Genomic DNA, 144,179 nt, shown 5'->3' with positions numbered 1-144,179 from the left:
TGTTTGTGTCATCCTTATGTTTTGTATTAAATATCCTTCTAGTTAATTTAGTGTCTTTGTGTCAGTGTTTTGTTGGGTCCACTGTTTTGCATCTCTGGGCCAACAAAGTCTGGGGTGTAACAATATCTAAAACCACAGTGAGACGCAACAAGATGTCAACTCGCTGAGGTGATAAAAAAAAACACATCTTAAGTTCTCTTCCTGTTTTCTCATGAGTTTATCTTATAATAGCCCAATGACCTGCCATAAGTGCCAAGTGCAGATTTGTACTATGATTGGTCTGTTGCAAACTTATTCTGCAAAAATGCAATAATGCTATTGGAAAATGTTCGACGCCGCCTCCAAGGAGGAGCACATGGCTCCTTCTCGCTCCTGAGCCTAACCTGATGTCACCACATCTCGGTGTGCACTCTCATACAGACTTTTGTGTGTGTGACAGTTCACCTCTTGCAAGATAAAATAAAATACTTTAAGCGAAACCTCTTTTTGCTGGACTTAAGATTTTCTCTCTCACGAATTAAAGGAAATTTCCACAACACCACCATGAGGAACCTGGTCTTTGTTGCACTGGTCATTCAGCTTCTGCTCATACTCACAGAAGCTAAAGAGGAAGTAAGTTCCTTTTATATATTAACTGTTTATTTTACAACAATGCTCAGTTTCTTTCAATCCTTCCATCACTGGATAGTTGTGCTTTTCTGTAATTATTTTGTAGTTGATCCCTGGTTTTTCCACAGTACCAGTTTGGAGATCTGATTTCGTTTAAAAGGACATTGTACAAGCACTTTGCTGTTTATGTGGGAAATATGAGCTTACCTGGCAAAGAGTTTGGACAGGACATTTTTCACCACTCAGGTACATCTAAATTTATGTTATTTAGATAACATTCCTTCCTGTGGCAGTTTTCTCACAAAGTTTATTCCATCATGATAGGTACACCATTGTCCAACGGAGCGTGTGAGTTTGGTGTCCTTAAGGAGAGTGGTGTAGGAGTCATAGACAACTACCTGGATAGATGTTTCAAAGTAAAAAAGTTCACACCAGATCGTGATCAGATGATAGAACGCATCAAATATTGGAACGACCCAGCAAACTGTGGAAAGTATAATCTCCGCAAAAATAACTGTGAACACCTTGCAACTCATGTGCGCTACAACATAACAAATTTGCGGCAGGTATGTGACACATTGCTCAGTTTCCTATCACTATATCTTTGACCGCTTGGTCCATGTCAGAAATGAAACACTGATGTCTTCAAAGTAAACATTTCATTCATGTCAATACAATGAATAATACAATTAAAATGGAGCTAAAAGTTACAGAGTTCACTCAGTTGTTTGTAACTGCATCTAATTTGCTTTGTTCTCAGCCAGGAACAGCTGCTGGTTGGCGTTACATGATGACAGATGAATGCAAGAAGCTGCTGGAGGCCATGGGGGATGAATATGTGTGCAGTTGTTCATCTCACCTGGCGGCCATCGTTGTTCCAACTGTTGTCTTGCTCTGTATTCTCTTTGTGGTACTTTGTGTACTCCGCAGGAGGAGGATGATATGTTCCACACGGGAAGAACCTATATAGACCTATAGGTTTTAATACAGGGCCAAATATAGGTGCGACATACATCAAATTGGCCGTTTTCATATATTGTAGGTACATATATGTCCACCTATGTATATATATACATGTACCTATGTTCACTTATATAAGTACCCATAAGTACTGTGCAAAAGTTTTAGGCAGGTGTGGGCAAAAAGCTGAATGCTTTAAAAGATGGAAGTGTTCATTTTTTCTTCATCAATTCACAAAATGCAGTGACTAAAGACACAAGAATCCTAAATCAAATCAATTTGGTGTGACAACCCTTTGAGATTTTGGTAGAAAATAATAGTTTATAATAGCATAAACAGATATGCATTGTTTAGAAATAAATCTACAATGTTAATGTTATTATTTTTAAAAGCAGGCTCAAGACCCACCTATCTAGCTTTTAACTCATGTCTTACTTTTACAGTCAAATTATATTTTAGCCAATTTTAATCCTCAAATTCATTTTTCTTTTCTTTTATGAGTTCATTTCAACCATTTTTATTAGTAGTATCTTATTGTATTTTATTTTTTTATTTTTTATTTCATCTTATTATTCTATTCATTTTTATGTTCTTAAGCTGCGTTCACACCGGACCTTTTATTTTTGTCGCTGTTGCTCGTGTCGCTCCAAAAAATCGCTCCGTCGCTCAGCTGCATTCACAGACTCGCATTTTCACTTTGATGGCGTCATGCCCACTGCCATGTGTCTCTGTTTACACCGGCACCACCGGGATTACGGCAGCCAATCAGCGATAAGCAACAAACAACTGACGGCCAGAGAGTTGGGATTTCTCATCTCAAGCGAACGCTCAATCGCTCGTTTGCATTGACTTAACACTCGTCGCCAGCGATAAAAACAAAAGGTCCGTTGTGAACGCAGCTTTAGTCTAAGTACTTTTCTTTTTTTATTCAATAACTACAGTGGTTTTAATGTTTTTATTTCATGTCTCCAGTGTTTCCTCAGTGGGGGCCGTCTGTGTTGGGGGCTGTGATCGGCTCTCGCTGGGATGTCTCTGACTTGTGGTGCACATCTGCTCGGCCCGGTGGGGGATCTATGGCAGTACTTCACCCCCCCCCCCCTCGCTGGCCTGTAGCATGGTGGGTGCCCCGGTGGAGGCATCCTGGCCGTGCTCCGTGACCAGCACCCAGTAGGGACGCCGGGACGGCCTGGTGTTTCCTGACCTGGCACCTCTGTATTCAGCCACATGCTTCACATTTCTTAGATCATGCGAAGTGTGTGTGTGTGTGTGTGTGTGTGCGTGCGTGCGTGCGTGCGTGCGTGCGCGTTCGTGCATAAATTTGTATGTGCTTGTGCGTGTGTGCATATGAGTGGGGGTTTTGGTGGGCTGGGGTTGGGTGGGGTGACGGCTTTTAAACGTGTAAAGCACTTTGTGCTACATTTTTTATGTATGAAAAATGCTCTATAAATAAAGTTTATTATTATTATTGTTTTTGTTATTATTATGGGTTTTTATTAGATTTTTTCCTCATAATTTTATTTCTGGAGTGTATTTCTCTATCAAGAGAAAAGTTGATATTGGGGACAATGGGCTTTATGCACAGCTCCACTACTTCCTGAAATAAGCCAGCTCCTTTATTTCCTGTTTTACATTATTGGACAAACTGATTAATCCAGGTGTGTTTGACCTCACAACAATGGTCAGGCACACCTGGATTAATCACTTGGTCCAGTAATGTGAGACAGGAAGATTTGTTTGGCATTGATTATCCTGTGGGGGATGCTAATTATCACCCCACTCACACCACATGAGCGAAGCATCATTCATGAGAACAGTAGTGAGGATGAGGACACGTCTCTGTGGACTTGGTGGACAGAATTGATTTTGAATCGAACAGAGACACCCAAAGATTCACATCCCTTCAGTCCAGGCTTTTGAAAAAAAGCGTATAAAATCAGCTAAATGTAGCAGTTTTACTTTAAAATGGTTCAAATATATTGCTGCTGAATAAATCTGTGCATCATGTGATGTGCATTTTTTGGGGGGAAATATGGCTCCTAGACATCATCATCATTCAACTTTTTCACATGGTCTGGTGTTAAAAAAAGCAAACTAAAAATCGCAAAAAAAATCGAGAATCGATTTTGAATTGAATCATGACCCTAAGAATTGGAATCGAATCGAATTGTGAGACACCCAAAGATTCCCAGCCCTATACGGCCTATTTGGGTCATATTTAAGGTGCTGTAATGGACTGTATTATACTGAACATTATGTCTTATGCATAGCTGCAACTAAAACAATTTTTTTAATATAATGACTTACGTTTCATATGAAATCGACGAGAGATCAAGGTAACATTTACCTTCGGTTGGCCATCTTGTCATGTATCACAAACGTCTCTAGGGTTAGAGAGATCTGCAGACTGTTGCACGGCTGTGTCGGGGTTGGTGGTTGGCTTCGTGTCATTGTTCATGTAGCCTGGACTGTAAGTCACGTATCACCTTGATGTGAACTGTTTCAATTTCAATTTTACATACTAAAAGAGGATGTGGTTTAGCCTGAAAAGCTGTGAAGACCATTGTCCATTGAAACGTGTGCCTTTTTTGAGGGCGGTTGTAGTAAGTTCTCAAGATTGTGGCCGTGTCTCAACCACAAATGAAAGAAAGAAAGACGACCCATCATGTCTGTGTTGATAGTTATAAGGCAGAAAATAAAAACTATTGCACGGAGTGTGTATGGGAGAGTACAGGAGAAAGGTGTGCAGTTTGTACACAAAAATGGTGGTGCTGGACATGAATAAATAAATAAATCAATAAATAAAACTGTACATTGTATAGATACAGCCCAAGTAGTGGAGTGAAATCCTGGAGATGTGTGGCAAGTGCAACAACACACTGCTGTGCCAAAACCAAGTCACATTTTTTCTTCTTTTTTTTGTATACACACACTTTGTGCTCACAGAGACAGAGGAGAATTAAAGCCATTATCTTGGCTTTTGATACTTTTGCATGTTTAAAGGGACAACGAGGAGTTTTGGAAAAGCGAAGCGTTTCCAATATGCTCCAACGCATCTGTTTTTTTTTCAAGATTTTTTTTAGCTGTGCATCAGCTTTCACAACTTGACTGAATGAGGAACATGGAAATGTGAGAACTATGCAATGTCAAACCAAAACAAGGAAACGATATTGGGGGGAGACCGGGGATGGTTGTATCATGGGTTACAGTTGTACAGTAACTGTAACTTCCAATTTCTCCAGTCAGGAACAACCGTAGCAGACAGACAGTTTAGAAGGAAAAAACTCATTTTGATGTTTGAGTTTTTTTTCTTGATCGTTTATTTTTGTGACAGCACTGTCTGCTTTGTAGTTAAACTCATCAAACGAAAATCTCGTTTATTGTGTGTCTATGTAGATATCTTTCATGCAAGTTGTTTGTGCTAATGTTTTGTGTGTAAGGTCACTAAGGTGAGTTCATGGCTACACGGGTCTGGGTTAATTATAACAACAATGACGAATATTAACCCACTCCAACCAAAAAAATTGCATTCGCACTCATATGTTTTCTTTCAATTTCAGTGGCCTATTGAAAGAGACTGATAATGAGTGAAATTTCAATGTTGGGTGAACTATCCCTTTAAGATGTGAGACATGGTTTCAGCAATTTGTTCACTGCCATGGTGTATACAGTGGGGAGCATGACGTCTCGCTTTTATAGCAAATGTGACAATGTTCTCATCCAGGGCAGCATAATAATAATATAATAATAATAATAAACTTTATTTATAGAGCACTTTTCATACATAAAAAAATGATACAGACATGAGTGTGATAAATGTTACAACCAACTCCACTAACAGTGTTTTATTTACAGTGTGTGATGTGTGCAATAGAGATGAGCTGTAGTTCGTCTCTCCACACATGGTGTAGTAACGTTTCAAAATCCTCCATCCATCTTTTGAGCTTCAACAGGTTTAATGGTCTAACACCGGAGAAGAGGATCACCTCAGTTTGTTGGACTAATGTCAAATATCAAGAATAAACACAGTTCTGATGGGACTGGACTTCAGCAGTGGGCAGAGTCTCCACTCCACCTTGTGAACAGATCTTACAGCTGTCCACAACTGGAGTGGAAAAGGCCCTTGCCAGCGTCAATCTGCGTAAAGCTGAAGGGCCCGATAACATCCCTGGGAGGGTCTTGAAACTCTGTGCTGTGCAATTAAAGGATGTCCTAACAGACATCTTTAACATCTCTCTCAGCCAAGCGGTGGTGCCTGCATGCCTCAAAAAAGCCACAATCATCCCCGTGCCAAAGAACCATAACCCAGCCAGCCTGAATGACTACCGCCCTGTGGCCCTCACACCGGTACTGATGAAATGCTTCGAGCGGCTCGTTATGCAGCACATAAAATCCTGCCTCCCTGCCAACCTAGATCCCCTACAGTTTGCCTACAAGGCAAACCGTTCCACGGAGGACGCCATCACCACCACACTCCAATCCATTCTGTCCCACCTGGAAGGCAAGAACACCTATGCCAGAGTCCTTTTCATTGACTTCAGCTCCGCCTTTAATACCATCATCCCACAACAGCTTGTGGAGAAGCTGAGGTTACTGAACATGGACACTGGCATCTGCAACTGGGTCCTCAGCTTCCTCACACAACGGCAGCAGATAGTCAAGATGGGGAAAAGAACATCCAGCTCCGTCACTGTGAACACAGGGTCCCCCCAGGGCTGCGTTTTGAGTCCCTTACTGTTCAGCTTACTCACACACGACTGTGCTGCATCACATACTTCCAACAAGATCATTAAGTATGCGGACGACACCACAGTGGTAGGACTCATCAGGGAGGAGGACGAGGCTGCTTACAGGATGGAGGTGGAGCAGCTGACGTCCTGGTGTAGGTCTCACAACCTGCTCCTCAATGTCAGTAAGACTAAGGAGATGGTTGTGGACTTCAGAAAAACCAGCAAGCTGGACCTCAGACCCCTCATCGTCGGCGGGGCTGTGGTGGAAAGGGTCAACAGCGTTAGGTTTCTCGGAGTTCATCTGGCAGAGGATCTCTCTTTTACTACTAACACTGTTGCCATCACGAAAAAAGCCCAGCAGAGACTTCACTTGCTGAGGAGACTGAGGAAGGTTGGTCTCCCTACTGTCCATCTGACCACCTTCTACAGGGGCACAGTGGAGAGCATTCTCACCTACAACCTTACCTCCTGGTTCGGCAGCTGCACCAGCAACGAGAGGCGGCAGCTGAACCGGGTGGTAAAAACAGCCAGCAGGATTACAGGCTGCCCCCTTCCAACGCTGGTGGACCTGTACAGAAGGCGCTGCATCCACAGGGCAGCTGCAATTACCCGAGACACTCACCATCCTTCTCACAGCCTGTTCTCCCTGATGCCTTCCGGTAAAAGATACCGGAGCATCCGGTGCAGGACCACAAGGTTCCTCAACAGTTTTTTCCCCCAGGCTGTGAGAGCACTGAACTCTGAGAGCGCACTGTCGAATGGCTGTTAAGAACTGTTGCTGCACCTTTAACCACTTTACCTTAACTGCTGCTGCTTTTTAAAAAAAATATTATTACTATTAAGAGTATTTATTTAGTATATTTTTAATTAACATAGGATTTTATTTTGTATGCTTTTATTCTATTTGAATGTTCAGATTTTTTGCACTGCTTTTAATCTAGGAGCACACAATTTCATCTTGTGTACACCGTACAAGAAATGACAAATAAAAAACCTTTGACCTTTGACCTTTGACCTTTGTGATTCATTACCTAACATGACTAAAACACCTGCAGGCTCTGTCCCCATTTGAATCATTATGTTTTATTCAAAAAACACCAATTAAAAACCTGTATTGGTATTATTCTGACCCCTTAAAAGCAGGTCTTGTTTCCCATCAACCACTCCGCACAACCTGCACACATCATCGTTTATTTTACAGTAAGAGTTGTTGGATTTGTGTGTAGGGGAGAGCGTTGATGGTTGTAAGTTACTTTTTTGTCTCAGCTCCCATAACTTGCAGAGTGTTTATGGTAGGGCTCCCACATTTTGACACAGAGTCCCCTCACCTGTCCACTACAAATAGCAATGCCTAAATAAGGAAACACTTTATTTTTTATAATAGAGTTAATTGTTGACCCCCCAAAATGGAGGGGGGCATGAAGGTGATGGTGCATGATGATTATGATAGATAGATAGATAGATAGATAGATAGATAGATAGATAGATAGATAGATAGATAGATAGATAGATAGATAGATAGATAGATAGATAGATAGATAGATAGATAGATAGATAGATACTTCATTAATCCCAAAGGAAATTCATCTGTCAGCTGCTCCAAACATTCGGAAAGAAAGTACTTAGCTAATGCAGACAGATGTAGCAATGATATAAAAGAGAAAATAAAGAGTAAAATAAAGTATAAAATATAAAATATACCTATAAACATAGGTACATATATAATCTATCACCTATATGTATATATGCACACACATATATATACACACACTCGCATATAAAAGAGATACAAATCATAACATTTCAGTTAACATTGTCCAGAATGAAACTCAGCAGCACAGACACCGAGGAGACAATAGAGACAATAGATGAGGTGATGGAGATGCAACAGGTGAAGCTTACAGAGCTCGATAGTCTCCTCCTTTTTCTACTTTCACTGCCTGGCCACTAGATGGCAGCACAAGGATTGAAGACATGACTTGGAGGCGAAGAACCACCCGTCGCAAAGCGAAACTTTGGAATATAATTGTCTAATTGTCTAATTGTTCTATTTACTTTGACCATATAGTCTAGTACGAAGAGGGGGGTATCATGCACCCCCCGGAAATATACTTCTAACCAATGTTTCTAGATTGGAAAAAAATGTGTAGAAAATGATGAGCTATGTTAAAAAGTTGTCAGAATGTCCCATGTATCATTTTTATGCAAATTAGTGCCGCCATTATCGAAATAACCTAATTTCACTATATCTCAGCCAATATTGCAGATATCTGAACAAATAACGTGTCCTATGTTTTGAGGGTCAGAGATCATAATAAAACTATTCATAAAGTGATCACATGTTGGTGGCATGCTAGTAAGCAAACCTAACCCTTTTACCAATTACAAGACGCCAATATTGGAGATACCAAATAAGGTGTCTAGACAGAGGTTGTTGTGTGTTTAACCAAGGTTTATTTGGATCAAACATCACAATAGAACTCTTCTTGATGTGACCACTCTTCTCTTTCCCATGCCAGATAAACAGTCAAGTAAATGGTTCTCCACTATGCATCACTCATCATCGTTTTCACTGAAATCATCAGAGTAAAACTCATCATCTCCTTCCTCTTTCTCCTCCTCTTCCTGTTCATGCTCTCCAGTGTCATGGGGATCAACCAGTGAAGTTGGTAGGATAGGACCACAGGACCACACCGGTTTCAACACTCCTTCATAAGTCTTCATCCATCCCTGCCCCTCATCATAGGGTTTTGGTTTTTCCAGAATAGGTTCATCAGCTCGCTAGTACAAGGCGACACGGTAGTTCACACGTCGGCCATGTGGCTTCAGAGCAGAGTGGCATGGAGGAAGGCTAGCCAGGTCAACCTTAAACTTGCAAGTGAGTTTCTTGTCCTCCCCCACCATGTTGCGTAGCAACTTGGCACAGACAACATCCACTGAAGACTCACAACTCTGTCCAGGCGTCAGACAGGTGAATTGCTCCAACTGCCTCAGCATCTCAGGCTTGACACTCTAGCAGTCACTGAATTGACTGAATACATGAAACCTGGGATTCTTCTTCAAGGGCCCCACCTTCCTTCTCCTTTTGTTGGCACTGGTACAGTCTTCTCTACTGAACACATAGAACCCAAGAAGAGCGGTGCGGTGGTCTTCTCCCAGGGATTCTGCAATACTACTACTGCCTGGCTTCCGGTGCATCTGTCCCCACTGATGTTGAGATGGACGTGTTACAGTACGAGCAGAAGCTGTGGGCAAGGCTGCTAAAGCTGACTTCATCAGATCCCTACAGTCTGAAGATCCAGGAAGCTTCTTTAACCCAACACCAACAACTTCTCAACATCTCTGAGTTTGCAGAATCCCTGGGAGAAGACTACCGCACCACTCTTCTTGGGTTCTATGTGTTCAGTGGTGAAGACTGTACCACTGCCAAGTATATTTTTTTGGCTTTTTCATGCCTTTATTTGACAGTACAGTTGAGAGAGACAGGAAATAGGGAGGCAGAGAGAGGGGGAATGACACGCAGGAAAGGGCCGTCCGATGCGGGATTCAAACCAGGGCCGCCTGCACGAGGACTATAGCCTCAATATATGGGGCGCCTGCTTAACCCACTGCGCCACTCGGCGCCCCGGAAACTGGGGCAATTGAAGAAGAATCCCAGGTTTCACGTATTCAGTCAACTCAGTGACTGCTAGAGTGTCAAGCCTGAGATGCTGAGGCAGTTGGAGCAATTCACCTGTCTGATGTCTGGACAGAGTTGTGAGTCTTCAGTGGATGTTGTCCGTGCCAAGTTGCTACGCAACATGGTGGGGGAGGACAAGAAACTCACTTGCAAGTTTAAGGTTGACCTGGCTAGCCTTCCTCCATGCCACTCTGCTCTGAAGCCACATGGCCGACGTGTGAACTACCGTGTCGCCTTGTACAAGCGAGCTGATGAACCTATTCTGGAAAAACCAAAACCCTATGATGAGGGGCAGGGATGGATGAAGACTTATGAAGGAGTGTTGAAACCGGTGTGGTCCTGTGGTCCTATCCTACCAACTTCACTGGTTGATCCCCATGACACTGGAGAGCATGAACAGGAAGAGGAGGAGAAAGAGGAAGGAGAGGATGAGTTTAACTTTGAAGATTTCAGTGAAAACGATGATGAGTGATGCATAGTGGAGAACCATTTACTTGACTGTTTATCTGGCATGGGAAAGAGAAGAGTGGTCACATCAAGAAGAGTTCTATTGTGATGTTTGATCCAAATAAACCTTGGTTAAACACACAACAACCTCTGTCTAGACACCTTATTTGGTATCTCCAATATTGGCGTCTTGTAATTGGTAAAAGGGTTAGGTTTGCTTACTAGCATGCCACCAACATGTGATCACTTTATGAATAGTTTTATTATGATCTCTGACCCCCAAAACATGGGTCTAGACACCTTATTTGTTCAGATATCTGCAATATTGGCTGAGATATAGTGAAATTAGGTTATTTCGATAATGACGGCACTAATTTGCATAAAAATGATACATGGGACATTCTGACAACTTTTTAACATAGCTCATCATTTTCTACACATTTTTTCCAATCTAGAAACATTGGTTAGAAGTATATTTCCGGGGGGTGCATGATACCCCCCTCTTCGTACTAGACTAATAGCACAAATCACTCTGCTGGTGTTATGATTTTACGAGAGTTTAAGAGAAATAAATCCTCAAATAACAAAACAATCAATCAGCCGGTATTAGCCGGGTCTCATATAATGGCGTTCAGGCCATAAAAAAAAAAAAATTAAAAACTATCTGCCGCCGCCTGCGACAAACTGAGGAGGAAATGTTCAGAAGCTCCTTGTGGACTGTCTGTGAAGACTGACTGGAGTGAAGCTGACCTCATCACGCTGTGAAAATGCTCTGATTGACCTGGGAGCGAAGCGCTGCAGCGTGCGCAACGGACAGACCGAGGCACGTGAGGAAGATGAACTAATGATCTTGGCCACTAATGTGTAAAAATAAACACAGTTGTGAAAATGTATCCATATGCTCAAAACACAACATTTACAAAGAAAAAAAAGATTTCATAGGCTATTTATAGGCTACAGTACAGTCTATGGCTATAACTCAATTCACTGGGCTTTTGTTTTGAAGTTCAGACACTTCCAGGCTGTCATCGGCGTTAATGTGTTGTTTAAGATAAAAAACGAGAAGACAATCAAAATTTGACCATAATTAGATTTTGGTTTCCTCGTTTTTTCATTTTAAAACCAAAAAACCAAAAAACCAAATTTTGGTTTTTTGGTTTTTGGTTTGAAACGGAAAACCAAATTACCATCTTACTTTCGTTTTCTGACAGTTCGGTTTAAAGGAAAAATCAAACTAACGAAACGTACACGGACCGGGGTTCCCCACATCCAAACAAGATGCCATTTCAGTAACAAAAGCATTGATTACAGACATCACTCCTCGATTCAGTTGTCCAGCGACGTGCAACTTTCACATTTCTGCTGTGGACAATAGGCACGTTCTCTCCATATCTAAAACCACAGTAAGACGGAACAAGATGTCAACACGCTGAGGTGTTAAAAAACTACAACACACCTTCAGTTACAGGCAACTGCTCTCTTCCTGTTTTCACATGAGTTTATCTTATAATAGCCCAATAAGCGCTTAGTGCAGACTTGTACTATGATTGGTCTGTTGCAAAAATGCAATAATGCTATTGGAAAATGTTCAACGCAGTCCACAGTTCTGATGGGACTGGACTTCAGCAGTGGGCAGAGTGTGATTCATTACTTACAGTAACATGACTAAAACACCTGCAGGCTCTGTCCCCATTTGAATCATTATGTTTTATTCAAAAAGCACCAATTAAAAACATGTATTGGTATTATTCTGACCCCTTAAAACCAGGTCATGTTTCCCATCAACCACTCCGCACAACCTGCACACGTCATCGTTTATTTTACAGTAAGAGTTGTTGGATTTGTGTGTAGGGGAGAGCGTTGATGGTTGTAAGTTACTTTTTTGTCTCAGCTCCCCGCAAAGTGTTTATGGTAGGGCTCCCATATTTTGACACAGAGTCTCCTCACTTGTCCACTACAAATAGTGCAGCAGATTAATTGTATATTTCAAGAGAATCGTTCACTTTGGTATAAAAGCATGACATTTGGCACAGATACTCTCTAAGGGTCACTCTTTGGGAAAAAGATGTTGGCCACGCAAAAATTCGAAATGGCGGCCATTTTTTCAAGATGTTCTGTATTTAGTCTAGTAGGAAGAGGGGGTATCATGTATCTCCTGAAAATATACTTCTAAACAGTGTTTCTAGATTGGAAAAAATGTGTAGAAAAAACAAAACAAAAAAAGCAGTTATTTGTATTATTATCATCCTATTTTTCTTAGGCATACTTAGTATTTTTTGTGGTTTAATATCATTTGAAATATCATTGAAAGTGGGTTGATCTTTAGTTAGGTTGAAATTTCAACATTGTTTCAATATTAGTGTTAAAGCAGATATCAGCTTCACGGCCGTTTCGGCTAATGCTGCGTTCAAGGCAGGCTTTTGAAACCGTAAGTTACAGCTTCAAGTCACAACTACGACTTGGTAGCGTTCCAGGTAACCCGTAGCTCGTGTTTTTACCGTCCTGTTGTCTGTGAAAGTTCCCTATAACGGCCACTCGTAACTTCCGACCCGTGAACTCGTACCAGATCGAACTGGTATGACTTCACAGGAAGGAAAAACACAAAGTACGAGTTTCTTTGAACGCACCATGAGTTAGCAGCCCCCGCCCTTGTCAGGCATCAATTGGTCCTCGTGCTACGTCACCACATTCACGCGCATCCCTTGGCTGCACACACAGCCCTTCATGCCGTTCTCTCTCCTCATTGGATAACACTTGTATCCCACAAGGAAAATTTTCTCCTCGGGTTACAGCAGAGCAGAGTGACGGAGAGACTCGTGTTTAGGCTGAAATACTTCATGTAAGTGATTGCTGACGGAAAATAGGACTATTTAGGACTTATATTAACAAAAACATTCCACTGATATCTGCTTTAATAGAAATATCATTGAAATTCAGTTGAGCTTTAGTTAGAAAATCAATATTGTTCAATGGTTGAAATTTCAACATTGTTTCAATATCTTTTTTAGTAGAAATACCATTGAAATTCCATTGATCTTTAGTTAGAAAATCAACATTGTTTCAATATTAAAAAAGGGTGCAAACTGATCTAAAATCAACGTTCCAGTCCAACGTTGATTCAATTCAATTTCAATGACTTAACGTTGACAAAATAATGTTGACAAAATAATGTTGATTCAACACTGTTTCAATGATTCTTTGCTATCTGGGATATATACAAACTATCACCTATATATATATAAAGTAGCCTATATATATGCACACATATACACACACACACTCTCATATAAAAGAAATACAAACCATAAAATTTCAGTTAACATTGTCCAGAATGAAACTCAGCAGCACAGACACCGCGTCATCTCAGAGGAGACAATAGAGACAATAGATGAGGTGATGGAGATGCAACAGGTGAAGCTTACAGAGCTCGATAGTCTCCTCCTTTTTCTACTTTCACTGCCTGGCCACTAGATGGCAGCACAAGGTCCTGTACTGACCATAGTTCAGCAGGAGGAGGGAGGTTCAACAGACAGAGGAGGCAGCCTAAAGACAATTTAGTGTCCAGCTGAAAACATCTGTCTGTAGCTGCAACAGACACTGGATCACAGACAAGAAGAAAAACTGAGTTATTTCATTGTCAAACGTCTCTCAAACCTGTGCAGGATTTTGCAGGTGCAGGTTTTTTATAGGGAGAGCAGCAGCGGTTGTAACAGCATCATTTTCATTAATAAGGGATAATAAAACCCATGTGAGTTTGCATGGCCGTATGAAGAAGTGTGTATATAGACACTGCTGCCAAAAAACACTTATTAGTTTCTTTGATAAGAAATTATCTTTTGGACGAAGTCTAATATTTTGATTAATACTGATACTGTTTGAAGTTTGAGCTATGTAACTTGTACAAGACTGAAGACCAGGTTCTTAGGTAAAATGTGAGTCATTTCATCCATGTTAATTTCAAACACCTTTTACCTTCGTTGTTTTATTAAGTGTCAACCATCTTTCTTGGAGTTTTACATGAACTTTCTGAACTCCTGCTGAAGTTTTCCATTCATGGGTCAGTGACAAATTAGGGTTGGTAAGATGAGCAATTCAGAAATGTCTTTTAAAAAAATGTTTCAAAAGCCTGCATCAGATTTGTTAAAATGTACATTTTGTATTTGTGTTTGTTTCATGTCATTTTAACAAAAGTAATGTCCTGAAAATGTCAAATTGTGTAACCATAAAAAGAATGCAATAAATAATAATTAAATATGTGATCCACCTACAGCAGATTTAAGTGTGCCTATAAAAATATACTTTCTTCTGAAAACATTAAATTGAAAAATATTTTTTGGTGTATTTTTAGATTTACATTTAATGTATTTTGGCAATAGTGATCACAAGACATATCCTGAATACACCATTCATCATCTCTAAATAATGTGTGACAAATTATGTCAAATTTGTCAAAAGTGTTGCATTGCAAAAGTCAATTTCATTTATTCTGCATTTGAGTTAAGATTAATTTTCCTGAATAGTCTGATTTGTGGAAAAAAATACCGGTTACACCACATGACATTGGGTTGCATCATGTCATCGACCTTCAAACGTGTACAACATTCATCAGTATTATCAGAACACGTTTTTTAAGGAAGCTCTTCTAATGTTAGGATTCAATGTGTGTGTATGTGTGCAGTGCACCCTCTTGTGGAGACTGAAAATGTTGAAAACAATGAAGACGTTTTGCATGTTTAACAGTCCCCGAGGCCTTTATAAAGCAGCTTCATTATTCTGAATTATAAATGTATGACTACAGTTAATATAATAATAAATATTATGTTGCTTAATGCATGCACTCATTTCATTGTGTGGTGTCTGACTGTTAAGTATCTATAACCTGCTTGAAGCCACAGAGAATTCACTGTGTATTGTTTCCACAGTAATTGGCTGATGGGACAGTCAGTTTTATGAATAACTTATAATAACTAGTACAGTACGGTGAGTGTACTGTGCATTTACTGTATAACAAAACCACCAGGGACAACAGATGAACAGTTGTTGCTCAGTATTTTATTTTTTAAGAAGACTTCGACTGCAGCAACAGGTCGGTCTTCTCAGCAGGACGGTTGGACGAGGACGTACAGTCGTCATCAGTCCGTCTCTGCTCCGCTCCTCTGGTTTGACTCCTCCCTCTTCAAGTATCGATAACATTCAAGCGGTAGCCTTCCTTTTTTCATCTTGTCAGTTAGGCACTTCCGAGGCATCATCTTGAGGTACAAATGAGATGCATTTAAAGAAAACATTAGACCGATTATGAGTTCAGAGGATATTACAAAATCAATATCATTATTCCATCATCTTTATGGTGCCATGATGATGACGTGACTTTAGTTGACAACATGTTTTATGTTTGTTGTTCATCAATCAACAGTTTTCAGCTAAAGTTGTAATTCAAACAAAAGCAACAACAACAAAAAAACTTACCCCATGAACCTCTGGGAGCGTGAGCACCAGGTTAAGGAGCAGTACAACCAGGATGAGGTTCCTCATGGTGCAACAGTGGAGAACTGACCGAGGAGAACACAACAACCGGTCAGTCCTCTTGATATTTACATTATTCCTCAGCTAAAAGCAAAAGATCATTTTATATAAAATCTGTAGGCCTATATGTACGGTGGCCTGGAGGTGCAAAACAACATTACAAATTCAGAATCACTTTTACAAAGCTTGAGACAAATTTACATTTTAGAAAACATTTTTACATATCATAAAACAAAAACATTAGGCTACCATAACACATTTACAAGTCCCGAAACAAATTTACGTTTCAGAAAACAAATGAACAAGAAATGAAACACTTTTACAAAAACCGCGACACATTTCCAAGTGTTGAAACACTTTTACAAGTCCCAAAACAAATTTACAAGTAACATATCAATACAGCGGGCAGCAATGAAGCCGGCAGTAGCATGTGAATTCACCACGGTGGCAAATTCACTTGGCACCTCTATGCTTGGCACCGATCGCTGTCCATCAAGTCGACTCGACTTCCAGTAGTTGGTACATTCCCTTTCCGGTTGATATGTTACTTGTAAATTTGTGGAATTTGGGACTTGTACTGTAAAAGTGTTTCAACACTTGTAAATTTGTCGCGGTGTTTTTAAAAGTGTTTCGTTTCTTGTTAATTTGTTTTCTGAAATGTAAATTTGTTTCAGGACTTGTAAATATGTTACGTATGTTAATGTAATTTTGTTTTATGATATGTAAATGTTTTCTAAAATGTGTTTCAGAATTTGTGGTTTTCTAAAATGTAAATTTGTCTCAAGCTTTGTAAAAGTGTTTTACATGTTGTAACACAACACAACACAACACAACACAACACAACACAACACAACACAACACAACACAACACAACACAACACAACACAACACAACACAGCACAGGTGGAGGTCTTACCTTCTGCAGAGAGAAGAGTGAAGCCTGGTGGATCAGAGGAGAACCTCTCCTTATATTCACTTCAGAGTCACACACACCTGATGATACAGCCCATCATGTGTTACCATGGTTTCCTTTACAGGCTCATTTGATTGTCCCAGCCGACAGTTGGAGGAGTTAATGTTTGACAGAAAAAGACACAGACATTTAACTTTTTAAAGGTCCGTTATGATTGATAAAGACATTTGAATATTCACATACATGGAGCACAATGAACATAGGACGAGCACAGCACGGACAGAACCGACAAGGACAATGGGAAAACACACAGATTAAATACACAAGTCAAGTCAAACTTTCTTTATAAAGCACATTTAAAATAACTGAAGTTTGCCAAAATGCTGTACAGGTAAAAAAAAAAAAAAAAGAGGTAACAATGACTGTGACCACTACAGTTCATGCAGGCGCAGATAAATTGTATTTTATAACATGTTTGACAAGAAAAAGACACAGACATTTAATTTTTAAAGGTCTGTTATGATTAATAAAGACATTTGAATATTCTCCCTCTGAACTATCAACGAGTCGACCATGGTGTTGAAAAATGAACATAACTCAGCAAAGTGTCGTTAGAAGATAAAGACACAAATTCAGAAATAAAGTGAATGCAAGTAAGATCACTGAAGCAGTGTTTATACAAAGCAGCAGCAACTGTAGATTTTCTTTTTTTTTATTCAAGAAGTGTAAAAGCAGACGACAACAGAACGAGCTGCGATGTAAATGAGCTTGTTCTGAATGAGTTTTAAATATCTCTACTGTGATTTTATTGACACATCTGCACATACTCACTCTCAAACGTTTTCACTTCACATCACTTAAAACAAATACGAAAGGACATAACATTTAAAACAAGTTCAAACATAGATATTGTTTTATTTGGATACTAAAATAAGTGTGAGCCCTGTGTCAATATAATAATCCAAGTGAGTGTGTGATTTCACAGCTGCACCAGGTCTTGTATATTTCTGTAATAGGAGCTCTAAGGCAGAAGCCAGTCAGCATACAGGACATGTCTTTACATTGTATAACTGGTCTCTGCAGAAGCTGCATTTGTCAGTTGTAAATTTGACTATCGTCTTTCATAACAAACTTTTAAACCTGTCATTTATCTGTACTGGACTGAGCCATAAAGTAGGTATAGTGTACGTGCACCATAAACTTGTGAGCAGTGAGTTTCCTGCTTCATGTGTGATGTCAGCAGCCTCAAAAAGGACCAGAGCTTTTCCCATTTACACGTAGTAGAAGGATATTGTATCTACTGTTCATCTCAATTTACTCGCAGCTTCTTCTGTTGTCGTCTCCTTTTACACTTAATGAGTTATCAATGAATTGACCATTGTGTTGAAAACTTAACGTGACTCTCAGCAAAGTGTCGTTAGAAGATAAAGACACTTACGTTTCTCTAACTGACCAGAAGATACAGAGGTGATCCAGCATCACTTCAGGCTGCAGAGACTGTCAGACACAAACTCACATTTATTATTATTTAATGGAAAAATGGAAACACCAAGAGCAAATACAGAAATAAAGTGAAGGCAAGTCAGATCACTGAAGCAGCGTTTATACAAACAGCAGCAACTGTAGATTTAAAAAAAAATAGTTTTTACTCATGAAATGTAAAAACAGACGACAACAGAACAAGCTGCGAGTAAATTAAACAAAAACAATGAACAGTATAGATGCAATATCCTACTAACGTATAAATGGGAACAGCTCATCACACATGCAGGAAACACAATGCTCACAAGTTTATGGTGCACGTACACACTAAACCTACTTTATGGCTCAGTCCAGTCGAGATAAACGACACATTTAAAAGTCCATTATGAAAGACGACGGTTAGATTAATAGGTGAAAATGCAGCTTGTCCAGAGAACAGTAATAAAAGCTAAAGACACGTAATACGCTACTGGCTCAGAGGTGCAGATGTGAAATCACACACTTACACATTATTATACTGTATTTACACAGGACTCGTGTTTTAGTATCCAAATAAATCCATATCAATGTTTGCGCTTGTTTTAAATTTTATGCCCTTTCTTATTTGTTTTAAATGATATGAAGTGAAAACATTTGAAAAAAATGAGAGAGCGTATGTGCAGATGTGTCAGTGAAATCACAGTAGATATATTTAAAACTCATTCTACAAGTCAGAACAAGCTCATTTACATCGCAGCTCGTTCTGTTGTCGTCTGCTTTTACACTTCTTACACGGACAAACTGATTAATCCAGGTGTGTCTGAGTAGTCACAATGGCCAGACACACCTGGATTAATCAGTTTGTCCAATAATGTAAGACAGGAAATAGAGGAGCAGCATTAAGTTCAGGAAGTAGTGGTCTTGGACTGGTATGCATATCTTCAGATGTATTCTGGAGTTTGGGCTACTTTATGATAATGATTAGAATGTTTGATTGAAGATGTTAAAAAGTATCCTGTAATTTTTGCCATTTTAAAGCAGAAGTAAGCGATATTTTTGTGTTAATATAAGTCTTAAATAGTTATATCTTCCGACAGCAATCACTTACATAGAGTGTTTGGACCGAAACACGGGTCTGTCAGTCACTCTGCTCTACTCTGAGCCGAGGAGAAAACTTTTCTTGCATCCTACAAGTTTTATCCAATGAGGAGAGAGAACGGCATGAAGGGCTGTGTGTGCAGCCAAGGGATGCGCGTGAATGTGGTGACGTAGGGACGAGGACCAATAGATCCATGACGAGGGCGGGGGCTGCTAACTCCATCGGCTGACAAGACGTTATGGTGCGTTCAAGGCAACTCGTAACTCGTGTTTTTCCGACCTGTGAAGTTGTACCAATTCGATCTGGTACAAGTTCACGGGTCAGAAGTTACGAGTGGCCGTTATAGTGACTTTCACCGGTAAAACAGGTCGGAAAAACACGAGTGGGTTGCCTGGAACGCTACAAAGTCGTAAGTCGTGACTTGAAGCTGTAATTTACGGTTTCAAAAGCCTGCCTGGAACGCAGCATTAGCCAAAACGACCGGATCGCTTACTTCTGCTTTAAGATATTTTAATAATATTACGATTAGAGGAAGTGTTTTTGCTGAGTGTAACCTGTGAAAATGTATTGAGAGACATGATGAAACCTGAGCTGATGGAATAGTTGCTCTTGTCATTTTTTTTCTCAGCTTTTTGTTGTTGTTATTATTTTTGTTACGTTCCCAGCAGTATATCTGTTGTTTAGCACTTATGCAATGTGAAATCTATTTTATCTTTTTGATGTATTTCTGCAACAAAGTGAAGCCACAGCACTGTATTCACCAGATCCCACGATCAGTCTAATGTTTTCTTTAATGCATCTCATTTGTAGGTGAACAAGCAAACTGTTGGCAGCTGATAAGCGACCAGCTAAATGTGCTAGTCTCATGAAGAGGAAGGAGTCAAACCAGAGGATTGGAGCAGCCAGGGACGGACTGATGACGACTGTACGTCCTCGTCCAACCGTCCTGCTGCGAAGGCCGACCTGTTGCTGCTCTTCTTATAAGTCACACAGTCTTCTTAAAAAATAAAATACTGAGCAAGAACTGTTTATCTGTTGTCTCTGGTGGTTTTATTATAAATACAAAGTACACTCACCGTACTGTACTACAGTAGTTATAAGTTAAAACTGACTGTCCCATGAGCCAACCATACACAGTGAATTATCTGTGGCTTCAAACAGCAGATACACAACAGTCAGACAACTCACACAATGAAATGGTGCATGAATGAAGCAGTAATATTTATTATTATATGAACTGTGGACGCAATACAGTTATAATTAAGTCCTCAGGCCAAGAGAGATAAAATAAAGTCTGAGTTTGAAGGAGTGAAGCTTGTGGAGCTGTAATGTGTTACACTAAAGTCAATAGTCAAGGGTAAAATAATAATAAAAATCTCCTTTGTGTGAAAATCAATAAGCAGCAGCTTCTCTGAGCCACACGTCATGTGATGTGAGCGACTGACTGACAGTTTATTTCCACCTCCACTGAGTTTCCCACTGTGTTTGCATGAATTTTCCAACGACTGAAGCTGTTCATAATGGTTATATTGTGTCATATCTGAAATAAATGACCAAAGTTTTTTAACCTGTTTATTTGATGTTTTTTTTTCAAATCAAGAATGTATGTCTGTGTTGAGTAGCCTACAACTTTACCATTTTTCACAATACACAGTGTGTGTGTGAGAGAGAGCTTCAACACCCTCTTGTGGAGACTGAAAAAATGTGCCAGTTCCATCACACCGAGTGAAGCATCTTTCTTCCATAGACAAGCTCTGTCCCCCTTATCCCTGGTCGGTTCATAGGGAGGCAAATATGTGTCAATACTCTAACTTACAGTATTCTGACCCCTTAAAACCAGGTCTTGTCACGTGTCCACTACAAATAGCAATGCCTAAATAAGGAAAACAATTATTTTTATAACAGAGTTAATTGTTGACCCAAATAAATGGAGGGGGGCATGAAGGGGATGGTACATGATGATTGTGATACATTAGATAGATAGATAGATAGATAGATAGATAGATAGATAGATAGATAGATAGATAGATAGATAGATAGATAGATAGATAGATAGATAGATAGATAGATAGATAGATAGATAGATAGATAGATAGATAGATACTTTATTAAAGCAGATATCAGTGGAATGTTTTTGTTAATATAAGTCCTAAATAGTCCTATTTTCCGTCAGCAATCACTTACATGAAGTATTTCAGCCTAAACACGAGTCTCTCCGTCACTCTGCTCTGCTGTAACCCGAGGAGAAAATTTTCCTTGTGGGATACAAGTGTTATCCAATGAGGAGAGAGAACGGCATGAAGGGCTGTGTGTGCAGCCAAGGGATGCGCGTGAATGTGGTGACGTAGCACGAGGACCAATTGATGCCTGACAAGGGCGGGGGCTGCTAACTCATGGTGCGTTCAAAGAAACTCGTACTTTGTGTTTTTCCTTCCTGTGAAGTCATACCAGTTCGATCTGGTACGAGTTCACGGGTCGGAAGTTACGAGTGGCCGTTATAGGGAAATTTCACAGACAACAGGATGGTAAAAACACGAGCTACGGGTTACCTGGAACGCTACCAAGTCGTAGTTGTGACTTGAAGCTGTAACTTACGGTTTCAAAAGCCTGCCTTGAACGCAGCATTAGCCGAAACGGCCGTGAAGCTGATATCTGCTTTAATCCGGAAGGAAATTCATCTGTCAGCTGCTCCAAACATTCGGAAAGAAAGTACTTAGCTAATGCAGACAGATGTAGCAATGATATAAAAGAGAAAATAAAGAGTAAAATAAAGTATAAAATATAAAATATACCTATATACAAACTATCACCTATGCACACATATACACACACACTCTCATATAAAAGAAATACAAATCATAAAATTTCAGTTAACATTGTCCAGAATGAAACTCAGCAGCACAGACACCGCGTCATCTCAGAGGAGCAATAGAGACAATAGATGAGGTGATGGAGATGCAACAGGTGAAGCTTAGAGAGCTCGATAGTCTCCTCCTTTTTCTACTTTCACTGCCTGGCCACTAGATGGCAGCACAAGGTCCTGTACTGACCATAGTTCAGCAGGAGGACGGAGGTTCAACAGACAGAGGAGACAGCCTAAAGACAATTTAGTGTCCAGCTGAAAACATCTGTCTGTAGCTGCAACAGACACTGAATCACAGACAAGAAGAAAAACTGAGTTATTTCATCATCATGTCAAACGTCTCTCAAACCTGTGCAGGATTTTGCAGGTGCAGGTTTTTTATAGGGAGAGCAGCAGCGGTTGTAACAGCATCATTTTCATTAATAAGGGATAACAAAACCCATGTGAATTTGTATGGCCGTATGAAGAAGTGTGTATATAGACACTGCTGCCAAAAAACACTTATTAGTTTCTTTGATAAGAAATAATCTTTTGGACGAAGTCTAATATTTTGATTAATACTGATACTGTTTGAAGTTTGAGCTATGTAACTTGTACAAGACTGAAGAGCAGGTTCTTAGGTAAAATGTGAGTCATTTCATCGATGGTCATGTCAAACACCTTTTACCTTTGTTGCTTTATGAAGTGTCAAGCATCTTTCCTGGAGTTTTACATGAACTTTCTGAACTCCTGCTGAAGGTTTCCATTCACAAATTAGGGTTGGCAAGATGAGCAATTCAGAAATGTCTTTTAAAATGTTTCAAAAGCCTGCATCAGATTTGTTAAAATGTACATTTTGTATTTGTGTTGTTTTCATGTCATTTTAACAAGACTGAATGTTAAATAAATTACATTTATTCTGCATTTGAGTTCAGATTAATTTTCCTGAATAGTCTGATTTTTGTGGAAAAAAATACAGGTTACACCACATGACATTGGGTTGCATCATGTCATCGACCTTCAAACGTGTACAACATTCATCATCAGTATTATCAGAACACGTTTTTTAAGGAAGCTCTTCTAATGTTAGGATTCAATGTGTGTGTATGTGTGCAGTGCACCCTCTTGTGGAGACTGAAAATGTTGAAAACACTGAAGACGTTTTGCATGTTTAACAGTCCCCGAGGCCTTTATAAAGCAGCTTCATTATTCTGAATTATAAATGTATGACTACAGTTAATATAATAATAAATATTATGTTGCTTCATTCATGCACTCATTTCATTGTGTGGTGTCTGACTGTTAAGTATCTACAACCTGTTTGAAGCCACAGAGAATTCACTGTGTATTATTTCCACAGTAATTGGCTGATGGGACAGTCAGTTTTATGAATAACTTATAACTAGTACAGTACGGTGAGTGTACTGTGCATTTACTGTATAACAAAACCACCAGGGACAACAGATGAACAGTTGTTGCTCAGTATTTTATTTTTTAAGAAGACTTTGACTGCAGCAACAGGTCGGTCTTCTCAGCAGGACGGTTGGACGAGGACGTACAGTCGTCATCAGTCCGTCTCTGCTCCGCTCCTCTGGTTTGACACCTCCCTCTTCATAAATCGCTCACAGCCAGGTGGTCGCTTTGCTTTTTTAAGAAATTTGCACTTCAAAAAAGTCAACACCTTGAGGTACAAATGAGATGCATTTAAAGAAAACATTAGACTGATTGTGGGTTCTAGTATTGTGGCTCCACTTTGTTGCAGAAATACATCAAAAAGATAAAATAGATGCTGCTAAGCAACAGCTGGAAACGTAACAAAATGATAAATAAATAAATAAATAAATGTTTTCATTTTAAAGAGTTCAGAAGATATTACATTTTGATTCCAGGTTTTCTCAGTGACTTTAGTTGACAACATGTTTTCTGTTTGTTGTTCATCAATCAACAGTTTTCAGCTAAAGTTGTAATTCAAACAAAAGCAAAAAAAATAAAAAATACTTACACCTCCTTCCCCATGGACCTCTTGGAGCGTGAGCACCAGGTTAAGGAGCAGTACAACCAGGATGAGGTTCCTCATGGTGGCAACAGTGGAGAACTGACGGAGGAGAACACAACAACCTTGATATTTACATTATTCCTCAGCTAAAAGCAAAAGATCATTTTATATAAAATCTATAGGCCGACATTTATGTAATTGAAACAAAATTTGGATCAAAGAGACGAACACAGCACAGAACCTGATCAGGTGTCAAAGTTTTTGAGATGACATTAAAAGTTATTAAATCACATGATATAAACCACATAAAAATTGAACTGGTTTTGAGAAAAAGACTCCCAAGTCCCGCTCCAGACCGAGACCTTGAACACAACACAACACAGCACAGCTTAGGAGTGGTCAGACAGGTGGAGGTGGGGGTCTTACCTTCTTCAGAGAGAAGAGTGAAGCCTGGTGGATCAGAGGAGAACCTCTCCTTATATTCACTTCAGAGTCACACACACCTGATGATACAGCCCATCATGTGTTACCATGGTTTCCTCTACAGGCTCATTTGATTGTCCTATAGTCGACGGTTGGAGGAGTTAATGTTTGACAGAAAAAGACACAGACATTTAACTTTTAAAGGTCCGTTATGATTGATAAAGACATTTGAATATTCTCCCTCTGAACTATCAATGAGTCGGCCATTGTGTTGAAAATTGAACGTGACTCTCAGCAAAGTGTCGTTAGAAGATAAAGACACTTACGTTTCTCTACCTGACCAGAAGATACAGAGGTGGGGACTCATATTTAATGAGGAAGAAAGATTATAAATAAATAAATAAATAAAAAACACTGCTGCGATTAAAAATCTGGATTATTCCACCAATGTTGATTTCTAAACTCTTCCTAAATTTAAAAAGTAGTGTTGTGTTGTTTTAAAATGAATATGAACTTGTTTTCTTTGCATTATACAAGGTCTGAAAACACTGGAACCTTTTGTTATTTTGACCTGTTGCCATTTTCTGCAAATAAACTTTAAATGACAATATTTCTATTTCCAATTTGGGAGAAATTTTGTCAGTAGGTTATAAAATGAAACGTAAGTGTTCATTTTACTCAAACACATAGCTATGAATAGTAAAACCAGAGGAACTGATCATTTTGAAGTGGTCTCTTAATTTTTTCCAGAGCTGTATATATGGAAATGAAAACACCAAGCAGCAAATTCCCAAATAACGTGAATGCAAGTAAGATCACTGAAGCAGTGTTTATACAAACAGCAGCAACTGTAGATTTTCTTTTTTTTTATTCAAGAAGTGTAAAAGCAGACGACAACAGAACGAGCTGCGATGTAAATGAGCTTGTTCTGACTTGTAGAATGAGTTTTAAATATATCTACTGTGATTTTATTGACACATCTGCACATACGCTCTCTCCCTTCATATCACTTAAAACAAATAAGAAAGGACATACAACGTAAAACAAGTGCAAACATAGATATTGTTCTATTTGGATACTAAAATAAGTGTGAGCCCTGTGTAAATACAATAATCCGAGTGAGTGATTTCACAGCTGCACCAGGTCTTGTATATTTCTGTTATAGGGGCTCTAACGTGTCTTCACATTGTATAACTGGTCTCTGCAGAAGCTGCTTTTGTCAGTTGTAAATTTGACTATCGTCTTTCATAACGAACTTTTAAACGTGTCATTTATCTGTACTGGACTGAGCCATAAAGTAGGTATAGTGTGCATGCACCATAAACTTGTGAGCAGTGAGTTTCCTGCTTCATGTGTGATGTCAGCAGCCCCAAAAAGGACCAGAGCTTTTCCCATTTACACATAGTAGAAGGATATTGTATCTACTGTTCATCTCAATTTTACTCGCAGCTTGTTCTGTTGTCGTTGTGGTGACACCCACATTAAACCGTCATTTTTAATAACGAACATTTAACGGTGTCATTTATCTCTAACTGGACTGAACCATAAAACAAAAGGTAGAAAGTTAATTGTTGTCTACCTGCAGCATAAACTTGGGAGCAGTGTGTTAATGTGATCTTAGCAGCCCCAAAACTAAGTAACAAACTCTGACAGTGTAAATTCCATTAAACATGCAAAAACCCAGCTGACATAGCTATAAACTCTGTACCTTGTCATGTGTTCATTACAATAGTTTTAGTCACTAATTTCACATTTCTACAGATGTTGCTGTTTGTAGAAATGCGTTCCAACATTTCCAACCTGCTTATTGATAGTTCAGAGGGAGAATTTTCAGTTGTCTTGATTAATCACAACGGACCTTTAAAAGTTTTGTCAAACATTAACTCTGTCATAAATTTTTCCTCCAACAGTAGGCCTATTTGTTCTGTTTTTTTTTTTTTTTTTTACAGGGTTGCACCTGAACAGTAGTGTAGTCACAGCATGAGGTGCTGAGGGAGCAATTCTTCTTGAAGCTCAGGCTGATGAGATGGGACTCTCTGAATCAAATAAATAATAATTGTAGCTACCATAAAAGAAGTATTTTGCATCCTCCTCCAACCGTCGACTATTTATTAATTTAATCGTCATCTTTCATAATGGACTTTTAAATGTGTTGTTTATCTCGACTGGACTGAGCCATAAAGTAGGTTTAGTGTACGTGCACCATAAACTTGTGAGCAGTGAGTTTCCTGCTTCGTGTGTGATGAGCTGTTCCCATTTATACGTAGTAGAGTATTGTATCTATTGTTAATTGTTTTTGTTGAATTTACTCGCAGCTCGTTCCGTTGTCGTCTGCTTTTACATTAAAAACAATAAAACAAGAGAGTCATGTTCATTTTTTAACACATGGACGGAGAATATTCAAATGTCTTTATCAATTTTAACAGACTTTTAAAAGTTAAGTGTCTGTGTCTTTTTCTGTCAAACATTAGTAACTCCTCCAACCGTCGACTATAGGACAATCAAATGAGCCTGTATGGAAACCATGGTCAATCAATCAATCAATTTGTTTATTTCGGGCATGTCACACATGGCCGAAAGGGAAAGCGGGAGAAGCAAAAGCTTATCTAGTCCCCCATGGTAACACATGATGGGCTGTATCATCAGGTGTGTGTGACTCTGAAGTGAATATAAGGAGAGGTTCTCCTCTGATCCACCAGGCTTCACTCTTCTCTCTGCAGAAGGTATGACCTCCACCTCCTCCATGTGTTGTGCTGTGCTGTGCTGTGCTGTGCTGTGCTGTGTTGTGTTCAAGATCTCAGTCCGGAGCGGGGCATGGGAGTTTTTTTTCTCAAGACCAGTTCAGTTTTTATGTAGTTTATGTGATTCAATAACTTTTACTGTTACCATGTCAGAAACTTTGAGACCTGATCCGGTTCTGTGCTGTGTTCGTCTCTTCGATTGAAATTTTGTTTCAATTAAATACGTAGGCCTATAGATTTTATATAAAATGATCTTTTGCTTTTAGCTGAGGAATAATGTAAATGTCAAGATGACTGACAGGTTGTTGTGTTCTCCTCTGTCAGTTCTCCACTGTTGTCACCATGAGGAACCTCATCCTGGTTGTACTGCTCCTTAACCTGGTGCTCCACCAGGCACCATGAACATGCTTCTGCCACACAACTCTTGCTAACTACAGAAAATTTAAAAAGTATTGTTTTCGGGAGTTTTAGCCACCGTTTAACTGAATGTGACTGCTGCCTTCAAAAACATTCACCAAGTGCATGCATTCATGTCCGTCACCGCATTTCAGCAGGATTCCCTCCAAATGGCAAAGTCACGTTTGTGACCGCAGCCTACACCTCTGCTAATGGCGCAGAAAAAAAAGAAGAAGAAAAAAGAGAGCTAATGGCAGACGCACGCGCTCGAGGGCCACGACTAATTACTGACACAGCTAGCCTTGTGAAGCCATTAACTCGACAAACATTGCAAACAAAGCACCAGTTTCAAACAAACCCTTTACCGAGCACCATGAACATGCTTCTAATGCCATACAACTCTTGGTAACTACTACTTAAAGTTTGAAAAGTACTGTTAGTCACAAGACTATGAAAATGTTAGGCTCAAATTAACCAACATTTCTCCCGGCAAATCCACAGCCAATTTACAATAATATTGATTTTTTTAAATTTCAAAATGCATTTTCATACTAACATTTTGTTACTAACATTTATGTTAGATATTGACATTTTCAACATAATTAAGTCCCTCTCTCTACCTAAGAATTGATGCTGTTTTGAAGGCAAATGGTTGTCACACCAAATACGGATTTGATTTAGGATTCTCGTGTCTTTAGTCACTGCATTTTGTGAATTGATGAAGAAAAAAAATTAACACTTCCATCTTTTAAATCATTCAGCTTTTTGTCCACACCTGCCTAAAACTTTTGCACAGTACTGTATATGGATACATATTTAAGTGAACATAGGTACATATATGGGTGCATATATAAGTGAACATAGGTAGGCCTACATATATGGGTACATAGGTGAACATACAGTAGGTACATATATGGATACATATATAGGTGAACATTGGTACATGTAGGTGAACAGTGTTGGGTAGTAATGCGTTGTTTTTTTTAAATTCAGTAACTCCGTTTCCATTACCAAACGCTGCGTTACTCCATTTAGTCCAGGCAATTTAGCTCATTTTGGACCCAAATATAGAACTAATTGTCACAGAAGGTTTTTCACCATACATCATTTCTATGAGGTGTCTAGAACAACATACTAAAAGTCCTAAGAAATCCTAGTTGGGGAAATATGTTTAATTCGCATCATTATTTACTGTATAAGTCTATGGTGCCGACAACAATACACCCCAATGGAGCTATTTTTTTCCTTTACTCCTATCACAATGAAACTTTACATGATGAAAGTATCCATGAAATGTAACATTTTTTGTATTACAAGTTTCTTTGGAAATTAATTTGAATATGCAAATGAGCCTTACACTAATCAAATATGCCCAAAATACACCCGAATAGGCTTCTTTTTTTCCTTTACTCCTACAACAATGAAACATTGCACAATGAAAGTAGACATTAAAAGTAACATTTTTTGTATTACAAGTTTCTTGGAAAATGAATTTGAATATGCAAATGAGCAATACACTAATGGAATATGCCCAAAATACACCCGAATAGGCTTATTTTCTTCCTTTACTCCTACCACAATCACACGTCACACAATAAAAGTATACATGAAAAGTAACATTTCTGTATTTCAAGTTTCAAGTTGGAACCATTGCAATGAGTCTGGAAACATTATTTTAAGGCCGAAAAAACTGCAATGTTACTTTAACTTATTGAATGGAATGTGTTAGTTATTTGGCCCCTGTTGCTGCTTGTGGCTTTATGGCTTCTTGGCCATAAGTCAATTAGTTTTGAGCTCATTTACATATTTAAAATAGATTTTCCAAGAAACTTGAAATACAGAAATGTTACTTTTCATGTATACTTTTATTGTGTGAAGTGTGACTGTGGTAGGAGTAAAGGAAGAAAATAAGCCTACTCGGGTGTATTTTGGGCATATTCCATTAGTGTATTGCTCATTTGCATATTCAAATTCATTTTCCAAGAAACTTGTAATACAAAAAATGTTACTTTTAATGTCTATTTTCATTGTGTAAAGTTTCATTGTGGTAGGAGTAAAGGAAAAAAAGAAGCCTATTCGGGTGTATTTTGGGCATATTTGATTAGTGTAAGGCTCATTTGCATATTCAAATTAATTTTCAAAGAAACTTGTAATACAAAAAATGTTACATTTCATGGATACTTTCATCATGTAAAGTTTCATTGTGATAGGAGTAAAGGAAAAAAATAGTCCCATTGGGGTGTATTGTTGTCAGCACCATAGACTTATACAGTAAATAATGATGCGAATTAAACATATTTCCCCAACTAGGATTTCTTAGGACTTTTAGTATGTTGTTCTAGACACCTCATAGAAATGATGTATGGTGAAAAACCTTCTGTGACAATTAGTCTGTCGTAAAACGCTATTTTGCCTGGACTAATTCCTTTCGGTGAGGTTTTACAACGGCACCATAGACTGTAAAAAGAATGGACGTAGCACCCGTGACGTCACCCATTGGTTTGGGGGAGTCTGTTTTGTGCCGCTACTACTGGGGTTTGAACTGCGCCATCTTGGATTTTAGGTGGAGTCTACTTGCCATATTTGGAGAGGTGCAGCGGCTAGCCGGCTGAGAACCCGCCCACTGAACTCGGAGCAACCCATTAACGGCCGGTAAACTGTCTGTGAACCTGTCACTCAACGTAATTTATGCACAAATTTGAAGCCCCCCCACAGTGTTCACAGAGGTGGAAACTATCGGTAGAGACCAAAACGATAAAATTAACCAGGCTGTAAATATGTTTTCTTAAGCTGCAAAGTCGGCTATTTTAACATGGGGCTCAGTGGAGAGTTGCTCACTTCTGACACCAGCCCCCAAAGGCCGCCGGGGTACTGCAGCTTTTTGAACGTGGAAGTGGTCTTCATGGCGCACAGTTCCCATACCATTTTAGCGATCAATAAAGTTTCATTGAATTGAAAAAAAAGACAAAGCACACGGTGACACTGTGGGAAACAAAGCACTTGGTGCCCTCTAGCGTCCCACATGTAATCAAACACGCTCCATGAAGAGGACTATCAGGGCACGGCATGACGGCGAGCTGAGGTAACGCTAGCTAACACAGCATCCGAGAACGAAGCTGCAGCCTGAACTGGGACATAGCTCGAGAGTCACAGCGAGCACACACAAGCACCCACTCCACCCGAGCAGCAGCGGTTTGAGTCCGACAGACAGACTCAAATTATGACACCTAAAACGGTAAACACACAAAAAAAAACTGATCGATCGAAAAAAATTACCGCTGGAGTGAATTTACTTTCTGTCATTGAAAACAGGTTCTTGAATGTAACTTGGTCAAGACGTATATCCTCAAGATTTGTTTGCTGTTCTGTTAGGTCATGCTGCTGTACATGCTGACATCATGCAGCATGATAATGATGATGGTGAAATTTTACAGATAAAAACACGTGTTCTTTCATCAGCATCAGAACAGAACTGAAATGATGGCTAAAGGGAAATCAACCTTTATTTAATGGGAGCACTGGAAAAACGTTTGAAAGTAAACATATATGTACCTACAATATATGAAAACAGCCAATTTGATGTATGTCGCACCTATATTTGGCCCTGTATTAAAACCTATAGGTAGCCTATATAGGTTCTTCCCGTGTGGAACATATCACCCTCCTCCTGCGGAGTACATAAACCACCACAAACAAGAGAATAACGAGCAAGAAAACAACGATCAGAACAACGATGGTCGTCAGGTGAGGCTGGGATGAACAATTGTTGTTGGACCCATCATTAAGTTTCTCATTCTCTTCCATGGCCTTCAGCAGCTTCTTGCATTTATCTGTCATCATGTAAAACACACCAGCAGCTGTTCCTGGCTGAGAACAAAGCAAATTAGATGCAGTTACAAACAACTGAGTGCACTCAGTAACTTTTAGCTCCATTTTAATTGTATTATTTCTTTGTACTGACATGAATGAAATGTTTACTTTGAAGACATCTGTTTTCATTTCTGACGTTGACCAAGTGGTCGAAGATATAGTGATAGGAAACTGAGCAATGTGTCACATACCTGCCGCAAATTTTTTATGTTGTAGCGCACATGAGTTGCAAGGTGTTCACAGTTTTTTTTAGGAGATTATAGTTTCCACAGTTTGCTGGGTCGTTCCAATATTTGATGCGTTCTATCATCTGAGTGCGATTTGGTGTGAACGTTTCTCCTTTGAAACATTTATCCAGGCAATTAGGAAATCAAAAATAATAACAATGGACATAACCTTTCATCGGCACCACCTTGGAGCACTTTTATGTCCCCACCAGGGTCAAAATCAAACCTATAGGTAGCAGAGGTCATAGTAGAGTATAGAAAAGAACGACCACTGCACACTGATATGACTCTATTCATCAAGTCATATCAGTGTGCGGTGGTCGTTCTTTTATATCTACTTTATGGACTCCTGCTGCCCACCAGCACCTGATGAACTGGTGCTGTGCAGGGAGATTCGTCCCAGTTCTTTGGTTACATGAAGCACAGCATTATAATAAAACTGTGAAAAGAAGGTAATGCAATAATACAGCTAACATGAAGATGGTGACTGCATTGCACCTAACTGAATGTGTCAAATTGGTTGTATTTTTCTGTTTAAAGTCCCACTGTTTAACATTTCATGTTAAACATGTATCCAAGCCAAGGTCAGACTTGTTGACACTTGTTTTATCCTGCATCCAAGCGTGATTGATCCCATCAGGGCAAGCGTGATTGCTGTGTTCACACATGCGCAAACCAACCGATCTTTGTGGTTAAACGCTCCCTGTTTGGAACAACTGCTCCAAACGAACCAGGTCTGAATACAACCTAAATGTCAGTTGAGATGTAGCTGTGCGTTCGCAAATGTCCTGTTCAGCCTGTTTGCCAGGTAACTCCACATCATCCACATAATCAGCATAGTGCTTGTACTGTATGTGAAGCCAAGGCAGGTTTCGTTTTAAACAAAATCACATCTCCAAAGTTATACAGGTACTGTGGAAAAATCTGAGATAAATTCTACCAACTACATGGTAGCAGAGGTCATAGAGTATAGATGGAAAAGAATGACCACCGCGGGGCGGTGCGTGGCGCAGTGGTTAAAACGGCCACCCCATGTAGAGGCTACAGTCCTCAACACACCCGGTTCGAATCCTGCATCGGGCAGACCCTTCCTGCATGTCATTCCCCTCTCTCTGCCTCCCCCTTTCCTGTCTATCTCACTATGTGCAATCAAATAAAGGCGAAAAAGCCAAAAAAATATACTTAAAAAAGAATGACCACCGCACACTGGTGTGACTCTATTCTATTGGGTTCTCATTCCCTATTCGGTGGTCGTTCTTTTCTATCTGTTTTGTGGACTCCTGCTGCCCACCAGCCCCTGGTGAGCTGGTGCTGTGCAGGGAGATTTGTCCCATTTCTTTGGTTACATGAAGCACAGCATTATAATAAAACTGTGAAAAGAAGGTAATGCAATAATACATGTAGCACTTTCTTTTTTTTAATGTATATTTTTTGGCTTTTTTGCCTTTATTTGATAGCACAGTGAGATAGACAGGAAAGGGGGAGGCAGAGAGAGGGGGAATGACATGCAGGAAAGGTCTGCCCGACGCGGGACTCAAACCGGGGACGCCTGCGTTGAGGACTGTAACCTCTACACGGGCGGCCGCCTTAACCACTGCGCCACGCACCGCCCCATGTAGCGCTTTCTAAGTATCCTGGCTACATACAGCTAACATGAAGGTGGCGACTGCATTGCACCTACCTGAATGTGTCAAATTGGTTGTATTTTGTTGTTTAAAGTCCCACTGTTTAACATTTCATGTTATTACAGTTTTTCTCTGTTGGTTTGGCTCATTTCTTGAAACAGAAATTACATTCTTAAAACTATAAGACCATTTGGCCAAACAGTCTTACAGTTCTGCACAACATTACAGCTCACTAGCAAAAGCGCATATCTCTCCCAAAACTTTCTCAATTGCTTTTGGCTCATTTGCATTCACTTAGTGCTTTTACCAAAAATAAACTGGATGGTTCAGCATAACACCATGGATGAGCTGCAGAACCTCATATCTCTCCCAAAACAGTTTACTTATGTGTCAAAACCAAACTTCTTTCTCATGTAAGTAGTCAGTGCCCCCAAAATGCATCATCCCTGTGGCATTCTGTGAGCACTGCAAGTCAAAATGCTTAGATGTTTTGTCACTATGGCAGAGACGTATAAAACCTAAGAAAATGACTTTACAGTAAGAGCAGCCTCCAAAGTTTGACATCACACACACTGCACTCATATTGCCAAGGAAATTGTAACCATTTTTATTCACATATAGCCTACATAAAGTAACTCAAGGTTATGTACTGTAAAAACAAAATGTATAGGCCTACAGTTCTCTGTACATGTATGAAATATGAACACAAAAAAAACAGAAAAAATATACCAAGCCTATAGTGCAGTAAACAAAGTTTCACGAGTAGAGACATTTTCACTGGTCATCACTGTCATCACCCTCTGTCTCCTGGCCACCATCTTCATCCTCCTGACCATCCATACGCTGCGCTCTGATTGGCCACATATTTTCATCAACATCACCCTAGAGCCCAAAAGGTACAGGCCCTAGCCAAGCTCTATATTTACACGTTTGGCAGCATTCACAATCATAGACAGCACCAGTCAGGTAGCTAAACAGCTGATTGATTGGTCATCTGAGATGTAGGAACTCCTCCTTCTTTAGTCAAGTTCTAATTTCACCTGACTGTCAATTACTGTCATGAATTTATGAAATGCTGCAAGAAATTCATATGGTTTTCATGGTATTAGCCTACAGTATGTTGACTAATTTTGACAGTTGAACAGACTATTGTGCATATGATGATTTACACAGTGAAATCATGCTGACATGTTTTGGAGAGAGCAACCATTAGACTGAGAATCAACTAATCAGCTTAGATCAGCAAGATCTATTCATTTGGAAAATGTGCTAAATGTATGCTCATTGTGCTAACTCTAGGGTACTTGTACATAACCATTTGCAAAGATGCACTAAGACACTTGAGACATGTACTAAGACATTTGCAATTTGATGAAATCAATGAGAAATGCCATTCTGTTGTGAACATTTGCAAGGTGGTTTGGAGATTTGTCCATGTTATTTTGAGAATGTAATTTCTGTTTCAAGAATTGAGCCAAACCAACAGAGAAAAACTGTAACACGGCTCTATTGAATGCTGCTCTCTGATTGGTCCATCGCTGCGTTCTGTGGTCTGTTATTTCTGTATAACGGACCGTCGTCAAGTATAACAGACCGTTGCTAGGGACGCCACTCTGATCAGCGCAGCACAGAAAAGAGAAACTATGCAGGATATTTACCTTGTGTTTCATTTTCACCGTCATTAAACAGCTTCGGACTAATATTGATGTTAGATAAATGACTTGTAACTTGTTACAGAGAGAGTGGAGGCTCCTTCACATCGCTGCTGGAAACCAAACCTGCGATCAGAGCCTCTGAGCCGGTGTCACAGCTCTCCTCTCGTCTCGGTGGCACCGCGACACAAATGCACCCCGTATAACTTCAGCCCGAACTGGCCCACACCAACACATCCGGTTGGGCCGGCCCGGCCCGTTGAGAACCATGGAACATCTGCAGTGTGTTGTCTCCTTACAAACTAATTGCTCCAGGGCTTGAATCCCAGCAAAGGTCAGACTTGTTGACGCTTGTTTTATCCTGCGTCCAAGCGCAAGTGTTCACACATGCCCAAACCAACAACCGATCTTTGTGGTTAACAACTGCTCCAAACGAACCAGGTCTGAATACACCCTAAATGTCAGTTGAGATGTACCTGTGCGTTGACAAATGTCCTGTTCAAGCCTGTTTGCCAGGTAACTCCACATCATCCACATAATCACCGTAGTGCTTGTATGTGAGGCCAAGGCAGGTTTCGTTTTAAACAAAATCAGATCTCCAAACTCACACTGTGGAAAAATCAGAGATAAATTCTTCATCAAGTGTGCGGTGGTCGTTCTTTTCTATCTAAGTTGTGGACTCCTGCTGCCCACCAGCACCTGATGAACTGGTGCTGTGCAGGGAGATTCATCCCACTTCTTTGGTTACATGCAGCATTATAATAAAACTGTGAAAAGAAGGTAATGCAATAGTAGCCTACAGCCAACAGCTAACAGAATGAGTTTATTTAGTTGATTTTAATTACACATCTGCACAGACTCTCTGATTTGTTTTCGGAAAGTTAAATATCCTGTGATTATGGGAACCACATTTCACTTCATATCATTCAAAACAAATAGAAAAGCACATACAATTTAAAACAAGGGCAAACACAGGTATTGTTTTATTTGGATACTAAAATAAGTGTGAGCCCTGTGTGAATATAATAATCCAAATCTGCACCAGGTTTTGTATATTTTTGTAACAGCACCTCTGAGCCAGTAGCTCATTACGTGTCTTTAGATTTTATTACTGTTCTCTGGACAGGCTGCATTTGTTCCTTATTAATTTAACCGTCGTCTTTCCTAACAAACTTTTAAATGTGTCGTTTATCTTGACTGGACTGAGCCATAAAGTAGGTATAGTGTACGTACGTGCACCATAAACTTGGTGAACTTCCTGCTTCATGTGTGATGAGCTGTTCCCATTTATACGTAATAGGATATTGTATCTATACTGTTCATTGTATTTGCTCTTGGTGTTTCCATTTTTCCATTAAATAATAATAAATGTGAGTTTGTGTCTGACAGTCCCTGCAGCCTGATGTGATGCTGGATCACCTCTGTATCTCCTGGTCAGTTAAAGAAACCTAAGTGTCTTTATCTTCTAACGACACTTTGCTGAGAGTTCCGTTCATTTTTCAACACAATGGTCGACTCATTGATAGTTCAGAGGGAGAATATTCAAATGTCTTTATCAATCATAACGGACCTTTAAAAGTTAAATGTCTTTTTCTTGTCAAACATTAAAGCAGAAGTAAGTGGAATATTTGTGTTAATATACGTCTTAAATAGTTATATCTTCCGACAGCAATCACTTATTTGGAGTGTTTGGTCTGAAACACGGGTCTGTCAGTCACTCTGCTCTGCTCTGAGCCGAGGAGAAAACTTTCCTTGTATCCTACAACCTTTATCCAATGAGGAGAGAGAACGGCATGAAGGGGCGGTCCTCTCTGTGTGTGCAGCCAAGGGATGCGCCTGAATGTGGTGACGTAGGGACGAGGGCGGGGACTGCTAACTCCATCTGCTGACAGGAAGTTAGCCAAAACGACCGGATCGCTTACTTCTGCTTTAACTCAAATCATTGGCTGATGGGACAGACAGTCAATCATTAAAACTCGGAACTTATTAAGTAAATTGAAGATGCACCACAGCTTGTCTGATGAAGTAAATGATGAGTGAAGGAATAAAAATATATTTCAGATGTGAACACAAAGCAAAAAGTTAAATTATTTCTGCAAATAAGCTGAACAAAGTGATAAAATGCATTACAAAGTTCATTAACAATGTGTGTGTGTTCTTGATGATGTCCATTTAGCACTGGACCAGACGTGGCGCTGCAAATTTAGTTGCATTTTGTTATTTGCAATGACATTAAAGGCTCTAATACTACTACTAACAAACACTGACATTCCCAAAAGAAGGAGGTACAAGTTTACAATGATTTAATCCTTTACACCTTCTCCACGAATGAAACTTTTCACTCCTGAACCTGTTCACTGTTTACCTTCTATCCTCGATATGTAGCCTATTCGAATTGGACATATAAAAATGTCAGAATAAAGGGAGGAAAAGTATCAACAGCCAAGATAATGGTTTTAATTCTCCATTGTCTCTATGAACACAAAGTGTTAATGATATATACAGTAAATGTATTTTGTTATGTTTGAGTATTGACGCATCTTTGCCTCCCTATGAACCGACCAGGGAACAGAGGGGACAGAGCTTGTCTATGGAAGAAAGATGCTTCACTCGGTGTGATGGAACTGGCACATTTTTTCAGTCTCCACAAGAGGTTGCTGGAGCTCTCTCACTCACACACTATGCATTGTGAAATATGGGGTGAAGTTATAGGCTACCCAACACAGACATACATAAAAAAAACATAAAATCAACAGATTAAAAAACTTTGGTCGTTTATTTCAGATATGACACATAACCATTATGAACAGCTTCAGTCGTTGGAAAATTCATGCAAACACAGTGGGACACTCAGTGGAGGTGGAAATATAAAGTGTCAGTCAGTTGCTCCCATCACATGACGTGTGGCTCAGAGAAGCTGCTGCTTATTGATTTTCACACAAAGGAGCTTTTTATTATTATTTTCCCCTTTCATATTGACTGTAGTGTAAGACATTACAGCTCCACAAGCTTCACTCCTTCAAACTCAGACTTTATTTTATCTCTCTTGGCCTGAGGACTTAATTATAACTGTATTGTGTCCACAGTTCATATAATAATAAATATTACTGCTTAAAGCAGAAGTAAGCGATATTTTTGTGTTAATATAAGTCTTAAATAGTTATATCTTCCGACAGCAATCACTTACATAGAGTGTTTGGACCGAAACACGGGTCTGTCAGTCACTCTGCTCTGCTGTAAGCCGAGGAGAAAACATTTATCGTATCCTACAAGTTTTATCCAATGAGGAGACAGAACGGCATAAAGGGGCGGTCCTCTCTGTGTGTGCAGCCAAGGGATGCGCGTGAATGTGGTGACGTAGGGACGAGGACCAATAGATCCATGACGAGGGCGGGGGCTGCTAACTCCATCGGCTGACAAGACGTTATGGTGCGTTCAGGGCAGCCCGTAATTCGTGTTTTTCCGACCTGTGAAGTCGTACCAGTTCAATCTGGTACGAGTTCACCGGTCGGAAGTTACGAGTGGCCGTTATAGTGACTTTCACAGGTAAAACAGGTCGGAAAAACACGAGTGGGTTGCCTGGAACGCTACAAAGTCGTAAGTTGTGACTTGAAGCTGTAATTTACGGTTTCAAAAGCCTGCCTGGAACGCAGCATTAGCCAAAATGACCGGATCGCTTACTTCTGCTTTAATTCATGCAGCATTTCATTCATTGTGTGATATCATGATGATCACAGATAATTCAATGTGCATTGTTGGCTGATGGGACAGTCAGTTTTATGAATAACTTATAACTAGTACAGTACGGTGAGTGTACTTTATAATAAAACCACCAGGGACAACAGATGAACCGTTCTTGCTCAGCATTTTATTTTTTAAGAAGACTTTGACTGCAGCAACAGGTCGGTCTTCGCAGCAGGACGGTTGGACGATGACTTACAGTCGTCATCAGTCCGTCTCTGCTCCGCTCCTCTGGTTTGACACCTCCCTCTTTTCGATCCAACATCCTTCTGGTTGCTTATCAGCCGGTATTAACTGGCACAACTCTGATATTATGTCGCCTTGAATCTACAAATGAGATGCATTTAAAGAAAACATTAGACTGACTGTGGGTTCTGATGAATACATTATTGTGGCTCCACTTTGCTGGAGAAATACATCGAAAAGAGAAAATAGATTTCACATTGCCTAAGTGCTAAACAACAGATACAGTATACTGTACTGCTGGAAACATAACAAAAATAAATAAAAACAACGACAAAAAAGCTGAGAAAAATATGACAAAAAATTAATTTAATCATGTTTAAAGGGATAGTTCACTCAAAATTGAAATTGCATGTCCATATAACGGTTGCAAATGGATACCACTTTTCTTCGTAACAAAAAGACACACTAAAAAACATCCAAATACCTCCATGCTGCTCGTATGTAATGTCCGTCTTGTATTGAAGCCCCGAAACGCGAAATTGTTCTGAAAAAAATTCAATAAGTCTATATTTCAAGCTTGTTTGTAGCGGAAGCTCCTCTTCCCTGGTCGAACAATTTCGCGTTTCGGGGCTTCAATACAAGACGGACATTACATACGAGCAGCATGGAGGTATTTGGATGTTTTTTAGTGTGTCTTTTTGTTACGAAGACAGTTGGTATCCATTTGCAACCGTTATATGGACATGCACTGCTACGCCGAGACCCCCTGTAACTGAACTATCCGTTTAAGAGTTTAGAGGATATTACTGAATCAATATCAGTATTGTAAACATCTTGATTCCATGATGTTGTGACTTTAGTTGACAACATGTTTTCTGTTTGTTGTTCATCAATCAACAGTTTTCAGCTAAAGTTGTAATTCAAACAAAAGCAACAACAACAAAAAATACTTACCCCATGAACCTCTGGCAGCGTGAGCACCAGGTTAAGGAGCAGTACGACCAGGATGAGGTTCCTCATGGTGGCAACAGTGGAGAACTGACAGAGGAGAACACAACAACCTGTCAGTCTCCCACAACAGTGGTTCTCAACATTATCATTATTATTTTTTTTTAGTTTTGTTTGTTTGTTTTTTGAGAATTTTACCACTTTTTTTGTAGAAAATGTTTACGTTTTTTCGGAGGGGGGGGGGGGGGGGGGGGGGCAGTGCAGCAGTATTTGTCCATATAATGGTTGTGAATGGATACCACTTTTCTTCGTCCAAAAAGACACACCAAAAAACATCCAAATACCTCCATACTGCTCGTATGTAATGTCCGTCTTGTATTGAAGCCCCGACATGAGAAATTGTTCCGAAAAAAATTAAATAAGTCTATATTTTAAGCTTGTTTGTAGCGGAAGCTCCCAGTGTCTCAGTTCACTGCTCTTCCTGTGTCAGTGCAAAACCATGTCGGGGCTTCAATACAAGAGGGACATTACAGACGAGCAGTATGGAGGTATTTGGATGTTTTTTGGTGTGTCTTTCTGGACGAAGAAAAGTGAGCACCATTCACAACCATTATATGGACAAATACTGCTGCGCGGACGCCCCCGTAACCCGAGAAGGGACGGAGGACTCTGAAACTTCTCACAGCTCTTAGTCGACATGAGGGGGAGTAGATAATGAGTGAAATTTGAATTTTGGATGAACTATCCCTTTAACCACTTCTTCCTACAAATGTTTAAATGTTTTTTTGAGAAATTGTACCACTTTTTTCCAGAAATGTGAAATATTTTCAAAAATTCACGCCATTGGCCCTAATTTGAATGTACAAATAAGTAACGTTATTCAGTCTCAGAACAAATATTTGTGTGTTTCTAGTGTTTGCTTGAAAATTTTGTCCAATGGGGGTCTGTGGTCTAATTTGTGTCAATTTAGGGGTCCTTGATGTAAAAAAAAAAGATTGAGAACCACTGTCCTACAAACACAGTCAGAGCTACTTCCTCACTAGTGTTGTGGTCAGAACCACCTGACCTGAGACCAGGTCCAAGACCAAAACCATTCTCAGTCCCAGTACTGATAATAATCATGATATTTACATTATTCCTCAGCTAAAAACAGAAGATAATTTAATCGAAACCTATATCTAATTGAAACAAAGTTTGTATCAAACAGAAGAACACAGCATAGAATCTGATCAAATCTCTACATTTTTGAGATTAAAAGTTATATATACATAAACTACATAAAAACTGAACTGGTCTCTTAGAAAAAACTCCCAAGCCCCGCTCCAGACCGGGACCTTATACAACACAACACAAAGCAACGCAACACAACACAACACAACACAAGTGGAGGTGGAGGTCTTACCTTCTGCAGAGAGAAGAGTGAAGCCTGGTGGATCAGAGGAGAACCTCTCCTTATATTCACTTCAGAGTCACACACACCTGATGATACAGCCCATCATGTGTTACCATGGTTTCCCCCACAGGCTCATTTGATTGTCCTATAGTCGACGGTTGGAGGAGTTAATGTTTGACAGAAAAAGACACAGACATTTAACTTTTAAAAGACATTTGAATATTCCCCGTCCATGTGTTAAAAAATGAACGTGACTCTCTTGTTTTATTGTTTTTAATGTAAAATCAGACGACAACGGAACGAGCTGCGAGTAAATTCAACAAAAACATTGAACAGTATAGATACAATATCCTACTACGTATAAATGGGAACAGCTCATCACACATGAAGCAGGAAACACACTGCTCACAAGTGTATGGTGCACGTACACTAAACCTACTTTATGGCTCAGTCCAGTAACAGATAAAGGACACATTTAAAAGTCCATTATGAAAGACGACGGTTAGATTAATAGGTGACAAATGCAGCTTGTCCAGAGGACAGTAATAAAAGCTAAAGACACGTCCAGTAAAATGACAATATTTTTATTTCCAGTTTGGGAGACATTTTGTCAGTAGGTTATAGAATGAAACAAAAGTGTTAATTTTACTCAAACAGTAGCTATGAATAGTGAAACCAGGGGAACCGATCATTTTCAAGTGGTCTTGGTTTTTCCAGAGCTGTATGAGTTTGTGTCTGACAGTCCCTGCAGCCTGATGTGATGCTGGATCACCTCTGTATCTCCTGGTCAGTTAGAGAAACATAAGTGTCTTTATCTTCTAACGACACTTTGCTGAGAGTCTTGTTCATTTTTCAACACAATGGCTGACTCATTGATAGTTCAGAGGGAGAATATTCAAATGTTTAATGTCTCTTTTATTATTTTCTTTTTTTTGTCAAACATTAACACGGGACTCTCAGTATTAAGTCAATTGAAGAATCCCAGAATGCACCACTGCTTTGTGTAGCCTACTGTATATCAAGGTGAAGAGGCAGAAATGTCAGAATAAAGGGAGGAGTTCAGTATTTTTCAGTGACTGTTAAACATGCAAAAGTATCAACAGCCAAGATGATGGATTTAATTCGCCTCTGTCTCTGTGAACACAAAGTGTGTTTAAGCAATATCACGACAGGCCGTGGTATGCTCATTATACCTCTGCTTCGTGTCGGGCCGAACAACGCCCCTTAGCCGTGGTATAATGAGCATATACCACAGCCTGTCGTGATATATTGCTTTTATAAAACGGTTACCAATAAAGGCAATATGAAAGAGCAATCAATTTCATGTAGTTTTATTCAACCAGAAATACATATTATCCAATAAAATAGCCCCACTGTGAAAAAAATAGTCCCACCTCTCCAGACGTTAGCTCCAAGTAGCTCTGCATCTCGTCTTTTCCTTGTCTTTTTTTTCAGGTCAAAGTCTATAAACCCTCCCCGGAGGTGAAAGTTCACCTTAAACATGTGAATTCAACTACTTTAGTTTATTTGTTAAAGCAGAAGTAAGCGGCAGGAAGTGATACGGTCGTTTTCGCTAATGCTGCGTTCCAGGCAGGCTTTTGAAATCGTAAATTACAGTTTCAAGTCACAACTTACGACTTTGTAGCGTTTCAGGCAACCCACTCGTGTTTTTCCGACCTGTTTTACCTGTGAAAGTCACTATAACGGCCACTCGTAACTTCCGACCTGTGAACTCGTACCAGATTGAACTGATACAACTTCACAGGTCGGAAAAACAGGAGTTACGAGTTTCCTTGAAAGCACCATAACAGTCCTCGTCCCTGCGTCGCCACATCCACGGCGTCCCTTGGCTGCACACACAGCCCTGCATGCCGTTCTCTCTCCTCATTGGATAAAAACTGTAGGATACGATAAATGTTTTCTCCTCGGCTCAGAGCAGAGCAGAGTGACTGAGAGACCCGTGTTTCAGTCCAAACACTCTATGTAAGTGATTGCTGTCGGAAGATATAACTATTTAAGACTTATATTAACACAAAAATATCACTTACTTCTGCTTTAACGTCGTAAAAACATCAACTGTCTTTTGCTACGGACCGCAACGGGGGGCAACCGTCATTCCAACATCCGACCAGTTCTAGCCTCATAAACCAGCCTCTCGCGGAAATGCATTTCATTTAATTTCTCAGGAGAGTCTGGCCTCATCCCCCCTCTAAGCGTTTGGGCTGGGCGGGAGCTGGGCAGGAGTAGTAGCGTTGACAGACAACCCCATTCAGCCAATCAGCAAGTTGGTGTAGTGACGGGGCTTTGCACCAGTTTGTCCCTGATTGGCCAACGTGCTGTGTCAATCACAGCGGCGACGCTGATTGGCTCGGCCTTCTGAGGGTTTCAGGCCGCTTACAACGGGGATGAGGCCAGACTCTCCCTCAGAAATGAAATGAATCGCATTTCCGGGAGAGGCTGGTTTACGAGGCTACACCAGTTCGACATTGGCCTCTAATTGTCTAAATGGCAACATTTAAAATACCTTCCTTCACCATCTTGTCGTATATAGCACATGTATCTCTTGCTGAACGTTTTGGTGTCATTTTGCAGATTAGCAGCACCTGTGTCATCCTTAAAACAGCACAAATGAGATGCAAGTGAGAGTGGGTAAACAGGAGACACTACATTGTTTATGGGTTCTGGTAAATACAGTGTTGTGTTTAACTTAGCAGCTTATGTGGCTCCACTTTACAGAATTATTTTTAATTGCTTCAACAAAACAGCTATAAACAATATAGGCTACTGCTGGAAACTGAGTTGTTGTCTTTAACAATAATGTTAGCAGTTAGCAATATTGGTAGAGATCAACCAGTAGGCTATACTACTACTACTACATTAAATGAAATGTACCGGATTTGTGTCATTTGATGTAGGCCAGATCATAAAAATATAAAGTGACAGGAAAATGTTGAGTGTGTCACATAACTGCTTTGAAATTCTGTGTCCATAGCGCACATCGGTAGCAAGGTGTTCACAAATTTCAATGTGCAGAGCCGGCCCAAGCCTCCATGGGGCCCTAAGCAAAATTTGATTTTGGGCCCCTCTATTTCTCTCGCGTGATTTGCGCCGGCGTCAGTGCGGTTACTGCGAATCACGCGATATTTGGACGGACCAGGAAGAGGAGCTTCGAGAAGCTTCCGCTACAAACAAGCTTAAAATATAGACTTATTTAATTTTTTTCGGGACAATTACACAATTTGGGGCTTCAGCACAAGACGGACATTACATACGAGCATCATGGAGGTATTTGGATGTTTTTTTGTGTGTTTTTTTTTACGAAGAGCTCCGGTGTCCCTTTGCAACCGTTGCATTGAAATGCACTGCGACGCCAAGACCCCCTGTAACTCAGAGAAGGGACGGTGGACTCTGAAAATTCTTCCAGCCCTTAGTCAACATGAGGGTGAGTAGATAATGAGCGAAATATCATTCTAGGGTGAACTATCCCTTTAAGTAACTCATAATAAGTACTAAGTAATAAGTACCAAAGAAATCTAATACTCAAGTAAAGTACAAATCCTCTGGATATGTACCATACTCAAGTAAATTTACTCCGTTACTGTCCACCACTGATCATATCATGGCAGGTCCAAAAAAGGCCACTGGAGACTGTGGGTTTGGTGTCCTTGAAAAGGAAGAGGGTGAAAGAGCCAAAGACAATTACTTGGATGTACGTTTCGAAGTAGTTCATCGTGATCAGATGATAAAACTCATCGGCCTTTGGAAGGAGGAAAAAAACTGTGGAACTTATGATCTCCGCACAAATAACTGTGAACACCTTGCAACTCATGTGCGCTACAACATAACAAATTTGGAGCAGGTATGTGACACATTGCTCAGTTTCTCATACATCTGTGACCGCTTAGGCCACATCAGAAATGAAAAACAGCTGTCTTAAAAATGTAACATTTCATTTATATGAGTACAAAGGATAATGCAATTATAATGGAGCGAAGAGTTGCCAATTTCACTCAGTTGTCCGTATTTAACTGCATCTAATTTGCTTTATTCTCAGGCAGGAGTAGATGCTGGACTGATTTGCAAGATAAGGCCAGCGGCTTGTAATGCGAGACGAGATGAGTGCAATTGTCCATCATCTGCTGCAAATGCTGTTAAGCCTCACCTGCCGTGCTACATTGCTCTCTTGTTCTGTGCTTTGTCTGTGGTGGGTTTGCTGTAGATGCACTCTACAAGTGGTGGGTGATGTAGCAAAAATATATGGGTCATTCCATAAAATCGGTGTCTTTTGCGTCCCCAAGAAGTAATCAGTCATAAAATTACGATAACAACAAATTTAATATGTAATTTAAAAATATAACATTGCCATGTCTTCTCTCCTTACTATAACATCAAATTAAAGTCAATAAAATATAATTTCAAATAATTAAAATGACTGCTGATGAGGGTGAGGTTTTTGGCCTGTCCCTCACTGTTGTTGTTGTACATCAACCGGACTTTTAATTTGTAAAATGTTAGAATGTTCACATTTACATATTATGATCTTATTGTAAAACAGTATTTTTGGTAATAATATATTAATTATTATAAATATGTATTGATTTATCGGTGTCCCCTGATTTTATATCAACCCTGTTACCCTAACCAAAAAACCCAAGCAAAATAATGGTACATTCCAGATTTGCCATGATTGACAGGAGTTTGCATCATCCAGGATGCTAACAGCTCAGTGACAAGTAAGTTTCTCTCATCTCTGATGTGCTATTTAAAAAAAATGTTTTTTCAAGGTTTGACCAGGGGGACAAGCATACAATGCCAATCCTGTTACCACTTTTTAACATATCTAAACAATTTTCTGTTTCTCATAATGTAATCAATAATTATAAGTAATTAATTACCTTCCAAAGTACACTTTTTTGCACTTTAGCTATAGCATTCACCATTCATCCTATTAACTATTTTTTTCCTACCACTTCAATGAGTTTAGAAACATTATTTAAAGTTCAAAAAACTACATATTGGGGACTCAAACGAGTGGTCCATCGGCATGTGGCAAAACGATACACATGTGGCAATATGTTGTTGTTATGGCAATGTCATATTATGTTGAGTAAGATTGAGGTTCTGGGGCTTGGCCTCCATGGGAGGAGAGGGAGCAGCCTCAATATTATAATCGATAAGTGATTTTTGCTTGATGTAACCAATGGTAAAGACAGGGAAAGATAGTCATGTTTGATTCACATTTGTACCAAATGGTAAGGTTAGGGTGAGAAAAGTCTTATGTGATTTTTGCTATTTTGTGATTTGTGTTGAAACTCATGTTATAATCAATAATAAGTGATTTTTTGCTTCATTTAACCAATGGTAAAGATATCTCAGGAAGCTCGTGACCGGCCGGCCGAAGCCTATATATCCTACCCAAAAATGGTAAATATGGTCATTGTACATCAGAGTCAGGGTTAAATTGTTAGGATGTTTGATTGATGAAATGTAATTGAATGCATATGCTCTGATGCTGCTTTGCCATTGCTTAATACCTGCAATAAAAATTCAATCAAAAGATAAGATAAGTTTTAGCCTGAGTCCCTTTAATTAAGACTGTAATTATAGATTGAATATTCCTGTGTGTTCAAGTTCAAGTTTACTTTATTGTCACATATAATTACAGTGGAATTCTTACCTATATTTGGTAATTTGCATAACATAAATAGAAATACAAGAAAATAAAAGAAGAAAAAGAGAAGAGTATTTTAAAGCGGAAGAGGTGGTAGTAGATTTAAAAATGTAATATAATATATTATATTATATTATTATATATAGTAAATATATAACAACCAATAGAAAAAGAAAAAAGAATGTAAGATATCTTGGTACGTATACGGATATTTTAGTAGTGGCAGTAAAACTTAGAATAGGGAAGTGCACTGTCTTCCTCTTGACACAGAGCAGGCCGGACTGAGAGTGAGCCCAGCAAGATATTGGTTGTACCAGCGGCCTGTGACACAGCAGTCTCCAATCTCACACTTACCAGTCTACTGAGGTTTGAAATAGAATCTGATCACAATAACTTCACACTGGGAAGCTGTCCACCATGATGGTAAAAAGCTAAAGCATTGGTGTGCACAGCATTCTCAAAGTAGCACAAATACAGCAGTAATAGCAATTAAAAAAAAACTGAAATATGCAATAAATAGGTCGAGGGGAGCCATAACTATATAGCCAACAGTGTAGTGTCTGTGGAGCAAATGCAGAATTTCTTTTTGTTATGAGACAAGCTGGCCCAGTTGCTCCTGAACAGCATGCTATGTAGGATGTTTACTTCAGATACGCTGCACCACCGGCCCCATCTATTGGCCGAACAAAGAATTGTAATTTGCGATAATGGTCCTTTAAGGCTCTCAAGGGTTGATCTAGTCACTGGCCACTGGAGACTGACTGTGGGTTTGGTGTCCTTAAAAAGGAAACAGGTGAAAGAGCCAAAGACTATTAACTTGGATGAATATTTCCCAGGATAAATGGGTACAACAGCTCATCATCATCAGACAATAAAACACATACAATATTGGAACAACAAAACAAACTGTGGAACTTGTAATCTCCTCACAAACAACTGTGAACACCTTGCAACTCATGTGCGCTATACAACTACAAAGTTTTAAAGCAGGTATGTGACACATTGCACACTTTACTTTCCCATCACTTCTGTGGCCGCTTGATCCACCTCACAAATGAAAAACAGATGTCTTTTTATATGTATTTCTACAAAGTGCAGCTAAAAGTTGCCAATTTCATTCAGTTGTTCGTATTTGACTGCATCTAATTTGCTCTGTTTTCAGACAGGAGCAACTGCTGGAGGTGATTGCAATATAGGATCAAGGTTTGTGAATTGTAGTGAATTCAACAAGATGGTGAAGGAAATGGAAGAGAAAATGAGAGATGTAAAAAAGAGTGCAACAACAAGTGTTCATCTTCAGCTGCAAATGCTGTTACTGTAAGATCCAGCCTCACCTGCCAACCTGCATTGCTCTCTTGTTCTGTGCTTTGTTCAAGTCACTCTCCTTTTAAGCAAGAACTGTTTTCTGATGTCGCCGGTGGTTTTGCTATACTTAGGGGTGGGCGATATGGCAGAAATGGCAGGGTTGACCCAGGCAGAATAAACGCCCAACATGTTAACTTCCAGATGCAGATGGGTTAGACACACACCTGTGATTTTGTGTGTAATATTTTTGATTTGTGGTAACAGATGTGTACCATTTTGTTGTGTATTCCTCAAAAAGCTTCTTCACTTACTGTAAAGGGACTGAGTCTGGTTTTGGTTGGTTTCATATCACTGTTATGGACATTTTCTGGACTCAATTCACTTCCTTTTTCATTTTGTTCACCTTGTTTCATGACCACTTCCTGACAAGTTTCCTGCCAGATTTTCAGCCACACCTGTTGCCAGATTGTCAAGGTTCCCTGGTTCCACGCCTGCTTTGCCCTGTTGATTACTGTTGCATGTGGTTTTGGAGGGCCATAACAGTGGTCTTTGGTCTGTGACATGTGCTTTTAATTCTGATGTGTCCTTGAGTGCTTTTAATGTACTGTATATTTCTGACCGTTTAATATGACAATTTTGCTGCCAATTCATAGTGTAGCATGACACAGATCTAGAAGTGAGCCTGCATTCAGCTGCCATGCTTCTGAATGTGACGAGACCATCAGCTACCTCAGGTTTCAGAAAACTGACATTTTTTAATTTCCAGGAAACCTCTGTGTTTGCAGTGACCGCCATAGCCCCAGATACAGGAATCAATGATAAGATCATCTATAGCATTGAAGGTCAGCCTCAATATTTTTGGTTGATTTGTTTGTTGTTTATTTATAGTCAGTGAGCAAGTCAGAAATGTTTCTGCGTTTTCCCTCGTTGTTCAACAGCTTCAACAGAAGATGGCCTGTTCACAATCAATCCAGACAGTGGTATCATAAGTGTGGTGTCACCAATTGACAGAGAAGATGTTGGTGATACTGTTACTCTGACTGTAAAGGTAAAGTTGTTCTTTCCTCTATTTCTAACAAATGTTGTGAATAAGCTGTGATAGTCATAGTACAGTTTTTTTGAATTAGAAAAGATCAATGCCAGTCAAGTTCTAAATTACATTTATTTTGGTAAAATGTTGAAGGCAGTAAAGTATTCTCCTCTGTTGTTTTTTAGGCCACCGACCAATCCAACTCTGCCTTCCTGTAAGCTGCCGTCATTAACCTCCTCCCACTTGGAACCAGCACCTGCCCTGCCCTAAATGTGTTGCACCTGTGTCTCATGATCCTCCCCTTGTCCTTGATCAGCTGTGAGTTTTGTCTTCATCCTTCGTGTCAAGCGTTCCAGCCTTTTGTTTGTTTCGATCCTGCTTGATTACTCTTTTGCCCTGTCTGCCTTCTGCTTCTCGGACACCTTTGCCTGGATTTTGTGGACTCCTGGACTGTAATAAAGGTCCTTTTCTTACATCCTGTGTGAGTTGTGCTCTTGAGTCCTCTTTCTGTGAGCCTACTCTGATTATTTGACTGATTTTTATGTTCTCCTCTGTCAGTTCTCCACTGTTGCCACCATGAGGAACCTGGTCTTGTTTGCACTGGCCCTTCAGCTAGTGCTCACAGAGGTTAATGAGGAAGTAAGTTCCTTCCATATAGTTACTGTTTAAACAACTACAACAACCTGTTAACCATCAGTTTATAATAACCTAGTTATAAGTCAGCACATTGTGATTTAATAATCAATTAATTAAAATACTTTAATTGTGCTTTTCTGCAATTATTGTGTAGTTGTAGAATTTATCTCTGCTTTTTCCACAGTACAAGTTTGGAGATTTAATCTCGTTTAAAAGGTATCGATACACAGTGTTCACCTTCAAGCACTATGCTATTTATGTGGGTGATGTGGAGTTTCCTGGCAAAGAGGAAGGACAGGATATTTTTCATCGCACAGGTACACGTATCACATACTTGCAGACGTCATTGTCAAATAGATAGCTCAACATTTAGTCATATTCTCCTATATAGTCATAGCAGTAGGTTTGTTACCTTTAATTATCGGTGAATGTTGTTTTGAGATCTGCGGGGCAGAGACGTGAGCTGCTCAGTGAACACAACGGTACAGGGGGACCTGTAGGCTACCGTTGTGTCCCTCATCAAACTCAAATACACAATCCAACAACTCCAAAACGCTGTGGTGAACAAGTTGTGACCTGCACATTCACCACGCTATGAGATAATCATGCATTAGAGACAGAGTTGTTTTAGAGGCTAACCACCGGTGAGTGCTTTAGGACGGGGGCGGGGGCCCGTTACTGAGAATGTGAAGTGGCGCGTTACTACAGTTTGGTTGAATGAAAAGCAAGGTGTCAGATTTTGGCCACACGTCATCTGCCTCAGGACAGGGCATGACGGTGAGCTAAGGTAACGTTAGCTAACGCAGCATTCGAAACCAAAGCTGAGGGTTTGGAAAGTCGCCAGATATAGCAAGAAAGTCGGCAACACTGCTCAGAGCTCTGGTACTAAGGGGGTGGATCGGACTACACGCAGGCGTAGCTCACAGTCGGCCATATGAGGACGGGCAACTTGCTCTGACTCTGGCTGCAGTTACAGTGCAGTAGTTAGGTGATCCAGTCATCTGCACTAAAAAAACGATTCATAACTCTGTGAAAAATAAATCAGTATGTAGCTATTACTTTAACTATTTGCATAATGTCACTATAATGTTACTTTTACAAAAAAAAAATACATTATTAAAATTATCCGTGATTCTAAATATGCTGCATCATAACTGCATAAACGTTCATAAAAATCAAACCGTTTTGAAATCGGACAAAAACTGAGCAAGTTATGGTCATTATAGCAGAACATGCAGCAGAGGCTTAATGCTCTGAGGGAGAGAGTTGCCCGTCCCAAGATGGCCGCCGTACTGGCTACGCTTTGTCATTGGGAAACAGCTGCGGGTGAGTCATCTAGTTCTTATATATATCTATGTCTGGTACAGCCACTCTCATTCTTCTTCTTCATCTCGGGGCTGGCGGTTGGCAACCAACTTGAAGGTGCCTTACCACCACCTGCTGGACTGGAGGTCTCACACTCCAGTCCAGCAGAGGACAAAATGGGCCGCAATTAACAGCGATTCAAAAAATCAACTATGACAGCCCTAATAATTATACATGATTATCTCATAGCGTGGTGAATGTGCAGGTCCCAACTTGTCCACCACAGCGTTTTGGAGTTGTTGGATTGTGTATTTGATGAGTTTGATTACTCTGCCCCGTGGACCTCAAAACAACATGCACCGATAATTAAAGGTGATGAACCTACTGCTATGACTATAGGGATTATGGTGAGAGGGAGGATCTGACTAAATGTTGAACTATCCCTTTAATAGTCATTGATGAACCTGCTCATGGTTTTCTCAGTTGACTGATAATCTGAAGTCTGATGATGTTGATGTCTTTCATGAACATGTCATATTCCTGTTACTTTTTGCTTATTACTTTCTCACTGAGTTTATTTACCCTATTTCCATGATTAAGGTCCAAATGATGCCACTGGAGACTGTGGGTTTGGTGTCCTTGCAAAGCAGAAAGGTGTAAGAAGCAAAGAAAATTTCTTGGATCAATATTACAAAGGAAACTTGGGCACATCAGAACATCATGCTCAGATAAAAGAACGCATCTACTGTTGGAACGACACAAGAAACTGTGGAATATATAAACTCAGAACAAATAACTGCGAACACCTTGCTACTCACGTGCGCTATGGATATAAAGTTTCAATGCAGGTATGTGATACATTCAACACTGTGACCGACTGGTCCACATCAAAAATAAATAAAACAGAAATCTTCAAAGTAAACATTTAATTCATGCCAGTATAAAAGAAAAACAAAATTAAAATTACGCAAAACTGATCTTTTATAAGTATTTCTGCAAAATGAAGATAAATATTATCAAGTTAAAGCAGAAGTAAGCGATCCGGTCGTTTTGGTTAATGCTGCGTTCCAGGCAGGCTTTTGAAATCGTAAATTACAGCTTCAAGTCACAACTTACGACTTTGTAGCGTTCCAGGCAACCCACTCGTGTTTTTCCGACCTGTTTTACCTGTGAAAGTCACTATAACGGCCACTCGTAACTTCCGACCTGTGAACTCGTACCAGATCGAACTTCACAGGTTGGAAAAAACACGAGTTACGGGTTGCCTTGAACGCACCATAACATCTTGTCAGCCGATGGAGTTAGCAGCCCCCGCCCTCGTCATGGATCTATTGGTCCTCGTCCCTACGTCACCACATTCAGGCGCATCCCTTGGCTGCACACACAGCCCTTCATGCCGTTCTCTCTCCTCATTGGATAAAACTTGTAGGATATGAGAAAGGTTTTCTCCTCGGCTCAGAGCAGAGCAGAGTGACTGAGAGACCCGTGTTTCAGACCAAACACTCTATATAAATGATTGCTGTCGGAAGATATAACTATTTAAGACTAATATTAACACAAAAATATCGCTGACTTCTGCTTTAATCCATATTTAACTGCATCTAATTTGCTTTGTTTTCAGGAAGGAACAACTGCTGGTTTGATTCTTAAGCAGCTTGACAACCTGTGGAAGAACATGGAAGAGAATGGGAAATCTTCATCTTCTGTTCAAATTCACTGCTTTAAGTGGGTCGGTATGCACCAGTACGGAGTACTGTTTCTAGATTTTTGCCCCCAGCATACCAGGACTTTTGACGGCGCACCGGGGGGTACCGGGAGTCTGGACGTATTCTGTGTTCCTGTTCTCTTTCTCGCTGACCGATTTGTGATAGTGATGCCTCCTTCATCCTGAGTGCCACAGTTCTGTTGCCCTGTTGTTCTCCGCTGCTCCTCTGTCTCCCACTGAGGGGCGCTCTCTCACATGCACGTACACGCCACAGCCTCATCATAGTAGACCAGGGGTTCTCAACCTTTTCCAAGCTGCCCCCCCCCCCCCCCCCCCCCCCCCCCCCCCCCAAGCTGGTTCAATGTAGTTGGGCCACACCCAACACCCGGTGCACCCACTCAGGGTTCTTCGCCAGTGTGCAAAAATTGTCGTCATTTCTTGCCTTGTATTTTAAACCTCATGAAGGAACCTTGTTCTAAAAATGTTGTTTCTTTGATATTCAATAAATGATTCTGTTTACCATTGAGGACAATGAAAAATGATCAGTTTTAATTGTTGAAATGACCAGAAGGCTGACCAAGGGCGACCAATGAATATATGCATACTGTATGCCTGCAAACTCAGAAGGAGTGAAAAAGGTGAGTCACCAAACCCCTGTAGGGGGGTCTGGGGGCATCCCCCCCAGAAAAAAAAAAGTGATCTAAACACATAAATGAAGCATTCTGGTGTACTCTGAGAAGAACATGAAGTGAACATTTGTTTCAGATAAAAAGCACATTAACATATCTCATATTTTAAATCTATAGGGATCTGGACCAGCCATTCAAGGTAGTGGGGTCGTTTAAGGCTCAGTCATTTCAAATTGGTGTTAAAGTTTGGTTTTCACTTCCAAGTTGAAGTTTAGGGTCTAGAAAACAAATTGAGTCTATAGTGTCAAACACACAGATAAAAAAATGGCCTGTAGGGGGCGCTGTAAAATATGTAAACTGCTACAACTTTTGATTAGATTATCCAATTTTAACATATGAGGTATGTATGGATTCAAAATTAAAAGGAGAAACTGGTATGCCAAGCATTTGGTGATAAGATTAAAAATAAATACACTTTTAGCCCAATATATTAAATGGACACAAGCAAAATTGTACTTTTTTTGAAGATAAAGTCTGGAAATGTCCTCGAAGTTGCTATGAAACATGATTTTTAAAGTTATTGTAAATAAAGGCTGTGTAATGACTCAACTGGATTTAAGATTGGTGTTCAGAATATCCCTATAGCATAACGATAGCTGGGATACCCATACACAAATATGGCTGCATATAGCCCATGACAGTAGAATTTATTTTGGAACAAGCAGATGTTTCGTTTGAATCAACCGTTTTAAGATGACATCATTTCCCTTGGGTTGAAGCAGGTGGTGAACAAACCAAAAGCAGTGAAATGTTGGATTCCTTTAGTGTCAGGATGAAGCTGCAGGTCTGACGCTGTCACCACAAAGTGTACATCCAACAGTCTCTACTCCACCGGCCGGATGCCTTTGGCCTCCTCCAGCTTCCTCAGGGTCTCGTCCCACTGGGTGAACTGCTTGGACAGCAGGAACATCTGCCAGTCACATGTTTACAGGTCAGTTCAGTGGGTGGAGCTTCTTTCCTCGAGCAGCTCGACTCACAGAGATTTGGTCAGTGACGACATTTACATCTGATTTATGCGTTCAGTTTCTGAGCAGACTAGAGCCACCGAGGTTCACAGCAAACTTTTAACATTGTTGACAGAACAGCTCTGAGTTTGTGTGTTACATTTTGACTTGTGTAAGAGATGTGTACCATTTTGTTGTATTCCTCAAAGGGACTGAGTTTGGGTTTGGTTGGTTTCATCACAGATATGAAGACTGGATGACTCAATGCTGTTGTCCAGTGACACAGAGTCGTCACACGGCCGCCACCTTGTGTGGGGCGGCTCGCTCCCTCAGAGCATTTTGCCTGTATGGTCCATGTTCTATAAAACTAGAACTTGCTCAGTTTTTGATTAATTTTCAAAAGGTTTGGTTTGTTATATGTCATAAATGCAGTTATGATACTGCATAGTTTAAACTATGAATACTTTTAATCAAGTACATTTCTATGTTAGTAACACTATAGTAACGTTATGCAAATACATGTAGTTAAAGTAAATGAGTTATGTCTGCATATAATCGGATTCACCTCCTTGGGTTTCATGTCATAGGGACATTTTGTGCAGTCAATTCGCCTCTATCTCATCCTTGTTTGCCCACGTCCTGCCAAGTTTCCTGCCAGTTTGTTTGCACATATACTACCAGGTGGGAATGCACCAGTTGTGAATGACCTGGCAATCAAGCGAGTTTGCAGGCATTCACTCTCAGTGTGGGGAGAGGAGAGCATGAAGACGTTTGGAGACACTGGATGGACTTGGAAAGGGGACACTGCAGGACTGAGACTTTTTGCTAAAGGGAAGAAGGAGCCGGTGAGCTTTGTTGTGTCGTGTGGGTTGTTGTGGGTTGTGATCTTCAGCATTTAATAAATCATGTGATGAAATTCAGGTTAAAATGTGTGTAGTAAAAATCATGTGATTGTAATGTAAGTTAAAATATCATATTTAATATCATCTGGGTTTAAAAGTAAAGTTAAAAATGTAGTGTGTTTTAAGAGAGTAATCATGCTAAAAGTTATTTGATATTGTGTTTTTACAGGAGTTAAAATCATCATTGACCCGTGTCTTTCATTTATGTTATTTATTTTCAAGATTAATTTCTAGTAGTTTAAAATTAAGTTTAATCTTGGATTATGTTGATTAATTATGGTTTCTTGTGTTACATTTTCCTTGAACTTCTTTTTTGTGTCTGTGTTTAAGGTTTTTCACCTGTTTGGCCTTTACGACTTTCAAAATAAAAGGAATTAAAAAAAAGGTAAGCTGATTTTGGCCATTGAGTGAATTCCAGTCCTATTTTCTGAAGCAAGCTGCCATTTCAAGTGGGGGAAGCTGCGGGTCAAACCTCACAAGAGTGAGGACCATTTGACAGTGGTCTGATGTCTGCACTCAAGTCTCTTAGCCCGGTCATTAAAGTGGGGATCACGTAATCTGTATATTTGCGTTGTCTGCTACTTTCGCCTGGATTTGGTGGACTGATTTCTGTTACTGGTCCCTGGACTGTAGGAAGCTTTTCCTCTTACGTTTTGTGTAAATTGTGCATTTGAATCCTCTTTCTGTAAGAACTATTCTGACTGATTATTTGACAGACTGTCAGCTCTCCGCTGTTGCCACCATGAGGAGCCTGGTCTTGGTTGCACTGGTCCTTCAGCTTGTGCTCACACTCACAGAAGCTAAAGAGAAAGTAAGTTCATTTAATATATTAACTGTTTATTTTACAACAACGCTCAGCCATCACTGGATAGTTGTGCTTTTCTGTAATTGTTTTGTAGTTGATCGCTGATTTTTCCACAGTACGAGTTTGGAGATCTGATTTCATTTAAAAGGAGATGTATCTGCAAAGGCACATCATACAAGCACTTTTCTGTTTATGTGGGCAATATGACCTTACCGGGCAAAGAGACTAGACAGAACATTTTTCAACGCACAGGTACTAACTAAATTTATGTTATTTAGATAACATTCCTTCCTGTGGCAGGTTTCTCACAAAGTTTATATTCCATCATGATAGGTAAAAACGGGACCACTGGAGACTGTGGGTTTGGCGTACTTAAAAAGCAGAAAGGTGAAATAGCCAAAGAAAACTACCTGGATAAATGTTTCAAAGGAGAAACGTTCACACCAGATCGTGATCAGATGATAAAACGCATCAAATATTGGAACGACCCAGCAAACTGTGGAAACTATAATCTCCTCAAAAATAACTGTGAACACCTTGCAACTCATGTGCGCTACAACATAACAAATTTGCGGCAGGTATGTGACACATTGCTCAGTTTCCTATCACTACATCTTCGACCGCTTGGTCAACGTCAGAAATGAAACACTGATGTCTTCAAAGTGAACATTTCATTCATGTCAATACAAAGGAATAATACAATTAAAATGGAGCTAAAAGTTACAGAGTTCACTCAGTTGTTTGTAACTGCATCTAATTTGCTTTGTTCTCAGCCAGGAACAGTCGCTGGTTTGCTTTTCATGATGACAGCTGAATGCAAGAAGCTGCTGGAGGCCATGGGAGATAATGAGAGACGTAGAGATGAGTGCAACAACAATTGTTCATCCCAGTCTCACCTGACGACCATCGTTGTTCCGATCGTTATTGTCTTGCTCTTTATTCTCTTGTTTGTGGTGGTTTATGTACTCCGCAGGAGGAGGGTGATATGTCCCACACGGGAAGAACCTATATAGACCTACAGTATAGGTTATAATATAGGGCCAAATATTGGTGCAACATACATCAAATTGGCCATTTTCATATATTGTAGGTATAGATTAAATTGGGCCGGAGCCATCTGGAGCTCAGCTCCGCCGCCTCACCTCGACAGTACAACCAGCAGGAGCTGAGCTCCCTCTGCTTCAGTGTTTTATAATACAGTAATCGTGGTTGTAGCTACCATTATACGACCTCATCATACGAAAATCATTAATTTGCACCCCCCACATTTACCATGTCTGTACATCAGTCTGTTCACTCTGCGCTGTTTTCAGAGCGCGGTGTCAGAGCTTCTGAATCTGTTCCGCTTGTACTGATCTGATATGCTTTTCTGTAATAAATTCTATAAATCTCAGCGAGACTTATTGTTGTCTTTGATCCCTCACCATAGAGCAAACTTTAGCCTCTACAAAGAGAAACACAAAGACACATTTCAGGGCCACTGATTTGTATAAGATAGATCAGATACTGTAGGGTAAAGAGTATAGGCTGAAAATATAATCATAAACATGTGGGAGCCTCCGTTCACACCTGACAGAACAGCTATCAAGATAGAGATGAGGACAAGTCAGAAGTGTTAGAACAGTAAAGTGTGGCCTGAAAGAAGCCCATGATGAAGCAGAGGAAACGGGGTCTTGAAAGGCTGGTCCAGGCCAAAAGATTGAGAAAAAATAATTTTGTCTTTGCTCACCAGCCACTGCTCCCCACTAGTCCAGTTTCATACACTCCAGCCATTCTGGCCATTGTATGTTCACTTATACAGTAGATGTACCCATTTAGTGCCTATGTTCACTTATATATGTACCCATATATATGTACCTATGTTCACTTATATGTACTCAAAAAAATATTATGGGAGCTCATATGCAACAGGAATCCTACAATGAAAACCAATACTTAAATGCTAGCATCACAGAATTTGAAGTCAAGAGTGCAATCAATAGACTTAGAGAAAAGAAGGCTGTGGGGGTTGATAATTTGCCAGATGAGTTTTTGAAATTACCCAGTTTATCTCGTATTTTGTATAATCTTTTCTCTATTTGTTTTGAGCATGGTTTTCTCCCCTCAGCCTGGCAGAAATCTATTATAAAACCAATCCCCAAGTCAAAAAATAATGACTCCAGAATTCCTATAAATTACAGGGGGATAAGTCTTTTAAGTTGTGTTAGAAAATCTAGTCCAGCGTCTTAAATGAGTGACTGATGTATTTTTTTGGAAACTTTTGGTTTATTAGTCGATGAACAAAATGGCTTTCGTAAGAAAAGAGCATGTATTGATCACATATACTATTCTTTATCTACTATAGGCTAGTACATGCCAGAATACAGGAAGGGAGACCTGTTTTCTGTTGTTTTATTGATTTTCGTAAAGCTTTTGATTGTATTCATCACGGACTTCTTAGCTTTAAACTACTGAATGTTGGAATAGATGGTAAATTCTACAAGGTAAAAGCCCCAGTGGCTTGTGCAGGTAAATCAGTATAGAACGGGCTGGTTCCCAACTCCATCTGGTGTCAAACAGGGGGATGTACTTTCTCCCACCCTTTTTGCTGTCTATATAAATGATCTTGTATACTAGAAATCAAGCACACAGCCATTGGGGTTAGATTGGGTTCTGTCAATTAAGGATAATGAAAAATCCATAGATAGCCTACAAAAACAAATAAAAACTGAGAACTTTTTTTTTTACATAATTTATTCACAATAAATGGCCACACAACCAAATTTAACTAATTAAAAATGAAAAAATGAATAGAATAACAAAACAAAACAAAAAAAATAGCTGTGCCGATCTACCCTCGCGTGGCTTACCTTATCAATCATCTTATCAATACACATTGAAGTGTTTGTGAGATAATTCAACACTATATGTATAGGAAAGAGAGAAGGAGTGAGACAGGGAGTAGGGGAGGGAGAGAGAGAGAGGAGGTAGACAAGGAAGGGAAATGGATAGAAAGAGGATGAGAAGGAGATTAGGAGGTAGACAAAAATGCATAATGGAATTTTTTAGGAAAATCCCGCAGACTCTACCTTTAATGTAAATGAAGCTACTGATATTAAAACCCGTCTAGCTGATGTGACCCAGGCAGAACAAACACCCGACTTACAGTCGCAGATGGGACACAGGCTGCATCCTGCTGGCCAACTAGTGAAACACTATGAGTTTTTTCCACCCAGATGGAGTGACACCGGCCCACCCCTTAATGCACAGTACAGCTCACTGCACCTTAGTTATTCATAAAACTGTCCCATAAGCCAATTATGTGGTAGCAATGTATGTACTGTATGTCAATATTGACATCAATCGTCATTTAACACTGATTTATCTATGGCTTCAAGCCGTTTATAGATACATAACAGACATCACACAATGAAATGGTCCATGAATTCAGCAGTAATATTTATTATACGAACTGTTATCATTCCATATGACACAATACAGGTATAATCAAGTCCTCAGGCCAAGAGGGAAAAACTAAAGTCTTGCAGAGGACGAGTGTGAACGAGTGAAATAGAGAGTTGGAGCTGGAATGCATTATTATTAAAATCAATCTACAAGCGTAAAAAAAAAAAAAAAGCTCCTTTATCCGAAAATAAATAAATAAAGAGCAGCTTCTTTGAGCCACACGTCATGTGATGGGAACGAGTTGAGACCGACTGATGTATGTAGAAGTTTCAAACCTGGTAGATAAACACATGTGCAGGAACTGTTGTTTTTAGATGGATGATATTAAAATCTGATTCACATGACAGTAGAATTTATTTTGGAACAAGCAGATGTTTCGTTTGAATCAACCGTTTTAAGTTGTCATCATTTCCCTGGGTTGAAACAGGTGGTGAACAAACCAAAAGCAGTGAAATGTTGGATTCCTTTAGTGTCAGGATGAAGCTGCAGGTCTGACGCTGCCACCACAAAGTGCAGGTCCAACAGTCTCTACTCCACCGGCCGGATGCCTTTGGCCTCCTCCAGGTTCCTCAGGGTCTCGTCCCACTGGGTGAACTGCTTGGACAGCAGGAACATCTACCAATCACATGTTTACAGGTCAGTTCAGTGGGTGGAGCTTCTTTCCTCGAGCAGCTCGACTCACAGAGATTTGGTCAGTGTCGACATTTACATCTGATTTATGCGTTCAGTTTCAGCGCAGAAAAGAGCTATTGATTATTCAAAAATAAAGAGACCACTTTCACAAATGTTTCTTAAAAAGCATCTCTAACAATACCAACACAAACACAACTCATTCGTCTTAATAAGACACTGATGAGGTCATCACCTGAACCACATCTGAGTTTATTGGAAGATTATAAAAACCACTGCTGGGATTTAACATTAACAATAACCCCACCAAAATTGATTTATAAACTCTTCCTAAGTTAAAATATTTGTGTTGTGTTGTTCAGGAATGAATATCAATACGTTTTCTTTTCATCATTCATATTAAAGGTTTGAAAAGACGTCATTTTCTGCCAATAAAAGCTCTAAATAACAATATTTTTATTTCAATTTTGGGGGAAATGTTGTTAATAGTTAATAGAATAAAACAAAAAATGTTCATTTTACTCAAACACATGCCTATGAATAGTTAAACCAGAGAAACTCATCATTTTGAAGTGGGCTCTTAATTTTTTCTAATTGTTTTATCCCCACAGAGAGAACAAAAATAAGTTTGTACCATTTTGTTGTATTCCTCAAAAAGCTTCTTCACTTCCAGAGACTGAGCCTCAGTTTGGTCCTGGAGAAAAAAACAAAACAGTAAATGTAAAAGAAAGAGAGGAGGATGTGTAGAGGTAAAGAGAGAGAGAGGAGGAGAAGAAGAGGGCGGTCACCTGCTCTTTGATGTGGATCTGTGACAGCCGCTGCAACTTGGTGGCGTGTTCTGGTACGTCTGTGAAGGACAGAAACACATCACACACATCAAGTACGTAACGATGGTGCGTCCACTTTATTCATCCAGCAGCTACACAACAACACAAAACACCACATGACTGAATACAAACACCAGGAATTACATTGGTTTTCCCGCTAAAGCATACTGTACAGTAAGTGCTAAACATGGATGCAGAGAAATGTTGTTAACGGCATCATAGTTACATGAAGACACAAAAACATTTCTACAGAAATTCACCTTTCAGACATTCAGTACGTTTACATGACACTTGAAAAAACCGAATTATTGCCTTAATCCGACTATAACTGGACAACTGAAGTGCATGTAAACACCTTAGTCGGACTGAAATCGGAGTTGAGAACTCTGATTAAGACACCCAGATAATGCGATTGGAATTCGATTTTCTCCGTCATGTAAACACTTTAGTCAGAGTAAAAACAAAAAAAAATTTGCGCCGGCGTCAGTGCGGTTACTGCAAATCACGCGAGATTTGGACGGACCAGGAAGAGGAGCTTCGAGAAGCTTCCGCTACAAACAAGCTTAAAATATAGACTTATTTAATTTTTTTCGGGACAATTACGCAATTTGGGGCTTCAGCACAAGACGGACATTACATACGAGCATCATGGAGGTATTTGGATGTTTTTTTGTGTGTGTTTTTTTACGAAGAGCTCCGGTGTCCCTTTGCAACCGTTGCATTGAAATGCACTGCTACGCCGAGACCCCCTGTAACTCAGAGAAGGGACGGTGGACTCTGATAATTCTTCCAGCCCTTAGTCAACATGAGGGTGAGTAGATAATGAGCGAAATATCATTCTAGGGTGAACTATCCCTTTAAGCTTACTAAGTTGTTTATATCCAGTTTTTTACGAGGTGACAGAGAAGTCAACAGGACAGGGGGCGCATTAACCCGCTGAAACAACGGGTGACGGCGCATGAGGGGGCGGACCCCGTCAGTTATTCGGTTTTCTCAGTTGCATGTATATTGAGACAAGGACAGAAGTCTGACTTGACGCCAAAATCGAATTTTGAGCATAGCTCGACTAAGCTCTGCATGTAAACGTACTGAGTGGGGATCTGAAGCTTTCTCAAGCCCTTTGTGAATAATAAACCTGTCTGTCTGACTTTAGTCGACACCTGAGTGAATCATCTCCTCTCTAAAATCACAGAGCAGATGTTCCTTTGTCTTTGATTCGCTCAGCATCCTGCTGCCAGGTGACACTCACCTCTGATGTAGTTGCTGTCCAACAGCGGCTGCATGCTGCTCACCTGCTCCAGCAGAGCAGCTTGGGACAGCAGGAAGTCCTCCTCTGTGGAAACAAACACCACAACGAGGACTGAATCAGATTCAAATCACTTTTACAATTATAGGACTAAAATTAGGTTTCAGGTTCCTCAGGCTTCTTACCGGCGAGGATGAACTCCAGCTTCATAGCGTCAGGCACAGTGATGTGGTCGGTGAACTGGGGGTCCAGGTACTTCAGAAGGTCCTCGACTGCAGCACAGAAACAATGACTGAGATCAAAGTCTCACCAAAACATGGACTAAATTCTGACAATAGAATAAATCCCTGTGCTAAAACAACATTTTGAATTTCAAATGTGAACAACTATATAATCATGTGGTAGTATCCTTTTTTTTGGGTGTAAGTTCATCAATACAGTAAATACACATAGTTACACTGAGCCGATGATCCAGGTTGTCTGGGCAGAAACAAAACAACATGCGACTCACTTTTCTTGTGCAGGATCTTTACTCGCTCCCTCTTGTTGGCCATGTTGGTGAGACCTGCCTGAATCCTGGTCAGCGGCTCTGCACACTGCAGGACAGAGGACAATGAGTAGATTTTATAGTAGTGATACAGAAAGGTCATTCATATTTATTTTATACTGTGTAACATGAATTTGCTGTATCAGGGCTTCAGACTGCCCCTAAATCGGGGGCCTTAGCACTCAGAATCTGGACTCTGAGGATCATAAATGTAGAGGAAATGTGAATATTTGCTTTGCAAGTCCATTTACAGTGTGCACCCCTTAAATTTTAAATTAGGGGCCACGATGCTCCTAGTAAAAAAAGGTTAGTCTGGAGCCATGTGTATGCAGGACAACAAGGCAAACATTTGATTCTACAAACTTACACATCTGTAATAATGGTCTCATTATGAGTACAACTGGAATTAAGATGTTTTTTAAGTATGAAACCTTTATTCATTTTGTAGAAACATAAAAACACTACTTAAGAAGGACAATGAGCAGTGTTGGGAACGTTACTTTTAAAAAGTAATTAGTTATAGTTACTAATTACTTCTCCCAAAAAGTAACTGAGTTAGTAACTCCACTACTTCACTATAATAGTAACTAGTTACCAGGGAAAGTAACTATTGCGTTACTTTTTCTTTCTTTTTTTAAGTTTAAATATGTCGAAGAATTTGGATTTTTTTTCTCTCATTTTTAAATTGTATTTTATTGTTTTCATATATTTCACTGATTGCAATTATGGAATGCGAGTGTGTGTTTTATTGAAAGCGAGGCTGGTGTGCCTATGAAAATAGGTTACAGTGGGTTTTTTAAGTGCTGTGGCTACAAGCAAATCTCATATTGTCTCTGTACAAAGACAACAAAGACCTTTTTAAATGTGAAAACAGCGGAGACCTATTCAAGATTTGCGTTTAATAACAGGCGAAACATCGAAATTAATTTATTCATGGCCACATTAAGTGAAATTATTAACTTTACCGATTATCCATCTGATTATCTGTCCTGCTGCGAGTGCACAACAGGGTATCTGCGGATCCTTAAAAAGTCTTAAATTCATGTATCTAAAATTAAGGCCTTAAAAAGTATTAAATTTATTAGAAAATTCTAAGATGGTCTTAAATATATAATACACAGCATCATAAAATATGTATGCACTTAAACTTTTATATGAAATAACAGGGTATGCGCGCGGGGTCTTAAAAAGTCTAAAATGTGAAAATCTAAATTTTAGGTCTTAAAATGTCTTAAATTTGTTGAATTATTGTGTTCAAGTCTTAAATAATTTTAGACAGGTCTTACATTTTCTTATGCCCACCATGGGCGAGCATTTCACTCGCATTTGCCCCTAAAAAAAACAAACATGTGTGAACCGGAAAAATCACAAAAAGAAAGAGCACACGATTGGTCAAAAACTACAAATCCCACAATTATCTGGCCTCAACAATAACAGTAGTTAGTGTTAGTAAGGGAGAGTGGAGCTGTAGGTGAAGAGGAAACAACGCCACGTCTGGTCCCGTTCTATGTTGTTCGTTCACATCGTCACCGTTTATTCGTTACGTCCGCGGTGTAAAAGGCCGTGACGCAAAGACGCGATTAGGCGCGAGACGCGATTGGGCGCGAGGCGCGGTATACGCGACTTTTTTTTTTTTGCGACGCTACACCCGATTCTTTTATGGCGACGGGACCTTCGCGTCTTCGTCCTTTTCATCGTGTTTGGTGGGAAGACCCGCAAGGGGCTTCCCACCAAACACGAGGAACGCTTTTTTTTCGCTTGAGTTTATACGCGCGACCAAACGCGAGATACGCGAGAAATGCGATTTATCGCTCGTTTTGACTTTGTGTAAATTCGCGTCTTCACGAGCCCGCCCATTTTCACTACAACAACAACATTTCTGCTCTCACCAACCATGGTTGAGGTCACAACGCTGCTGTAGCTGCTCTGGAAGAGTTCCAGCTGATGAGCTACAGAGACTTTAGAGTCAGAGGAGCAGTGCGTCGCTGTGTCGGACTGTTTGGATTTAATGAAGAAGCTGCACAGAGTCAGGTGAGCAGAAGCTCAGGACAAACACTTCGCTCCGGGACATAATGTAGCTACACCTCACATGTTCTTGTCTTTTACCTCAGGGAGATTAAAGTAGTGTCTGTTTCCACTTTCCCTCCGATCTCGGCAGCTTCCCTCTGCTAGTTTGTGTGTGTGAGGCTAAACTGCGTGCGTGTGTGGTTTGTGTACAAACTGAACACTGCCTCTGATTGGCTTAGCATGAAACCTCACTCTGCCTCAACCAATCATCATCACTTATGCGGTTGTCTCGTCCCTCCCTCCTCCCCCCTCCCCTCACCAAAGGAGAGGAGGAAAAAACAACAACAGTTTAGCAGCTTCTGTGTCTGAGATGAGCCAAGTCGGAGGACAACGGCTTCACTGAGTAGTTTGTAACGCGCCTCATTTAATTGTCGGTAACGGTAACGGCGCTGTAACGGTGGAAATAGTAATTAGTTAGATTACTCGTTACTGAAAAAGATAACGCCGTTAGTAACGCCGTTTATTTTAACGAGGTTATTCCCATCACTGACAATGAGGCACATTGATCCATCCCCGGGAATACAAATACCTCTCAGCAAATCCACTTCAATGCCCCTTTGTGAGCTCAACGTGTTTTCTTCATCATATGATGCTTTGACTCGTCTTTTCATCTGCCACAGACTAAGTGCAATAACTATTACTGGAGCAGAGTTGAAGTTGCAATAATGTTTGGCCTAAATTCCCGCAAACAACTTAATTCAGTTTACTTTTAATGAACCAACTTATTCATGTAACTACTTTATGTTGTGTAGAGACGTAAACACTTTCCCTTCTGTTTGTGATAGTGGACAATAACCATAACAAGTTCACACAACCCAGAGTGGCATCTTAACTTTTTAACTTAATTAATTATTCATAATTACAGATTCATACAACAGCAAAATAAAACATGATTTGACATGACTGATTTGTTATTTGATGCAACTGAGCACTCTGGCTCCTTTAACAGGGAGGCTAAAACACACAATGACAACGCCTCATACCTGTCAGCTGCTATAAACGGCTAAACTAGCCTATGTTTGGCTGGTAAATAATCAGTTTCTTTATTTCCAGTAGTCAACGACTCCAATAAATCATACTGAGTGGTCATTGTAGAGCTAATGTGAATAAAACAAAAAGGGCGTTCACTCATTCCCAGTGACAGATCTGAGTTAGCTCTGCCGGGGCTAGCAGCTTAGCTATCCTCTTTACGTCTAAACGCCACCTTTTCCGTCAGAGTAACCATTATTCTAGACAAACCTTGATGGGTTTTCCACTTTTGTTTCTTCTCTCGCCGTAAATCCGACTCTCCAGCGCCTGAAGACGCATGTCCAGGTCGTCCGTCTGCACCTTCTGCTCCATTTTTTTTTTGCCTCTGCTAATGAACAACAACAGAAGCTAGAGCTAACGCTGACGTAATTTACAAGAGACGACGTCGCCGCGTATGATGACGTATCCGCGTCAGCGTCGATTTCTTTGTGAAAAATATTTGTTATTACGTTTTATTATATCAATTATAGCTTATGTTTTTAAAATACATGTTGTCGTAAATAAATATTCAAGTCAAAGTAGATAATTAAAAAAAATAAAATTGCAGATTTTAATATGTGTCTCAAGCCGTTGCTAGGCGTCGCTGTTTCCCGGTGAGCGCGGGGTCTGACGTCAGCTGTTTTTCCGGTGACAGCCGGGGAATGACAGCAGCACCGACAGCTACGGCCCTTCTTCTACCCATCCATCCAACCTGACTGCAACACATCGACAGAAAGTAAGTCATTTTACTTCCATACCTCCATCTTTTTGACTGTTTATGGACAATAAATGTCGATAAACCGGTTTGTTTACGGCCAACATACACGGAAGCTAAGTTAGCTTAGCTAGCCATCAAGCTAGCATCAGGTTTTTTTTCTTGCTCCACAGCTGCGTAGTTTGTCAGGTTTGGAGTTAGTTTTAAAGCCGAGCAGGTGAGCCACTACCTTCTACTGGATTATATCTTACTAATAAGTCCCATGGCTAATGCGTAGCTACTTTACCTAAGATTAATTACAGCTAGTTTCTGTTGCACTGCCTACTTCATTGTGTTGCTGAAAGTTTCCTCTAATGCTTCTTCCCCCTGTCTCTGCTGTGTTGTTGACAACAGGAACAGGAAGGTGTCGTTTCATTCATCTGCCTTTGGACCTCAGGGGTCCGTGCCGTGTTTTTTTGGGGGATTTGTTCGTCCTTTTAATGTGCCACTGGGAGCAGAAGCAGCATGGCAGATGACAAGGACGTGTTGAGAGACGTGTGGTTCGGCCGGATCCCCACCTGCTTCACCCTGAACCAGGATGAGGTTACTGAGAGAGAGGCCGAGCCCTACTATGTAAGTGCTGCTGTTGTTGTTGTTGCTCTCTGACTTTCACACTTGTAGCGGTGTTGTGGTACTCTGCTGATTAGATTTAGTTAGTGTGACCTCACAAAACACAGCAAATTATAAGAGAAAATTTCACACAGATGGTTCAGATTTTATACAACTATGGATAAACAGGAATGAAGCCTGAAATTAGTCTGAGTGGAGGAGGTGATTGTACGTATGTATTGTTACAGACCATTATGCACTGAAATCTATTTAAGATTTTGGGGGAAATGTGTGTACGTATGTGCACTTTTTAAGTTTAAGTTGAGTCGAGTTGAGATTAGTGTTGTGGTACTCAAGACACATTTTCAAGGTCTTGGTCTTATCTTGGTCTCGCTCGAGCTGGATTTTTTCTTCAGACCAGTCCAGACCACAGCTGCAGTTGCAAATGTTTCTCTGTCACACTGACTCACTCTGGCTTCTGTGATGTAATTCAATAACTTTAAGTTAATTTAATTTTTTTTTTACTAAAGTATCTGCTCGTGTAGCCATCTGAAAAACTTGGTGTCACCAAAAGCGTCAACAGTGGGAGGAAACTTCAGCAGGTTCTGTGTCTTTGTGTCAATTGAATATGGTTTAGGTTTTATATAAAATCATCTTTTCTTTTTAGCTGGAGAGGAATATTGTAAAGATCAAACCACATGATTATTATGAGGACTGGTACTGTATACAGGAATGGTCTTGAACATGGTCTAGCATTGGCTTGGTCTCGGTCTCAGACTTGGTCTTGCCCCCCCTGGTCTTGGGTTAGGTGGTCTTGACTACAGCACTACGCTTCAGTGATGATATTAGTGTCGATTCGCTATTAGCTAGCCTGCAGGCTTGTGGTGGCTTTAATGTTCATACCAGAGAGATGAGGGATAAGGAGGCAAATCAATACGTGTGATGCTGTGGCATTTGTTTTTGTTTTTGATATAATCAAAATGCTAAAGAAGGAGATGTTTTCTAAATACAGTGTGATGAATTCCTCTTCGTCTTTGATGGGATTGTTAATCTAAATGTCCTTAATGATGTATATTCGTTTATAACATTACTGCTTCCTATGAACACTTGTTGTCCAGTCTGGCTGCTGCTCACTTTGAATAGTGGCTTGGAGAGGAAGAGGCTTTTCATACAAGACATGCTGCCTTTGGGTTCCTACCTGGATATTACCCCCTTGTGCTTTAAAAAAAAACATGCTTGGAAATGTATTCTCCATATGCAAAAGAAGTGTAATCTCAAGTATCGTTAGCCCAGGCAACACAAGTGGTGACACAAGACAAACCTGATTCATTACTTCTTTGTATCAATAGAAAGATACCCATTTTTTCCTACCAAGATTAACTTACTGCTAGTTCTGGGTTCATCCTAGAGCTGGTTTATTCAACTTTTCCACGGGTCAGAGTATCACAGAAGAGCCACATCATGACGTCACCATTTCCCTGAGCAACACTCGATCATTTCATCAAGTTTTGATGGTCTTTTCAGGTAGTTTATCGAAACGACAAGTTGGAAAACAACGTGCTCACTGCAGAACCAGTCAGCAGGTTGTTTCACCTTGAGGGAACCGGGTCCTGGCCCAGCATCCAGTCCACTGTGGCTCTGATGATGTTAATGAGCTGTCACCTAGCCAGATGTTGTGACCAGCAGAGGTTATGAATCCTGCACAGATGATATTTCACTTTTTCACAAGCTCTAAATTCTCCTCTTGTTGTTGTTTCCTCCTCCAGAGCTGTGTGTTTATATCTGAACATACAAACAGCAGTTCTACACAGACACTGAACTGTACATTCTCCTTTATATGAAAAGGTTGCACACACTCAGTCTAAATTTAGCTTCACGCTGTCTGTCTCCTCAGCTGCTGCTGCCCAGGGTGAGCTACCTGACTCTGGTGACAGACAAGGTGAAGAAACACTTCCTCAAGGTGATGAAGGCCGAGGACGTGGAGGAGATGTGGTTCGAGTACGAAGGAACTCCGCTGAAATGGTGAGAGAGCGACCGCTGGATGAAAACATGTGGCTATGAGTTTGTTTTTTTATATTTGCCACACATCTAACCAGTGTTTTGTTTTGTGATCGCTTTACTACATAGATGTTAAAATGGTTTTCTCTGAGCGCTGAGCTGCTTTTACATAAAAGATTAGAAATAAAACTGACTGAGCAATCATCAGGAGGCAGGGTTTTAAGTTTAAGTTTAATAAGTTTATTTGTATCAGGGACATGTACAAAATAACATTAGTCTCGAGATGAGAAGAGATGCCTTGTACCGGATTTAGCTTACTAGCTACTTTCCATCCGTAGTCCCTGGTTGATGTTGTGTGTTACTTTTGAGCATCAGGATTCAGGATTCAGAATACTTTATTAATCCCAAAAGAGCAATTAAAGCAGAACTCTGCAGGATTTGTATCTTAACTCTGCTACATTTTTACCTAAGTTAAACATCGTTGGAGTAATTGTGATGGTTTGATAAATGGCTTAACTTGTTACGAGGGACAACGGATGCTCTTCCACCTATTGCATCTCTTGGCTGTAAACTTTGCAAACGCGCCCCTTAACCCGTGTTCTCTTGTTTATGACAGATTAAACTACGCAAATATACACAACATGGTAACATGGTATATGATATATATATATATAACGTTATGCACCACTCTATTGATTGATTTCTCACCGGCATTGCACAAATGCACATGGCCGGGAGGAGGGTTAGCAAACGGTGGAAAAGCGACCGGATTTGCATAGTCTAACCCATTCATTAAGAAAGAATAGTAAACATACGCAGACAACAATCTCATCAGCATCAACATGCCGGTAACACAGTGCACATCTGCTTGAATATAAATGTCTCCAGTTCCCCGAATTGACTCAGTGTAATCTCTTCCACTGCTGCTGAACAGTCAGATCTACAGCAGTGTGATCGATCGGCCGCAGCACCTGCACCTCTATAACTATGAGTCAGTTCATTCACCGTCAGCGGAGAAGCCACAGCTGATGCTGTTGTTGACCACAGTTTCCTCGGTATCTCGTCTCAAAGTGCAGCTGTTCAGCCACAAGGTGTCAGTGTGTCACAGCAGAGAAACCAACAGAACAGACGTCAGCGTCAGCGTGGTGTTTATTTCTCTGTGATCGTTTGATCGTTCAGATTCTCAGATGTGACGTTCTGCTGCTTCTCTTCTTTCACTGTAAATTTAAAAAACAGCCTGAATGCAAAAGTCGTAATAAGTGTTTATCATTTAATAAATTACAGATTTATTACAGTTGAGCTTGATGATGATCTTCAGAGACGATGCTGTCGGTCAGTTTGTGTCATTGAAAAATATAGAATATGTTAAATATATAGTTCTCTCCTCTGATTTGAGGCTGTGATGATGAAAAAAAAAACATGTAACCCACCTCACCCTGGATTTAAAAAAACAACACAAGGGAACCGCTCCCCTTTGTAAACACAGGAAGTGACAAACAGAAACGTTGGAGTGAAACGTAAACTGAAGTTCACATACTGTAGCTGCATCCAGAACAAACTGAACTCGACGACACGAGAAGAAAGTGAAAAACTGACGCCAGCTGACAAACCACCTCATCAGCTACAGTTGAAATCGATCACTTTAAAACCTTTTATTCAAAAATATCTGACAGAATAACATAATCTTTGTTGTTTTTTTTTCTTACTAACATTTTATTTTCAGGATAATAACATAATTTTAAACTCAGATAATGTCTTACCTGTTGTGCACTTTATCTGGTGTACTGTATTTTATTCTGTCACTGTGAGAAACGGCTTTTCGATTCATCTGTATGTCTGGTACATAATAACATCTTTGACTTGAACCTTGAATGAACTTTAAACTTGCTCCACTTAGCAGTAAAATAATGGTAGTAAGTTAAGTTAGTTTACTCAGCATCTAATGATGTAAATATTAACACACTGTGAACAGCAGCTATGACACTGATCTGTTTTCATCTCTTCTAACATTATTTAATTTTGTTTTATTTCATATTCCCAGGCACTATCCAATCGGCGTCCTGTTTGACCTCCATGCCTCCAACACTGTCTTACCCTGGAGCATCACTGTGCACTTTAAGGTAAAAGCTGCAGCCTGCACGTGTGTGTTTAACAATATTTTAACTATAAATTTAGATTTTTTTCTATAAACTCTAAATACGAGAAAGCACATTGCATGAAACAACAGATATTTGCCACCAATCACTCCAGCTCGATGGAGCCTTTAAATCTCTTGTAGCGTATTGGCGTAGATTTATGTTTATGTTTATCGTATGTTTGATTCTTAGCATTGTCATTAACATTTGTGAACATTATTTTTCATTAGTTTTATTTATTTCACAGGGACAGAGCAGTTTTAAAACAAAGACTTATGCAAATATGCCAGATTTAGGCAAAAGGCCAGTTTCCATCTGTTAATCCAGACTTCCTAAAATGAAACAAAACAAAACAGAAAATTGTGAGGACAACAAAATCCATCTATCTAAAAAAAAAACTAACTCATTAATGAGCTACAATCAGTCAAAACTGGTTAAAACAGAAACAACAATTGATGATAACATTGTGAAAACTGTAATACCACGAGGACAACTTCACAAGATAGATAGATGGATAGATAGATAGATAGATAGATAGATAGATAGATAGATAGATAGATAGATAGATAGATAGATAGATAGATAGATAGATAGATAGATAGATAGATAGATAGATAGATAGATTGATAGATAGATAGATATTCTTTATTACGGACTCTGGTCCATTATAGATAAGAGAAGACAATACAAAGACACAGACAATACAAGATTAAAAAAAACACCATCTTAGTTTTAAAACAAATACAGGCACTTATTCCAGTGTCTCCAATAACATGACAAGTATTTTGTATCACTGCGTGTAGCTAGTGCCGCTATGATCATATTACTTGCCTGGTTAGATAAAAGATACAAGACACAAACATGACAACAGGTAGTTAAAACAAACATTCAAAGGAGCTATTAAAACATGAAAGACACAATAAACAATTTAGACATGTAAGGCAGCGGTCACATGCCACACAAGACAAAGGCATTTCACACATGAACATGGAGCTAAACAGCAGCGACAGTGAGACATTGATGTGTGAAGAGAAAATGCATTTGCATAATAACGCAGCTCTAAATAATAAACTGCTGTTGGTGTGAATGGTGTGTCAGAGTTTCCCAGACAGCGACCTGCTGCACTGCCCGTCCAACTCTGTGATCGAGGCTCACTTCATGTCCAGCATCAAGGAGGCCGACGCCCTCAAGCACAAGAGCCAGGTCGTTAACGACATGCAGAAGAAAGACCACAAGCAGCTGTGGATGGGCCTGCAGAACGGTGAGCTGCACACACACACACACACACACACACACACACACACACACACACACACACACACACACACACACACACACACACACACACACACACACACCCATCACACTTACAAAGAACAGAAAACAGATGACGCAGCACCTGTCGGAGGAAGTGACGCAGTTATAGAATGACACATTCATGAACAGATTTACTCTGGGTGTTGTCTCTGTTATTGACACATCTTTGAACTTCCAGAAACTGTCTCACCTTTGCACCGACACGAGGTCCGAGGTGTGTTTTTTCTGTGCACGTGAGGAGAAGTTTGTGCGTTGGGAAGCAGATGGGATGGATTGATTCTCTTACGCTCGTCGGGAGGGGGGGGGGGGGGGGGGGGGGGGGGGGGGGGGGGGGGGGGTCGGGGTGACGCTCGTGCTCGTCTTTGAAAAGCAAAAAACCAGACACACGGTGTGAGATTCCTGAGATCGCTGCAGGTCGAGTTGATCAAACAAGGCGACGCTAAACGCTCTGACCTCCAGTCATGTAGCCCCCCCCCCCCCCCCCCCCCCCCCCCCCCCCCCCCCCCCCCCCCCAAACCTCCCCACTACCCCCTCCACTGGGCAGTCAGGAGCAGATAGGTCAGCTGGTCTTAATCTATAATTGTAGCAGCTGGACTTCCTTTGCATCCGTACTTATCAATAGAAGCTGAAATATGTACGATAGGGTTAGGGTTATGTATATATATATATATATATATATATATATATAATATAATAGTTTTTGATATATAATCATTTAAAGTCATGTTTTGTCTGAACAAACTCAATATATTGAATCAAAATTGATAGAAAAAACACATTTGAGAAGCTGCAGCAAATATTTGCTGATTGTGTTAAATTTGATGACTTCATGAATAATTCAATGTGTTGTTGATTAGTTTTTGTTAGTTTTTTCATGCATTTTTCATTGATTTAATAAGTTCAGTAATATATAAAGTGAGAAACTCGAGTTGTTTTGAAGCCTGATTTAAAGCAGAAGTGAGTGATCCGGTCGTTTTCGCTAATGCTGCGTTCCAGGCAGGCTTTTGAAATCGTAAATTACAGCTTCAAGTCACAACTTACAACTTTGTAGCGTTCCAGGCAACCCACTCGTGTTTTTCCGACCTGTTTTACCGGTGAAAGTCACTATAACGGCCACTCGTAACTTCCGACCGGTGAACTCGTACCAGATCGAACTGGTACCACTTCACGGTCGGAAAAATACGAGTCTCCTTGAACGCACCATAACCGTCCTCGTCCCTACGTCGCCACATTCACGGCGTTCCTTGGCTGCACACACAGCCCTGCATGCCGTTCTCTCTCCTCATTGGATAAAACTTGTAGGATACGATAAATGTTTTCTCTTCGGCTCAGAGCAGAGCAGAGGGACTGACAGACCCGTGTTTCAGTCCAAACACTCTATGTAAGTGATTGCTGTCGGAAGATATAACTATTTAAGACTTATATTAACACAAATATATCACTTACTTCTGCTTTAAGTTTTTTTTATTATAATGTCAACGGTACCACATGACATGAATATTCAATATGTATTTAAATGTATACGATATAATTTTACATCTTCAGCAAATATTATTTAAATAAATCTTTAGGTAACCTATGAGTTACAGTTGAGTAATGAGCTGTAGGGTTTCAAATAAGGACAGTAATAATATTTATACAGTTTTTTTGTTACAAACACAAAGTACTATATCCACAATGTTGATATTTGTCAGTAAAGCTGACAGGAAAGTAAACTGGTTAAACCCTCTGAGCACAGCAGAACGTGTAGCATCATGCAAATTATTGATGCACCAAAGAAATGCAATAATTAACATTCTACTTTGTCGTCCTGTCACACCTCTTACTGGAGATATTTCGAGCAGGTTTTACAGTAAAGGGTTAACACCTCAGCTGCTTATCTGCCCTCCACTTTCCCATGAAAGTGACATCTCAACACAAGACAGATAAAAATCTTTCATGCAGTTAGAAAAGAAAAGTTTAGGGTGTGGTTGGTGCCATTTTTCCCCCGAAACGTTTTTTGCATCTGCATTAGAAAAAAAACAAAACAGAAACAGACGCCACTTAATACTGAACTAATCATTAGAGGAGGGAGCTGCTGAGCATTGGGCATGAAAGCGAGAGACGAAACCTCATCTGAAGCTAAAACTTTCACGTCCAAAAGAGACCAGAAACAGAGAAACAGCAGCGTTTCAAACTTTCCTCCGGGAGAAAAGAGAGAGAGAGAGAGAGAGAAAACTGAACGTTTTCAGAAGGTCTGTGTGAAAGCGAGAGGGCGAGGGGAGGTGGAGGGTTTGAAACCAGCAACACGCCACACACAGGGTGGAATCACAGAATCACAGCAGGACAGAGGTGAAGCAGAGGTTTGTTTTTTGCTACAAGCTCCAGGTGCATCAAAGCAGCAGTGGGGATGTGAGAAGATGCATGACTAAAACTCATTCTTGATGAAGCTGGGCGTTCATGCACAAGCCTCACAAGCCTCACAAGCTCACAATCAATCAGTTTGCATGAAAAAAACAAACTGAAAACACAGAGAACAGTCGCTGCCTCAAGGGATCAGAGCACAGCACAGAGGTGAAAGAAGAAACAATTTCACTGATGGTGAAACCGAGGTGAAAACTTGCATCAGTTCACTTTAGTTTAAACACTGCAGGTGCAAAAGTCTTGTTCTGGTGCTGGACACGTCTTAATTAGACTCCAGACATGGATCTAAAACGGTGATTAATAAATATTTAAATCATATAAAGCAGTTGTTTCACTAAGGATATAAAATGATTAACAAACTAAATAGTTAAATTACCATTTGATTTGTAGGGAAAAAGCCACATGAATGGTCTTCTGTGCAGACATTGACGGCTCCTTTCTCTTCGTTGCAGGACAAAGAGATACAGAAGACCTTTTATACCCACAGCCATCAGACTTTTAAATTCTTCTGCAAATGGTAGATGAGCTGACAGACAAATGAAGTTCCCTTTGGGGAGTAATTTAGTAATTCGTGTTCATATTAGTATTATTTATGCATATAACAGTCCCATCTATAGATATGTTAACATGTACCTATTTATCTTTGGGTTTATGTCTCATTCACACATTTGCACGTCCTTATATCCTATTGAAATAGATGGATAGATAGATAGATAGATAGATAGATAGATAGATAGATAGATAGATAGATAGATAGATAGATAGATAGATAGATATATGTACTTTATTAATCCTGAGGGAAATTCAGTTGTGGTCAAATTAAATGTGGACAATCCCTTGTTCTGTTTTGAGAAGGGGTGGAGGGAAAAAATGGACACAGCATATTGTGATATTTTGCAAGTATCGAGAAAAAATTACAGATGTTAATAGTTGTCATTTGGAGACATCATTTGTGGTTGAAAAAAGCGAATAAATCCCAATATATCGCAGCATATTTCAATATTTTAACAACAACGTATCGAGGCACAAGTATCGTAATAATCTGAGGGCCTCTGGTGATTCTCGCCCCTAGAGTTTTGATGAAGCCTGAATTTGTACCTTGATTTGTCTCGGTTGACGCAGCAAGATACTGTGGTGTGACTCAGCGCAGAGTTTCATGTGAAATCTTCGATACTGCTGACATTACATTGTAACCTGTGGGTATCATAATGTGTCACCGTACTGGGGACAACCTTCTCCTTTTACAAACCCCACCCTCCCCAAAAAAAGCATCAAAACGTTTTCTGAGATTGCAAACATTGTTCTACATCTGCTGCAGTTTTCAAGACTTGATTCTGTTGACTCATTTTAACCTCTTGGCTCTAACACAGTAAAATAAATTAAAAAACAAACATGTGAAGGTGTGAGGTTTGAGGTTTGAGGTTTGAGACCCAGCCCTAGAAACCAGCATCACCCTGGACTTTGTTTACCGCCGCCTGCAGAGGGGCTGCCCCTCCCGACTCAGGCCACCAGACCAGTACTGGGGGTTTCACCAAATCAAACGAAAGAAATATGGTTATAAAGAATAAAACTTGGATATAGCATATTGACAGGTTAGCCGTCAGTATTCCCTATCACTCCTTAACTGTACATTGTTTTGGTGTTTATTCATGTCCTTTATTACGAATATGAATAAGAATATGAACGACTTTATGAATCCCCAAAGGGAATTTCATTAGTCTGTCAGCTCACCTACCATTTGCAGAAGAATTAACACGTCCTTTGGATTCATTTTACGATAACTGACCTGTATGTGTGTGTGTGTTTGTATAATTGCAGATAAGTTCGACCAGTTCTGGGCCATGAACAGGAAGTTGATGGAATATCCCAGTGAGGACGGAGGCTTCAGATACATCCCCTTCAGGATATACCAGGTAACACACACACACACCACTGGCTACAGCTTTTAAAGGCTGCAACTACAGTAGCAATTACTTTCATTATCGATTAATTGATTAGTTGTTTAGTCAATAAAATGTTAAAAAATGTCGAAAAATATCAATCAAACCACAAGACGACATCCTCAAATGTCTTGTTTTGTCCACAAACCAAAGAGAGACTCAGTTTATTGTCATAAAGGAGCAAAGAAACCAGAAATATTCACATTGAAGAAGCTGAAATCAGAGAACTTTGACTTTTTTCCCTTAAAAAATTATCAAAATAGTTAACGATTAATTTAATTATCAATTTTATATATATATATATATCCCCCCTCTTTCTTTTACCACTGTGGAGTTATAATGTTTAGTTTTAGCTGAAGTGTCCCAGTCAGCCCAGTAGATGGAGCCACATGTCTGCAAAAACAAAAAAAAAAGGTTTGCTGCGGCTGCGGCGTTCGTTGTTGCTCAAACAGGGAAATCACCTTCAGTCAGTCATCGGCAAGTTTCATGCCACAACCATGATCTGCAGTGTCATGCTCCAAAAAAAACACACACACACACACAAAAAAAAAAATCCAGGTAATCATTCTCTATTCATCTTATGACCAACAGTGGGTAAACCCTGCCTCTTCCTGACACACACACACACACCTGCAGGCAAACTGAGTATCCATTACAAAACGCCTCCACACCTGTCGGCATTTCATCAGTCTCTTGACCCGCTCATCACTCAGAGGAACAACACTGCTCTCTTGTTTTATCACAGTTTTGTAATCGGAAAAAAACAAAAAAAAGCAGCCAGCGAAGCATTCATGTCTGACATAACACCGTCTTCAAACAACATGAGTAAGTGTCTGAGAGCTGCTTTTTTTAATCTGAGGTAATGTATACTGTATACGTCTCAACACAATGACGGACGTATATATTAACCTAGTTTAGGAGCCAATCTAACCTGTTTTTCATGGACCATTCTTCTCTGTATCTACATTTTTTATTATGGTTTATTGTGTACAGATCCCCAGAGTGAAGACTACTCTCTGAATACTCCATTTAAAAGACAAACAACTTTATACAGCGGAATAACCAAGCAATACATTTACAATATAGACAAAGATACAGAAAATAAAATAAGATAAAGAGAAAATAAGTTCTTACGGAGCCTTAAAAAGTCTTAAAAGGCATTGAATTCATCAATCATTCAAAAAGTTCATTCATTAAATCAATTTTTCAAACGTCTTAAAAATGTTAACACTTAGTAAGTGGGATTTTATGATTGTAATTAGTCTCAAATCTCAAAATAATTGGTAACATTCCGACATAGAGGAGTTTGTGGCGGCCGACACTTTTTCCGGACTTTTAATGCATTTATTTTGAAAGGACACCCTCAAAAGAGACACAATCCAACCCAGGGTCGCTGCAGCGGCCGTGCTCTACCAAGTGAGATGCACGGCGCTGCGTCATTAATTTTCAAGTCGGTCTTAAATTTCATTTCAAGTGGCTTTAAAAACGTCTTAAAAAGTCTTAAATTTAACTTGTCTTAAGCTGTAGGAAGTGAACCTTGTCTAAAAACATCATTTCTATGCGTGTTGTGTAAATGTCTCTACTGTAAGTTGCAAAAGTTCTTTGGCGTGTTATTCATTCGTTCCCGTACATGCGACATTCATGAATCTGCCCACGTTGTTTGTGTCTGTGTGTCTGTGTGTCTGTGTGTGTGGGCAATTCAACCGAACCGCTACGAGCCAGAGGGCGAGAGCCAGGGTTCAACTCCCGATCAGGAGACGAGACAAGTGGCCTCACGTCGGGTGTTTCCAGCAACAAAAAAAAAAAAAAAAAAAAAAAAAAAAAAGATTTTTCCCTGACTCAGGTGAAAATTCCCTTTTGCAGCATCGAAAAACAAAAAAAAGAAGAAAAAAAAAGAAAAGAAATCAGAGATGATGATGAATAAGCGGCCAATCCTTGCCTGGAAAACATTAGCATGCATCGAGCCCAGACAGTGTGTGTGTGTGTGTGTGTATGTGCCATGCTTTGAGTCAAGTGTCGGGGGGTTCCTAACTTCCTACGCACATCAGGAGGCTGGAAAAGTGTGGAGAATGAATCTGTCAACTGGAAATGGTTTCGACTGTGAGGAAGAGATTCATTCAGTATCACCAAAAAAACAAGCTGCCAATTTGTAAGAGAAGAGAATAATCTGAAGCAAGAGAGTCGTTTAAATCTTATTTAATAAAGTCCCTGCGATCTGACTGGACACCCGAGAATCTCGTCTTGTCTCGTCTCCAGTTAACGGAATAAAGAATTCGGAAAACATCTGGATCTGTGCAATAAAAACATGTTGACAGTCTGCTTTGAGTCTGAGTGGCTGAATGTGCCATGCAGTTTTTTTTTTTTTTTTTTTAAAAGCCTTGATCTCAAAAATCACAGCAAACACAACGGGCCCCCACACTCTCTCACACCACCACCACCACCACCACCACCACTCGCTGTCACCGAGTCCTGTAGAGGAGTTAAACGTCAGTGGGAAGGAACCCTGTCGAGACACGTTAGGGAATAATATACTGTATAATGTATTATAATAATAATAATAATAATAAAGAAGGAAACGGACTCGGCCTTAGAATCGGCGTCACGTTGTGAAACAGAGAAGCAGGACCTCAGTGATTAACCGTGAACTTTCCTACCGAGCGTTATTCTTTCCGTTCTGTAACCGGTAGTATCTGCTGCTGCTGCTGGTGATTTCCCCGCTGTTATGAATTTTATTATTGAATATGTAAATTATTTAAATCTTCTTTGCTGGTCTCCACATCTGGCTGCATTTACATATACATATACAGTACAGTACAGCGAAGGACGGCGGAGCAGCAGCAGCAGCTGTCCGTCAACTTCTGTCGAGCGACTGTTTTGCATGATATTCACCCCCAAAAAGAAAAAAAAGCTCATAAATGCTTGTGTTTTTACTTTCACATCTCCAGCGTGTAAATAAACCATTTTACACTTCAACAAAAACATTCTTGCGCTCGGTAATAAAACATAACCCCCCCTCCGCCCCCCCTCTCTGCTTTAAAGTGGCGGACTGAAACACGCAGGCCGAGCCGCCCTCTCTCTCAGACACTCTGCACTTGTCGCAGCTGTAAAAACCATGTAAGAAAGAGAGAGAGAAGACAGACAGACAGACAGAAACCTCAGAGCTGTGTTCTCGTTCTGAGTATTTTCCAATGGGCTTGAATTGAAAGTGTCCACTGGCGTTTATTATGAGGCCCCGAAGGCGGTTTCATGACAATTGAAAGGCATCAAAGGGACGTTGCAAAGCCCACTGTGAGATTTACACACACACCAAACATAATTCTTGAAAAGTCTGGATTGTTTTGGGGGGGGGTGGCGTTGGTGGTGGTGTGGTTTTCATTTGACTTACTAAGTGCTAAATATTTACAGGCAGTCGAGGCCTGGAAACTCTGGAGGAGAGTGGAGTGGAAACTCAGCGTGCTCATTATCAAAGAGCGAGCTCAAAGAAAGATACAGATACCTGTGATGGTTGGTTTTCTGTAAGGACCCACAGAGGGTGCAGGAATTTGCAGAAATGTTTATATATTAAAAAAAAAAAACTTTTAAAGAATGCAAGATAGATAGATAGATAGATAGATAGATAGATATACTTTATTGATCCCAATCTGGGAAATTACAGTGCAGCAGCAGCATTACACAGACACACAGTGATGATAACAACATATAGTGTAAGAATATAAAGAATAAGAATATAAACTATACATAATAAAATAGTAAAATATAAAGAACAAACTATACATAATAAAATAGCAATAGCAAATAAAATAAAATGTGATGTACAAAATTATATACAAAAACAAATCGGCAGCGTTGATTTTAGTGCAAGAAGAAGTAGAAGCAAGAAGTAGCTGCATGAGTCAACATTTTATTACTTTACTGCAGAGTATTCTCTGAAAAAGATGATTCTTTCTGATTCACACGTCGTCCCTCGGGTCTTGTTTCTGTGACAGCTTTGCATATGGTGGGGTTTTGCCCATTTGTTTACCACCTGTCTGATGTGTGAGTGCGTCTGATCGTTCCACCGGTTGTGGTTGTTGGTTTTTGAGACGTCATGGGCGAACTCAAGGCCTTCAGATTAGTGACTGGCTGCAGTTTTAATATTAGTCACAGGAAGGACCAAGAAAAACCAAGAACAAGGGGGACGTTTGAAAACACAGAGACAAGCTGAAGAGCTCGTGAAAGTGAAAATCTTTGGAGACTCTTAACTCTGCAGAGTTAAGATGATGTTGTTGCAAAGAGGAAAATCCAGAGTCGTCGTGACAAGACTCAACAAGATACGACAAAACCCACCGAAGACCTTTTTAGTGTGGAGGAGGGAAAAAAAGAAAAAGAAAAAAGAAAAGAAAGCAGAACAAAGCTGTTTGATACTGAGAAGTCACAGGATGATTTAACAGGAGACGGCCTAATACAGAGGAAAAGACCCCCCCTTCCCCTCCTCCTCCTCCTCCTCCTCCTCCTCTTCCCACACACACACACACAAACACACAACACTCACGCTCCGAGTCCTTCAAAGCCAGATTGTGGTCTTTAGTGTAAATAACATGTGCTGCGTTTGATGCAGACAGAATTAATGACAACACTCGGTCCAAATAACAGAGGGCTCATTTCCGTCTGGCCTGCGCTCCTCATGGAGACGAGGACACCTCATGGGCACGGACGACACGTTGGGATGTTTGTGTTTGTTTGTGTGTGTGTCTGCCTCATATCCTGAAGGTTAAAAATGGCTCTAAAATCTTAGACTTCTGAAGAAAACCCTCCAGGGTGTAAAGATATTGCGTGAATTTTCCACATTATTTCTTAAGAATTTCAATTATCAGATGACTCTCTGAGATAATTAGGCCCAAATGTGGAAAAAAATTAAGCTCGGTTATTCAAAATTCTTTAAATCCCTTGTGAAACACACCTTGACTAATGTGGATGAAGTGTTTTCGTGCTTTAAATTAGTTTACAAAAGTCTCAGGTTCATAAAAATAATGCGACATAAGTAGATAAATGTATAAAGTGCTACTCTAAACTACTTTTTAGAGAGCTATAGCTCTAAATAAGAGGCAAGTATAATATAAACAGATTCCAACATGTAATATTATATCTGTATGCTGTATTATTGCAAAGATATTCATATAAACCTATTTTTATATCCTTGTAAAGTCAAATAGACAACTTTATTACGTAATACGTTCAAAATATTATGAAATACATGAAAGGAACGCTCATACTGTGCATGAATCATCTTTTTAGGTTTTAAATCTTTGGTGACAGTCATAGTGTTTGTTCCTTTTTGAGCATCTGTTGCCTGTTTTATGAATGTGTAATTGTCTTTGTCACTGTCAATTGCGTCCACTCGAGCCCTTTATTTGTGTGTTATCTTGCGTGTTTGCTCATCAGCCTCATCTGCCGCACCTCGGGGACTTTTCTTGACCGCCGGTGCATCACCACCACGCTTCCTTTAGCGTTCCTTTTCCTCACCGCTCTGTGATTCAAAGAGCCGGAGGGTGCCGGCCGCCGTCTCACTCACTCACTCACTCACTGCGCGGAAAGTGAAAATTACTACTGTCTTTCCTTTTAAAACATTGTTGCGCTACAGGTACACCTCTGTGTTCCCGCTCTGTGACTCAGCGCCGGCTCACACACACAAAAAAAAAACCTCAGATGCAAGAGCAGGCAGTCTTTCTCCGCCCACCTCTTGTGTTGTGGTGCGGTGTGGAAGCCAGCCTGTTTCGAAGAATGCAGGTTTATTGCCTCCCAGATACCTTGTAATGGTTGAGAGAGACGAGGGGGAGGTTGTGACTACACAGACAATTACAAAACATGGGAATGCTGGAAACAGTTGTGCGTGTGCGTAATCGTAATGGTGCCAAGGGCAACAGGTGATGATGGGGCCTGGATGTGCGGGGGAAGAACATGTTGCCAAATTTACTGTAATGCTTTCTAGTAGAAATGCGACTGCCAGTTAAAAAAGGTTTTGCAATCGGGGTCATTGCACATCCAAGCAGAAGCAGGTCAAAAGGTTTTTATTGTGTCCTGTTGGCAAACACATAGATCTGTACATCTGTACATCATAACACAAGGCGAGATGGAGGTTTTAATTTGATAATTAATTCCATGTCAGTGGTTTGTTTGGTTATTAAAGCTCCCCCATAGCTACAGAAAGAACATGTTTTCTTTCTTGGCTCCAATGAAATGTGGTCTCTTTATTTAATTACACAATGTCTATGCAAATGTAGATGAACTTTAAATCTCTTTTGAAAACTCAACTTTATAAAAAAGCATTTTAAACCTCCTAAGCAACCGATGGTGCACCTATTTTATATTGCGTTTTATTTTGTTGGGTTTTGATACTGTCATATGTTAGTTTTAAACACCATGGGCCACACGATTTGATTCATATTTGACTTTTCATTGGTTTTCTCTTTGTTTTTTATATACCTTAAATTTCTTTATCTGTGCCTTGTGCACCTTTATAAAAAGGCATTTTAAACCTCCTAAGCAACCAATGGTGCGCCTATTTTATTTTGTTGGGCTTTGATACTGTCATATTTTAGTTTTAAACACCATGGGCCACACAGTTTGATTCATATTTGACTTTTCATTGGTTTTCTCTTTGTTTTTTATGTACCTTAAATTTCTTTATCTGTACCTTGTATTTATGTTAAGAAAGGTGCTATGTAATTGCATGTAAAAGTTTAAAGTCTTGATCTGAGCCTAAAACCTTTCGAAAGTATGTTGAGGTTTTAGCTCTATGCAAATAAAATCTACACCAAGTTCTTTGGTAGGAAGTAGAGCAAAGTGTTGAAGGGGAGGTGGAAATCTGAAACTGAAATGTATCTGTATGACAAAGTACCACCATAGCTAAGACAATCAGAAAACCAGTGAATAACGGCAAATGGTATAAAGACGATATGTTGTCAGTAAAACATCTTCATGAAGTTGTTGGTGCTAAGAACCAGAAGTTTTTTTTTTTTTAGGGTTAGACACATTAGACAAACAGATCAAGTCATGGCTGAGAAATTCCGATCAGCGAATGAAATATGGAGACGAATGGTGAAGTACCACACAGGTCAACCTAGCATAACACTTGGGCGATGAATAATTTAGAGTTCAATTCGGCGTCCCTTGATGGAGTTTCTCCTCCACAGGTGTTAATTTCAAGCTCCGAGAGAACGAGGAAAGAGGCTGGAATTTTAATTTACGAATGGATGGTCTCAGAGTTCAGTGGAAACGCTTTCTCCGACCCCTCTCGATTCGCGGAAACTCCTGTTGATTGACAGCGCCGTGGCCCTCCTTCCATTGCTTTACCATCAATTAGGCGGATTGACTGACTCCCCTCCGCCAATTAGCCGACGTCTTGAGTTCCGCTGCTCTTTTCACTCGGCGGTGAGCGAGCCATCTCTTTTCACCCGAATCCTAATGACACCTCGGCCTCCTTGTGTCTCCGTGTGCCGCTGTGCCAGCTAAGGTGTCACGCCACCTGAAAAGAAAGTGTCTTCCATCCAGGCGGTATCACGCTCCTGTCCCCGGGGATCAATAGCCCCCCCTTCATTGTATGGTGGCGCGGCTCAATTATTCATGGCCTCGCTATTTAAAAATGCAAAGAAGTAGCTGTCACTTAGCGCACTCTCCCTGCTCTGGCTCTGGTCGCCGATCCCGCACGAAACGCCGTCCGTGCTTCCTGCCGGTGACTCAGTGTTTCTGTGTAACCCGAGCGCCGGCTTCGCGCCTCCACCGCCACCTTTCCTCTTGCTTCTTCGCACCCCGGCCCCGTGGTGTGTAGTTACCGCTCAGTTACTCGACACCGGTCCTCGCCGGTTTCCTTTTCACAGCTTCATAATTAGGCCCTATTGTGTGTCAGACTCTCCGTTTGACACCAGGTTGGGTATCTGCCTTTGCTTATACACCCCCCCCCCCCCGCGCCCCCAACACAGCCACAGTTTCTCCCATTGTTTTATGTCGGGAGGGCCACGGCATTACTTGAATCCCGGTGATCTCATTAATACTGATCGCTATTGATCAGCAGGGGTTGTGTAACAATCCAGTCCTGCCTTTGTTTGGCTGTTTGAACCGTAATGATACGATCAAATCAGTCGATATTATGGATTAATTTATCCTAATCAGTGTGGAGGAGTTCATTGTGCTATGATTTTGTGCATTAGCCATTCTGGAATAAACACTGTAATTGGAAAATTAATGTACTTTGGACCACGACTAATGATCGTCAGGAAGTAAGACGAGGTTCTTTCCAAGGTACTTGAACAATAGTGGATTCAGTTCTTGAGAAATGCTGCTAATCCAGAAATGTTTGTCCTTTTTTGATTTCAACCACATCGCTCAGCGGGGGGGGGGGGGGGGGGTCTTTTTGGACAAAGAAAGTTGGTATCCATTCACAACCATTATATGGACAAATACTGCTACGCCGAGACCCCTCCGTAACTCAGAGAAGGCACGGAGGACTCTGAAACTTCTCCCAGCTCTTAGTCGACATGAGAGTAAGTAGATAATGAGTGAAATTTGAATTTTGGGTGAACTATCCCTTTAAGTCCCTACCTGAAGGCCTGGACACGGTCCAGCGCCCGGTGCCTTCTCTCTCTCCAGCCCTGCTGTGGCCACGGGTCACCTGGTAACCAGAACCTCTGCATTTTTAATTCAGCAGCGAAGCGATAGTGAGACTTTTGACATTTACAGAGAACGTTCTGTAGCCGGCCGACAAAACCACAATCAGATCCAAAGAAACTGGATTTACAGGAAGTTCCAGCATATAGTAGCTCTGCATATAGTATAAAGCATGTCGGGACGATAAATCGGAGCAGGACTTACTGGCACATTACACATCCAGAGTCACGTTGGCTTCGGTATAGCAGTTGTTCCCAACCTGGGGGGCCCGACCCCCCAAGGGGGGCGCCAAAGATCCAGGGGGGGTCGCGAAGCCCTCTTGATTTTAAGGGGTTTCATAATTTTAATGTAATTAAAATGTTAAATAAATGAGTAGGCTAAGCATTTAATTCATATATGTGACAAAATCAACTAAATTCAAGGGCCACATTAAACATTTATTCGTGTATTTAAATAGATAAATAAGTTATAGGCCTATATAAAGAAGAAAAGAGCGTGTGTGGAACAATGAGAAAAACCTGTGTAAAATTACAACATATTCTTCAGAACTTGTACTTTTAAAAACACAATTGTGTTTTTAAAAGTACAAGTTCACACAATTGTGTTTTTAAAAGTACAAGTTCTGAAGAATATGTTGTAATTTTACACAGGTTTTTCTCATTGTTCCATGCTGCTTTTCAAATTCATTTAAGCAGGTAATACTGAAATATGTTTGAGAAAAAATTGTTTTTAAAAGTACAAGTTCTGAAGAAATATGTTGTAATCATACACAAGTTCTCCTCATTGTTCCATGCTGTTATTAAATTACTGAAATATAATAAAGTATTTCATGTAAAAGAAGTTATGATCACCAAAGTTTACAATGGTAAAAATATGGGTCCCTTAAGAAAAAGGTTGGGAACCACTGCGGTATAGGAACAGAAGCCGTGACCCTGATGTTGAGGAGTCACCTGTCAGATGGAGCTTTACACCCCGGCCCCTCCAGAAGGTGTAGGGTGATACCAGGTCTGTAGCCTACATAATGTAATGTAAGACCCTCTGTCTGTTCTCAGCCCCCCCCGAGTCAAAGCCCCATTAGCAGCTCTGGGTGCAGTTTACGAGATTTGGTCTTTGAGTGTCTGCTGCTGGTAATTTCCTCTCACTCATGAAACGTCGTGCTGCATCACAGAGCAGTCATCATGAGGATGTTTTGCCGCGTACGTCACTTTTGTTTAGCTCTCCCATCATGACTTGCACAGTTTACATTAAAGGCATTTAGTGGTCACTGTTGATTCGTTTGGGTTGCGGTCAGCAAGTAGCATGATGGGATCTTAGATCACACTCAGCAGCTGATTGTGACTGTGACTGAGCTTCAGGGCCAGGACATGATTGCGATAACATGCCTCTCAGTGTGGTGGAAGGTGTGGGTACGAAAGAAATGTGGAAGAGCGGATGTGATTCACCTCGCAATGCATTTTCCCAACAACACCAAAGGGCCAGCTGAGTTTGTCAGCTTTTTTTTTTTTCCCATAAGATGTGTTGCATTTCACCATGATGTTTCATGTAAGGGAAAATTTTTCCTTTTGGTTTATACGCAGATTTCTAGGGTGATTGTCACAGCAGGGTGACCAACAGATAAAATAAACCCAAGAAAAAACCCATCCACTTTGCTGAAGTGTCTCTGAGCAAAAAGTCTTTAAACATCCATGACCTCCAACCTCCACGAAGAGCAGTGAAAGGGACGAAGGAAACACAAAGCTCATATTATGATTTACTCTGCCATTCCCTCCATCTGAGAACCTCCCGGGGAGCCAGAGGAGTTTTAAGTCTGCGTAGAAGCCCACTTTTCTGCCAAGTACACACTTAAGCAGAAGCTAATGACTTCCAGACCAGATCCCTGACCAGGAAACCATGTCGGCCCCGGCGTCACTTCAGTAACATCTGCTGAAATGTTGTGAATTGCAAAATATCACATTCTGAGCAGCCGGGCTCATCAAAGCACAAGGTCGGGTCAACACGCTGTTCATTCACAGGGTTTGCGTGCAACACACTGTAGATTCTTTCCATGATATTAACTCTGGGAACTGTTTACAGTACAACTCTAAAAATTTCCCTTTATGCTACCAAATACATGACTTTACCATTTACCGGACATTTGGTTTAAATTTTTCCAGTAAACTGATAATGAATAAGATATTAAGATCATCAATAGGAGCATCGTCACTTTGATGGGAATTTAAAGGTGTTATGATTCAGTTATTGGTGTTTTTTTTTACATATTTCAGAGGAGAACTTCCTAAACTGAGCACCAAAGATTGATTGATTGATCTTATCCTCGAAGAAGAAGCAGCAGCTGCACGTTGCCCAGTTAAAGGAAGAGGATGGATAACAAGAAATGTCTGGCTTTTAGATTTAGACTCCGCTCGAATGCGTCATGGCTCCTGTCAGCAGACGAACGTTTTATGTCTCTTGCGCTGGCGTCGGTTTGTGGCCGGACGGACGCGTCACTGTCAGGAACAAGGAGCGCGTCGTCGAAGTGGTTTCTTCCAATCTGGCATCGACGTTTGTTCAGTTGTGTTCGTTATTAGATTTTGGCGTTCAAAACATCACAACAAGTCCCTGCTGTGAGCTCGATTCTTGTGAATGTGATATGTCACACACATGCCTGGGAGGAATTTCAAAATATCTGGCACAAACACTGGTTTCTAAAATCTCAAAGTGACTCGACCTGCCGGTGGAAGCAGAAAACAATAGAGGAGTCATTCTTCTTTTCATTCGACCATCAGAAAACAGTTTTAGTTTGTTTTTCTTTACCATGAAGCAGAACAGGTTTACAGACGGCAAATATAAGTTACAGTACAGTACACAACCCACGGTGTTTGTCAATTCCCTGATGCATTCTTTAGGGTATTTGACACTTTTCAACTACAAAAATCAATAATCAGTGATTTGATCGATGTGGGGCGTCCAAACTTTGCTTCTCTGCTCTCTGAATCCTGAACGTGTAAGAATGTGTTTTTTTAATTTCCCGCTCTCTGATTTATTACAGACGATGAGTGACAGGCCGTTTATCCAGAAACAGTTTCGCCCCGTTTCACCCGAAGGCAGCGTGCACACGCTTGGCAACCTGTTGAAGGAAATGTACCCAGCCGCCATACCCGGTGATGGTAAGTGTGCCGACTCACACACACCCACACACACACTCAGTCTTCACTATTTGTTATAGCAATTAACTTGAAGGGATAGTTCAACATTTTGGCAAATTGGCCCATTGACATAATCCCTATAGTCATAGCAGTTTGCTACCTTTAATTGTCGGTGCAAGCTGTTTTTAGAACGGCGGAGCAGAGCGGTGAGCTGCTCAGAGCTACGCTACGGAGGCTAATGGGATTTCTGGGTTTCCCTCATCAAACTCATCAAATACACAATCCAACAACTCCACAACGCTCTGGTGGACAAGTTGTGACCTGCACATTCACCACGCTATGAGATAATCACAAAACGTCATGAGACAGAGTTGGTTTAGAGGTAAATCCATGCAAAATCACTGATGTGCGTTGCCTTCAGGGACAGTTTTTCGTCAAGCAGTCTCTGCATTTACCTCTAAAACAACTCTGTCTGGTAACGTTCTGTTATTATCTCATAGCGTGGTGAATGTGCAGCTCACAACTTGTCCACCAGAGCGTTGTGGAGTTGTTGGATTGTGTATTTGATGAGTTTGATGAGGGAAACCAAGAAATCCCATGAGCCTCCGTAGCATAGCTCTGAGCAGCTCACGGCTCTGCTCCGCCGTTCTAAAAACAGCTTGCACCGACACATAAAGGTCACGAACCTACTGCTATGACTATAGGGATTATGGCAATGGGCCAATTTGCCAAAATGTTGAACTATCTCTTTAAGTGAATACAAGACGATTATGACATGAAGGAAACATCGCTTCATCCTGCAGCCTCAATCGCGCCAAATACAAAACACATTATCAGCCAGGTTTGATTTCCGTCTTGCCTTATCTCCGTCTAGTCCTCCAGGAGAGAGAAGAAAGAAGCACCTCTCCTTTCAGCTCTGTTTTATTTACACAGCCACACGACGCATGTCAGAGATCCACTCTCTCTGATAGTGCACCCGGCTGGATGGGGGACAAATAGCGGCTTTTGCCAGAACAAGTGAACAAAGATGTGGGAGGAGGAGGAGGAGGAGATGAGATGATGATGATGATGATGATGAGGGAGAGGAGATAAAGAGTTGGCTGATGTGAGGGAGTGAGGAGAGAGAGAGAGAGAATGAGAGCAAATTGCAGAGGTGATGTAAAGTCAGAGGTGAACAATGATGCGGTCGCACACGGAGGCGGTTTAGTTGTTTTAATAATAACTGAGGTCATGTCACCAGACCAGGTCCTCGTCAAGTCACAACCACAATCATGTCTCATTCATACTCTGAGACAAGCAACAATCATGTCCCCTTAGAAATAGAAAACTGAGCTCAGATCATTGTAATTTCTTATTTATTTCCTGGATTTTTTATTTTCCATTTTGAATTCCGTCATTTTATTCATTTTAACCAACAAAAACAGCATGAAAATGGAACAAGAAGTTTGTTACCAGAGGCTTTCGGCTCATATATACTGACCTTAAAACAAAAATCAATAATAAGATATGAATGGATTAAAAGTAAAGTGATTAATATATTATTATTAAACTAGAACATCAAACTCATCAATACAAAACAGGATCATTTTGCAAAATATTCCATATTAATATGCCGGAAAAAAACTAAACACAAGGGTAACACTTTATAACAAGTACACACTATTAAGCATTAAATACTGAATTCTTCATTTATAACACATGCATACTCATTAGTATGTAGTTTATAAACACAGTTACACATGTTTTGTATTGTATAAACTACATACTAATGAGTATTTGTGTGTTATAAATGAAGAATTCAGTATTTATTAATGCTTAACTAATGCTTAATAGTGAGTACTTATTATAAAGTGTTGCCAACACAAGTTTTAACACAAGGTTAAACTCAAATCCATTGCGTATATTCTTAAACACACTTAGTTTTGCATTTATTGCATAAAAAGTGCCATATTTGATTGTATATCATCCATATCAATCTATATGTTATCTGTAGGCCAGACCTTTTTAAGAACCTCTTAGAAAAGCACTACATGGCGTGCCGTGCACTCGGCGTACACTTGAGCTGTTGCTGCTGCTGCTGCGACGGAGGTGTGGTGATAACGAAAGAAGAGAAGAGATGAGATGAGATGAGAGGAGAGAGGGAGGGAGGGAGGGAGGGAGAGAGGGAGCAGCAGTCTAAACAGGCGGTGTCTGCAGAGGAGCAGAGAGGAAGTAGATAAGGAGACAATGGTGTGTCAGGACAGACGACCCGCAGGAGACTCACCTGCACCGAGGAGACGGAGCCATCAGCACCTCCACAGCCCCCCCCCCCCCCCCCCCCCCGTCTGTCCAACTGTTTGTTGCCATAGTGATGATGTCTGTTAAGCCCCCCCACACACACACTCACTTTCACATCAACTTTGGAAAAAGGTGAAATCGTCAACTGGTGCGAAACATCTCACACAGACCTCTCTATATTTCTGAGATTAACATTTTTTTTTTTTTGCAGCTAAGTGCAGGAAGACTTTATAAAGGATAAAATGTTTATAATTGTAGTTGATGTTGAATTTTTCAGGCATAAAAAATAGGGCTGGGACGATATGCTTTTCTCCCGATTCAATTCTTCTACGATTTTTGGATGGCGATTCGATTTAAATTGCGATTCGATATTGCGGTTCTCTCGATTTTTAGTCTGCATTTTTAACATTTATCTGCACACAAATACTGTAGGAGCCTATAAATTAACATACTCCATTATAAAGTGAACTTAAACCCTTTTCAAAACCTGTACTCTCTGTATGTAAAAAAGGCTAACAAATGCACATTGCACAATATTTAAAAAAATTCAAAAAAAAAAAATCGATTAAAAAATCATCAAAAAAGATGTTGCGATATTTATGTGAATCGATTTTTTCTCCCACCCCTAATAAAAAAGCTCAGAAAGGTCCAGATCCCAGAGTCAGACCCAAGTATTTATAAAGCAGCCAACAGGAATGCATTTTAATAGGTGTTTATTATTAGAATAAAGCTTATGTGAGCTGTTATATGTGCATTCCTCTTGTGCTATATCTGTACACTGTCCTTGTTTTAGATGAACCAGTAAACACAGTAAAGAAAAACACTCAGACAGCAGCTGAAGAGCCAGATGTGTCCACCAGCTGTTGGTCGACACCAGATGCAGAGCTGAAATTGAATATATGGTTAAATGATTAAATGTTTTACACTTTTTACAAAGACTTTATCACCATAAATATCAGTGCAACTTATTTATCACGCGGTTGTTCTCTGCTGAACGTGCTGTGTTCACGGTGCAGAGAGTCTTGTACGACTCATGTCATGGTTGCGGAGATGATATTTACAACTCTTTTTTTACTATCAAACTGATGATTTTCCGAGACAAGTCGACTCGCAGTTGATGCACTTTTATCGATTTGTGCTGCAGTTGTTTGTAAATTGGATGTAAACCTGCGTGACTCTCAGTCAGGTTGGAGAGACGGAGACTCTCCTTTCCCCACTTTCCTGTTTCTCTCTGTTTCTCCCTGATCCGAGACCATTTCCCTGCTCTTTGATCCTCTATCTCTCTCTCTCTCTCTCTCAGGTGTAGTCTTCCACATCTTCCCTGTCTGTCTGCCGTCGACGTCTTTCATGTCTTTGACGTTAAGCCCCCCCCTCCCCTCTCCCCCCTCCCCTCCCTTAGAGGAGTCTGCCAGCCTAGCCCGCCTGATCAAGGTGAAAGTGTCCCTTTTGTCTCTTGTCGTTTGTTTGGTTTCCACCTCTTCCTCGGCTTGTAGATGAGTCGGGCGATAGCCGGGGGGATTATGGCGGCGTGTTTGGATTAGAGAGACCGGGGGACGTGTGTTCATGTTCAGGGACGGGGCGGGACGGTGGTGGTTTGGTTTGGTTTGGAGGGGGGCTTTGCTGGTAGCATTGTTAAGAGAGTTCAGAGGACTTCTTTTCTTTTTCTTCTTTTCTGTCGGGACCCTAACGTATCACAACAAAAAAAGGAAATCTGGGGTGCTCACTCCACCTTATACGTCTCTGATCTTTTCACACATCAAATGACAACGTTTTTTTTCAAACAGACTCCCCCCCTCTCTGTTATGTCTGAGAGAGGATCGGTGCTGCTGCAGTGCTGACCCCTGCGGGACCCACAAACCGATCATGGCAAACAAATGGGGGTGGCTTCAGTGAAAAAAAAAATAAATGAAAGAAAAGGAAGAAGAATTATAGCAATGGGTCGGGTCCGGGCTATTTTTTGGGGCAAATTTAGGCAAATTCTGAGCAACAAACAGGAGAATAGGAAGACTTTATAATGTCTTAAAGCAGAAGTAAGCAATATTTTTGTGTTAATATAAGTCTTAAATAGTTATATCTTCCGACAGCAATCACTTACATAGAGTGTTTGGACCGAAACACGGGTCTGTCAGTCACTCTGCTCTGCTCTGAGCCGAGGAGAAAACTTTTCTCGTACAAGTTTTATCCAATGAGGAGAGAGAACGGTATGCAGGGCTGTGTGTGCAGCCAAGGGATGCACGTGAATGTGGTGACCTAGGGACGAGGACCAATAGATCCATGACGAGGGCGGGGGCTGCTAACTCCATCGGCTGACAAGACGTTATGGTGCGTTCAAGGCAACCCGTAACTCGTGTTTTTCCGACCTGTGAAGTCGTACCAGTTCGATCTGGTGCGACTTCACGGGTCAGAAGTTACGAGTGGCCGTTATAGTGACTTTCATAGGTAAAACAGGTCGGAGAAACACGAGTGGGTTGCCTGGAACGCTACAAAGTCGTAAGTCGTGACTTGAAGCTGTAATTTACGGTTTCAAAAGCCTGCCTGGAACGCAGCATTAGCCAAAACGACCGGATCGCTTACTTCTGCTTTAAATAACCTATAATGTTAATTTTGCACCAGTTGAGGCTTGAACCCACAATTTCTAGAACCAAAGACCATTGTCTATCGCACTGAGGGAATTGGCAGGTGGCAGTTCCACAGTGGCTTCACAAATTGAGTAAGTCATTCACTGTCACGCAAGCCACTGTAAAAAACAAAAACAAACTGTTTTTGAGGTAAAATGCTGTTATGTATTTGTCAAACATCATCTACTATGACTGTAAGATTTTGTACATCTGTTTCACAAAGACCATTTAGTATTTTGATGTGTTGTCATCATCACCCTTGCTGGGACTTGAACCTACATCGTCTGGCACCAAGAACCAGCTCCTAACTCACTGAGCTAATTGTCTGTAAGTGCAGTCAGGTGTGTGTCTTCTCAAATAGTAATAGTAATATCTGGCATGGGGTTGGATGTTTCTGTAAGGTTTGGTGAGTTTTTGCCCATGGGAAGTATGATTTCCTCGGAATGTGTTACCAGTTGAGGACATCTGGCATTTTGATCTGTCATCATCATCATCACCCTTGCTGGGTCTCGAATCCACAACCTCTGATGCCAAGAACCAGCTCCTAACTCACTGAGCTAATTGGCTGGTAGTGAGACCTGCTGTGTAGCTTCATTTATCCACTCAGGGAGTCAATGCCCGGGCAGCTGTTGTCAAGGCAGATTAAAAAATGGTCAAAATGTCAGAAATTCTGTTATCTAAACAAAAATCTGTTAATACATAAATTGCATCTGGACAGCATGGTAATGTTGGTGATTTGTTTTCTCTTACATTGACTGCAGTTGTTCCCATGAGAGCGGAATTCAAAATGTTCTAGAAAATTCAGTTTTTGAGATAAAATTATGGTATTTGCCAAACTTCATCAACCATGACTCCAAAATATTGTCATTTTTTTCAGGAAGATTGAAAATGTATTTAGCAAGAATTTGATGGTATATGTTTACAGTAGTGTTCACAGTCAAACGTTTTGATGCACTGTAGGCTCAATTTTTGATCAATCAAAAATCCGAGAAACAAGTTTTGTGTAGGACAGTCTGAAGATGCTCTGTAGCAAGTTTGGTGTCAATGGAGCACAAATTGTGGGAGGAGGTTTTATAGGTTTTACAGTTTTTGATGGACTTCATAATTTGTAATGAGTTTAAGTGGACAAAAGTTTCAGCAGTATTGGGGCGACATTTTGGTGAAAGTTGCAAAACTGTAGCATCTACCGTTGGTTTGGTAGGAATTTTTAAAGTTTTTTTAAAAATGTAAACTCTTATTGTGCCTTGGAGTTGAGTAAATCTGGCATGGGGCCGGATATCTGGCATCGGGTCTGGCATTTCTGTAGAGTTTGGTGAGTTTTCACCCATGGGAAGTAGGATTTCCTCAAAGGAAGAAGAAAGAAGAAGAATTCCTAGGAATACAATACAATACAAAAAGGGAGATTCCCAAATCATTGTGGAGGAATGGACTGGGCTGATGTTCGTCTTTGTGCTGGTGGAAACCAACACCCCTCAAAACAACATGTTACTGTAAGCATTGGTCAGCGCTGACATCCAGCCATCTGTCCCAGATGTTTCTGAACCAGGTGTGTGATTGAGCAACGGTGGTTTTTTCTCTTTGCTCTGCTGCGTTTTGAGTTTGTCCCCTATGCAGACTTTTGAACATCATCTTCTGATTAAAGAAACAAAGAATGTTAAATTCATTAAAACCTCACTTTGCATTGTCACATAATAATTAGAAAAAGCATATTTTGAGTTCATTTGGTTTATATTTGGACAGTTAGAACGTTTTTTGAGAGTTAAATATCAGTGCCATTTAAACAATTTTGTATTTAAGTAAGTTTATTTAGCATCATTAACCAAACAAGTTACTATCGGCCCTTCTCCACTACACAGTTGCAGCTCTACGTGGTTTTAACTCTGACCACTTTTACTCGCTATAGGAACCTCGTCTGAGGCAATACCAAAAAAACCTACCAGGTACTAGGTACTAGGTACTGTCCCTAGTGGAAAATCAAAAAAATAGAAAAGAGAAAAGAGCCATATTTGAAAAAAAGTTTAGTTCAGAAATAAGAAATTTCACTTTATTTCCATATATCCAGTCTACATTGTTTGCTGAAGAAAGTTTTGTCCGTAAGTCTAAAACTTCAACTAACTTTTGCTCCAAAAATGAGAATCGTTGCCAAAAAAAAAAAAATCACAGCCCCGATGAAGGGTGACGCTGCCCACGCATCACCCACACACACACACACACACACACCTCATAAGGAAAGCTTCTGAGCGTTTATCGGTAGGTGAGCCCAGTTTATGAAAAAAACCCACATTGATTATTGTCTGTGAATAATCAGAGGAAACCCCCCACCCCGCCGCACCTCGCCCCGCCCCGCCCGGCCCCTCCCTCTCTCTCTCCTTTGAGTAACAAATCCAGACGATGATATTTCAAGCATCCAACCCTCCCCCCCTCCTCGTCAACATCTGTGGTACAGCCCACTCACTATACCGACAGGCTTCCTTTAATACAGCTTGTGCTCATCAAATGGGCCGGCTCACTTCACAGGCCAAGAGGGGGGGGGGGTTAGTGTGTATGTGTGTGTGTGTGTGTGTGTGTGGGTTTCAGTGGCTGTTTTGATACAGCAGATAGCAGCAGCAGGTTATGGTTCATGTGCGCGGGCGTGTGAGATGTGTACCAGACAGGGGAATTCAGGATCTGCTTGCTCAAAGGCCTCGTTTTCTATGACTCGCTCTATTGTTGATTAAAATGTGGTCAGCTGAGCTCTTTGTGTTTTCTAATTCTGTCCCGTCTGCAGCTTTACTGTAAAAGAGGCTGCAGAGGGCTCCGGAGGAATTCAGGGAGGGAGAAAGAGATAGATTTTGTCTTTTTTCACACGCAAACGTGTCGATATCCACGTAAACAACATGTGACATTGGTATCTTTTTCCTTGTAAAACCGGGAGTTACACTTCTATAATCAAAAACAAGTTTGTTCCCAGAGAGAAAAAGCGGAAAAGCGGAAGAAGAAGGGATGGGGCAGGTACAGACAATCACACAAGGTCCTTATATACAAGACATGTGTGAAAAGAAGGTCAGTACCTTGACATGTTTCGACGGATAACTTCCATCTTTTTCAGCAGCGTCACTTGGTGTTAGTGTGATGTGTCTTTATCAGCTGATGTTATCGACAACGTATGAAAAGTGCCATATAAATAAAGTTGATTTGATTTGATTTGAGTCATTTGACAGCGTATTAACCTTCTTTTAAGTTTAGTTTAGTTTAGTTTATTTAGTTTATAGCAGGACAGTGTGCAGTGATATTGATTATTCAAAGAAATAAAAAGATGGCTGCACCAGATTTAGCGAGAACACTACGTAATTTCCACATGTAGTCCTTGACATAAAAACACACATCATAAATAGACTGTAAGTGCAAGTTAAGATACACAATACAGGGTACATTAATACCAGCAATCATCAAGCTAGTCAAAAACAAAACAAGGACAGTCATCATGATTAAATTACAAAGCGCAATTTCAAGTACAGTATGGTAAATACAGGTGCTGCCCATCACCTAAAAAACGCATAATGCATTCAATCTGACAAGTTTCCGCTACGGTTTCCTCGTGGAGGTACATTAAATACACAAACCTCACATTTAGAAAATCTACATAAAACGCACAGTAATGTTCAGAGCATTCAAAATACAGTACATATGACTCATATTGTACAGGTGCCCATCACCTAAAAAACGTCTTGTTTATAAGAAACTCCTACTACTATTTGAAAATAGACACTATGAACCCTTTTTCTCTAGATCCATAATCAGTCTTACTTATTTTTTTGATGAAATAGTGAGTTTGAATCCAAAAAGTTGCCCAAATTTAAACATTCGGTCGCTCTACGCCTCAGATCTGAGAAACAATCCGTCCCAACAGATGCTCATTTGTCTCGTTCTCTCGAAGGCAACACCTTGAGAGAAATAATATCCACTTAAAGTTGAAGCGAACAACATACAATCCTAACTAAAAAAAAGGCAAAACGATTAAAAATAAAGATAAAACATAAAAACAATAGTAGAAATGAGCAACAGGCTAGAAAGAGAGAACAAAACAACTCCAAATAAAACCCACTGTTCCCTGTTTCCACCTTGTATCTATCAACTTCTTGGCTGCAGTAAGAACAACATGAATCAGTGTTTTCTGGTTCAGAAGTGAAGAAGTTACTGTTACAGGCAGATTTTAAGAGGGTATATCTGACAAATGAGACACAGGAAATTCCCATAAAACTCATTTTTCACCATAACTTATGAATTCACACATTATTATGTCACTGTTTTCAAACAAATGTGCAAGTAGGGCATCAAACGTTGCATATTTAGTCAAAGGTCAACCCACTTCTAGGCTTAATTTAACGCTTTAACCCAAAACAGGGATTATTATGTGACTGCATTTCCTGCAATTTGGCAGATTGGCAGATTGACAGAGAGATACAACCACTAGGTGGCGACGCATAGCTCAAACATTAGTGTAAATATCTGTGTAAAGAGAAGTTAATGTGTGAAAATATGAATTTATGTTTGAATGCAGCTGGATGTGTTGATGTGGTGGGATTGCGAAATATTGCAACACATTTTAAAACCAGAACATCTTCTTTTTTGTTTTGTGTCTGTTTCTTATAACTGTGAATTGAACATCGTTGGACTTGTTGCACGTTTCCCTGTAGAGAAGTGTAACTAAACGTAGCGTTTTTTTTTCCACTAATTGAACCGTTTTATAAACTAAATGACCCGTAGATAGATTTATTGTGAAAAAACAACAAAACATTAACGCCCATCAGTCCGTCAGCCAGTATAACCAGTCAGTCACTCTGACCACATCGCCATGGTGTGTGTCTGTGTGTGTGTGTGTGTGTGTGTGTGTTGGCTTGGAGGAGAGCGCTGCATTGTGGTCTATCTAAATAGTGGTTGGCTTCGCTCGGCTGACGAAACATGTCGTCTTGGCCGGCAGTCGTGCTCCACTCAACCGCAGGGCGTGTGTGTGTCTTTCTGTGTGTGTGTGTATCGGTGGATAAACTAGTCCAGTTATATACAGTATATAGTTGCTTGTTGTTTTCCAAATCAAACCAGTTATTATTAATAATAATGATAATTATAATCAGTCTGTGGTGTGGAATCTGTGGCACGTACTCGTCGTGTACATCTGATACACTTGCATGACAGGTGGCATGACGAAGCACTGGCCTCCTGCACGTCAGATTTATTATCTAAGTTGTAAAAGCTCTATTGCGTTTTAATTATGACATGTAACTATTTTTTCTGGCACATTTAAAATCCAAATGTGCCAGAATGTCCGTGTTGTGGGTTTCTTCTTCCTTCAAATAATGTTAAATTCATTAAAACTTCACTTTGCATTGTCACATAATAATTAGAAAAAGCATATTTTGAATTCATTTGGTTTATATTTGGACAGTTAGAACATTTTTTCAGAGTTAAATATCAATGTCATTTAAACATTTTTGCATTTAAGTACGTTTATATGGCAAGTTACAATCGGCCCTTCTCCATTGCATAGTTACAGCTCTACTCGGCTCTACCTGGTTTTAACTCATGTGAAACAATAACAACAGTCACAGTCACAGATCTGTCCCGAGTGGAAAATCAAAAAAAAAGTTGAGTCACGTTGAGTAGTGCTAATAGAAAAGAGCCATATTTGAAAAGTTTAGTTCAGAAATAAGAAATTTCACTTTATTTCCATATATTCGTGTACATTGTTTGCTGGCTACAAAGTTTTGTCCATAAGTCTAAAACTTAAACTATCTTTTGCTACAAAAATGAGAATTGTCGTCACCGTCACCCCCAATGGCTGACAATCAATGATGTCACAGTTACTATCAACACTATGCTAAAGAAAGCTTTTGAAATAGAGAAAACAGAGTTAAAAGAAATAAAATTATCGCAAAATATATCACCTGTACGTACTGTAAATCAACAGTGTGGTGCGGTTTTGTCAGAGCAGCCAAACCTGCTGAGTGTGTCGACTCGCCACACGACTAATGACATGACATGACAGCACTTTCATAAGTGCATGAAAGCAAAAGTTCGAATCACAGTAATTATTATTTAGGACCGGAGGCGCTCGTCTTATTGTTGAATATATATATATGTCAGATCACTTAACCTTTTGTGAAGGCACAATGGAAACATTTCTCCGAAGCTTATTAACAGGCGCGTCGCTCCTGTTTTGTAAATGATGGAACTCGTTTGTTGGCTCCAAATGTGGTTCTTCCTGCTTTTAATGGTCAACGCTGTCACAGTCATTCACATCCCAGAAACTATACGTTATGCAAATTAGGAAGCCACCTTTAAATCTTATAACACATGATGTGTTTTACGTAACACTCATATTGGCTCCTTCATGTCGGGGCAGCTTCCTTTTAATGACCCAGGTTGTTCCTGTAAAGTCAGAGGAAGCTGCTCGCTGACGATTTATTCGCCACTGGGAGGATTTCTATTTTTAACTTTATTTATTGTTTGACACCAGTGGGTGAGAGAGAAATGAGCAATGACAATGACTCACAAAAATACGACGTGAAACAGTGAAAGTCGAGCAGCTCACAGTCGACGCCTCAGCTTTACAGAAAAGAGTTGACGACCTTTATTGACGCTCTGTCTTATATACAGTGACATTTCTCAAGAGCTCACATGCAAACTGGCCATACACACTTTACCTAAAAAACATAGAAACACCAATTTATCCACATAGTACATCGTGTAATGTTAATAAAGTTTAAAAAGGTGAGAAAAATGTACAAACCTGTGTTAAAAGAAGCGAAAAGTTAAACATGAGGCAGGGTTGTTGAACTATATTCATTTGTGTATACTGTTTTACTTCATAATTTTCCACAGTATTTATCAAAAATGAAAATAATAAAACAAAAACTCATTCAACAGCCAAGAAAACATTATGAATGAGCCAGTTTTAGAGTGTAGAGGTGAAAGCTGACGTGGATTTGCTCACAGGTGTCAATGATGAAAGTGTAGTGCGGAGATTTTAGAGCCAATGTTTCAAAAAATTATCAGTATTCCAGTTATGTTTTTTGTTTGACTGTGTTAAACGGATAGTTCAACATTTTGGCAAATAAGCCCATTGCCATAATCCCTATAGTTTTAGCAGTAGGTTTGTTACCTTTAATTGTCGGTGCAAGCTGTTTTTAGAACGGCGGAGCAGAGCCGCGAGCTGCTCAGAGCTACGCTACGGAGGCTCATTATGGGATTTCTTAGTTTCAAACTCATCAAATACACAATCCAACCACTCCAAAACGCTCTGGTGGACAAGTTGTGACCTGCACATTCACCACGCTATGAGATAATAACACAACGTTACCAGACAGAGTTGTTTTAGAGGGAAATTCATGCAAAACCGCTGATGCACGTTGCCGTCAGGGACAGTTTTTCATCAAGCAGTCTCTGTATTCACCTCTAAAACAACTCTGTCTGGTAACGTTGTGTTATTATCTCATAGCGTGGTGAATGTGCAGGTCACAACTTGTCCACCAGAGCGTTTTGGAGTTGTTGGATTGTGTATTTGATGAGTTTGATGAGGGAAACCAAGAAATCCCATGAGCCTCCGTAGCGTAGCTCTGAGCAGCTCGCGGCTCTGCTCCGCCGTTCTAAAAACAGCTTGCACCGACAATTAAAGGTAACGAAGCTACTGCTATGACTATAGGGATTATGGCAATGGGACAATTTGCCAAAATGTTGGAACTACTGTATCCCTTTAATGATTATTTATATTCCACAGTTAGGAGATGACCAGTGCGACATCATGTGACTGGAATGAGTCCGGCTCACGGCGGCACGAAACCTCGGCTCGATACGTCGCTGTGATTGCAGCAGGTTTTAACGCCGGTGATTATCTACGTCTCTCTGACATTAAAGACTAATTAAAAAAAAAAACACATCCATCCTTTAATGTCAACGTGCTAATTAAAGCAGGTTCAGCTCCTCAGTCTTCTGAACGTCGTCTCGTGTTGCCGACCGTTCGTGTCACGTCAGAAATGTCAGAATTAAGTGGAGCTGCGCCTTCCTTTTCCTTCAGCGTTGTTATCAGAGTGGTCTGATGATGGTCTGATGATGCTGCTGCCAGTAAACAGCAGCAGCAGCAGCAGCAGCAGCAGCAGCTCTTTTTTGAAAGTTCATTTCATTTACATGACTGGAAGTGATAATTGCAGCTCTGGTTCTCTTTCCCCCTCGGAGATAGTAGAACAAATGAAAGAGTTTTTTTGTTTTGGTGCTTTTGGTCTTAACAAGTCTCAGCTGTTCTGATGTCGCAGCTGTTTACGACGTGTTTATCACAGGAATTCACACGTTGGATAATGATGATGATGATGAAGAAGGTGGTGAGCAAAGATAAGACAAACCATGTGGAGAGAGAGAAGATGATTGTGTGTGCGTGAGGCCGTACATGCGTGTGTATGGGGCGCAGGTGGCCAGTGTGATGAATACGGTAAAATGTATTTGAGTGGGCGCTGTGTGTAAGTGTGTGTGTGTGTGTGTGTGTGTGTGTGTATTTAGGGGGGGGGAGGGGGCGTGGCTTATTGTGAATTTCCCCCATTTCTCATAGCGAGATTGTGACAACACGCCTACTCCGCCTCCGCTGCCTCCCCGTCGCCGAGGCAGAACCCGGGCTAAAGGTTACAGAGAGATGAGGATGAGACACCACCCAGAAATGGACTGTGGGCGTGTGTGTGTGTGTGCGTGTGTGTGTGTGTGTGTGTGTGTGTGTGTGTGGGAACCAGAGAAAGTGTGTTCTCACTATTGCTGTACAGGCAGAATCGCACCTTTTACTTTCAGAGCACTCTGAACCCAACTGAAGATCGTGTCGAGATTTTGACTTCTCTCCCGTAGTCGTAGTAGTGACCTTCAGGTCGTTAATCAGACCGTTTGGATTTATTATCTGTAAAAAAAAGAAAATACAGGAATTGGTAAAAACAATAAAGAAGAAAAACAAACAGAGTCAGTAATAAAGTGAATTGTAGTTGTACAGAACAGGATGGTTATTTTTAATGAGACGCATCATTTTACAGATTTACTTTTATAACTGTCGTTGAAACCTTATAAAACACATCGTAATGAAACAACGTGTCCTGCCAGGAAAAACTAAACAACGAAAAAGAAAAGAAAAGAAAAGAAAAGAAAGGAGCTCCTTTGGTGGAGAGAAAAAGAGAAAGAAGACAAAAACTTTCAGAGCCTCTGAACCGAACTTATTTCATTTAGATTTATTCCATTCATGGTATACATTCTTCACAAGGCTGCACAAAATTACATAATGTACACATTGTCACCATGAATGAAAAGGAGCAGGATGAAGAAAACTTATAGTACCTGCCCCTCTCTGTTGTTATAGTTACATTGGCTTACTTCAACACCAATATTATACTCTGTTTCAAAATATTAAAGATGATGAAACATAGTAGTGACAAGAAAAACTGAAGATCGCGTCGAGATTTCGTCAGATTAACTTCTCTCATAGTCGTATAGTGACCTATCAGGTCGTTAATCAGATCGTTTGGATTTATTATCTGTAAAAAAGAAAAAAAGGAACAGACTTTTACAGGAATTAGTAAAAACAATAAAAAAACAAAACAGAGTCAGTAATAAAGTGAATTGTAGTTGTACAGAACAGGATGGTTATTTTAAATGAGACGTATCATTTTACAGATTTACATTTACTTTTATAACTGTTGTTTGAATCTGAAACCTTATAAAAACACATCGTAATGAAACAAAGTGTCCTGCCAGGAAAAACTAAACAACAAGAAAGGAGCTCCTCTGGTGGAGAGAAAAAGAAAAAGAAGACAAAAACTTTAAAATAGCACAGTTTTAAATCAGTTTGAGGTGTTTTTATGATTCATTTGACCATTAATTTTGTATTTTTAGCATTTATTAGTTGAATTATTATTTAAAAGTCATAAATAATTACAATACAGAATCATTTTTTGACTAATATAAGAATAAATTACCCCCCAAAAAATCACAATCCTACACCAAAAGTGAAGATTGAATGATGTGTGATGTGTAGTTTCATTCATTAAAGCCGTTGGTGTGTCTTCAGCTCCACTGCCGTCAAGAGGAAATCATGTCAGCACCGCAGGTTAGATGGTGTGTGTCTTTTTCTTTTTTTTTTTCAGGCCTGTGGCTCGGTGGTTTTACTGCTGAGAGACGAGTGATGCAAATTAACCTAAACTACTTAACGCTTCAGTTTTAGGTTGTTTCCAAATTTATATTTAAAAATAAAACCATTCAAAAGGTTAAATTTACTGAATTTTTGTTCTTTTTCTTTCTTCCTAGTTGACCACAAACTAAAACATCAGTCACCCTATAGTTAGTTAGTTTCAGTTTATTTCGGACATGTTAAAAGAAATAAGAAATAATACAGTAATGGACAGACATAACAAATACATACTTTACAAAGACAACTTAAAAATATTAGAAAATGAAAATAATATAGATAAATAGATAAATAAGTCAATTAATAGATAATATGTATATGTTGTTGCTTAATTAGGGCCCGAGCGGCGACTGCTGTCGCCCAGCGAAAGCCCTATTGTTTCTGCTATGTTTATTATTATTCTTTCTTTCTTTCTTTCTTTCATTCTTTTTCTCTCAAAAGGATCGCATTTTTGGAGGCTTCAACATGCCCCAAAACGCGTAAATTTTGGCATGCACATCAGGACTGGCGAAAAATTTGATATTTTAAAGTCGTTGGAAATGGGCGTGGCCAAATGGCTAAATAGCGCCCCCTAGAAAATTTCAAAACATCAGCCCCGCCTTTGTGTGTCACCTAGACGCATGAAATTTGGTGGGCTTATAGAACATGGCAAGACACACAAAAAAGCCTCTTAATGTCATGGTGAAATCACAACAGGAAGTCGGCCATTTTGATTTGAACTTTTGACCTGTTTGATCTAACTTCTCCTACAGATTTTGTCCGATTGACTTCAAATTGGCTAGAGACCACCGAGATGCCACTCTGATCAAAAGTTGTGCTCCGCAGGTCTCTAGGTCAAAGGGCGTGGCTTCTGGGGCCTTGAGGATTTTGGCGACTTTTCGTTTGCTCGCCATTTCACCTTCCAACAGCTCTAACGCCCACATACTTTATCCGATCAGCTTCAAACTTGCTGGACATGATGATGGCTCCGCCCTGAACGTCCCGATATATTAATTTCCTACGTCACTCATAGCGCCCCCCGGTGGTAACAGGAAGTGGCCAGGTTTTACCTTAATGTGTACTGATGCCACATAGTTAACCCCATCAACTCCATTCCACTTCTTAAACATGCAGACTAAGGTGGTGAAGCTACATCATGAACGCTGTGACGCTACGTGTAATGGCGTCCGTGTGGCGACGCGGCGTCAATTCCTCGCCATGACAATACGTTTGGCTTCATGATGGCTTTAATGAACTCGTATCAACATGAAAATTGGTACACAGGTCCAGGGTCATGACCTCAACATCTCCATATGCTCATAGGCGATCTCACTCATGTTGCCCCCTAGTGGAAACAGGAAGTGGCATATTTTACATCAACATTGTCCGATTTCCACGAAACTTCACATGTGTGATGAGGGACTGACCCTGAACACACCTGCACGCATCCCATTACTGCCCCCTAGTGGATGAACCATTAACTGCTCATAACTCCCTCATGCTTTGTCCGATTCACTCCAAACTTCACATGTGTGATGAGGGGCTGACCCTGAACACACCTGCACGCATCCCATTACTGCCCCCTGGTGGATGAACCATCAACTCATCATAACTCCTTCATGCTTTTTCCGATTTGCTCGAAACTTCACGTGTGTGATGAAGGTCCGCCCCTGAGCTCATCTGCCTACATCTGGTTACCGCCCCCTGGTGGATGAATGAAATATTGCGTTTTTTTGCTCCTGCCTGGGTTTTTCTCCCTTCTCACCACAGCCCCCGCGTGCCTCAGGCCCCACGGTGGCGTGGAGTCGCGAGGGCCCGATCATCGCCGCTTGCGGCTTTAATTTTCATTACATTTACAGTATAATACTCTATTATGAAATCCAGGATGTGATCTGGTTTTAAATGAACTGGTTTCACATTTGACCTTTAGTGACCTTTACATAAATCGGCTTGTGCAGCTAAAAACCAATCAATCAAACAAATCAAACTATAAATACATATATGTTTTAAAATGTAGCAGCATGAATCAGTTGAGTTTTAACCTTCTACTTCCTGTTTTTCAACCTCAAGTCCCTGCTTTGAGTTACATTAACTTGTAGAATAAAAACAAAAATGTAGATTAATTAAATACTAAACTATTTTATTATATTATCAATATTTATTTCATGTTTGATTCCAGCAGCCACCAGCACCTCCTCCTCCTCCTCTTCCTCTGGCCTAGATGCAGCCAGCGTGCTCATCTCATCGTCTCTTCAGGCCTCGTTGTCGTCGTCGTGGAGCACGTGTCTCGCACCACTTTCCTGACATTAGTTTTGTAGTTTCGTCGTCGTGCGTGTTGCTGCTGTTTTTTTTTTTTGCCATCCAGTCAGTCAGTCAGTCAGCAGGTGTAGGGCGGAGACGGCAGTTAACGCTCTGCCTCAACCGCTCTCCTGATATTACGTGGAACCAGAAAGTCACCAGCGAGGTCGACGAATTAGGGTAACCTGTATGTGTGTGTGTGTGTGTGTTTATTTAAATGTGTGTGTGTGGTCAAGAGTGGTAGACGGGAAAAGGCCCTTCACCGTCTGAGACTTTTTGTTTCTCACGCAACATCCTGGCAGAGCGTGAGAAAGAAAGATGCCCTCATTATTAACCCAGAATACACTTGAGAGGAGTTTAATACATATTATTGAATTATTTAAATATATTATAATACAATTTTCTTTTTAAAAAAACACCCACCTCTGCCTCCACAGTGGAAACAGCTGCATTTTTTACCGTTCTCACATTAATAGACTGGGTTTTTAAACACATGCAGTTTCTGTTTTACAGCTGTGGCACCTTCCGGCTCCTACAGTACCATCGCTGCAAAAAACAAAAAAAAACCTGCACAAATATTTATACTGAAACATGAATCAGCTGCAGCAGAGGTGAGATTAAAAACTCTTTTGAGTTTTCAGTCTTCAGACAGGTGAGCTGCTGAAACCACCGTGGAAAATGTAAACACACTCGGTCACAGTCAGTCGGCTTCAAACAGACAAAAAGAAATCAAATTCATACTTATTTTTCATATTTTACATTTAAAAACAGAAGAATAAACAGCAACAAGATGTGAAGCTTAATAGTTTTTTAAAAAAATCTGACACAGATTTTAAGTTTAAATAACACTTTATTCAACCACCTATTTAAATAGACATTTAGAATAATAATATGTGTGAAATCAACATTATAAAGACTTGAGTTTCCTATAAATGTTCTTAGTGCATATAAAACTCTCCTCCTCTGCTTCTATTTATCTTTTATTTATCTGCTTCTTCGTCTTTTCATCTTTTTTGTTGTTGCTTATTTTCATTTTTAGTAGCGAGCCGTCGTGCAGCAGAGACGACAACGGTGAGAGAGAGAAGAGAGAGAGCGAAGACTAAAAACGATGATGACTAAAAACTGAAGAAGCCGCTGCCGATAGATAGATATCCTGTCGGGGAGTAGTCCGGCTTCACAGCACCGAGTCCTACATTTCCCATAATGCAGCTCAGTTCAGCGGCTTCGTTCGTGTTTGTTTCTCAGACTCTACAGAGACTCGTCGTGAGATCTGTGCAGCAACGGTCCTCGTGTTGAAAACGTTACGACGGCAACGAATTCATATCAGAAAGATGTGCTGAGTGCAGCAGAGAGAGATGGAGAGAGATGAGCGTCGCTGCTGCTGCTGTTGTTGTTGTTAACGGATCATCTGCGGTCGTGGCCTTTCAGCTCAGGGCGGCTCAATCACAGGAGGCCAGCACGGGCCAAAGACACACACACACACACCTACACACACATACACACACACCTACACACACACACACTTAGGCAAACAGTGTGAAACTGCGACCTGTCAGAGCGAAAGTTTAAAATTCGGGCCCTGTTAACAAAGAACACTCAAATTATCAACTGTCACTTCACTGTGCTTCATAACTGAACACACACACACACACACACACACACACACACACACACACACACACACACACTTTCTCTCTCTCTCTCTCTCTCTCTCTCTCTCTCTCTCTCTCTCTCACCCACCACACCCGTGGTATTACTGTAGTCTCTGATGTGGTCTGTCTCACCTCATGCCTCCATCTCTTCTCTCTCTCCTCCCTCTCGTTGTTTTTTTTTATCTTCTATCTCTTTCTTCTTTTTTTAACTTCTTCTTTAACTTCTCTTCCACCTCTTCCTTCATCTTTTCACGCATCCTCCTCTCATTTTCTTCTTTATCCTCTCTCTCTCTGCCGTTCTTTTCTGTTTCTTCTTTCTTATAGCTTACTCATTTCCTCCTCTTCTCTTTACCAGTCGTTTACCAGTCTCGGTTTTCTCTTCCTCCTTCCTTGTCTCTGTTTTGCTGGTCTTAACTTTCTCCTCTCCACCTTTTTTTCCCCCTCTTTTATTTTTTCTCACTGTCTGTTATACCACTGTTCTTTTAAATCTCCTTTCAGTTTTATAGATTTGTTTTCTTTCTCTCAATCATTGTGTCATTTGCTTTTTTTTTTTTACTGTTTCCTTCCAATTATTATTGCTATTTTTCCTTAAAGTCTTACATTTTGCCTCGAAATCTGAATCTACTACCCATGAATATATTTATATAGGTGTATAATCACCATAAAATAAAATTAGTTTGGTTTTCGTGGCCTTATAATTATTCTTTTATATCTACATATAACAAGGGTCTTGCTTTAGAGAGTGTCGCCATCTTGCGCCGCCATGTTTATGCGACAGCCAGAAGATATTGTAAGATATTATTTCATAACTTAGAGCCAAATCAATCAATCAATCAATCAATCAATCAATCAATCAATCAATCAATCAATCAATCAATCAATCAATCAATCAATCAATCAATCTACCAATCAATTTGTTTATTTCGGGCATGTCAATTAAATCATCATCATCACACTTCATCTTAGTTCAAGTAATACAATACACATGGCCGAAAGGGAAAGCAGGAGAAGCAAAAGCTTATCTAGTCCCGCCCCCATTACCCACAGAATAAAAATCTTTATCGTGATCTTTTCTTTTCTTTTGCTTTTTACATTTTGACATAACATAAAAACTGCACATATTTAAATTAGACTTCTGGGGTGAGAGAGGAATAAATAATAATAAAAAATATACAAAATTAGGTACAACTGTCGAAAAGAGCACTTCTCCAAAGCATGAATGGGACAGAGGATGTACAATAACAAGAGGGGGAACCCTGAAACTAGAATCTGAACGCTATAGATCTCACGTTTTTCCTCCCATTTTACACATTTTCATATTGAGACAGGCAGATACGTCGGCACAGCAGAAGACGATAGAGTTTGTACTTTGTGTGACATCCAAGAGGTGGAGAACGAAATGCATGTTGTGTTCTACTGTCCTTTCTATGACTTTATAAGGCAAAAACTGTTTAGTAAGGTGTATATCCAAGTAACGAATTTGTGTGGTTGGACGATGCTGAGAAGCTAAAACATCTTTTTCAGTTGAATATTTGCATTTTCTTTATTTCTTGAAAAGGCCGGGGCAATGAGACGAAGAGCGATATGAGTACTGAAAGTAATCTGAAATTGTTTATTTATGTGTCACACTTGTGTGGCGGGTAATACCAACAGGAAAGACTGTCTAGTTTTTGTATTTGTCAGTAAATGTGTCTCGTAATCCCATATGGGATGGGCCACGGTGGTGGCATGACACGAAAATAAAAATTCATTAATTCAAAATTCCTTCATACACACTGGACTTTTAAAGGTACATTGTGTAGGAATTCCTCCCATCTAGCGTTGCCGTTGTATATCGCAAGCAACTCAATCGTATTTTTCATGCTGCATTCACTTGAAATTGGGCAGACGGCAGACGGACAACAGCCGCTGCACGTAACGATGTCGTATTGTTTACCTGACCCACGTTTTACCGGCTTTCTCTCGACTTCTGTGACTAAAATGACATCTGGTTTGTTAGCGACGGCCGTCTGCCCGACTGCAGGTGAATGCAGCATCAGTGTAACGCTCCATTCCTCCTCACTGCGTTACCGCGGTGACTTTTCACAGACGCCACCTCCACCTGAGCCGACAGCTCCGGTGTCTCCGCTGAGTTTCCGTGGTTTCCTACCGTCACGCTGCCACTGAACGTAAAAACATGGCGACACCACATGGCAGCAGCACCGAGCTTACCCGCTCCATGGAGATATGAATGATATGAACGGCTCATTCAGAGCTGAAAGGAACACTTCACTTTGTTGATGGGGGGATTACTGGTTAATGAAAAACAGACTTTTGAATCAAATAATCGATTTTCGTGAATAGATAACAGTAGAAGTTACACAATGTCCCTTTAATGTCAGTGTTAAACTTGGGAAGTTTCATGGTGATATGTTTGTGTTATCTCTGTCTTTCCTTCCTTGCCACTTTCCTCATTCTCTCCATCCTTCTGTCTTTCCTTACCTCCTACCTTCCTTCTTTCTGACTTTCCTTATCCCATTCTATACTTTCCTTCCTTCCATATTCCCTTAACCCCTTCCTTCCTCTCTCCCTTCTTACCTGTTCATTGTTTCTTCCCTTCCTTCCCTCTGTCTTTTCTTCCTTACCTTCTTCCTCATTCTTTCCATCGTTCTGTCTTTCCTTCCTTCTTTCTGACTTTTTCCTTCCTTCCTTCATCTCTTCGTCCCTTTCTTCTTTCCCTGCCTCAACGGGAAATTCAGAGCTGAAAGGAACACTTAAAGCAGAAGTGAGTGATATATTTGTGTTAATATAAGTCTTAAATAGTTATATCTTCCGACAGCAATCACTTACATAGAGTGTTTGGACTGAAACACGGGTCTGTCAGTCACTCTGCTCTGCTCTGAGCCGAGGAGAAAACATTTATCGTATCCTACAGTTTTTATCCAATGAGGAGAGAGAACGGCATGCAGGGCTGTGTGTGCAGCCAAGGAACGCGGTGAATGTGGTGACGTAGCGACGAGGACTGTTATGGTGCGTTCAAGGAAACTCGTATTTTTCCGACCGTGAAGTGGTACCAGTTCGATCTGGTACGAGTTCACCGGTCGGAAGTTACGAGTGGCCGTTATAGTGACTTTCACCGGTAAAACAGGTCGGAAAAACACGAGTGTGTTGCCTGGAACGCTACAAAGTCGTAAGTTGTGACTTGAAGCTGTAATTTATGATTTCAAAAGCCTGCCTGGAACGCAGCATTAGCGAAAACGACCGGATCACTCACTTCTGCTTTAAGTTTGTTGATGGGGGGGATTACTGGTTAATGAAAAACAGACTTTTGAACCAAATAATCGATTTTCGTGAATAGATAACAGGAGAAGTTACACAATGTACCTTTAAATAAAAGAAAGAATCGGGGTGCTCAGTGGTCAAGTGGTAAAGTGCATGTCCCATGTTGCCAACTGTGCCGATCCACACTCATTCCCCCAGTCTCTCTCTCCTCTATTCTGCCATTTAAAGGCAAAATGCCTAAGAAAAAATAAAGAAAGCGGTCTTAAATGATTTTCCCTCCCTCCCTCTCTCTATCTCTCTCTCTCTCTGTCCGTTCCAGGTGAGCCGAAGCGCTACCAGGTGGTGATCCACGGCATCGAGCCGCTGCTGGAGACGCCGCTGCAGTGGCTGAGCGAGCACCTCAGCCACCCGGACAACTTCCTGCACATCTGCATCACCCCCACGCCCACCGACTGACCGCCGGTTTACATCCCATGATCCCATCACACACACACACACACACACACCTCGCCTCACCTGACCCGACCTGACCCGATCCGACCGGACCCGACCGGACCGTCACCGTGACGACCAACGAAAGCGACCAGCAGCAGCAGCAGCAGCAGTCACAGGAACCTCTGAACTGACAGAGGCTGAAATCTGCTTGGATTTCTGCTCCTCCTCTGGAAAAAGACTTTCATGAAGGAAGAGAAGATTCTTTCGAGAGGACGTCTTAAGTTTTCTACTCCGCCGTGAATGAACGAACTGACTCTGAGTTTAAAAAAAAACAAAAAAAAACTGTCCAGTCGACAGAGAGACAGAGAGTTTGTGTGTTTTTTTTGTTTTTTTTTCCTTTTTGAGGGGTGTTTGATTTGGGGAGCGGTGCATCTGATCCTGCTGAATCTGCCTTAGTTACTACAGATGTGCATTTTTATTATCATCATCTTTATCATCATCATCATTATCATCATCGTCATTCCTGCAGAGATACCTGGATTTACCCACACAGGAGTCACAGGAGGAGTTTCTGTTGCTTGGATTCACTTTGGCTTCATAATAATAATACTAATTATAATAATAATAAAAGGAGGAGGAGGAGGTTGATTTGGATGGAGACAAAGCGTCCACCTGCATCCAGCTGCAGCTTTAAATTAAATCATCTGGGTGGATGAACTGAAACTCGTCTTGTTTTTAACTCGTTTTGTTTTTGTCTTTTTTTTACCGTCTCCTCCAAAACAACGCGGAGCATCATCATCATCATCATGGAACGACTTGGACACGTGTTTTCAATAGCAGGTGTTGATTTCCTTCTTCATCCAAACAACAACACTTACTGTCTTGTCTTGACTCGTCTTGTTTTGGCTCCGGAGGAACGAGCCTCCGCTGCCAAACAAACCGACAACGAGCAGCATCTGGTTTCCATCGATTTCACCTCAGATGGAAAAACAAACGGGAGCGTTTCTGAGATACTAACTGGAAAAAGAAATCGGATTTCTGGACGGAGCGCAGACTTTGGTTGAGTTAACTGGACCGTAATTAATCAGATTTTAAATCAAATGTCTATTTTTTCCATGTTTTCTCTCTTTCTTTCTTTCTTTCTTTTTTTAATGCATCTGTTCATAACTGAAATAAAAATGACACTTACAGCGTTCGGTACTGACACTGTTATCCAGAGCGACTTTAAAATAAAAAATGAAGCTGATTGAAATATTTAATTGTCGGAGAATCTAGTTTTTTTTTTTTTTTACTCATTTCGATATTTAATATATTTCCTCAGATGACGTGTTGACGTGTTTTGACGTGTGTTGACGAACCGTCAGCTCGCCGTCGTTCACCTTCACTTTCCCACAAGGTGAAGATGAAAATGAAATTGAAAATCTCACCTTCCTTACTTATCAAAACCTGGGAGTCATTCGAACGTTTTCACTTCTGATAACAAAACGTTACCTGAGTTTCACTAACGAGACCAAAACAATGCTTCGTTGTTTTGCTTTGTTTTTGTTTCTTGGCAAAATATCACATATCATATTCTTTTTACTGCAGAAAAACTTTTAAAACTCTCATGTTAAACAATTTTTTTTTCAATGTAAAAAGTCCCAACCGAGTTAATCTGTTTTTATTGTCCCCTCAGGGCCACCGTACAAACTTGAGCCTGGCTTTTTTAAGCGCATACTGATATTAGGAAGGGGGAAAAAATCAGATAACCGATCAATCGGCCAATATCTTTTACACTTTTTATGCTGGGTTTTTGTGGATTTGCAAACATGTGTTCTCTGTCCCATCAGGGCCACCGTACAAAGTTCAGTCCAACTGATAGGGTCTTTTTTTAGGCAGCTACGATATTACAGTAGGAAGTTAAAAAAAAAAATCATATACCTATTCTCAATATCTTTTGCAATGATCTCTCAATCCCTTCTGCTGGGTTTTATGGATTTGCAACACATGCATTTTCTGTCCCCTCAGGGCCACCGTACAACTTCAGCCTGACTGGTCTCTTTTTAGGCTGATACCGATATTATGAAGTAAAAAAAATCATATACCCAATCAATAGGCCAATATAGATAGATAGATGCCTTTATTGACCCAATTAGGTCATTTTTTTCCCTCAATATCTTTTGCAATGATCTCTCAAACCCTTCTGCTGGGTTTTATGGATTTGCAACACATGCGATTTGTGTCCCATCAGGGCCACCGTACAAACTTCAGTCCAATTGATATGGTCTCTTTTTCGGCTTATATCGATGTTTGGAAGTAAAAAAAATCATATACCCAATCAATAGGTCTCGATAGATAGATAGATAGATAGATAGATAGATAGATAGATAGATAGATAGATAGATAGATAGATAGATAGATAGATAGATAGATAGATAGATAGATAGATAGATAGATAGATGCCTTTATTGTCCAGAGGGGGAATTATTTCTCATTATCTGTTGCAATGATCCTTCAAATGCTTCTACTGAGTTTTTGTGGATTTGCAACACACGTGTTTTTTTTTTAGACCAATACTGATACTGGGGAGTAAAACAAATCTGATAATTCGCTGATTGACACTCTTTCTTTTTTTTTTTGCAATAATCGTTCAAATATGATTCAAACACCTGTTATTGGAGGTTTAACATTGAATAACTTTGATTATTGATCATGTCCTCAGTGCAGCTCTGCATGAAACAGGTGGGAAAAAAAATCTGTCTCCGCACTGTGTTTTCCTGCAGTTTTGTGTGGATCATGAACACAACACTCACATTATTTTTTACTCCAGTGGATCGACCAATGACAGGAACAGGAAAACAGACAGGTTATAGTTAAAAAAAAAAAGTCTTTCTCAGTGAAAGTCTTGTCTACGTTCGTCTCGTTCAAGCGCAACAAGTAAAAACACACTCGTCCTCCCTGCTTTCCCTCAGGGGGGTTTCACCGTCTTTTCACTTTATCCATCCCATAAAGAACATCCTTCTCTCTCTCTTTCTCTCTCTCTTGTGTGTTTTACTGCCGGCGCTCGCCCCCCTTCTCTCCCTCTCCCCCCCTCCTTCTCCCTCCATCTTTTCATCATCTCTCCTGGTTAATTATCTGTTGGCGTTGCAGCCGCTGCTAATGAGACCACTAAACTGTCCTGTCAGACACACAGACGGGCCGCGGGCTGAGTGTGTGTCTGTGTGTGTGTGTGTGTGTGTGTGTGTGCAGAATTAACCTGTGCAGTGTAAAGTGTGTAATATGTGTGTGTTTGTGTGTGTGTGTGCATAATTACAGACATCATTTATAGCCCCCCACAGGTGTGTTTGTGTGTATGAAGACATCATAGGAATCTGCTCACACACTCATCGCTTGTCACACAGCCAGTCTGCTCATTTAAAGCGTCTAATGTGTGTGTGTTGTGTTGTGTGTGTGTGTGTGTGTGTGTGTTGTGAGTGATGTCATGCATCATGTCATCACATCAGGCTTCCTCATCGCTGCTGCAGCCAGAGCCACCACCATCACTGCTGCCGCCGCCGCCGCTGAGCATGATGGGATGGCTGCTGCTTGTTTTATGGTGCTGAGTCAAAAACCCATAGGCCTCGGCATGGGGCAACGTAGTACATGTTTGTGTGTGTGTGTGTGTGTGTGTGTGTGTGTGTGTGTTTGTATACACACTAGACGCTGTGCGATGATGAGGAGTCTGTCTCGCTCTCTCATCTCGCTGACACACACACTTTTGTGGGATTTCCCAGAGAGAGAGAGAGAGGGGGAGAGGGGGCGAGAGACATGGGAAATGAAAGAAGAAGGGGGGAGCGAGGTGAAGGTGGAAAAGGTTTCGACTTTGTTTTCTGTTTTTTTTTTTCTCGCTGCACTGCAAAAACTCAAAATCTTACCAAGAATATTTGTCTTATTTCTAGTCAAAACAAATCTCATTATACTTAAAATAAGACTCAACATATTAAAAAGTAGCTTGTTTTTAGACACTTTTTACTTCTTTCAAGCAGATTTTCACTTGAAATAAGTAGAAAAATCTGATAGTGGAGCAAGTTTTTCTTTCTTATTACAAGCTCAAAACAACTTGCTTTCACTGGCAGATTTTTCTACTTATTTCAAGTGAAAATGTGTTTGAAAGTGAAAATGATCTAAAAACAAGTACATTTTTAGGTGATGAGTCTTATTTTAAGTGGAGAGAGATTAGTTTTGACTATTTTAACAAGAAATAAGACAAATATTCTTGGAAAGATTTTGAGTTTTTGCAATGTGACCCAAGTTTCAAGAGTTAAAACACATCATCATCTCTGTCTCGGTGAATCAACCCACGAGTCGTGACCCCTTCTCCCCCCTCGCTCCCCCACCCACTCACCCACTCACCCACTCTCTCTCTGTCTCTCTGTGTTTCTTTCTGTTCACGGTTCAAGCCGAGAGCACGAGACCGAGGAGGAGCTGCATCATCTCACTCAGCGATGACCGCGTGCCTGAGAATTCAGAGAAAGGTTCAGTTTTTAAGGCTTTAAACCGACTTAACCGACGTGTGTGTATGTGTGTGTGTGTGTGCGTGTGTGTCACCGTCCACCACATGTGAGTCTCAGACACAATAAGATTCACTTTGTGTTGTTTCCTCCATCACTTACACTGGAGTTTGTTTTTTTTACAGTAAATGTTGATTTGAGGCCCCTCGCTGAAACGTTTTATCTGATAATAACTTCACCGTTTGTCCCAATACCTGATGATTATTCAATAATCAATAACCATAATAAAGAACAAAGGAATTAAAAGACAGGAAGGGAGGGAATAAGGAAGAACAGAAGGGGATAAGGAAAGAAGAAAGGTAAGAAGAAGGAAGGAAAGGGTAATGAAAGATGGAAAGAAGAGATGAAGGAAGGAAAAAGAAATAAGAAAGGTAGGAGGTAAAGAAAGACAGAATAATGGAGAGAATGAGGAAGAAAGTGGTAAGGAAGGAAAGACAGGGAAGGAAGGGAAGAAATAATGAACAGGTAAGCAGAGAGGGAAGGAGGAAGGAAAGGAAGGAAGGGGTTAAGGAAAGAAGAAAGGAAAAACAGGAAAAGAACAAAGGAATTACTGTAAAAGGTAGGAAGAGAAGGGAAGGTAGGGAGAAGGAAGTACAGAAGGGGATAAGGAAAGAAGAAAGGTAAGACGAAGGGATGAAAGGGTAATGAGGGAGGGAAAGAAGAAAGGGACGTCGAGATGAAGGAAGGACGGAAAAAGTCAGAGAGAAGGAAGGGAAAGACAGAAAGATGGAGAGAATGAGGAAGAAAGTAAGGAAGAAAAGACAGAGGGAAGGAAGGGAAGAAACAATGAACATAGCAGGGAGGGAGGAAGGAAGGAAAGGAAGGAAGGGGTTAAGGATAGAAGAAAGGAAAAACAGGAAAAGAACAAAGGAATTACTGTAAAAGGTATAGGAAGAGAAGGGAAGGTAGGGAGAAGGAAGTACAGAAGGGGATAAGGAAAGAAGAAACGTGCAGCGACTGTTGTCCGCCTGCTGTCTGCCCAATTTCATGTGAATGCAGCATGAAAAATACGATTGAGTTGCTTGCAATATACAACCGCAAAGCTAGATGGGAGGAATTCCTACACAATGTACCTTTAATCAATTGTTAAAGTATCTGAATAGTCCTCTGTAGACTTATAAATTAATCGCTCCCATGACCACTAATGTTAATATATTACATTTAGTTTTGCATTCATTCGGCCACATGTTGATATTCACAGAAGTCGAGAGAAAGACGGTAAAACGTGGGTCAGGTCAACAATACGACATCGCCATGACAACATATTGTCACGTGTATTCTTTTGCCTCGTGCTGACGGACCACTTGTCTACATAGAGGCTTGTTTATGCCGTTACGTGCAGCGGCTGTCGTCCGTCTGCCGTCCGCCCAATTTCACGTGAATGCAGCATGAAAAATACAATTGAGTTGCTTGCGAAATACAACCGCACCGCTAGATGGGAGTAATTCCTACAAATATTTCTTGTATTACAAGTTTTGTCAAATTTAAATTCAAAATAAAATTCATTTGGTTTTCGTGGCCTTTGATTGACGGGTCACCTAACACACCTTCACCTTCAGCATCCTAGTCTGTGATTGGCCAGCGGTGCAACAACAAGTGATGAATGGATATTAATCAGTGCGTTAGACGACGATGAACCAGTGATTAAAGCTCAAACATCAGAGAGTGAAACAACTGTTTGTTTAGTTGGTGTGAAGGTTTGTGTGTTTGGTTTTCCATGGCGACGACAAACACATTTGTTGTTTCTTCCAATAATAGATAAAAGAAAAGAAAAGAAAAGAAATTTACCGGACAACTGGTCTCCAGCCGATTCCGCGAAATCGTTCAGCTCAGACCGCAAACTATGCCCTCTAACTCTACTCAGTCTCCTACTGTCCTGCCTGGTTTCATCAAACCACAATCACACACACAGGGACACACACACACACACACACACACACACACACACACACACTCTCCTCTGCTGTTAAAGCGTCTCGGGGGGCCGCGGCGCTCTGCTGCTTCGAGCCGAGATCAAGACCATCAACAGATGAGAGTGATTAGTGATGAAGAAGAAGTCATCAGTGTGTGTTACTGTTCCCCCTCCACTGATACAACTACACACTGTGTTCGCCCTCCACTCATACAACTAGCCTACACACACACATAACACATTCTGTAACACAACGCAGAGTGAAAAATGACAGCGTACTGTAACTGTAATTGTGTGTAGGAGTGTGTGTGAGTGTGATGATGATGATGATGATACAGTAGAGAAACGACAGATGGAAAGAAGAGCGATGAAAAGATGAACGGAGAGATGCATCCAGACTGAATTAGTGTTAATGTTTGTGTGTGTGTGTGTGTGTGTGTGTGGTGTAAAAACACATGTAAAAGACACACAGACACACATACACTTTGTCTCTTTGTCTGTTTTAAATTCAGTTCCTGGAAATAGACATCGCCGGTGTCGTCACGGTAACGCACAAAACAGCTCCCACAGAGTCTGATTGGACGTTGAAACGACGTGAATCAGTTGTTTATCATCATCAGGTTCATTCCATGTTTGTTTGTCACTTTTAGACAAACTGAGCGTTGTGGAAAAGAACCGACTGAGAATCAAGAACAAAAACTAAACTAAATGTATTTTATATAGCCTATATATATTTTTTAAACTAGAGCCGGCCGCCTCCTTGTGGTCGTATCCCTCCGCCACACAGACTAGTTCCTGGTTACATCCTTGTTGTTTATCGTCAATTATATCGAATATGAACCATTTGTGTGTGGAAATGTGTCATAATCGCTGTTTAAAGGAGAATTCTGGTCATTTTTGACTCCTAAATCGTTGTCCTGATGGTCACCCAGTGTTGGTTGGAGCAAAAAATGCGACTAAAATTGATGCAGGCAAACCAGAGTTACACCATGGCTACCCGGCGCTAGGGATAGCGACAACGCTAACCTATGGGGGCAATAATTCTTTCAACCACAACAAACACTCAAAAAACAATCAAATATCTATGGTACATGACCAATCCTTAGAGACACCACTGAACTCATATAGTGTTCAGTATTTTAAACTTTATGTTTTTGCATGTAGCCACTCACCTCAGATAGCCCAACTCTGAAACATCCTGGAAAGACATTACTATCCGATCACAGAGCGCCTTCTCTCCCCGCCACAGAAACTAACACTTTTTCCTTGTTGTGATGATTTCTTTACTAAAATAAACGGTCGGAGATATTATGGACATTACCACTGCATGCACTGCTCCACCGTTTATTACTTTAGTCCCAACACGATTTTGGGGTCAAAAATGACCAGAATTCTCCTTTAAATCTTGAGTTATGGCTAAAAGGTGTTCAGTGATCTCACTCTAACCTTTGGCAGCGGACGAATTTTCCAAGATTAGTTTGGATAAGAAAGACATTTAATCGTGATCATCTTGTTTCAATAAGAAAACACACACTGACACATCTTCATACAGAGCCACTTCATACTAAAAATCAATGGAAAATATCAGATATAATCATTTTAATTGATCCTCTGACTATCAACATTTAGTTTCATCCTCTGTTTCCCAGTTTCTCATGTCCTCACCCTGAAACATCCATCAAAATGGAACAATAAGCCAAACATCAAGCTCCAACTCAACTCAGACTCAATATATCTTTATTTTTCTGTCAGTAAAAGCATCAGTGGAGAAAAAAAATCAACACATTCAGTTAAATAAAAACCTGAGTGCAGATTAGAGCTGCTTAAAAATCTAAATGTGCTTAAAACAGAATGTGAACAACCTGAATTTGTCATTCGAAGCTAAAATAAAACATAAATCAACAATAAATTTGGTTTAAAAGTGAAGATTTCTGCAACATTTCAATCAATTTAATATAAATACGACCAGCTACACATAAAATGCAGCCCTGAGACGCTGTTGAAGTGGCAGTTAAAGGGTTAAAAGTGACGTACATGTCTAAAAACAGACAAATAACGGCACTGAAAATCAAGATTTTGACATTTTCCACTGAAACACAGTTTAGAGGTTGAGTCTGCTCGATGCTGCAGCTTCATTGTACACAGTTTATAACCTCAGTGTGAGAGTTTGACTCTGCAGCAGCAGCAGCAGCAGCAGCTCAGTGTGTAAACAAAGATCTATTTAAAGTTCCTAATAAATACCAACAGTCATTTAAGTCAAAGTTTGAGTTTGCTTTGATGGAAATCTGACATTTCCTGCACGTCAGAGGCGACTTTCACATCTCGCATCTGCAGCTCAGGAGGAATCTTCAAACACTGTTCAAACTAAACTCGTAGATGATGATGATGGAGAGGAGAAATACAGAACCTGTGATGCCACCGAGCTTTTATTTTGAAGTCCAGTTTCCTCCAGTAGAATCAGATGACACACACACACACACACCCTCCCCTCTGTGGTTCTCTCGGAGGATGGAGGGATGGACGTCCATTTTTAACGAGAGCGACAGACTTTGAAGTTTGTAATGATTCAAAAAGGACACACTCCACTCCACTCCTCCCTCTCTCTTTCTCTTTTTATCTCTCTCTCTCTCTCCCACACACACAAACACTCAGATGACACATTATTTAATGTCTGTGGTCTTTTCTTCTTTCTTTCATCCTCTTCTTCTCTTCATTTTCTCACTATAAACCTCTCTCCATCCACTCCTTTTATTTCTCTCTCTTTTCCTTCTTCTTCTTTCCCACCAAAGAAAACTTTCCCGCTGCAATAAAAGCACACACCATAAGTTCGTGGACACTCTTTGGACCTTTGCATCCAGATTTAATTTGAGGAAAAACCTAATAAAGGGTACAAGACTGAGGATAAAGATGCATCGTCTCATTTTCAATCACAAAACACAGACGCTTGCAAACATTTAAATAACAAGAGACAAGATTATAATGAATAGCTAGATATGTGAGTAAAATCAAAAGATAGATAAATTAATAACATAACATCGACAGCACCTACACAAAAAATTCTAATAAAAATGATAATAAAATAAAATAATATATAATAAATATATAATATAATAATATATAATAATATAATATAATATAAATAATAATGAAAAATTAAAATAAATTCTAATAAAAATTCTCCCAATAGGGAAAGAGAAATAAATCACATGAAAAACCAAATAAAATGTCAAAAAAATCAATCAATCAATCAATCAATCAATACAGAGCCTGTTTGTCAGCTAGGAAAAGATGAATACAGGTAAATTAAAGCGATGGTGATGATGATGCGGTCCCGACGGGGGTCGAGGTCGGAGCGTCAGACGAGAGAAAGTGAAGAAACATTTGAAAACGTCGATGAGATGGAAGAGTTGTCAAAAAGACGACACTCTTTCATGTCAGTGAAGGCATCGTCTGTGCTGAGGAAGACGAGAGGACGCTGTCACCTTGTTTACATTAACACATGAAACAAACAGACTTCGTCACTCTGTTTTTCTTCCTCTTATTCTTTTTCTTCTTTACTGATGCACTTTTATTTTATTTTGAAAAGTTTGAGATTTTGTCCACAAACTTTTGTCCACGTAGTTCACACACACAAACACAGGAGGTCAGGACGGTCACAGCAACAACAGATAGATACACACTCTCTCTCTGTATATTTTTCCCCTTCTCATTTCCAGTCATCCTCCTGACACACGCACACAAACACAACCTGTTATTAACCCTGTCGCCCTCTAATAGTCAGGTGCTGAAGAGAGAGAGACGGGACGGGACGGGACGGACAAGAGGATGTGGATGATGGAGGTTGAAGGGCTTTAACGCTTTGATCTCTCTCTCTCACACACACACACACATTATTATTAATAGTGTGTAGCCTTCGGGGTCAGGACGAGCTGAAGTGACACACACACACACACACACACACACATGCACATAAACTACAACAACAACGACAACGCTGATGGCTGAGGTGTTTTATGTTGACTCACTTTGTCTCACTTCCTGTCAGCTGTTTACACTATCATGACTTATCCTTCAAAATAAGACGCTTAGCTATGCAGCGTTAGCAGCATCCAGACATAACAATCGACCTCCATCAGGATAATTCTGGGAAGACGATGTGCTACTTTTTTTTTTTTTTTATTGTGATCCAGAAGAATCCAAACAGGGAGGAAATTAGATTTTTTATGAGTGTAATTTTACTTTGATTTGTTGCAGAAAAAAGAAACACATTTGCGTGACTAATCACTGAGGTAATTTTGTTGGGGATGGATGGGGGAGATGAGCGCAAAAAAGCAACACAAAACAGAAGGAGGATTATTTTCTACCCACATTAAAGAGATAAAACACGCAGTGAAAACTCACTGGTGCGTGAAACAAGTCTGAAATCCGCTTTGATGCTGATTTACGATGCAGCAAAAAGGAACCAAACAGCAACCGGAGCGTAGCATGTAGCTTAACATGTAGCCTAGTATCAGCCCAGGTGAGTGGTGGTGGTGTCCTGGCTCCGCCCCCTTCCTCCTCTTGGACACCTGGCTGGGTCGCCTCGATATGCAGCTTTAATGCAGATGTTCACAGATGAATACACACACATGCACACAGACTCTGTGATTAGACTATTGCAATGCTAACTCCTGGTAGCAGGAACTAGCTAAAACTTAGGCTAACAGGCTCATAATGAGTGCAAAAAAACAACACAAAACAGAAGGAGGATTATCTTCTACCCACATTAAAGAGATAAAACGCAGTGAAAACTCACTGGTGCGTGAAAACAAGTCTGAAATCCGCTTTGATGCTGATTTACGATGCAGCAAGAAGGAACCAAACAGCAACCGGAGCGTAGCATGTAGCATGTAGCATCAGCCTAGGTGAGTGGTGGCGTCCTGGCCCCGCCCCCTTCCTCCTCTTGGACACCTGGCTGGGTCGCCTTGATGTGCAGCTTTAATGCAGATGTTCACAGATGACACACACACACACAAACAGACTCTGTGTTTATTACAATGCTAACTCCTGGTAGCAGGAACTAGCTAAAACTTAGCTACTAACAGGCTCATAATGAGTGCAAAAAAACAACACAAAACAGAAGGAGGATTATCTTCTACCCACATTAAAGAGATAAAACGCAGTGAAAACTCACCGATGCGTGAAAACAAGTCTGAAATCCGCTTTGATGCTGATTTACGATGCAGCAAAAAGGAACCAAACAACAACCGGAGCGTAGCATGTCAGGCTAACATGTAGCATCAGCCCAGGTGAGCGGTGGTCGTGGTGTCCTGGCTCCGCCCCCTTCCTCCTCCTGGACACCTGGCTGGGTCGCCTCGATGTGCAGCTTTAATGCAGATGTTCACAGATGTTTATACACACACATGCACACAGACTGTGTTTATTGCAATGCTAACTCCTGGTAGCAGGAACTAGCTAACCCTTAGCTACTAACAGGCTCATAATGAGTGCAAAAAAACAACACAAAACAGAAGGAGGATTATTTTCTACCCACATTAAAGAGAAAAAACACGCTGTGAAAACTCACTGATGCGTGAAAACAAGTCTGAAATCCGCTTTGATGCTGATTTATGATGCAGCAAAAAGGAACCAAACAGCAACCAGAGCGTAGCATGTCAGGCTAACATGTAGCATCAGCCCAGGTGAGTGGTGGCGTCTTGGCTCCGCCCCCTTCCTCCTCTTGGACACCTGGCTCGGTCGCCTCGATGTGCAGCTTTAATGCAGATGTTCACAGATGTTTTTACACACACACACACACACACACATGCACAAACAGACTCTGTGTTTATTGCAATGCTAAGTCCTGGTAGCAGGAACTAGCTAACCCTTAGCTACTAACAGGCCCATCATCAAAAACAAGGATCTGGTCTGCAGACACACACACACACACACACACACACACACACACACACACACACACACACACACACACACACACACACACACACACACACACACACACACACACACACACACACACACACACACACACACACACACACACACACACACACACACACACACCACCTCACCCCCGTGACCATGTGCAACACTTCCTGTGTGACTGTGGATGTTGAACACATGTGGAGCGGTCTGCTGCAGGAAGAGATGCTGCGGTTTGAAGACGAACAGAAGAAGGAGAAGAAGGAGGAGGAGGAGGAGCCAAGATGGCCGCCTCCTGCTGAGTCACCTCAGTCATCTTCTGCATAGCTAGGCCTACGTAATGGTGACTCTTTCTCTTTGTGTTTTTGCATGTGTGCGTGTAAAACTGAAACCAGGTGAAGATCCTTGAAATCTTTCGATGAGTCTGACGTTTTTTAAACCTGAGCTTGAGTTTAATCCTTCATCATCTTCTCTTTCCTCGTCTCCACATGTGACTCTGTTTCAGATCTTGACGTCGACCGCAGAGAAAGAACAACTAAAAACAAACAACGCGTTAACAGTGAGCCGCCTTTTCTTTTATTTCCCCTTTTTTTTTTCCTCAGCTAAAATATACAAATAGTGTAAAATGAGTGGAAACCTCCCACAGACACAGGAACTCATTACACACTTTGGCTTTTTTTTTTTTTTTTTTGCTTTGTTGTTAATAACTCCAGATTTTCATGGCTTTTTCCCCTGTTGAAATCAAAGCATTTCACACACACACACAGATTGTGCAGTGATTGCTCTTTCACCATTGTTTCCTCCCTCTGTTTCCCCTCATTTTTCTAAACTCGCACAATGAGAACCAGAGGTCAGGCCTTAAAAGGAATAAATGCGCTTTTATTTTGAAATGATCCAAGAAAATTCCTGAAATGCTTTTCTGCCGACTAGCCTTATAATTACAAGTTTATTTCTGCTGCAGTCAGATATTCGTCCACAGAAGGGACAGACCCCACACACGGCATCATCATTTGTCTTTGTCCCGTCACAAAAGATTCATCTCAAGACATAAATTTATCTTCTGGTTTCATTCTCTCTTTCATTTTTATTTTATTTTTATTCATTTTTTGCCAGATATTCAGTCTGTTAAAGCGTCAGTGACAAAGATTTGGACTGAATGTGTCAGAAATTGCTTTGTACATTCATTTTCCTTCATTTGAATCCCCTGAGAAATAAAAATTAAAAAGTTTGAATCGTGATTATTATATGTTTTTATCATTATTATGATCGCTGTTGTCATCGTAAGAGAAAAAGTCGAGTCAGTCTGAGACAGTAGAGATGAGACAAACAGGAGCGTGTGTGCGTGTATGGAGTGTTTCTGTTTTCATATGTGTGTGTGCGTGGGTGAGAGTGGGTGAGTGTGTGTTTTTAATAACATACAGAATGTGTGTGTTTTCTGTAGGTTTTTATGAGCCTCATGTTATAGAGCAGCTCATACATGCACTCATTTCCTGCCTCATACTGTACACACACACACACACACACACACACACACACACACACACACACACACACACACACACACACACACACACACACACACACACACACACACACACGACCCTACCATATCATTACGGTTATTGTACTCCCATATGTTTTGCCTTATCTCAAACCACTGAACATGACTCAGCTTAGCTCTTTTGCGACTGTCACCATGGAAACTTCGAGTTTTATATTATATATTTAATATTTCTGTGTAGTATTGTTGTATTATTCATGATTATTTGTTGATGATCACATTTTTAAATCTAAGAAAAAGAGTCTTTTGGTATCTAATCAATAGCTACACACGTCCACATATTGCTGATTATTGGTAGGCTATTGATTCTGTTAGAATTGGGTTATCAGAAAACCTTGGTCTTTGCTTTGCTAATTGCTATACAGACTCATTAAATTAGAGTTTTCTTGGACTTTATTGTTCTTGTTTTGTTTTAAAATCAAGATTGTGACTTTTAACAACATGAAAAATAAATACAAATCAAACAAAACTAAACAAAATGAGATAAATATCTAATGAAATTAAATCAAATCTAACAAAAGTTGGTTAGTGAGAGTTTCTGTGGTCCAATTTGCTTCCTTGCAAAGTCAAATGTATTGTTTTTTTAGTGAGTTAACACTGCTTTTGTTCATGTACAAGGTGGCCTATTATTATTACAGTAACTACCTGCGTGGTGCGTTCCTTACCATCGGAAAGTTCAGCGTTTAACACTTCTTGACCACGTGACAGAAGGGGACTGGACCGACGACGGTGTTTCTTTTCAAATCATGTGGAAACGGTGGACGGGGGGGGAGAAGAAAGAATGAAAACAGAAAAACACGTCATGTCACGTCCTTATTTCCATTACACGTGGCAGCAGTGGGCAAACATGGGAGAGTAAAAAAATTGGAAATTTTGTGGGCGGCCGTCGCAGTCGAATGTTTTTAATCGTCATTTCTAGAAAGTGTTTGAGTTGAAACATCAACCTTGACACACACGCACACACACACTCACACACACACACTCACACGAGATCAGAGAGTGTGTTGTTTACACACTGTTCTACATTTGAGTGTGACTGAAGTATCAAGTGTCTTCAGTTTCATCAAGGGACGAGACCATGATACCAGTTCACCAACGAGCTACAGGTGCTGCAGAAATATTCCCCTTCAAAATAAGACGCCACCACTAAACCGCAAGAAAACGTATCAATAAAGTTCCAGTTAGTTCTCTGCTGCTGGACTTATTATCTTTAGGCTATTCATGATGAAAATATCAACATTTTTTGGTGGATTATGAGTGTTTGACATGAGTTTGGTAAATATAAAGAGCCTACAGGGTTACAGGATTAAAACTGAGAACTCCAAGAGGCCTTAAATTAAATTAAATTAAAAACAATGGTGCTAAACCTGTGCGAACACCACATTTCCACATGCTAATGTTGGCCAATCAGCTGAAAACGAGGTGTAGCTAGCTGATATTGATTGATTGGTTATTGGACCTTATTTTATGAACTTTAATCCATAAATCCAAGTTAAACTAATTATCTGCTGCTGGACTTATCATCTATTAATGATGAAATAAACATTTGTGTCGCTGACCATGAGTTTGGTAAGATAAATAGGCCGAGATAAATTATCAATAAACAATCAATAAATAGGCCTACAGGGTTACAGGATTAAAACTGAGAATTCTACATTTTTAACTCCAAGAGGCCTTTAATTAAACACAGTGGTGTTAAACCTGTGCTAACATGCTAACACCACATTCCCACATGCTAGCTAATATTCGCTAATCAGCTGAAAACGAGCTGTGGCTGGTATTGATTGATCGGTAGGCTATTGGACCTTATTTTAAAGTTAAGTTAAAGATACTTTATTAATCCTTTGCAGGAAATTACAATGTTACCAGCAGCAGACGACAACACAAGGCCACACACACGCATCATCCACAAAAATACACAATAACAACAAATAAGTTCATTTTATGAACTTATTCATCCAAAAGTCCTCAAGTTCAACTAATTCTTTGCTGCAGGATTTATTATGATGAAAATATAAACATTTATGTGGTTGCTAGTGCAGCAATCTTGCTTGCTGATAGATTCTGGGAAATTTGTCACACCACCCTTTCACTTGTGGTGTGTGGTCCTGGAGGCTGGAAGAGAAAAGACGCTGACTTTGATGTAAAAAACACTCAGAAAACAAGTGTTTGACACAAGTTTGGTAAATATAAAGAGATAAATGGTCAATAAATACAGGGTTATAGGATTAAAAACTGAGAAATACATTTTAAACTCCAAGACAGTGGTGCTAAACCTGTGCTAACATGCTAACACCACATTTCCACATGCTAAAATTTGCTAATCATCTGAAAATGTGCTGTAGCAGGTATTGATTGATTGGGATTGGACCTGATGATGGTACCTCAAGTTGAAGAGATAATATTTTATTATATTTTAGGATTGGACCATGAATAATTTAATATTTCTCACGTCTCTCAGCGTCTCAGAGTCGTGTTGTGTCGCTAACACGGCTACAAAACAAAACGTGGATTAAACGTCTGTTGGATGAAAGGAGACAGAGAGCCGAAGAGGGGGGAGAAGGCAAATAAGAAGAAAAAAAGCAACACAACATGTCCAACATCTTTATCCTCTCCAGCCGAGACAATAAAGAGGAAGCCGTTAACGGAGGAGGAAGTGAAGCTCTTATTGGCGACAGGCCGCGGCGAGGATTTACGGTCAATGTGTTTTCATTTAGCCAAACATTTGGTCCCCAATTGTCTCCGCGTCTCCAACGTTGTGTCGTCATTTGTTTGTAATATTTGTGCTGTTGCTGTTGCTGTTGCTGCAACGTGACAACAACATGTTTGTGTCGACTGGTCTTGAACGTCCACTCAGAGGAAAAAGACGAAGGAGGAGGAGGAGGAGGAGGAGGTCGAAGAATTCCTGTCAGAAAAATCAGAAAAAAACTTTGGGAAAGTAAAAGGGAATTTCGGGGAAGTTGGATGAGGGGGGAAGGAGGAAGAGGAGGGGGGAGGGTGGCGTCTGAGTCACCCGTCCCTGACCAGTGACCCCGCCCCAACTACCCCCCCGGCCTACCCTCCCTCCCCCCACTGGGCGACATGATGATGATGTGCAGAAAGAAACGTGTTTACGGTAAAGCAGCTGCTGAAGACGCCGCTGCTCGGTTTCCGAAAAAGGTTCTCGAGTGGCGTCACCCTGGAACGCAGCTTGGAGGAGATGGGGTGTGTGTGTCTAGCTATGTGTGTGTGTGTGTGTGTAGGCCTACGTGTGTGTGTGTGGGTGTTGTAGGGTTTGTTTGCCTTGTGGTTTCTCGTTGTGAAACTAATAGCAACATTTCAGGTGAAACTGAGAAGATCCAGATGATTAATCATTAAATGAAGACGTAAAAAAAAAAAAAAAAAAAAAATTGTGTTTAATTGTCGGTAACTATGTATGTGTGTGTGTTTATGCATTTCTTAAAGAGCGTGTGTTTGTTTGTGTGTGTGGGCTGTGTGTGTGTGTGTTTGAACATAAATCATGAGTGTTTTCTCTGAAACGATGCCAGCAGCGCTGTCGGCTGCAGCCTCGCTGTCTGAAGACGCATCGCCATAGGAGACGTTCAGGGAAATCTTCTGCTCGTTTAGGGGAAATTACAGCGCGGGGCGGGGCGCAGGATGAAAGGTCAGAGGTCGTCAAGTTGTCAGAATTCCATGACAACGACGAACCAATAACTCCATGTCGATGTCGATCACTTCTCCAGCTGTTTAATGATCTGGCCCGAACCACAGAACATCTGTCTAACGTCAACTTTGAACATAGCTTCCCCTGTGGTGGTGGTGAGTGTTTTCCTGTCACTGCTGCTTTAAAAATTAAATGTATGAATAAAAAGAAAAGAAAAAACAAACCTTCTAAACACAGAGATAAAAAAATATTTCATCCATGTGTCCAAAATCTGTTTTTAGTTAGAATATGGTCCAAAAAATTGAGAAAAAATGGGGCCTCTATGACACTATGACCCTTCTAACCAATCAGGTTGCAGTCAGGGGGCGGGGCTTACAGCGGTCAATCAGCACATTAGCTTCTTGTCTCCGAGCAAGTGAAAAGGGCGGAGCCTAATATATGGTAGGCGGAGCTTAATATTAGCGCTAGCTTGATTTTCAGCCTATTGTTTTATATCCATTAGGCCTATATTTATTTATTTGATATTTGACAGATTATTTTGAACAACAACTCAATAAAAAGAAAAAAAACAATGTAAACATGTTAGCTTGTAGCAAAAAGCAAATTTTCTGATGCTAATTTCCCACATTCACAACAGTAAATGTTATTTTTGTTGCTGCATTTTGACCTGTGTATCAAAAATATGTGAAAAATAGGCAAATATCAAACCTAATTGTTCTGGTCTTTGCGCTAATTCAGCAAAGTTTGGAAAAACAAATTACATTTTGCTGCAGTTTCCCTTTATTTATTTTTTAATTTTTTAATCCACTTTGCTGCAGATGTTGAACATCGAGGAGGACACACATAGTTGTGTTGCTGCAGAGTCCTATAGAGTGTTTTTTTTATTTATTTTGGCGTTAAAGCAGCATCAGAAGGAAGCGTGGGAGAAGAGAGCGCTCTTCATTTATAAACAGTGCCAGACAAACTGAGAGTCGCCATTATTTGACCTTGAATCCCCAACAGGAAGTTGATAAATATTCCATAAAAAAACAGCTTCAAAATGTCAAATAATTGATATTTTTGTCATGTTAAAGGTGTTTGCATGTGTTTATTCCTATCACGGACGGTCACTGGTTAGCAGGGCTCTCCTCAGCACATAAATATGGGCTGTGACGTTACTAATCACAGTGCCAGTATGCGAGGATTGAGCCCATGCTAGGTTTGTTACACGAAGCACAGCGTTATAGGTTAGCCTACTGAAACTGTGTAAACAATGTAATGTAATAATGCAGTTATCATGATATTATGTTCAGGAAGCTGGCGACAGTTTTGCATGTAACTAAATGTGTTACAGAAGGTTTATTTTGTTTAATGTTTATAACTAGCGACCTTAGCTCGAAGGCTAAGCTAACTTGCTAATTTTCCTCCATAAAGCTGTGCCGAACGAGTGCTGACAATAAAAGTCCGGTCCTGAAGCTAAGAGAGTGTCGGTCCTTCTTGCAAATAAACAACACAACGCAGACAACTTGTTACACATGAGTTATTTTTAGACTTTATTTTGATCTCAAGTGGAATATTATATTAAAGTAAAATTAGATGGGGGAGGATTTATAGGCAGCAGGACAGGTTGACAAGCAGCAGCCATTCAGACACACACGCTCCAGTTTCATTTAACTTTAAATCGTGGGCGTCTCTTTTTCTTTTTCTTCAAACTCGTGGGTCTTTTGAGATAAAATTTGAAACTTTATCAGAACCTGTGGGGGAAATTAGATCGTAGATAACCCAACCTCAACTCAGCTCGGCTCGGCTCAGCTCAGCGCAGCTCAGCTCTCTCTATATACGTATCTCTGACTGTCTCTATATATACGTTTCGGTTACGTGCCTCTCTGGGCCCTGACTTGAGGGATCTCCCCCCTCCCCCGCTGAGGCTGGTGGGAGGAGAAGAAGAACCTCCCCCGGTCAGAAAAGTGCTGTGAAATCCCGAGCGTCACCACCACGATGCTGCTGCTGCTACTGCTGTTGCTGCTGAGGTAGTGGAACTCAATGGGGCGACTTCAGAAGTTTCCCTGATAGTAATAATAAGATCGAACAAACAGGAAAGAGCGACGCGCAGAGTCGAGCAAAAGTGAAAGATGCTGAGTCAAAGGGTGGGGGCGCTGGAGCCGGGGCGATGAGCGACTGATACTGCTCTGTCATAGCGTGACTCCTCTCTCTACACTCTCAGTGGGATCTTTAATAACACGGAGGTGGAAGGTCTGTTATCACTTCCTCTCTACACCAGAAGTTCAAACCGAACCAACCAACAGCTCAAACTTAACTGAAACGTTAAGAGTTAAAAATGATTCAACAGTTTTTTTTTTCTCTCTCCACTTTTTCTCATGAATCTTTGGTGCCTGCTCGTCTTTGTTTGTTGAAGAGAGAGGCACCACCTGTCAGAACCTATGAGAAAGAAACACACAATCAGGTTAAGTCAATTTAAAGTTCACAAAGTCAAAGAATTAAAAACAACAACAAAGGAAGATGAAGACAGAAGAAAAGAAACCAGATTGAGGCCTCAATCAGGTGTTTTTGACTACTTTTGATTTGTAGCTATACCTTAATACATAATACATACATAATACATACATAATTAATACATACATAATAAAATGTCTATGTTTGGTATGTTTTTTTTACAGCACATATTCCCCTATGATCTAACACTTATTTTTACACTTTAAAGAGGAACTATGCTACATTTTTTTTTTACCTTAATTAACCAGCTCCAGAGTCCTAGTGCTGGTTAAGTCATGCTCGAAAGAAATTTTAAGATTTTTGGACAAGGTTAGGCCTTCATCTTAAAAGCAAATAATTTCATACTTTTGATTACTAAAGAGGAACAATGCAATGTTTAGCTTAATTAACCAGCTCCAGAGTCCTAGTGCTGGACATTGTAACTTCGTATATGATAAATAACGCTATCCACCACTCCATGGATTGATTTCTCTCACGACTTAGATAAAAACGATGAGACTGGACTTGCATGGTTCCCCTTTAACCTACTTTATTAACATCACCTCCTGGATATATATTAGCCCACTCGTTTTGTGATATACACTATTTTTGATATACACTCCTATATATTATAATTCTTTGTGTATTTCCATTTTTGTTATTACTTTTTCTATTACTCATATTGTATACACACTCTCTTATTTTATACATAATGAGTTGGTATTTTGAATTAGATTGTGTATTTATATCTCATTGTTGTAATGGGTCCTAATTATACTTCCTTTTTTTTTTAAATTTCATTTTATTTATATGCCCTTGAATAAATTTGTATGTGTATCTCATGGATTGATTGTCAGGCTGTTAGAATTAGGATGTCACTCACCTGGTACGTACGTGATGACAATCGACAGTGAACCTGACGAAGCAACAGGCGAAACGCGTTGTTCGCTGTTTTCAACCTTTTTTTAATAAATAAATTTGTCTATCTGCTTGAGTTTTTAGATTTTTTGGGAGTTTTTTACTACTTTATTAACATATTGGGCCCAAAAATATACAAAAATCATGCAGAGTTGTATCAACTGATTCAACCACTTTTGGCTGTTTTGTAAAAATTGATGAAAAAATGACAAATATATGGAAAGAAATGTGATGTCCGTCCATCCCATCCCACTTTTACGCTCTTTACATGGTCGAACAAAAACTTATGCACTTGTTGAATGTTACACCTTTTGTGTATAAACTTTATCGACAAAGCAGCGTTGAATCATCTCACTGTATTGATCCCTGTATCAGTCTGACCTTTGACCTCCAGCTGTGGGCCACATGCATGGGCCTGCTGCTCTGTGCTACAGTACAGATGTGTGCGCTCAAATCAAATCAAACTTGCAGCTCTGAAGTGACTCATGATGTCGTCGTCTGCTCGTCTCCCGCTGCAGGATGAAACCCAGAGCCCGGTTACCGCGGCGATCCCATTTCCTGCTGCTGCAGTCTGAGCCCTGAAGCTTCGGAGCTGCACGGAAGTTGGACGTAAAGATTCATGGCAGCTTGGTTTACTGCGGCTGCTGCTCGGCGGTTAAAGATGGAGTTAGTGAATCAGCGTCTTGAGCTGTTTTTTTTTTTTTCGTTTGTCTCGTCCTGATCTGATGGATTTTCACCTCAGACCAAACTGATTCACCGTCTGAGTCGAGTCAGACACACTGGGGTGGTTTTAATATAAGCAAACAGACTGTTAGGTTTTATAAATACATGTTTATTTATTGTAACTCAACAACGCAGCCCTGAATACTTTTATTGTATTGTATTTATTCTTAGTTGATCTGTTTATTCTCCTGCTTTTGCTCAGAGCTTTGTGAATCTTCTCTGTAAAAATAAACTTTTTGTAAAACATGTGTCTAAATCATTGTATCTACAAGTTTACAAGTGCATCATCTAATAATAAATAGTTCTACTAGATCCCATGAACCACAGACATCTGCTAAATAACTGGTTTGCCATTGATATAGGCTAATGATTGATTTATAAACAATGAATCTGTCGTTTATTACAGTAAGTCTGAAAATGCAGTCACTAAATACAGTTTAAATGATTTTATTGATCCAGAGTTAGACATTTATAACTGTTTATGTTTATGTATTACATAATAATTAGTGTTAATGTAGGAGAAATGCTTTAGAAATGATGCTTTTTCATAAAGATTTTAGGATTAATGCATTTTCATTCACATCTTCTATTCATTTGCTGTTGGACATGGGTCGTTTTTATGCATTATATTCTATTTTAGAGTGTCTAATTTATATTTTATACCATTTATCTTTAAAGGCTGACTGGCTTTTCTATTCATTCCGGACCGTATGTCATGGAAAAAAGGAAATATGGAGAATTGACAATAAAAATCTTGAATCTCGTATTTCTTCTTTTTGTCATTGTGTTGTTTGTTGGCTGCATGATCTGACATGGTGGTAAATAGTAATACCAATAATAACAACAACAATAACAATAATACCAGTCTCATGCAAACTCATCCAATTCACCATGAACTGAAAAAAAAACCCCCACCAGCACTAGTTTCCCTGCTAGTGAGACTGATGGCAAATGCTAAATGCCATCAGTCCTCCTGATGCACATACCTCTGTTAATGGACAATACACATGGGAAATGTGAAAGGTGCAGTGAGAAGTATCTGTTTGATATTTATTTTTATTTAATGTATTTTTTGTTTCTTTGCCTACTCTTGTCCTGTTTTTTATATAGTTGTGTGCACTTGCTTAATGTATCTTTACTCTTTTATGTTTGTAGTCTGAGTATCCTCTGCACAAGGATTTCTACTGTATGTCCCTTTCAAATGTACAAATGGCAAATTAATATAAATAAATAAAATCTTATGTTCATTTTCATGATCTCAGATGGTGTTTTTTGTTTTGTTTTGTTTTGTTTTACTCCAAAAACACAAGAAGTGAGAATAAACGAGTCGTAGCCACAGGGTTCAGATTAGAGCAGTGAACATTTATATCATAATTTACAACTTTTTTGACATTTTTGCACATAAATAAGTAAAATGTAAACCAGAATGTAAACAGAGACAGACAGTCGTTGAGGGAAGAGAGAGAAGGAGATGCTTTGGTCTAGAGATAGAGAGATGATGAAAGACAGACAGAGAGAGAGAGAGATAGAGAGAGAGATAGAGCTGCTGCTGTAGTAACATTAAGGTCGAGTCTTAATGCGTCATGAACGGGTTCAGTGATAATCGTCCACAGTGTAAAACGGTGTGAGCATCGGCACTGAAGTTATAAAGTAAGAAGAGGAGGAGGAAGAGGAGGAGGAGGAGGAGGAGGAAGAGGAGAGGGGGAGGGGGCCAGTGCATAACGAGGAGGCGAGGCCGAGGTGCTTTGGTGTTTACCAGTTCGTTAAGGAGAGAGAGCAGAAAGGTGGGGGAGGGGGGGGAGGGGAAAATATAAACATACAAGAACAAAAACATGTGACAACAGCTAAAGAGCAACACTTCATCATCATCATCATCATCATCATCATATACACACAGTTCGTTCGTCTTCCCTTCTTCAGCGCTTTTTTTTTTTTTTTGATTCCTCGAGTCCTTCCCTCGTTCCGTTCCCTTAATTGTTCCCTCGTTCCCTTGGTTTCAGTTTCCTTTGTTTGGTTTTTGTGCAGTTGATAAAAAGTTAAAGCCACGTGAACTTTGGTTTCTAGCGTCTATAATAGCGAAGAGTGAGAATCCCAGAAATCTGAGGAAACGTTTCACTTCCCTGTTTGGTTTGGTTGACAGTGTTGTAAAAAACAAAAAAACAAAAGATAGGGAGGGGTTGGGGGGTTAAAAGAGGAGGAGGAGGAGGAGGAGGAGGAAAGGGGGGGCGGCTCGTCAACCCCCCCGACACTCCTCTCACCCGAAGTCCGTTATGTGCTACATGTTGAGCTGCTTTGGACCACACGAAGAGCTGCACTCCGCTTCAGTTTGGTTTCTACTTCTTCTTCTTCAAGTAGCAAAACAAAAAACAAAACAAAAAAAACATAAAAAGCAAATAAATAAAAAGCTCCCACCTTCAGCCGTCCTTTAAAACACACACACACACACACTTACACTTACACACATACACACTCGTCACATACACACTGAGGTAACTGTTGTGAAAAATATACAAAAAAAATGCCCTTTTCTTTTTTTTGTTTAAATTAATCAGGCATCAGAGCGACGACGAAACGGAACGAGCTGAAGGAAGCTTCAAAATAAAATAAAATATGTGCCAGACTTTGGCTTGAAAAACAAAACAAAACAAAACAAAACACTCTCTTTTAAAACAAAAAAAAACCCTGAAAAGAGCGGACAGGTCAGATAACAGGCCGATAGAGAGAGAGAGACTATCTACAGAGAAGAAAAACCAGATCAACAGAAACACATTGATTTCACCCTGTCAGTGGAAACATCAGCTCCACTTATTGCTTTTCTTTTTTTTTTTAAAGGACGACAAATAAAAAGAATAATAAATTAAGGAGGTTATATAACAACTAATTAATCCAAAAAACAAAGACATTTGAAAATACAGACCAAATAATAATAATAATTATAATAATAATACAACAACAACAACGACACAATAATGATAATAGCATTATATTAATTACATTAAAGTCCTGTGTGGTTGATTGTCTCTAAAGTAAAATAAACCGTTAAGTAGTCGTGGGACAGTGTCTCTTGTAGCCCTGAGTACGCGAGTCCCTGATAGGTCGAAAAAAAAAAAAACCCAACACCTTCATGATGTCATGTCCTGAAAGGTGGCGTTTTTTCTCTCTTCTCTTTTCATTTAAATCTTATTTATTTACAGCGGTCGCTCCTGGCAACGCAGTTCAGACAAGTCTCAAAACAGCAAAAAGAAGCTCACGCGTGCTCCTCCGACTCCTGCTTGACGGTGACGTTAGCGGGCAGCGGCGGCAGAACGGGGCTGCTGCGCCGCATCTTGATGACCGACGTCTCGTTCGGGGACTCGTACGTAGTAGCCGCTGCGTAGCTAGCGATGGCGGCCGTAGCGGAAGAAGAGGAGTGAAAGTGCGAGGCCTTGAGGTCGCTCTCGGCTCTCCATAGCATCCCCAGCACCTGCTTCTCCAACATGGCCTCCAGCTCCACGCCGCCGCCCTGCAGCTGCTCCAGCCGCTCGGCGTGCTCGCTCACGTCGAAGCGCTCGATCTCCTCGTTGGCGCGCTGCACCTCCTCCGCGACGGCCGGACTGCTGCTAGCGCTGCCGCTGGCCGTCATGGCGACCATGCAGTAGCCCTTGAGGTGGAGCCGCAGGCTGCACAGGTGGATGTAGTGGCGGTGGCAGTGCGGACACTTGTGCGGGCGCTCGCGGGAGTGCAGCCGCTTGTGCAGCTTGAGGTGGACGAACTGCGTGAACTTGGCGGGGCAGAGCTTGCAGTGGTACGGCTTCTCGCCCGAGTGCAGCCGCAGGTGAGTCTTCAGGTTGCTGGTGCTGCTGAAGCGCTTGTGACAAACCTGACGGAGGAGGAAACAGAAGGAAAAAAGGACGTCAGCATCTCGTTTATCCAGGTCGACAACATCTTCCTCTTCCAAATACAAATGAATAACAGTTTAGACCAGGGGTGTCGAACTAATTTCAGTTCAGGGGGCCACATACAGCAGGATTTGATCTAAGGGGGGCCGGACCGGTGAAATAACAGCATTATAACCTTTAAATACTGAGAACTTTAACCATTTCCCTTTGTTTTAGTGCCAAAAGCACATTATTAACAATTTACGGATGGAAAGTAGCTAGTAATCCGGTACAAAGCATCTTCTCTCATCTCGAAACTAATGTTATTTTGTACAATGTCCCTGATACAAATAAACGTATTAAACTTAAACTTAAATTAAGATGTTTACATACATGAACTGTCCTTTTACAAAAAACATAATGAAATAGAAATTTCTTCTCATGGCGGGCCGGTTTTGGCATTTGACACCCCTGGTTTAGACAGAACAAGCTGATCTAAGGACAACTGAATTGATGTTGGTATCAATATTAGCATTTGACAACAAATGCATCTTTGTTGCAGTGTGTTGCAAAGTGTTGGTGTTGGTGTTTGGTTCCTGGTTTCTCACCTGACACTCGTGCGGCTTCTCCCCGGTGTGGACCAGGTAGTGTTTCTGCAGGTGAGCCAGCTGCGTGAAGCCCTTGTTGCAGGTCTGACACTTGAAGGGTCGTTCGCCGCTGTGGACGCGCAGGTGAACCTGGAGAACAGGAAGAAGGAAGGAAGGAAGAGGAAACGTTATGGGATGTTTCTCTAGAAGACTCTCTAGAGTCGACAGGAACGATAACGAGCTGTTCAATCAAGACGCCGTGGCGCCGGCGCTCACCTTCAGGTTCGACAGCTGTCCGAAGGTTTTGCTGCACACGTTGCACTCGTACTTGATCTTTCCGTTCTGCTTCTTCAGCGGGTACGGCAGCGCCTTGTAGCCCGCCGAGCCGGCGCCGGCGCCACGCTGCTTCACCTTGCTCAGGTTCATGGCCCCCTCCTCATCGTCGTCGTCGGCCAGACACTCGTCGTTGCCGTTGGCGCCGTGGTTGTGGTTGTGGTTGTGGTGGTTGTTGCTGATGTTGTGGCCCAGCAGGGCTGAGGTAGGCTTGGTGGGCATCCGCTCGCTGGGCGGCGACGTGCCGGCCGTCGGCGAGCCGCGGGACGGGGCGCGGCTGCACGTTTCGTGAAGGTGGTACGGGTGGTGGTGGTGGTGGGGTTTGTCCTTCAGAGACGTGGCGGCTGCGGCGGCGGCGGCGGCGGAGAAGGCGCTGGTCGGCCCCGGCAACAGGAAGTCTCTGGCGGACGGGTGCACGTGGTCGGGCATCAGGTAGCGGCGGTCGGACGGCAGCAGCGGCACGTGGGCCGGCAGCAGGCTGCTGTAGAGCGGGTACATCCGGGGGAAGATCCCTCCCACCGCCGGGTGATGCGGCAGGAGGTAGCGGGAGTACGGCGGCGCGGCGGCGGCGGCCGGCGGGTAGAACGGCGAGGACAGCGCGGCGGCGGACGACGGCGGCGAGTACCCGGCGTAGGGGCCGAGGCCGGCGGCCGGGTAGAAGGACGGCGGGCTGCCGGCGCCGACGCTGTCCGGGCTGCTCCTCGCCGACGGGCTGGGCGTGGCCGAGGACTGGTTGCCGGGGGAACGGTAGCCCATCTGCTGGTGGTGCTGCTGGTGGTGGTGGTGGGGGGGTCTGAAGGCCGGGTAGAGGGCGCGCGGGTACAGCGGGCGCTCGGGGCTGTCGCTGGCGCAGCGCGGCGGCCGCGTGGCGAGCGGCCGGCTCGGCTCCTTCTTCACCGATGATGATGACGTTGTTGTGCCGCGCAGGATGGACAGGACGCTGTGCTCCCTTTTCTGGGGCGGGGTCACCGTGGGGGTCGGGGTCGGCGTGGCGGTGGCGATGGCGGGCGACGGACTGGAGGAGTCGACCAGTCGCTCGTCGCCGCTCACCTGCTGCTGCTTGACCTCCAGGAGAGACTGCTCTGAGGAGAGAGAGAGAGGAGAGGAAGGTCAGGGGGCGTGCAAGAGACCGGAAGTGAGGCGTGACAGCCGCCTTTACTTTACTTTACTTTATTTGTTTATTTGGGACAAATAATCGGGACAATGCATATTAATGGACAGTGAGTGCTAGAGTGCCCACAGTAAATACACCGGATTTAGCACATGTGCTAAATTACATCCGTAGTCCCCAAAACAATACAACAATTAACATAAAAAGTCCAATAAGACAGAGGACCATTAGATAACGGGAAAAGTACATTTACATAGTTACAAGGTTAGACATGATTCTATATATAATCTATATAGCTGGAATTAACATGATGTCCTCACTTTCCCAAGATGTCCTCACTTTGTGGGTTAAAAACTTGTTCCGGTCCTCACAACGTAGTATGTACAAGAACACACACACACATACACACAAGTCTGTATGGCTATCTTTGTGAGGACACTCATTAACATAATATATTCCCTAGCCCCCTTACCCTAACCTTAACCATCACTCACTCTAACTTCAACCTAATTATAATATTAACCTAGTTATTATAAAGTCTTAACCCTCAAACAGAGAGAAAGTGAGAACCAGGCCAAAATGTCCTCACTCTGATGGTGTAAAACTCAAACTGGTCCTCACATCTATAGCTATACAAGTACACACACACACACACACGCTCCCCTCTGGGCGACCTCGTGGTAAAAAAAAAAGAAAAAAAGTTGACTGGGCAGTAAACGAGCTTATAGATAATAGACGGCGGCGCTTTAAAGGCCCGACTGCAGCCGTTTAACAGCCGAGATGATGTGCTGCTGCTGCTATAGCTGACATCCTGGGGCTTTTAGAGCGCGCGCGTGTGTGTCTGTGTGAGAAAGAGTGTGTGTGTGAGAGAGAGAGAGAGAGAGAAAGAGCTCCTACTAATCCAGTCTTTCATCATGCAGAGGAGACAGTAGGTGTGAGTGAGTGAGGAGGAAGCTCTTTAATTTGACCTCTTGACCCGGAAACAATAGTGAATGGGCTGGAAAATTAGGAGCTTGATCAAAAGTGTGTGTGTCTATGTGTGTGTGTAAGTGTGTAAGTGTGAGTGAGTGTGTGTCTGTGTGTGTCAATGTGTTTGTGTGTTAAGTGTGAGTATGAGTGTGAACCAAAAGTGGAAGAGTCAACAAATCAGACAGAGGCCTTTGTGTGCAGGCGCCTCTGTGTGTGTAACTTGTCACATGATGTGCATGTTCTTGTACATACTACGTTGTGAGGACCGGAACAAACTTTTAACCAACAGATTGAGGACATTTTTGGGAAGTGAGGACATTTTAGCCGGTCCTCACTTTTTCCAAGGGCTGTTAAGACTTTAGGTTATAATTAGGTTTAAGTTAAGTTAAGAGTAATGGTATAGGCATTTGTTTTGAATGGTTAAGGTTAGGGTAAGGGGCTATAGGGAATACATTATGTTAATGAGTGTCCTCACAAAGATAGCATTACAAGGATGTGTGTGTGTGTGTGTGTGTGGAGTAAGAGTGTGTGTGTAGAAGTGTGTATATAAGAGATGAAGGCTGTCAGAGTAAATCCTGAGCGCCATGCGGCCCCCCCCCTCACCCCCTCACACACACTGGGTGACCCTTGCATCAGTAGTATAGCGGCAATGTAAACACTGAGGTTATCAGCTAGCCTTCCTCCTCCTCCTCCTCCTCTTCCTCCTCCTCCTCCCTCTCTCCAGAAAACAAACAGGGCGGCCATCTTGCAGATATCAATCTGTCAACACGTCCTTCTGCCAGGAAGTTCAAGTAGTCAACAGAGGGAGGGGCCGCTCTACCTCCAACCCCCCCACCCCACAAAGCCTCCCACCTCCTCTGGGCTTTTTTAAGTGGCAAATATATCAGGGTGAATGGCCAACACACACACAGACACACACGAACACACACATGAACACACACATGCGAACACGCACACATGCACAGTGTGAGTTTGCATGTGTTTGAGATGAAAAGACTGGGTGTGAATGTTTTGGCATGTCCTGCTTACAACTATGTGTGTGTGTGTGTGTGTGTGTGGGAAGAGAGAGTGTTTTTGTCGGCGGTCTAGAGCAGACTGTCTTTGAACACAACACACACACACAGACACACACACACACAGACACACACACACATGGCTGACAGGTGCTTTCAAGTGCTAACACTTGAAGAATGCTCGGCGACAACGACAGAAAGAGTGGGAGAAGAAATAGATGAAGAAGAGGAGGAGGAAGAGGAGGAGGAGAAAGTGAAGGAGTGAGACGCTCAGTCATTTAGCTCACACACAAACACACACACACACACACACATGCACACTCATTCACACTCACACTTAAACACACACACACACACACACACACACACACACGTCTGGTTTTGTTATGACTGCGCTGGAAAGGGCAAAAGAGAAAACAGAAAAACACGACGTCGATGTCGTCGAGCTCCTCGGGAATCAAACTATAAAATAATAAAAGTTGTATAAGTTCGGAGCAGCGGCAGCTCTATAGCGCTACCACCAGGACACAACGTGTAATTAAAAAGTTATTATATTATATTATTAACAATAATAAAACAATGACGATCAGAAAACTGAACGATATCTGAGAGTTTAAAAAAAAAATCAAGAGCAACTTTAGATTAAATATACAAAACAAAAACAAAAATTTGCATAATTTAATTATAGGTTTAAAGGAGGAAGTGCAATCATCAGACTTTTATCTCTTCATCTACAAAGAGCGGAAACCATGCTGCGCTTTTTATCGATTCATTTGTTTTATTTTAGCTCATTTGCATGAAGTTTGTTTCGCTTCTGCTTCAGGAAAAAAAAGTTTATTAAACGTTAACACAACGGCGAAGAAGACATAGCAGCCTTTTGGTTATCTGTTTACCCTTTTGCCCTTTAACAAACCAGATTTTGGTTTAACGTCACACTAAGACACCAAGACTGTGGTTGGTTCTAGGTTTTACTCAGCTGGTGAGATCATTTATTTCTGCAGAGCTGCACTCACTCATCTGAGGAACATGTGCTCATCGGAACAGAAAAAAACGGAAAAACACATAAAAAAAGCAAAAGAAACTGAGAAATTGCGCCTACAGGTAAAAAAAAAAAAAATAAAAGCAACATGTAAAGTCAGCAGCAGGTCAACAGCAGCCTGTGGGGCTAAATGACAGAGGAAGCTAATTAGAGACAACACATCGGCCCATACTGTACACACTACACCCCCTGCCTCCGTCCCCCAGGTCATGCGCATTCTTCCTCCCTGCATGGCAGTGGAGTCGCCCAGACTGGCTGTATAGTATTAGCTGCTATTAGCCCCTGCAGTCACACCTGGAAACCCCTCAGCTCCCACTCTCTCCCTCTCTCTCTCTCTTTCTCTCTTTGTTTTCCTCTTAGCTCGCTCAACCCCTTTGATCAGCCCCCTCGGCTAAAGTGGAGTTAAGTGTCCTGAGTGTTTGTCTCTTATTGAAACTTCCTCACAAAACAAAGATAAGTTAAGATAAGTTTTTTTTTTTTTGGTTCTTCCTTTGACTTCAGATTTAAAGGGATAGTTCAACATTTTGGCAAACTGTTTACCTTTAATTGTCGGTGCAAGCTATTTTTAGAACGGCTCAGAGCTACAATACACTACGGAGGCTCATGGAGATTTCTTGGTTTCCCTCATCATCAAATTCATCAAATACACAATCCAACAACTCCAAAACGCTCTGGTGGACAAGTTGTGACCTGCACATTCACCACGCTATGAGATAATAACAGAACTTTACCAGACAGAGTTGTTTTAGAGGTAAATTCAGAGACTTCTTGCTGAAAAACTGTCCCTGAAGGCAACGTGCATCAGCGGTTTTGCATGAATTTACCTCGAACAATAGCTTGCAACGACAATTAAAGGTAACAAACCCACTCCTAAAACAATAGGGATTATGGCAATGAGTCAATTTGCCAAAATGTTAAACTATCCCTTTAAGAAGATGATACTAGTCAATAAAATAAATATATATAATAGGAAAATACAAATATTGATTAGTAGATAAAAGATTAACAGTGTGTCTGTAAAATGTGACGCCGACTTTTAGACATTTTCCTCATAAAAAGGCCATAGAAGACACACACACACACACACAACTACACACACACACTGTCTCTGGTTCTTTTATTGAGGTTGCGCATGCCTCCGTGTGTGTGTGTGTTTCAGTGTGTGTGTCAGTGTGTGTGTGTGCTTTCATGTTAAAAGCGGGTTTTTAAGTGTGTAAGACTGTGGCATTAGGGGCCATATCCCCCTGTCTGTGTAATTACACTGTCACACACACATATACACACACACAGACACACACAAATACAAACGATGGCACTGACAGAGATGAAAGGTTGTCGGTCGTGTACCTCTCTCTCTCTGTGTGTGTGTGTGTGTGTGTGTGTGTGTGAGATAATGACAGGCTGATGTTCAGAGAGGAAGGAGACACGGCTACACTCAAACACACCGTTAGGCTTTAACAGTGGCGACAGGACACACTCAAGACGCACAAACACACACACACACACACCTACAGTACATCGCCTATTGATTTTCTGCAGCTCAGATGATAATAAAAGAAACCCTTTCACAATAAAAGCCCCAACTGCTGTTTTACTTTCTATTTTCTGACCAGTTTATGTTCCTTATAATAAAATAAAATGTAAATAATAAAGACTTACTGAGTTTCTGCATCATCAGCTCTCCGGACGGCGGGTAGTGGAGGCGCCGGGCGAAGTCGTGACAGTACCAGACGAGCAGCTCGGCGCCGGCGGGCACCGGCTTCACCGTGTAGAAGTAGACCTCCATGCCGTTCTGGCACGCCGC

General features: G+C 40.7%; 3 protein-coding genes and 1 long non-coding RNA gene across 7 annotated transcripts in view; 2 read left to right on the top strand and 2 right to left on the bottom strand.

The window, feature by feature from the left end:
* Positions 1-54,622: 54,622 nt before the first annotated feature.
* dctn3 (dynactin 3 (p22)) lies at positions 54,623-66,587 on the bottom strand (the record flags this gene model as incomplete). 2 transcript variants are annotated; one of them, XM_083989963.1, is made up of 7 exons in its annotated part: positions 66,451-66,587; positions 63,109-63,193; positions 62,783-62,869; positions 62,601-62,684; positions 61,313-61,371; positions 61,159-61,218; positions 54,623-54,709 (listed from the first exon to the last, which is right to left on the bottom strand). In XM_083989963.1, exons 1-7 carry the CDS (start codon positions 66,550-66,552, stop codon positions 54,623-54,625), a joined length of 564 nt encoding a protein of 187 aa, XP_083846089.1. In that variant the 5' UTR covers positions 66,553-66,587. The 2 variants fall into 2 exon arrangements, with proteins under 2 accessions (XP_083846089.1, XP_083846088.1); XM_083989962.1 differs by lacking the exon at positions 54,623-54,709 and adding an exon at positions 59,862-60,509.
* LOC310999513 lies at positions 55,497-57,746 on the top strand. 2 transcript variants are annotated; one of them, XR_014596052.1, is made up of 3 exons: positions 55,497-56,456; positions 56,567-56,702; positions 56,784-57,746. It is a non-coding gene; the product is annotated as an uncharacterized lncRNA (long non-coding RNA). The 2 variants fall into 2 exon arrangements; XR_014596053.1 differs by having other exon boundaries at positions 56,567-57,028; positions 57,224-57,746.
* Positions 66,588-66,837: 250 nt separating the features above from the next.
* atg5 (ATG5 autophagy related 5 homolog) lies at positions 66,838-112,977 on the top strand. 2 transcript variants are annotated; one of them, XM_083989957.1, is made up of 8 exons: positions 66,838-66,955; positions 67,328-67,546; positions 69,417-69,544; positions 71,562-71,640; positions 72,754-72,916; positions 77,194-77,288; positions 88,987-89,104; positions 111,671-112,977. In XM_083989957.1, the coding sequence occupies exons 2-8, from the start codon at positions 67,439-67,441 to the stop codon at positions 111,805-111,807; spliced, it is 828 nt and encodes a 275-aa protein (XP_083846083.1). In that variant the 5' UTR covers positions 66,838-66,955; positions 67,328-67,438; the 3' UTR covers positions 111,808-112,977. The 2 variants fall into 2 exon arrangements, with proteins under 2 accessions (XP_083846083.1, XP_083846084.1); XM_083989958.1 differs by lacking the exon at positions 111,671-112,977 and adding an exon at positions 110,179-110,300.
* Positions 112,978-136,627: 23,650 nt separating this feature from the next.
* Positions 136,628-144,179, bottom strand: part of prdm1a (PR domain containing 1a, with ZNF domain) — a gene marked incomplete at its 5' end in the record, with an annotated part of 15,179 nt that continues 7,627 nt past the window's right edge. The window contains 4 exons of the mRNA XM_083990512.1: positions 136,628-137,325; positions 137,932-138,060; positions 138,187-139,325; positions 144,035-144,179. The exon at positions 144,035-144,179 is cut by the window's right edge and continues 108 nt beyond it. Coding sequence (XP_083846638.1) covers positions 136,714-137,325; positions 137,932-138,060; positions 138,187-139,325; positions 144,035-144,179 — 2,025 coding nt within the window. The 3' untranslated portion in view covers positions 136,628-136,713. The remainder of the gene's footprint in view (positions 137,326-137,931; positions 138,061-138,186; positions 139,326-144,034) is intronic.

This window comes from Trachurus trachurus (genome assembly GCF_905171665.1).
Source record: "Trachurus trachurus genome assembly, chromosome: 16".
NCBI classification, from domain to species: Eukaryota; Metazoa; Chordata; class Actinopteri; order Carangiformes; family Carangidae; genus Trachurus; species Trachurus trachurus.
Note: the sequence above shows the minus strand (reverse complement) of the source record. Positions and strands in the feature narration are given on the sequence as shown.

What these genes read in the sequence shown, in the direction of transcription:
- atg5 (XM_083989957.1), top strand. Translation starts at nt 67,439, where the DNA reads ATGGCAGATGACAAGGACGTGTTGAGAGACGTGTGGTTCGGCCGGATC. An exon ending in GTGGATGGGCCTGCAGAACG is followed by an intron (nt 72,917 to 77,193) that starts GTGAGCTGCACA and finishes GTATAATTGCAG; the next exon opens with ATAAGTTCGACCAGTTCTGG. An exon ending in TCCCCTTCAGGATATACCAG is followed by an intron (nt 77,289 to 88,986) that starts GTAACACACACA and finishes GATTTATTACAG; the next exon opens with ACGATGAGTGACAGGCCGTT.